The sequence below is a fragment of the Styela clava genome, chromosome 14 (assembly GCF_964204865.1).
Source record: "Styela clava chromosome 14, kaStyClav1.hap1.2, whole genome shotgun sequence".
Lineage (NCBI taxonomy): Eukaryota > Metazoa > Chordata > Ascidiacea > Stolidobranchia > Styelidae > Styela > Styela clava.
In genome coordinates this window covers 6,126,948-6,243,318 of record NC_135263.1, presented here as the reverse complement: position 1 = coordinate 6,243,318, position 116,371 = coordinate 6,126,948, and the positions used below count along the sequence as shown (strand labels likewise).

Below are 116,371 nucleotides of genomic sequence, written 5' to 3'. Positions count from 1 at the left end.
TATGAGGCGGAACTTTCAGTAGTATGCAATCAAATAATCTTATTGTAGAATATAACTTTAAAAACATTTCGTCACGCCAACTGCAGTCCGAAACTTTTTTTCTCAGGCTGAGCGCAGATACCAATTGGCACTTATGTAAACTGGTAAGACTGTAAGAGGCACGCGATGGATCAGATACTAAGAGTATCCATTCCCCAGCTGTCATTTGAGTGGGTACTGCTGTTTTTATTGCAGATGTTACTGATCTTTTTGTATTAAAGATTTACAGGCATCACCGATTTAAGGATGTTGGAAACCAACACGCAATATTACAAAACTTACTTTCAACACGCGGTTTGAATGAATGAAAAAGCTGAAACTAATATTCTTTAGAACAGCATACAAATTCTATGGAATGGAATCATACACAAAAACTCGTCAAAAACCTATAGCTCAATAATCAAGTGGAATTTGATGCATGTGCGCAAAAATGTGCGCGTTACTACGTACAACCGAAGCACGCAGGAAAATGTGTGTGATGTACTAGTATTCAAAACGTTTGACTCAACTATGTTGGCATAACAGGTGCACATCTCGGTTTCGCATACGCATACCTTCTATCTCCACAAAGGGTTCCATTACATTTGAACCCACGTACATTTGAACCCATGGCAATTGCACCTGTATGCTATTGCACCTATGGAATTTTTTTTGTTTTTCGGATAGTTGAACCCACACTAACCCTAACCCATGGGTTTTAGCACCCGCATATAGATTGAACCCGTGGATATACACATGGGTTCAAATGTACGTGGGTTCAAATGTACGGTCACCCTCCACAAGGATATATTAATTTTGCCAAAATCAATGTAGCTCTGAAAGGTTGCGGTTCTCCCAAAAGAAAACACGTTACACATCTTTAGATACCAGTGGATGGTTTTACATGGCCTTGTTCCTTGTTCGGAGTGAAAGACGAGGTCAAATATTCCAATCCAATTCAACTAATAAAATATTTCCCAAGTCCCTAAGCTTAAACTAGGAAAACGAAATGCGCGCGGCAACGCAAATGTAGTTTGAAGAGCGCAATAGAAAGTGGCTAGATACTGTCGATGGATCTTGGCTTGTATTAGCGAAATAAACTACCATTTATTCTACTAAAATTGAATTTCTGACATTGTAAGGAGATTCAATGTTACTATGTATGCAAAACGAAACCATGTAGTTATGAAATAATTGTTTTTAACAAAAGGGCTCTCCTGAAGTATTTGTACCAAGATGGCGCACAACCTGAATATTGTATGCTTACCAGGTGGGGGTTCAGGATGTGCGTCATCTTGGACCGAATACTTTAAATCCACTTAAAAAAAATTGCTCAACATTATATACTCCACACCCACCTGGGTATCATTATATATGTCATATACATTATATCTAAACAATAAAAAAAACTTTATGTCCCAAAACAATGTTAAGGCCCGATTCTGCCGGACTATATAGACAATATGATATAACGAAACTTTTGCTCGATCGCAAGTTGATTGTATAGTTTTTTTCATCTTTAACCTTACCTACTACCGAAAAAATGTTAATCATTACTAAATAAAGCTCAGCAACAATATAAGTAGAAATAAATAACATGCAGGTTGCACTTTGTCCGCGGTTGTTCTTCATTATTGATTCGGTTTAATTAGTATTACTACGTTGTTCATAGCATGCATTTCGTATCAACTAATCAAACCAGTGAGAAGTTTAATTCTTCATATTAAAAGACAGCATTGAATTGAAATAATCAAATCGATAACATTGGATATCTATTGCAATATGTATCATTGTATAATAACGTTACGCTCATAACCGAATTGCGAAAGACACTTTTAACGAATTTTAGTTTTCTCGTTGAAACTCATCAACGTGATGTTGCGCAACATGTTAATCCATATACATTAAATTCAAGAGTAATGCTCAAACATGTAGGCAAGAAAAGTTCCAATGACTAATCGCATTGCCGGTAGCTTATTTATACAACCTTCATGTATTATATTAAAATCTGCAATGAAATTCATTACCTGATCATTTCAAAACTTCAATGTAAATTTGCAAGTAAAGTTTTACTGCTGTCCAATAAATTAGCGCTAAATTTTTAGTCGTTTTATTACAATAAATAACATGCAAGAAAAACATGGTTTACTCATTGATACCTCATGCACGGAGTGCACCTGATGAAGCCCAATTTTTTTGCGGATAGACATGAACAATACAGAAGAAGCTAATTCAATGGTCGATCGCGCTATTGCAATACTTCCGTCGGAAGCGTGAATATTTCTTGATAGGTACGCTCGCAAGAACTTTGATCCCATCACATATTCTATAAATCTTTTTTTTGTGATTTTTAAATAAGAAGCTATATTGCAGAGCGACTTATGTATTTTCAAATCATTTAGCAGTACAAATGCTTACGCCAAATGACTGATTCAGTCACATTTAGACCAGTTCTATCTTAGATAAACTGATTTGAGGGTATAGTAGTTTTTTTCGATCTCGGACAATTAGCGATTAAGGGTAAAAAAAAATTAATGACACAGAATCGCTACGATCGTGTCTTCTCATATAACGGTCAATATTCAAAACGAAGAGTAAATTAACAAGTCGTTTATGAGAGAAAGTAATGTATTTTGAAGCAATGTATTTTCCAGTATTGGTTTTCGCGCCCCATTCCCCCTGTAATATCTTTTTAACGTTTGTTTTTCATTTTATTTGTGCAAAGTGTACTTGCATGATTGTGACAAGATAAAATGCTGATTACTGATTGAAGTCCCATCGTACCCATTAGCTTCACTCTTGTATTATATTATTTATTTATACTTGCTTTAACGTTTTAAAGTTCCAATTACCAAATATGTTTTTGATAGTTTGTCATATATGTGTGAGCCCACACCAGAATAGATATTACATAATTATTCATTAGAAGAATGATGTTCGACGTACATCCAGAACAAGCATACCAGGAAGATAATTCAAGAAATAAAATGTTATCAACAAGATTAAATTCGTTTTTATATCTAGCACTCTTACAGATATGTTCGTGCTTCGCTACGGAAAGTGAGTATATTATACACCAATAGTTTTGTTGTAATTGTATAAAATGATATATATATAAATTTTCTCAATCAATATACATTTGAAAATATTTTAAAGTATCTTTTAATTGCCGACCCGACACAGTTATGTGACATCTGGAGCTAACACCACTGGTGTAGTCTAAGCACACTTTAACATTTTCCGATGTTTCCAATTCATCGTGCTACTCCTTTTCTTTTTTTAGGCCCGATTTGTGGCACACGAACTGGACTTTCTATTAACAGTAGGAGCATTGGCGGATCGTTGGCAAAGATTGGAGAGTTTCCGTGGCAAGTAGGGATTTATTATCAGGGGTATGTATTTTTTGTGCATGTACTTCAAAAACAATCATTCATTTATATTCACAAAAAGGGTTAAAATAGGAAAAGTAATTTAGCCTCAAAAATGTTTTACTGATAATAATTACAATTTTATCACAGGAGACAAATATGCGGTGGAAGTATCATTGATGAAAATTGGGTATTAAGTGCGGCACATTGTTATGACAGAAATAAGTAAGCAAACACGAACCTTTTGTTTACAACAATAACTATTTAAAATCTAGAAAATTCTTCGGACTGGTGAGCATGGTATGCAACGGCAAATACACTATTGTACACAATATAGTAAAATAGGCTGGAATATACTACGTACATAAAACAAAATATCCGATGTTTTCACTTTTCTATCATTTTGACAAAAAACGTCGGAAACGGAAAATGATAAAACCGCTTAAATATACTATTAAATTGAAACACTTTTAGTATGAAAATTGACGGTCTTCACGTGAAAGTTGGTGATTTGGACAAGCTAAAAAACGAGGAAGGAGAAACGATATTTGGAGTGAAACAGCTCCTGTTGCATGAAAAATATGACTCGACAACTTTCAACAATGATATCATGTTGATAGGTAAATGATTCGTGATAAAAGTAAATGGACACGAAATAGACCAATGGATCGTTTTGTCAAAATTGTTGTAGTTAAAATTTAAAAAAATTATCTTTAACTAATGGAACAATTGCTTTGACATTTTCAGTGGGTAAAGACTGTTGTTGTCATTAGTGCTTTCATTTTCTCCTAATTGTTTCCTATGAGATCCGCTATTTCATCCGAAATTTTATTTCATATTTTGGCTGACCTCCGTTTTCATTTTGCGAACTCGGTGATCAGACACAATTTCATATGAGTCGCGTAGACAAGGGGTTCTCAAACTTTTTGTGTTGCGGAGCCCTTGAAAAAGTTGACTATTATTCACGGAGCCCCAAAATAAATGTTAAAATTGTTACTTTCCGAATAATATTCCTGAGTAAGTTAAAAGCACTGTACTTAATGCGAAACCTCTTTTAATAGGGTTAATACAAGTCATAAATTAATCTAAATGTCAAAGATAAATTAAATATACTAAAGCTGTAAATTTGACACGGCGATATTTTGCTCGTGAGTGCGAAAGAACAAAATCAAGCTTGACAAATCCCAAGATCGCAAAAATACGACTGCAATTGATGTATAGTTGGCAGTTTATCGCGTATTTTATGTTATTTCAGAATAGTATTCTTTCATTTTGGTAATCCTAATAATAAAATTAGCCAATTCAGTATTTTAAAAAAGTAATCGAATAGCTCGCGGAGCCCCTGGGTTTCTCTCACGGAGCCCTGGGGCTCCGTACGGAGCACTTTGAAAAGCTATGGCTACCGGCACTGCTGTTAGTCAATGAGCATATGTTAGTCATGGGATCTTTGTGTCCATTTATTTGAGCTTTGCTCTCTTGTTATTTGTACGATCAATTATTCTAAGAACAAAATATATTTGCAACTCAACTGCTCCCAGTCTACCACTCTTTTGCCTGTTAGTTCTCGAGATAATATATTTCCCATTATAACATGTTTCTATTGATTTGTATAATATTCTATGTGCATTTGTAAATGGTTGAGTTTTATTCTCATTCTGCAGAACTCAAAGGATTTGTGACATATTCTAGTGTCGTTCGTCCAATTTGTCTTCCTAGCGAGTCAGATAAAATTGTATCTGGTGAAAGATGTTTTATTTCCGGATGGGGAGAATCTGCAGAAAATACTTATCCGTCAAGGCTACAAAAGGTATTCAATAAAATGAAACTAGATATCAACCCAATGAATTAGAGTATGGTCCAAAAATATGAATAGGCCTACATCGGTAAGTCGTTATTTTAAGAATGACGCCAATAAAGTGAAGTTTTATGCTTTAAATCAAACTATGGAATTTATAGCCTGATATATCTATATATATTGCAATACGCGCCAAACAAGCCTAGTTTTCGTGTGCCATCCAGTGGTGGGATTCAGCCGGTTCGCACCGGTTCTATAGAACCGTCTCACGAAATTTTATGAGATCAGCGAACCGGTTAGCATTACTGGTTACTGTCAATGTTCTGTTTGTAACAGAACAGGCTGAAAAATATGACTTTTGTGAAGGAACCGGCTGACAAAAAATTTGAATCCCACCACTGGTGCCATCTTATATTCAGTACTTAAATCTTGCTACTATATAATCTCGAAAATACTTGTATAGAAGCCATCCCGTAGCACAGTGATTCTTAACCTTTTCGAGCCTGCCGAACCCCTGCGTTATTCGACCGTTCCCGCCGAACCCCATATAATTGAACAATTAAAACAAGTAGCACAATCAAATCTTTATAACAAAAAGACCAATTTTGTTCATGGGTTTGATCCTTGCGACTAAAGTTTCGAAATAGCAATTGTGTGTCACAATAGTGTCTCAGCACCATGTTGAGGTCCTTCTGCACACATAACGATAAGTTTAATAAAAGCTCTGCAGTTGAATATTTTTTGACATAAATTTACCACTTCGTGACATTCAATAACTCCCAAATTCTATATTCATTGATGTGCACCTAGTTCCTATCTTCTACTTGTCGGTAAAACTGACTTAGATTTTATCAGCATAGTATAAATAAGGTGTCGTTCACTCAAATATTCAACTTCAATTGACAACGAATTGACCATAACAACCTAAGATATTTCATGCTCATAAGCAGAAAGCATCTAAAAGCGCTATCATAGATAAGTACACCCAAGCACACAACATCTATACCAATAAGTTTTTCGATGAAGTGTACTATAAATTATCGAAGCATGCAACAGCCATTGGCGGATTCACAAAACCTTACATCTGAGCGAAGCTACAGACAGCTAACCTATTCTATGAGTTGTTTTAACACGTAAGTTAGTACATCTGCGCGATGAACTATAGGTATTTTTGCATAATATCAGACTGGGTAATGAAAAATATTACATGATATGCAACTTTTCCAGAGGATCTTCGTCGAACCCCTGGAACAGCTCCACCAAACCCCAGGGGTTCAATCGAACACAGGTTAAGAAACACTGCCTTAGCACGATCAGTAAACTGGTCCCATTGTAGAGATCAGGGCGAGAAATATCTGTTCATCTGCACTAACGATGGTGTGGGATATCACATCGCAGGAAGAACACGACCTACTGCTATTCACTGCAAATTCGTTTAGACTTTAGGAGGTAGTTGTGATCAGCTGAATTCTTGATATTCGACCTAGTAAACCCAATGTTCATATTTTATTTTTTCAAAGATTTTTAAGTTACGTTAACAGCATTTTCAAACTTTATTTTGTTCATTGATACAGGCCGAAGTCGAACTTTACTCAAATAGTGAATGTAGTTCAATTTATGACGAACTTTTTTCCGAGAATATGATATGTGCTGGCAGAAGATCAGGCATGGTAGACTCGTGTCAGGTTAGAAGTTTACATAGTTTGACCAAAATGCAGACATATTTGCCATTGAATCCTTCTGGTTATTTACGTATGGGCCTACCTGTATTGAAGATCCCGCATATTTAAAAAGGGAAATTGGTCCGTTCTGATGGATATTATATAGCTATATCTGCATAAACTGCACCGGTACACTGTACAAAAAAAATTCAACAACCTCAAAATAAGACTTGTAAATGGTCGTGTCGTCGCTCACTTCTTTATCTCTCGTTACGTGATTTATAAATTTACGGGTGAAGAGGTTTGGCACCCGTAAAGCAGTCAAGTCTATATAATTAAATCAATGATTTGAGACTATCACCCAGGGAGACAGCGGCGGACCTCTAGCATGTAAAATGGATAGCACCGACCAATTCGTATTACGAGGTATTGTTTCATGGGGCAAGGATTGCGCTGACATCAGATATCCTGGAGTTTACACTGATGTTTCTAAATTTACGAACTGGATAAGGAGCAAAATTGATTCTGGAATAAAGGGTGAGTTTAACTTTGGAGGTTAGTCTATCGGCAGCTAGCGACTGAGAAGGCCCGTTGCTATGACGTTGCTACTGGTTACATCGTTGACCAATCAGAAGAGAGTTTATTGTCGTATACGTAAAGATGAGACTCAGTCGGACTCACAGTCTCGCAGAAATCTGGGTTGTTTTTAGCCTGCAAACACGTTTTATATTCACAAATAATATGTCCGTTTCGATTACCCTTCATCTTCCAATCCATCGAGAGAAAATTGCTTTGATCCCACAAAAATAGCATGATGCTTCACCTCAAGCCGTTGCTGCAAATTTGACCATCTGAATTCATATTTGTTCTGTAGCAAACTGTGCTATCTTATTTATTTTTATATTTGACAGAGAGAAGTGCAAATCTTGCATCATTCACAATCTCAGGTGATCCATGCGTCGGAGGGAGCGAAATTATAGGAAGTTATGGAAATTTTTCTAGTCCTGTTGGCGAATACGAAAAATATCCACTAACAGTTGATTGCAAGTGGATTATTAAGGTGATTTGAAATTTGAGAATAAACGTTTTCTTTTTCAGAGACAACTTTACTAATTCATGGCACATAGCCGGGAAAACGTAGCATCCTTGCTATAGCGAAAATATATGTTCAACAATGGATTTGGTTATAGTTTCAAATAAGAATGAATGAAAATACGTGGAAGTAAGACGGAATTATTTTGTGTGATTCGCTCGCGTTTTTTTTACACTTTCCTAATCTAATGTTTTGGTGACCGTACATTTGAACCCATGTACATTTGAACCATGTGTATATCCGCGGGTTCAATCTATATGCGGGTGCTAAAACCCATGGGTTAGGGTTAGTATGGGTTCAAATATCCGTAAAACAAAAAAATTTTCATAGGTGCAATAGTATGCAGGTGCAATTGTCATGGGTTCAAATGTACGTGGGTTCAAATGTAATGGAACCTAATGTTTTTTTGTGGGGAAAATCGACCTTTCTTCTTCTTATGCAGGCTTCTAATAACGAAAACTCAAGAATTAAGCTTAGTTTCACCAAATTTCTGGTGGAAGCACAAAGTCGTTGTCTCTACGATTACGTCGAAATCTACTCTGGTGAAGTTACCAACTTTGTGTCAGCAAATCAAAACGATTTTCTTGGAAAATACTGCGGAAACCATATACCCAATGATATTTTGAGTGAAGGGTCCATAATGACTGTTCATTTTTATTCTGATTATTATCAAGCTGAGCATGGATTCAATGCCATATTCATGGAAGTCAGTGCAAATGATTACAGCCGTAAGTTTAAGTTATGGAATGGATAAAAATGTTAAAATATGGGTGTTGCAATCGGGTTTATGCGATGGTGGGATTCAAAACTATAAAAATAGGTTCTTCTTTAAACAACAGAGCTATTCTCAAATACGCGTAGCATCGCATAATTTTGATGACGTCATAGCAAAAAATAAAATTAATAGTCCTCTAGCAAAAAATATAATCTTTACTCACTGAAAATTTCAAAGCAATTGGTCCAGTATTGATTATGGAACGCCCAAATATAACCGTTGCCAGATCCATGCCATATTATTAACTCCGAGAATGGGAACGGAATCGCACCACTGGGTTTATGTCTTAGATACTCGCTTTCGCGAAATACTAAGTGTACTTTTTATACTTAAATTTATTTCAGAATCCGGTTGCGGAGGAATTAAAGAACTGAATCAGGATGGTGGAAGATTTACATCCATAAATTATCCGAGTTATTACAATTTGAATAGTAAATGTGAATGGGTGATAGTCGCACCACTCGGGAAATTTGTAGTTTTAGAGTTTCTTACATTTGATCTTTATGAATCAGATGCAATCGGCTGCACAGACAAGGTAATGCCAGCAAGTGAACAATTGTATTTCAGAAAATAAATAAATAAATTATCGATCGCTCAAATTCGATTGCGCCTCGAATTACCAGCAAACATTGCCTAAAATACATCACAAAAAATTATCTAAAGGTTACCTACAGTCAAACCAAAAGTACTTTCTCACTTGAGATGGAACGGGTTACCTGAACGATATAATGCATTTTGCCATGAGTCTCACTCATTTCTTATGCTTTCTCTAACAAACGGTTGCCAAGTACTCAGAATGAGCAACCATCAACTGTTATTCATACACATAGTCTTCAAATCAGGTAGGTGGCCACGCGGATACATTTTGCACCAAGGTGAAATTGTTAATTGATAACAATAAAGTATATACTAAAAATATCACCCTCAAGATATTCATAGAATGATTTTACATCAGAATGTAATGTAATACGTAAACTTCTGATTTGCAGGTGTCTATTCACGATGGAAACTCGACTTCTGGAGATATTCTTGATGGATTCTGCTCACAACAAGGTTTCTTTACGTTTACCCATTCAAAAGATAATACTATGACAGTTGTATTTGAGAGTGGTAATAATGGACAATCGGTTGGATTTGATGCATTGTATCAGTTCTATACGAAACAAGAAAGTGTGAGACACGATTAATATATCATTTTATTGTATTTACAAGGCCCGGCGTTGGGCGCATCGTGTTAAGCCTTGCCATCGGATCTCTGATTAATGAGTGATTTTTTTACGGTTATTGTAACCGGGAATTTCATTTTCTACATGATGTTCACTCACGTTTTCTCGCCATCAATGCCTGCACAAGCGTCTATCTACCGACATGTGAGTAAGGAGGTACTGTTTCGGGAAGGACCGAATTTACCCAATTCATTACCCCCGGATAAATGGATTTGAACTCAATATGTGTAACCCGTGTTGTAAATACAGTTGTGTATAACGCTAGCGCTTTCCGCTATTAATAACGTTACATTAGACTGACATATTATATAATATTTTGTAGACTGTTGAAGAAGCAGACTACTCAACAGTGTGCGGTATTACAAGTGTTCCAATCAAAAGTGATGCTCCGCAATCTCGTATATACGGAGGACAAGACGTAACGCCAGGATCATGGCCTTGGCAGGTATGAGTCGATCGTTTCTATACATTCAGTGTTGCGTTTTTACCTTGGCACATCTCTTCAACACAATCATTATTGTTCGTTATATGATGACGCGAAATTGAAGACAATAAAGTTGGATTTGCATTATTCAATGTCAATGTTTTGTTACCTTTTAAAAGTTTCTGTCTGAAAGGAAGTGACGGGAAGTGTATACTGGATCGCAACAGAATATTCCCAAATGCCTCTTAAATTCACAAGCAAATTAAATGAATCTATAGGTGTCTCTTCGAGCATGCAAATCCTGCAGTCATATATGCGGTGGTGCAATCTTAAGCGACATGTGGGCTATAACAGCAACACATTGCCTCTTATCGTAAGTGGATTTCTTTCATTCTAAATAACGACTCTTGTCACACCTAGGAATATTATTTTTGAATTATTTATGTGAGTGCAATATTTGCAATAAAATTCCATATATATTATGCCGTGATTAAATTAGAAGATGGTTCACACGTTTCAGAGCATTCAAGCTTTGTTAAATTACTGTATCCTTGGAAGTATCGTGATCCTTCCGGTTAGGTATACTTTCCATATAAAATGGTCGAAGTAGTATACATTATGTTAAAACACGAGAACCTTAACGTAGCGTAAACAGGATTATTATTGAGACATCAATCGCTAAGCCATAAGATTTTGAATTTTAAACAATTTGTTACGAATTACATTTCTCCGCCTCTCTACAACTATTGGAAATATATTATTTCGTTAATCCAATGTGTAGTTACCGAAAACGTTAGCTCATATGCCCAACACGAGACATTCCGTAGTAGCAGATGACAGCTATTCAGGTTATTGCAAGTTTTGTCATATACCAAGATTTTTGATTTTTTGGACATGTTTTCATTTAGTTCTCCAGCGTATGTTGTTATCGGCGATTTTAGTCACCTTTCAGCGGAATATTGGGAAGCTACTGTCAAGATCGCTGATGGTAAATATGTATATATATATATTCTCTAATTAATAGTTATGATATTTTATTTAATGCTATGAAACCTAGACTTTGAAATTGTATAAAATGTTTTTTGTGAATAAATTTCCTTGTTATCGAAGAGACGATATTTTGGGGGTTTCAAAATTTGAATAGGTGTTGTTTTATTAAATCTGCTAAATGTGATTTTAGAGTCATCTTCTTAGTCAGTTCTATATCAAAATGTGAATTTTCTCTGGGAAACCAACTAGAAATTATTCCCGCTAAAATATTATTTAATTGGGTGCTCCTGAAGTATGCGCACCAAGATGTCGCATAACCTGAACCCTAACCTGGTACACAACCTGAGTTCAGGTTGTGCGCCATCTTGGTGCGCATATTTCAGGAGGTCCTTTAAATGATATTTTGCAACATAGCTTACTAAGGACTTGATATTGCAGTGATGAATAGAAGTTTCTAAACTCGAAGTAGCGAGTCATAGGCCATTTGGGTCTCGAGTCAAAATCACTAAGTTAGGTGATGTCGAGTCCGAGTTATTTCATTTAGATTACTCGAGCCACTTCGAGTCGATGATTCATCTAATTGTATTACTTCATTCAGTTGTTCCCTTCCCTGACTTTGGCAAAGACATCGCACACAACCACGATTTGACGTTGATAAAATTTGAAGAAGCAATAACATTTAATCAATGGGTTCGACCAATCTGCCTTCCTCCGTCAGATCTTTCTTTCTTATCCGAACCAGACAGCGCAGAATGTTATATTACAGGTAGTGTCTTCATTTTTTTTCAAAGATTATGCAAAGTGTTCGAAATATTTAGTGCACGCGATCGGCGGTGGCCTAGCGGTAGAAGCGCTAGAAAAGACCACGTTGGCATTGCAGGCTACGCATCTCCAGTACAAATCCCATGTTATAAAATGATGAAAATTTCACTTATGTGGCAATGATTCGAATGTGCAATGAAAATTTAACTTTTCAACGCGTATGCAAAGCGCTCGGAACCAGAACTTCCAAAATCGCAGTTTTACTATACTCAAACAGGCGTCAAATCTCACAAAAAAAGTCGGATCATCAAAAAAGGATATTCACAAAATTATATCCTTTTCAGGATGGGGAGAGACTGAAAACGAATTATATTCAGATGACTTGAATGAAGCGAAAGTACCGCTGCTTAACGAGAGCATGTGTTATTACTATTACACCACTCATGCAGTAAATGATAACATGTTCTGTGCTGGCGAGGTAAAAGGATATTGTGGTACATTCTTTAAATAAAGATCAGGTTTTCTGCGATCTTTTTTATATTATATAACCGTGCTGGTATCATGTAAGCAAGCTATGGTACAAGCTCGGAAATGTCATCTTCCAAGCAAACGTTTTCAATGATAATGTCATCTAACAAGGAATCATATTCAACCCATTATTAAAGTGTTGCGATATAAGTAGCTGTGTTGTCCAAAATAAGTTTATTACCTCAAAGTAATGACAAAAAGAACGCTTCTAACCATCTAGATCTAGAACTAACTAAAATAAAAGACAAATCTTAACCGATAACATTTCTCAATTCCAGGGAGATTCCGATGCATGTCAAGGTGACTCTGGCGGACCAATGGTATGTCGCACATCTGTTGGGGGAGCATGGGTTTTATATGGAATCATTTCATTTGGATGGGGCTGCGGAAACAGTGAATATCCAGGAGTTTATACCAAGGTACATTAGTAAAATATGGTTAGGTTTAAAAAAAAGGCCTCCGAACGGGCTAGCTTTCGTTAAAACAATATATCATGTAAAGATGTACCATAATAATGGTTACATTATTTTTCACCAATCTTAGGACAAAAAGACTATAAATGTGCTAAATGTACTTACTACTGTTAATATTTAATAATTTACTCATGACATTCTATCTTTATTGTAGGTTTCTAATTACTTGGAATGGATTCTAGAGAATACAAACTTGACCGCAGGACCGAATATAATATGGGAAGAGACTGAAGAAAATGTATCACAACCTAACCAAACGTTTACAGCTACGAGAGAGTAAATACATACTTTGGTATATGAACGCTGCAATGAAGATACTTTCATATTTTTCCATATTGCAATAGGTTTTCATTGGGAGAATCTGGATGCGGTGGATATTCGATTCTAACTGATCAAGAAGGATATTTCAATACAAGTCTCATTTTTGATAAAAACTATATTGGGAAACTAAATTGTCATTGGACAATACAACTCCCTCCAAGTGAAAGTGAAAAAGTGGTGCATTTGGAAATTGAATTTGGGTAAAAATTATTCTATCAATTTATCAATATGCAATTTTCTTTGTTAAACCACAAGGCATATAGTTAGAGGCCGTTTTACAGTATTTTGGGACGCTCCAGAAGTGTGTGTACCAATATAGAGGTAAATAATTTTGTTCGCCTACTTCACATCAATACAGACAGTCCACGAACTCGTAATAGAACTGAAATGAGGATAATCGGAATAAAATTATGGCCTAACCCAGGCCTGCACAACTCAAATTACCACGAGGGCCACAAGCATAAATCTGAAGGCCCGGCGGGCCGCAAACTTTGCCACATACATATTTCACAAGATGAACTACAAATCAAAATAATATTGTAAAACAGTTAAATTTAATGAAACACTTTCATTACTGGGGAGCTTAAAAATATGAAGAATCTCATTTTTTTGAGTAAAAACAAGGTACAGTATTTTTGCATATGAGATGGCAAATATGTATTCAAGTGTTCATCTACCTTGAAAACCCACCCTTCATTTTCAATATTTCTTTTTTATTGGAATTTGGTATTGCGTGTTACAGTATAAACTGACTGCAGGAAAATATTTTAATCGGGTTCAGTTTTGTAAAATCGTCCCAAATATATGTATGACAATTTATTTAGTCATATCTACCATTATTGGATATTTTCATTGTTTGCTAGACAAACAATCCGTTTAGTAGCAATACATCTTCCTCTGTTGTACTTTTTTGACTGTCAAATTACATTTTCCCACAAAATCTGCTCCAATTTGTTTGAAATTTTACAGTAAATAGCAATATCTTTTGTGCGAGAATTTCTTCACCATTCATAAATGAATGAATTGTTTTTTAAGTTCTAAATTTGAATAAAAAAAGAAACTTCAGTTTCATAAACTGATAGTAAAAAATAATGGGGTTATAAATAGAATGCTAATATGTACTAATGGGTGTGAGGGGGCGAGGGTTCAAGCGACGAATTTTAGGGATCGCGAAAGGCACACGAATTTCACACAAAGTTCGATATTTATTGAAACTAGTGCAAAACATAAATCTCACGATTTCGAATATGATCGGAGTAGCGGCGCGCTTGCATAACAATGCCGGCTTTGATTGTTAGACCCGAGAAGTGGCGTGTTTCCAAATCACCCGCGGGCCGCACAGAAGTATCTACCGGGCCGCATGCGGCTCGCGGGCGGTATGTTGTGCAGGCCTGGACTAACCCTAACCTGGTACACGCACTACGGGAGTACCAATTTTTGTGTATGCTTTGTTCTGTTATTCTATTTCAATATACTTTATATATAAGTTTTCTTAAAGCAAGATCCCGAGATTTCAACCAAAAATAGAACGGGTATTAATAAAATAGTAGCCCAGTGATGTGATCTAATAGTGTTGGACAGACTCAAGTTATTTTCGTTAGTCTCGACTCCAGTTGTCCTTCGAGAAAAAACACTAAAAAACTTTATGGATCAATTTTTGAGAATAATTTTTTACTCTGCTTCGATGGAATGAAACTTTGTTCTAAAATCTAAACTATTCTTTCAGGTTGGTTAACAGCGAGTTTGTATCTCCAAATCGTACAAAATGCAGATACGAGAAATTGTTTATACGTTATCTCGGTAAACGTGGTAGATATGGACCTTACTGCAGTTGCCCAGGAACTGGAAATATGACTTTTGTTGCCAAATCCGACATTAAAATTCGTTATAGAGCTAATACAAATCGACCGATTAAAGGTTTGTAGCACTTAATGTCAGTAGTTCATAATATTATCCCAAAAACGGTGCTCCCGAAGTATTCGTACCAAGATGGCGCACAACCTGACCATAGTATGTGTACCAGGTTGGTTTTGTTCAGGTTGTGCGTCATCTTGGTACGAATACTTCCGGAGCGCCCCAAAAACTGCTATAATGGCGGGTTTTATGTCTACTGCGATTTTATATATCACACGTTTTATGCCTTTAAAATACAACTAAGAAGTATATTACGCTTCGAATCAATTATTAATAGGGTTCACGGCAAAATATGTCATAAAGGACGCAGAAGAAAATTCAAGTTGTGCAGGACTCACTTATGTTATGCCTCGTTCAACGATAAAATCACCAGATTACCCTGAAAAATATTCCAACAATATGAATTGCAAATGGCTTGTTCAGTCAACAACATCGAAAAATTTTTTGAAGCTGAAATTCAAGTAAGATACAACGTAATTGTACTTTTCAAAAATTTATTAGTGATCATTAGACATCGCGAGCGTCATAAACGTTTTGAAATAGAACACCTGATCCTGGTCACTAGTCAGACTCATTAGAGGAGTGTGCAACCAACTTCAGACCTCTAGCTGGGCCACATAAAAATGCGGAATGTGTTTATCGCCTAGCGTTACAGTAATAAAGACAGCTGGCAAAATGTCGAAAGATTAAACGCAGCGACAAGAGCAAAACAGAATTATGTATTTATATCCATGTGAGCGTCTTTTTGAACATAAAAATTTTCGGGTTGAGATTTTAAGCTTCGTTATGAAATATGGAGTGTTGACAAGGTTCACACCAAATGGCTTGGCGGTCTGGGTTGTGGCCCGTGGGCTGCCTGCCCCCCTGCATTAGAGTGTTTAAATAAGTTCAAAAGAATTTTTGCATATTTATCCATACAAGAGAGATGCCGATACGATCGGCTATGTCTCAAGCACGGACTTTTGTGCCGTCACCAATTCATGTCTAGTTAGGGAAATCCCTAGGTATAAGATTCAGGTTCTCTTTTGTATGGAACTCACTAACATGAATCTCATACATAACTTTCGAAACACCATAAATAGCGCTGATTGTCGTAACGCATTTGCCACGGCCGAAGCCACGAACGAGTTCACAACATTTCAGGAAGGGTTACGCGAACCATCTGATTCCCACTATTGAAAACCTCACTAATTTAACGATGAGAATGCTTAGGCACAATGGATGATGGTGGAGGACGTGTCTGCGAACAAGCTCTTGATTCTCTTGCTTGCATATATATCTCTCCACGAGATACGATCATGCATGATAACCAGCAGCCCAATTCCAAGCGTGTTCCAAAGGCTTAACACCATGTTATAGTAACGCAACATAATATATATTCCCAATACCATTATACAACTAAAATTCGAAGAAAACTTGTTCATTTTAGCATTGCAACTCAAATACTTCTCTAATACCAAATTACCGAAATAACATCTATGTAATTGTATTTATGTATTCCTGCCCAATTGTAATTTTTTTAAACCTTAACTACAGAAAACTAAAGATTGAAGGGAGCACCGGATGTGCTTTTGATAATCTTAAAATCACTGAACTAGTCAATGGAGAGAATTACACTCATCCACCGATGTGTGGACCCAAGACACCCCAAGCAATTATTGGCTATACAGCGATGCTTATTGAATTTGCATCCGATGACTCAGTAAATGGAAGAGGTATGTTAATGTTACTTGTTGTTTTTATGTGTTATGTTGGAACAGAACGTGAGAACGATGCTGGTATACGATTTAGAGACACCAATAATCCCAAATTCGCATTTTTTCTGTAGCTATGGTAAGAGCTAAGTATACACGATCGTTAATGTACTTGTACGTATTTCCCATAAACATGTGAGGTTCTAGGTTTAAATGATACAATTTATTAGTTATTCATTCATAGTTTATACAATTAAAAAAACGAAATGATTATATTCAAAGTGCAAAGTCCGGTACAAACCAGTGGACGCGATTGTTGGTTGAAACGTTGGACATCGCTTTGTTTCCATGGCGGGTTAAAAAATTTCGGCTTCAAATTTGATGCCCACAACCTTGCCTAGTGTGTAATAAACTAGGTTTTGGCTATGCCAGACCGGAAAGATTTCGGCTCTACCAATGCAAAGTATGGCCTTACATAGGAGTGCCTTACAGAGCCTTGTTCGGATTGTAAGACGTGTAAAAATTGAATTCGAAGTATTTGAATGTGATGAAAATGTATGTATGTAGTACAGAGTGTTCCTTAACAAAGAATATTGAAAATACGCCCTAAAACGTTCATGTGAAGGTGTAATTGTTAATTGATAGCAAAAACAATCTAAGCTAACGAAATTTGGGCGCCCCAGAAGTATTTTTATCAAAATGGAGGTATCTAATTTTGTTCGCCTACCTTACATCAAGTTGTGTACAAGGACTGATTACTATGGGCAGGAGGTATATTCACTTGGCTAACACAGACAGTCCCCGAACTCGTAATAGAACTAAAATAAGGAAAATCGAACTAAAATTATGGCCTAACCCTAACCGGGTATACACATGCTAAAGAATGAAATTGTCGTTCGGCCGTTAATCATTATGAGATTTTTTTGTTGATAATATGATACCGTTCCATTAAAAATATTATATGAATAATTTAAAAGATTGTACATATTTATTAAATCCCAATTTTTTCATATTTTATAGGTTTTGCAATAGATGTATCAGAAGTTCGATCCATGCCTAAGCAACATTCTGGATGTGGTGGGCGCATGTATTTAACAGGAGATCGTGGCAAATTTCAATCAATGAATTATCCAAGGAAGTATAGTAAAAACGCAGACTGTACTTGGGTTATCATCGTGGAAACCGGTTACAGGGTATTTGAAGTTCTGATGTATTAAAAAATAGTTTTATTCCTCTAGGGTTGTTAGCTGGTATTGTTGTGAATTCTATACTATTTGAAGATAGGTTTACACGGAATTATACGGTTCAACTAAAATGGGACGTTTCCTCAAATCAAGCGATATATAACAATTTGAAAATTATATAATATAAAATGTAGGGCAGCAGTTATTCAATGCAGGGGTGTGCAACCTGCGGGCCAAATGCGGCCCACAAGGAATAATTGTGCACCCCGCGGAGAAGGGCCGATTCTGTATCCGGCCCTACGGTATTAAAGGTTGCACACCCTTGATTTAAAGTATTTTGATAGACATGAAGCGTTGGATTTAATTTGTTTTTAAAGGTTTAAAGATTACTTTTTCAATTTTAAGTCTCTTTTGATTATTTGACTTTTTTCATATCCCTGAAGTTTTTTTGGGAGTGACAATTATTTTGTTTCAGAAACTTGCAGTTCATTTATCATTGTCTAGTGCAGTTTTTCCCAACCCGAGTCCACGGTCTCAAATGAGTCCGCAGAGCGTTTAAATGAGTCCGCAACGAGTCAGAAATTCACTGCGGGCCGCAAACGTTTTTGCGAAACTTAATTAACTATCAGCCAAGTTAGGATTTGCGTTAGAATTTACAAAAAAAACATGAAAATTCAGTTTATTCACATGACATTAATCGCGTCAATAATTACTAGTTACGGAGTAGGGCTGGGCATATATTCGAATATTCAACTATTAGAATAGCATATTTACTAATCGAAAATTCGGTAACATGTGACGCGACAGGCCACTTGCGAGTCGCTTAAATCAAACGATTGGATTTCACAACTCACTTGTGGTTTTCCGACGAAAACAAAAGTCTATACACGCTTCGATCGATTCGATAGATAATAGGTGTTTCTCGCGAGTTCGAACAACGAGAAATAAAAAAATTTTCTGGTAGGTGTATAAATGGTGGCAACCCATATTTTCTAAATTGAAAAGCGGTCCGCGACCGATTGAAAACGCTTTTTTAGACATTGCAAATCGCAAAATTTCGGATGCTACCGTAGTATACGTACCAGGGCATTTTTCTTCAGGATTCTCTGCTTTACTGCCTTCAGATTGGTACGCACAGTGGTAATGTCGAATTCACACAGATTTGTCGAATTCACAAAAATACGAATCAAAACAAGATATAATCGGGCACTTTACCACGCATTTTTGTGTCCACGGATTGTCATGATATTTTCTGAGCAGTATTGCTCTTATTTCGTCAACACAACCGCAGATTAAAAGAATCACACATGTGAACGGATTGAATAGTTTATGCAACAGAAAAAATCATTGAAAAGTCGGCTCTTTTAACGAGTGACGTATAGTTGTTCGCGAGTATTTCAAGGCGATGAATATGTATTTTTGATTTACTAATATATATTATATACTTCAAATATATTTTTAATAAAAACTAAATTAAGTTGTACATTCTGGAAATTTATAGCAGATAGTATGATTTTTTCTAACAGCGATAACAAATTCGCAAGATCGCAAAAAATATGTATCAAAGCTGAATATAATCAGGCAATATATTCTCTCATTATTATGTTCGCAGATGGCAGTGGAATTTAAAAAAAAATAATGCTTTCATCTTGTCGTAAGTCGACGCAACCGCGAGTTACCATGATGAACACAATTAAATTAAAATAGAAATACATTTTAAATCATCGTCGTTGTCATGGAATGAATACTGCGCGACCGAAAAATTCATTATACACCAAAAATGTCGGCTCTTTCAACGAACGCGTAATTGCGGCGAATTTTCGATTTTGAAATTCGTTAAATTTCTGTTGTGTTTGGTTTTATTGCTGCTTTACACAGAGTACGGTTGCAATGAATGCACCTCGATTCCGCAAAGATTTTCGTCGATGAGAAAATAGTCCGCGACCAAAAAAGGTTGGGAAACGCTGGTCTAGTGGAAATCACTTGATGAAAGATTAATCAGAATAGCTCAATTAGAATAGCTTGGACCGTTTCTACCAAGAAAATTTTTATTTCTTGAAAACAACGAACCTTAGAAAGCATAAACAAACTCTCGGATATTCATACAGCCTGCCTTTTTTAAAAACCATCGAACTGTGTTTAGTAATGTAATTCTACTTTACTGCAGGTTTCTGTGACGTTTACAAATTTTGATGTGGAATACACACCTTCATGTAAATTTGACTATGTTGCAATTTATAATGATAAACTCCCAGTGGAAGAGCAGTTAGTAACAAAGGTAAAGAAAACATGCATTCGATGATAAACAATGTTTTTTGTGAATACCATTTTCATATTATCAGCTGTGAAAATGCGATTTCTGGTGTTCTGTGAATCTATGCAGTCTTATACATTTACAGTTAGTATGTGATCACATTTGCATGGTAGTATGGTATAGGAATATTACGTAAAATATGCATTACATGTATGCTAGTTCGTATCAAACAAAGTCATTTGAATTAAACAAATAAATGCTTGGACATAAGAATACAACCAAAAACAAGTTTTCCAAGCCAACTCCGTTCCTTATAACATTGATTGAGAAATTGTTCAGAATATGGTAATCATGCATTTATCAAATATTTTGAGATCTGTGGTCATAAAGGAAAGAAGAAAAGAGTGTCGACCGATATCTTTACGTACACTAGTAAGGACAATATCATGACAGTTCAATTCATAAGTGATGTTGGCAAAAACAAAAAAGGATTCACCGCTGAATACTCTACAGCTCTACCAGCAATGTCGAAAAGTTTCAGTAATATTGTTCAAAATAAAAAAATGAAATATTTTGAAAGGTATGATATTTAATAGAACCTTAAATAGTGACAAGATACTGTTAAACGGCAATTTTCAGTTTCCACGTTCCCTCATTTACTAATAATAACCTAAACATATATATTATATATATTTATAGCAAAATCACGACACTGTCACAATTCTTTGATGTAGTGTAACTCAAGGATGCTCTTTTATACCGACACTATTCTTGATTTACGTAACTTTTTTCACACTACAAGCTTTTACACAGCTTATATATAAAGTATTTTGAATATTAGCCGAACACAAGTATTTTAATATATATACCCCTTAATATAGCCTACCCCTTTATTCCAAGCCTAATATTTAAGGTTTTTATTTTATTATAATGTAGAAAAAATCTATCAAGTTTTTTTTTATAGATACCTAATTTTTGTATACTATAGCCAAATCAGAGCAAAACTGCGCCCAGCTCACTCTTCAAATTGAGTATTAGCATTTATTGAAAAGTGAAAGACTTTTCCAGAAAGTAAAATAATTTTTATTTTATAGGGAAAAACCGGGGGTAAAAAGTTGCAGAGATGTAATTTTTACTGAAAATGAAAATGTTATTGTCTACGATGGAACATTAATGAAGAATCGTTTAAATTCAGGTAAACTCATTGTGGTACTTTTTTGCAACATTAATTGGTTTGAGCATATTCTGCTTGAATTTCAGGAATTATTTGCTACTACAGAGTACTTGTTGATAAAGATAGGTTCGTTAAAGTATGGCTCACAGAAAATTCATTTATTAATTTGGATGAGGAGGATTGTCTGTTGATATACGAAGGAATTGACACAGCTGATGCTTTACAAGGTTAAGTATTGGTTTTTAGTTCATCTAGTTCACAATGAATAGATTTTATTTCGATATTGGAATACTAAATTTGGTCTTAATAATTTACTCATTCAGGATGCCTTATTCCATAGCTTTTAAGCGCAATTCAATATTGAGTAATAATCATGCTATAATCCTCAAAATCTTGGCTCAATTCATTTGGTTAAATCTAACTGTAATTAGTCACTCATTTGATGAGGTTCTATAAACTAATATATGATATCAATACCACACCAAATTCACATAATATTCTACATTAAACAAAACTCAACGCTACAGAATGCAAAATAGTTTTGTTGTCTTTGTTAATGTGTTCTCCAAAATCACAGACAAATCGGAACCGTCAGTCACCATTTGTGGAAGCGCCAATCAGACTCAAATTTTCTCCGAGTTTATTGTGTTTAATACAAGTGAAATATCTGTGGTGCTCATCAGTGATGAGAAACGACTATTGTCCACAAGCATATTTAAGCTGTTCTACACTGCAATCCGGGGAAGTAAGTTGGAAAAAGAAGTGAATTAGAAATTAGTTTTCGTATATAGCCTACTAGTCAGTGTTACTAAAAGATTTTGACTTCCTACCGTTACGGGATTCTTCTGATCCATTTTATTGTATCATAAATAGGAACTAAATATCTCAATTTTTATAGTGATATAGAACAAACTGTTGTACACGACAGGGATTTTTATCAACTCTTCTTCATACGAAGTTTCTACATCCCCAAATTTTTACCTACTACGTTATCCACTTACCCAACTTTCTCTAATATCACTTTTTCTTTTATTTGGTATGAAATGAAATATTGATTTAGCGAAGAGAAAGAAATCAATCGTGCCATAACAACATAACTAAAAAGTTAATTTTCCTTCACCTGTATGAGGCACAATTATGTTTCAGAACCATGTGGACTAGAACTATCTTCAAGTTGGCCGTGGATTGTTTCTCTACAAAGCTTGAAAGGATTTCATTTCTGTAGCGGAATACTGATCTCCGATCTATGGATTTTAACAGCAGCGTCGTGTAACTTTCTGTAAGCAATCAAACTTTGTTCATGAGTTTTTATACATCTATGAATATATGTGAAGAGTTACTTTAGCTACTCTAATAATTAGCATCATTCGACATTCGTTATAAACGGTGCAACGATGTATATACCGGTAGGCGGTATATATAACACAAGAGAGTAATGTTCAAATAAACCATTCGTACCTGAGCTTTCAGGCCTTAAAGAACCGGGTTTGCTAAAAATATCTGCGATCAAGCGTGACCGAGGTGTTCAGGCGTGATAAAATGATGTGATCCTCCGTAATTAAATTAATACTGCAGCGGCATTGTCGAAAAAATGGCGATCTGCTATACCGTATGGCGTATACAATGTAGTGTTGCACTATTCGTAAATATAGCAACAACAATCACCCAAACAACAGCAACACTTTAGCGAAACGATGTAGGTAGACTTCATGTCCAATATCTATTTATTTAATAAAAATTGCAATTTGAATATGCAGCGTAGGGAGAGATTACGTTTTGATTTCTGGCGAAACGAGAAGAAATGTTGAAATCGTCATCAAGCATAAAGATTACAATCGTGATTATGGATTTCCGGCCCGTGACATTGCACTGTTGAAGGTATGCATTCCTATTTCATTAATTCATTACAATTGTTATTTCTACTCTTCGTTTATTATCTTCATTTCCACTGCAGTTATCATACTCGACAACAACAGAGCCGTGCTGTTTGCCGGATTTCACTAATACGGGAATAGAAGAAATTCAGAGAGAAAATTGTCTTCTTTTGGGCTGGAATTTCAAAGATATCGTCAGAGGTAAAAAAAAATTCAAAAAACCAAAGAATCTCCAAACTGTATCTGATTCGTTGTACTTTTTTCAGTACGTCCTCTGTAAAATTGATCATGTTTTGACTAGTGGTCTGGCCATAGTAAGCCTTATGTTTGCGTCTTTCTAAAACTTACACAATGTGAATTGTTTAACAAGGCCTACGTCATCTCAAATTCATGGCGTAATGTGATTTACAAAATATTTGATTTCATTTTTTATTATACAATGTTAAAGTCACAATTTATCGAAGACTCAAGTCATCTAAATGAAATGACTCGACTAACAGCTAGTGAGACATAGCCCAATGACTGGCTTAACTCACGACTTCTGCGACCCAACGCCGGTCTTATTACCTAACCCTAAAGGACATCCACGATTATTAATATTATTGTGTTTTGACTTAATAATTTGTATATTGTAGGCAAAGTCAATAGAGAGACAATTCAAAATATAACGGTGGACTTGATTCCACATAAAAAGTGCAAAAAGTCCTGGTACGGAAGAATAATGCCAGACATGGAGTGTGGCGTGATTAGATCACGGAGTAGTTGTCAAGTAATTTTATAATATTTTTATCTATCTATATGTATTGCTGTAAAATTGTATCGACCATGCCGAAAGTGCCGACCATGCCGTCGTTACCGGGTTCTGAAATAGAGAAGATACCTGAAATTCTTATATTTTTACTATGGGTGAGAAAAGACGATGTGAAGGATTAATCAACATGACTAAGCCCTGCCTCTCGTCTTATTACAGGCCAAAGCATAATAGCACCCGAACAAAACGATTGTTGTTGGATGGATGAAATCAGCAATGTCCAGCAAAACAAATATTTTATCTCAACGGAGTTTTTCTCTTTATACGTAGCCTACATAATATGATAATTCTACTCATTTCAGAGTGATGTTGGAGGTCCTCTCATCTGCCAAAGCGAAAGTGCACGGCAGCAATGGAAAATTCTAGGCCTCTCAAGTTGGGGTTCGAGAGTTTGTTTCAAAAAGAACAGACAACAACTGCCCAATGTGTTCACCTGGGTCCCGAAGTCATTGGATTGGATTAAAAATACAGTCGAGATGAAAGAAGTGTGAATTAATAGTTTCACTCAAAGTGCCATTATTTTCTTCGTGTCATTTTGTCCTTCAGCTGCTTTCCACAATAAATGAAGACTGTGGTCTGTAGTTTACATTTCTAATACAATGGGTCATCAAACTAATCCTAAAAAGGCTGCAAGACTTCAAAGCAAGTAGGTTTTCCCATGTTTAAAACCATACAGAGCTGTATAAAGCCATATGACAAAGACATAGGAATAATTTACATCCCTAAATTGGCTTAAATTCTGAAGTTTATGTAATGAGAAATATTCTTAAATAAAGCCCACAACAAACAATTCCCATCCATATTTTATTGGTCACTGTCAATGCAGTATATTTGAAATACAAAATTAGTATAAGTAACAATCAAAATTCAAATCAATCAAAATCGAGAATAATCGACCAACACAAGGCCTGGGATAAAATGTCAAAGTTTTTCAACATGGCAATAATTGGAAACAGTTAGGATAAATAGAGCACAACTAATATTAGCAATAGAAAAATTGTCCTGTTCATCACTGTAAAAACGATGTTGGTTGTCTTTACCATATAAGTATTTTTGTATAGAAATTTTAAAAGCTGGGAAGTTACACCAGTTGTGCTTATATAAACTCAACATGAATAAATCTGGTGTCAATTATGCGCTAATTGGAAACAGTGTTAGCGACAGTATCCAATGGTTCGAAAATGCGCTTTAAAAATATTTTATTAAGAGGATATTAATGCTTACAGAATGAATCAAGAAAAGCAAAACAAAAATCATTGCACTAAAAATTATTCTAGGAACATAAAATACAAACAAACACAATAAGTAGTCAAAGTATAGTTTTTTCATTCCACACAATGCGCTATCAAGAAGATTTAAATTGGTAATAATGAATAGGTCAACATAAAAATTAGCTTTAGTTATTATCAATAGAGTTTCAAATGATAAGAAATAACTCCTGCAATATTTTCAACATATTTCAATTGTAATTTGAATAAAATCTTGCACATAAGCGAAAAGATCTGTTTAGTTTTGATATATAACGTATTAATTTGGTTTTTCTGAATGAATTTGGTGGACAAATCAAAAAACATAGGATCGGCTGCAACATCTCTTGTTCAGAGTTAGGGAAAAGAGATGACGAAACTATCATTTTATAGATAAATGAAACTCCCAAGTTACTTTTGAGTATCCTATGATAAAATCTATACCTTATGAACCTCTCGTACACATGACAAATTACCCATAATTCAAATCGAAACACACAAATTGTCATACAACGTGATCAGAAAAATCTTAAATGGACAATGGAAAGTGTCAATGCGTGATATAGAACGGTCTTTGTTCAGTAAGTAAATGGGCGAACAATTATTGCTTGGGTAAAAGAGTAAGAGGATAATCTGGTAAGAAGTGATGTGTAACAAGTATAAAGTTAGGAACTGGTGACCATAGTAGAAGTTTGTACAAAAATTAAAGTTCAACAATGTTTATTTTAGGTTTTCAAGAACAAACATTAAATTTAAATATTTTGATCAACCCCAAGTATGGAAATAGCCGAATCGATAAACCCAAAATAGGGGTTTGGTTTAGCAGCATTAGGTACTTCTTGTATATAAAAATTATATTTCAAATCACTCATGGTCATGATACATATAACTAATTCATAATATAGTTCTAAGTTTATCGAACGGTTTCTTAGTTAGGAAATGGAGTTATATACTGTATACGGTTCATTTTAAAACTGCAAACCAATTAGAATGTCACCATTATCACTCCCTAATTGAAGATAATCAATACAACATTCTGTGCAAGTAAATCACATACTATCGTATCGACACTAAGTACGTTGAAAAAGCGCGATTCAGTTAGGAACTGGTTAAAATACATATATATACATGTTCAAAAATGAAATATAAAATTCCAACCTAATAAGAATCTGCAGACAATTATCACAAAACGTAATTGAGGTACATAAAATGCAGATACAAAATTAGTCACATTATAGATTTAAATCCACTACTTGCTAATACAATAAAAAAGGCTCAGTGTTTTCAATTAGAACTATGAAGCTGCTTAAGTTCAATTATCATCCTTATTTCTATATATGACCAATGAGATAAAATGTTTTAATACGAGAATGAAGTATACAACACCCAAATTATACTGTTTTGCATTCAACATCATTTTAAAATAACACGAAATTGAGGTAATTTTACCAATATCATGCAACATTTTGAGTTGGGATATGATGCAGAGAATTCCACCACGAGATCAAAAGTCTTTATCTGAAATTTTTGGAAAATACTTCAGGGCTAATATAGCCCAAGGGTTACCGCTATATTAAACCTAAATGCAGCGGTAGATCTTACGATAAGAATATAAAGAGAACTAACTTTGTGGTGCATAGCCAGTCCAATCTCAAACATCATTTTTGCGACCATTTTGTGTTCACCGTCTCGTTTCAACAATTAATAAATCATCCCAGAAAAACAAGCAACACCACTGCATTAAGGTATCATATACCGATAAACCTCATGCTGTAGTAACATCATATTTTCTATATTCAAATGTTACCAATACTTTGAAAAAAACACAGTGAATATAAATAAAATTAACCCTCCTTCACCATTTCCCAACTGTCACTTGTTTTGACTCCATTTTTACTTTTAACAGTTTCATTTGGTTCTAAACCATAACCGTCATCATCTTGGTCAATTAGGTTTTTAGCTGAAAACGACACTGTAAGTCCACCACTGATTCGATTTTTCTCAATTCCAACCTTTACAGTGTCTGTGTTCGTATTGGAATTGTCATCCATGTCATCAGAAAGAATAATTTGTCTTGAAACAGGGGGAGGTGGGGCGGGTCTTTGGGGTTTGAGACGTGCGCTGGCGGGTATTAACACAGGTGATGGTGAGGAGGGAGTGTCAGGTGTTGAATCATTTCTAAATGTGTTGATTTCTTCTTCTTGATTTGCATCTGAAGTTACAGGTAGGTTACAGTTACAAATAAAAAATAACAACTTTCGATTAACGAGGTAAGTACTTTCATTTCGTTGCAAGATGTATGGGACACTGCGCTAGCCCAGTTGTTGGAGCATTTGACATAACCTTGATGATATTGTAGATTAAAGCCCACCACCTTACCCAGGGTATAATAGGTTGAGTAAGTAAGGCCATAAGTAAATATCCTATATAAATCGCTGGCAAGCATTAATCTCGAATAAACAGAATTCCAACCCCAGCTAGGAATATGATTTCAGATTCTGGGCATCCCAAACCAATGATTTCGATTCCAGAAAAAAATAGGTTTATCTCTACGTCAATATTTGTTCTCTTTACCACATTCAGCAATTAAAAACATCGCACCATCATCATAACTATTGGAGAGTTTCACAAATTTCCAGAAGACAAGTGAACAAGCGTAACACCACAGGAGAAAATTATAAAAAATATACTCATTTTAACCACTTATGATTTGCAAAAAAAAAACGATAAATTATCACTAAAATAATACAGAGTTAGATGTCTCTGTATTCAGCCATAACAATCAGTAAAAAGAAGATTTCACGCAAGAAGCTGTAAACCGAATTACCGTTTAAAGAGTTCATACCTATGATAATAATGAATTGCTATTATACCGAAAGAACCCATTGCATCAATAGATTTTCATTATAGAATCTTTCAACCTTCATTTTCTTTTATGAAGATTTTTTCATGCAGAAGGGTTGTGTTAGATAAATGAATCAGAATCAACATTTAAGAAATGTGTTATGGATGTTTTAGAAAAACAGCCGAAATCATGCAAAATATTGGGATCTTTTCATATTGCTTGTAATTTACTTGTTTACCTAATATATTACTAAGTACCTGTAGAAGATACCCATACTCATTTATGGTCCTTCAATTAATGAAATATTTGAATCAAAATTTATTGTATTTGAAATATCAAAATTCTTGGTTTTAGAAATAATTCAGATTAATCTTGTTTGGAAAAGAATAATTTTGATGCCTTCGAAAAGGGCTCTTGTTTATTTTTTGAAACTGTAAAATGATAGACGACCTATCATTTTCTATAATAGGTTTTCCTCATTTCAAAATCATTAAATAAACATTGAGGTCTATTAATTCTTTGTTGAATATTTATTGTGTTATTCGAACTTTGCCATCCTTACCCAGTCTTATTGTCAATTTATATACAAACAAGAAATAACTGAAAAAATAATTGGTTTCATTCTTTAATTTGTCATTGAAGAGGATTATTCCAAAATTTTGATTTGATTTGATTGATTATTGGAATTTATTGATCACAAAATATATTGGTTTCATAATTTTGTATTATTGTAAGAAATTGGTTCATGCTGAATATTAAAACTTACAAAAAGTTCCATCTGATGCTTTTACTCTGTCATTGTTCCAAAATTTATTGTTAATTGTTGGCACAAACTTTCATACATATTTCGTGGAAGGAAAAAGTCAAGATGCCTCAAACATACGGCATATGAAGACCTTTATCCACGTAGCAGTCAATTCGAGTATGGTTACAGCTAACAAGATATTCTGTTCATTTACAGGGGACTCACAGTAGAGTGCTGTTTAAATTTGGCTAACTTTATGTCATAAAATTAATTGCTACATTAGGGGTGTTATGGTTAGAGCTTAGGAAATACATGGGCTTCGCAGGATACAGATTTTGTGGTTAACGCCCCATGTTGTTGCCAGCGACATCAAGACCTTGGGTGTAAGCAATGTTAAAGGGTAGCAAATGCAGAACAGGAAAAATTATGGTCCAAAACCTACATCACAGCGTCTCCTAACCCAAAAAATAGAGAATCTACATCACAGTGTCTCTGTTTTTAGGTCTGAATTAGAAAATTTAATTCCAATATAATCGGGTTTAATTTCACAAAAATGATTTTCTAGAATTCAACAATTTAGAATATGACAACAATTTTTTTTTTATCCCGAATATCAATGTTACTAAAACCAAATAAAGCTATAAGCTATCTAGTTATAGTATTACCATTCTGTTTACATTCTTCTATTATTTTGTCTGCGTCCAATCCAAGCTCTTCAAGTCTTTTATGAAGTAGTTTGACAGTATCTTGTAATAATGTATTTTCATTCGTAATGGCAGAAAGCGCTTCATTAATACTTTCACGAGGATGAAGACCAGCATCGTACCTAAATTTGATAAGTCGATATTATGGAGTGGGTACAGTACGATGGCCTGGTGCCCAAAGTATTCACCCATGCCCATCACCTAACTCACCCAGGGGGGAATAAATTGGGTAGGCAAGGCCTATCTGAGAAAATTATGGCCCATTCAAAAATAGTGACTCCAAACATGAAAGTGTCTGGTAGTACAGGGCCATCCTCTGAGCAAAAGTCGTCGCAGCTACATAGCTGATTAAACAATATTAAAAACAGCATTAGAAAAAGCATAACTTGTATGAGCCAGATCGTTCAAATGAAGTGATAAGTAACTACCTAATGATGAAACATTATTGCAATTTTGAATAAAATTTTCATAAATGTAAAATATACTTATCAAATAAATGACTAGTTCAAGTATTACAAAGTATATTAGTCATTTATAATTATAGAATAAAGATAAAAAAACCAAGTACGCATTCTGAAATATTGAATCACAGGTCTAAATTTATTCAGCAGGTAGCTATGATATTGGCTATCCCAAATTTGACAATTATTAAATCAGTTTTAGTTCTGTTTGAATAAAAATCAATTTATAAACTAATTCAATGAAAAAGCCAAAAAGGGCAGAAATAAGGGCATGGGCATTGATAGCAATAATATATCAGAAATAGTTAGTTTCACAAAACCCTTCACACTTCACAGTGCTCTTTTACACAATTATGCCAAAAAAAGTGTAATTCAGCATCTATCAGTTCCATTTGTTGTCTTGCACTTATATTTTGATTCTCCAGGATTCGTATTGGATGCATTGACTATGGTTGTGTACCTGAGTGAAAATCCACAAACGACTCTCAAATACAGATTGTAAAGAATCAGATTACAATCAACTGTCAGATGACACCCAACCAGCAAGTCCAGGAGTCTCATTTCACTGAGATTCAAAGTTACAATACCTGTTGTACATTCCTCTCCAAAACCTGATGGCATGAGGACAAGTAGATGGCAGCAATAATTGTTGGTTTTGTTTCTGATGTCGTTCCGCAGCACTGTATAATGGATTTCCATACAAATTCAGTCTTTTCCACATCCAGCCCCATAATGAATGGGTTTTGTTAGCTAAACTGTTAATGAGATAAGAAGTAATAAGAGAGGCGATTAGTAATAAAATAAAAAAATGATTTCAATATATCTAGGCACACAGTATTATTGATTGGGTTTTTATTCAAACACACATTAGGTGCATTGGGTCTTAGCGGGCAAAATCGAGAACAATAAAAAAAAACAGGTTTGAACTGTTGAAAAAATACTGATGAATTTTGACTTAAAGTTAATATAGAAAAATGGCTTTCATAGAACAATGACTTGACTAGGAATTGCCCACAACCATAAAAAGATAATAATGTATATTTGTATGAAACTGATGTCATACAGCAACAATGATGGTTTCCAACTAATATGTTACTTATATAAGTATAAAAAAATGAGTCATATAAGGAACTTGAGAAACATGTTGCTGACAATACATTGACTAAAGTAAGAAGCCAGTTATAATATTTAATAATAAAATATAAAATATAATTTTTCGAATCCTAAGTTTTTTGAACATGTCATGAATCATGATGGACAAATGGTTGTGATGAATGTTGAAACATATTAGCCTTGGCATCAATAGATTTCAGTTCAGGGGTTCTCTAACTTTTAGTGTTATGGAGCCCGCTAAGAGGTTGACTATTATTTACAGAGCCCCAAAATAAATTCATAAAAATAAAATAAACCACATGAAAATGACAAAATGGTCTCACTCATATTGTAGTCTTTCTCGTTCACAATTGCCAATGAAAGTTCCGAACTGGCAAGACATGGCATGATCGTGAAGGTCCAGCAACAAGGTTTCATTAAACTGGAACGCGGCCGGTCTGTATCTCATTAATTGCCATACAGCATCAATGAACTGAGTGAATACTGGTGAAGTCTCTTTAGGATCGCCTTCAAGGTGGCCAAGCCTTTATATTGAAAATAGAGGCATAATAGGTAAAATTCAGTGATACTCCAAATTTTACAAAAACAAATATCTCAAATATAGAAATATATTGTATCGTTTCTGATAATGAATTTCTACACGGAAATATTCTTTGCCACAGGAAAATGTTATGATACTACCTATGCAAAGACAGATTAATATTCCCCATGGTTTAGTGATAAAAAACCAATCATCATAAAATACAGGGTTTATAAACTTGTAGAAGAATATATAAACACATATTCATTCATTATTAGCAACATGTAGGCTAAAAGTACCAGAGTTAGCATGCACAAATGTCAAAACAATTTTAAAATAATGCCATTTTAAACCACAAATAGGCAGATTTGGAATTTAGAGTTATCTATATTAGTTCTTCAGATTAAAAAGATAAAATATTACCTGTGAGTAAATTTATGTCCAAAAGACAGCCATTCTTTTTGTATCAAAGCTAAGAATCCTTCAATAGTTCTGTAATGAGGATTGAGCATAATAGCAGCCAATGAACATGTTTGAGCAGTTCGATCCCATCCGTCACTACAATGCACAAGAACGCTTCGACCTTCATTTCCAATAGCCTGAATTAAAAAAAGAAAAAGGGTGTGAACTGTGAACAAATAAAAAAGTCTATACACAGAGACAAAAATAAAGAACACAGGCCATTTAGAACAGTGTTTTCCAACCTATAGGTTGCTACCCAAAACTGGGTCGCCTGAAAATCTTACGGGGTCACCTTTTTTTATAACAAAAACCTAAAAGTTATTGGTTTTATTTTACAGTACATTTTTTTGTTTAGTTCATATTTGGAATCGGGGTGTTGCTCAATAATAGTTGTATAAGTGGGAAGCATTACAGCGTTAAAACTTGACAGCATCTATTTTGCTCAAGTAAAGCCAAGTTGTGATTTCAAAAAATTGCAGATGAAAACGAGCGCAGCTTTCTCACTTTGAGGTAATTTCTGAGACAATAAATCTGATGTAAAAATGATTGTTTTATATTAGTCATTCAATTTTGGACTTAAAAGCAATACATGCTGTTTAGTATTTGAGTATATCCTTTGACCGTGATTTTTTCAAGAATTTGGGATTGGGAACCACTGATTAAAACGTATTCTAGAAAAAACTCTTATTCAAAGCGACCTCGAATACTTAAATTCTTTGGTGCAATCACACACAAAAAAAAAGTTTCTTCCATTTTTTGTTGAAACAATTAAAAAATTTATGGACCGTTTTTTCGTGTCAGCTGTATTAGCTAAGAACGATAGATATTGATTGCTCTTTGGTTCTCAGAAACGGCATGATAGACAAATAAATTATCGCATGCTTGAGGACACAAACAAAAACACCCAATAAAGCTTGGATATAACTTGATAAATATACTTTTCAGCACTTAAAATCATAAACTAAAATGAAAAAACATAGAAAATGTGTAATTTGAGTCATACTTAACAAGAGATGTTATAAAGTAGCAAAAGAGGAAAATTTCTATCGCCACTCTTAATTAACATTTCAGCACAATATAAACATTACTAATACAATTGTTATTATTGATGGCGGAATCAAAACAACCCATAAACACATACAAAATTTCATGTTTATTATTATACATTGAGTCAATGAAGCAACCCCACTTCACAAGAGATTAAACAAAGGGCTATTAACTAATGACGCAATAACACGACTGTACTTCAGAATACCAAAATAGCCTGCAGCACTTCACCATATGGAATAACAACATTACTATATTATACAAAAGGAGAATTGATATTGCGTAGTAAAAATCCAACAAGAAAATTGAGTTAGATATTCTGTATACACAGTGGATCGCGTTACAATTTCCCGATTGTAAATTTTTCACATCGCCAAATAACTCACATTAGCAATAAATCTTGATACTTGTAAAACATTGTGAACATGTTTCAACCATCCACTGCTGTTAACTCCTTCTAAGAATGAACTCATGGATAGCCTTGTATCTGAACAAACTGTAAAAAAGTTCAATGTAGCAAGAAAAATTATATTCAATACGAGTATGCTCAAAAAGAGTCTGACCATATTGTCCTCAACTGAAAGTGCAAATAGGAGTTTCAAAAACTGGGTCCCTGGCCTACCTAGGGGGCCACGAGCAATGGCCCTGACTTGGTGCCATTGGAAATGACTACATTCGTTTTAAAAAAATTGACTTTGATTTGCTTATTTTTTTGACTGTGATGCATTTATTTTTATTTCTATTTGTCATCTTTGATTTTTAAACATGGCACATAAAATAACTGATGTAAATATGTTGGAGCAAAACTAGGTATTTGTATAGAATAGCAGGAGGACGTCTTTGAACGAAGGGCCCTGGATCATGTAAGGCCCTCATGAAAGGCCCTGGGGATCATGAAAGTTTGAAAACTGCTAGACGCTGGTGCAAATAGTACCGTTGAAAAAATTTAAAAATGTTGTACTGTGAGTTGATTGATTTAAATCACCGGTTTTATACAACTAATATAATTGGCCAAAGAGTAGAAAATTCTAAAACAAGATAAAACAGGAAAGTAAACTTAATAAAATTTAAAACACTGATAGCACTCAGAGATGAGTAATACCAGCACAAAGATATCCTGTTATATTATATCTTACAGTGTTATAAGAAAACGAAAGATAGAGAAAGTATTATCAGCCTAAATTTGTATATTTATTAGTATACTATGTTAGAATATATACCTTCAAGTAGTTTTGAAAGGCTTCCTCTCATCACATGAATATTGTCGATCCCGAGAAAATGATATTTAATATTATCATAAAAATCCATATTTTCATAACCTTTTCCTTGTGCTCGATTTGCAACAGCATTGATCTGAAGTAATTGATCACAATAATAGACAATATAAATAGTAAGTTCGGTTCAGAAGTTTCAGAATTTCGAACCAAAACAATTCGAATCAATGCCTATTTTATTTAATTTTTGAAAATACTTCGGATAATCGGAACATCCCGATTTGAAATTAGTTTCGAAAATAATATATCAGAAACTGGAAAAATTAGCCCGTCAACCATTTTTGGAATGGTACACTGCCCTTACTCAAAGTCTGGTACACCCCACCCATTTCACATCAGACAAGAACGAAAATTATGTGGGAGAGGACAGTTAGACTCCTCGGTGTCTGGGATGGTTCATGTAACGGCTGGTCGAAGTGAATAATCGGTTGGGTATTTTCATACCAGAAATTGATTGATAAATGGGCGAGAGGCCGTCAATTTAGTTGTCTTTCCCAATCCCTGAAATGAAAACCCTAACCTTAAAATCCTTATCAATGGAGTGTACAAAACGCTCGGTTCAGAAGCACAGGCCTAAACAGAATTTACAAATGCTTCAAAAGAGTTCAACTTACTCTTGGCCTTGTATCCACAATATACATGAAATCATCTTTATTTGGTTTTGAAATTCGAATTAAATTAACATATCCCTCATCATCCTGAGATCTTGAATTCAAACCTGATAATGGTTGACTACACCTGTGTACAAAAGTAGGAAAATAATATTATCTTTTGCTGGTGAAATGAAGGCTGTTATAAATAACCAAGGGGGCTTGTTTTGGGGTAGGAAATATTACTTTGTGTATTTTGTGTAGTTTTTTTACTCTAATTTTTTAGTTATTTATTATTCTAGTATGTATATATAAGAGAACTCATTATACATTATTCAAACTATTCAAAAGTCTAAGTGCATGTTGTGCTTAAAGCTAGTTGAAGATGGAACAAATAAAGTAGAGTTTTTATGCATAGTGACTGAGGAATAACAAGATTAAAATAATGCAAAGGGAAAAATGCATCGAAATAGTTAGGAACCAATGATGTATAGAATTGAATGAGATATATCAAAATTTATTCCCGATACGACGAAAAAAATATAGGTGGTTCGGCTGCATTGTGTCATTTTTATTTCAGAAAGTCAATAAATCAATTCAGCACTAGCCTATAAAATGCACTCATCATCGAATTGGGTCTCACAATCAATAGAGGATTATGGGAGTCCGGGCACAACCATTCAGTTTCTTTTCAAATTTATAATTTTCTCATACTTCATACAAATAATAAAATCTATTCTTCACAGCTTATATTTTTTTATATTCAATTCATCATATTATTCATTTAAAAGTTCCAAGTTAAATTTGTATAGGCCTAATGTTTTATTTTAAAATTTGAAACACTTATATCATGGTTCCGAACCCCACTGCCATGTAACTGCATTTGGACTAGAGTTTCATGGTACCGGTAGTGGATAGTGGTCATATCAAAAACTTAATGCCTAGGGCATCCTGGGCTAAAATGCGAAGCGATTTTAAATCAGTTTCCTAGCGCTGGTTAAAATTACCAGATTGAAAAGTACAATTACCTCGAAATTGCAGCCCCGTTTTCATGTAAATATGAAAGTACTGGAAGTCTTCCTTTACTTCGGAATGCAGCACTGCCATGTAAGAGTGAATCAGTGGCAGCAGTTGGCACACATAATAATTGTGGATAAGTATAGCAGAGCTCTGAACAGAATATACAGTCCAGTCGAGCAGAAGGTAAACTTTACATAAATTTTTGATTCAAATTTCTGACATAAAACGGTTTTTGAGAGTATTTTGAGAGTTACGTTTTTAGTTCTTTTGCAATTTCAGAAAGTCAAGGATGCCTTGATAATGGAGTTCAAGAAAAACTGAAATTAGTTCCATATAAACATTCAAAATTAATATATATACTGTAAAGTGTGGCCAACAAATAAACAATCTTTAAACTAAAACAAAACAAGCAAAATGCATACTATTCCTCAGCTAACTAAATTAATTTATGAAATAAAATGAAAAATATAATTCAGTTAGTTTTCTAAAAAACAAGAATCTTACTGAAATCTTTATTAATATCAGTAGTTTTCCAATATTTTGTAGGTAATCCCATTCTCATGAATTCAACATCAAGTTTAAACATATCCCATCCTTCATTCTGTTTTTCATTGCCACGAGGGTTGTATGAGAATGCGTAGAGATCTTTGATTTGCACTACAGATTATAAAGTAGGAAAATTGTACGTTAGATGAAAGAATTGTTATTAAAGTCTGATATCAGCTTTCAAATGCAAAAGAAGCCTATAAACAAATTTGAAATTTCGTATTTACACCTTCGTAAGTCTCCTTATCATTATTTATGTAAATTCCAAACACCCAACACAATTGTCTGTCACTTTAATAATTGCTAGGCCTTTAGGCCCAATTTATTAATCATTAGAAAGGATGTTTATTTGTGTGTTTGTTGACATAATGATTAATCTATTTTAAGTATACATTAGACAAAATTTTGGTATGCAATTTTGATACTTTCAAATTAAAAATAAAACTAAAAATAGGTTTAGAAAGTTGACTTTATGAAATGTTCTCAGATATAATAGAATACATATGAATTACATGAATTAATACTTATCTGATGTTATCAATTATATATATGAAAACTACAACAATCATAAACAATATATTACTAACAGTTCTTATATGATCATACTCACTTGGTTTAGAAAGTTTCAACAAAGAATTATATAAGTCATGGCAATCTCTTTCTTCAGCTACCATAAAAGTGAAAACTTGAAAAGTCTTGCACCTGAAATTTTTACATGTCATTAATATAATTATCCTCAAGTCTATTTATAAGCTTGCATAATAGAGTATTGTATAAAACTGTCTATGGCTCTTGTCCTTAAATCTGTCATTTTATCACAGAGACATTTGCACCGAATACAGATAGGAGTTATTATTATAAAGACACTGTTATATACACTTTTCCAATTTCACTAAATCTTTTGATTTAATCCCATTACGGACATACTCTAGTTTTATTATCTATATAGGATACACATGGATTGAATGCTCGAATGAATCTTTATACTGCTGGTATGCGCATCATATTATTAAGCCATATTATCAGCTTTTCGCCTCCCTGAGACAAATTTGACATTTGAAGAGTTGATATTTAAAAAAATCAACCTTATAACAAGGGGAGATCCTGCAGTAGAAAGGCTGAGCTTCTCAACTGAATTGATATGAGTGTGTACAATCCATGTTTCTCTGGTTCTTTCAGAGTTTACGAATATCAAATGTGTTGCTGTCAAAAACAATGTTCCATCAGTTCCGCGTCTGACACTGGAACCTGCTTGATTATCAATCAGTTTGACCCTTTCAACCTGTAAGAGTTAGAGATACTTATCTTGAGGGTTGAAAAGTATATTTTATAGCTTAGCCTTAATGCTGTAATGATATTTGTGAAATATTAAATATCTCATTCGCTCACCACAGTACCAAAGTTCAGAAGTTTGTGAAAGCAATATACCAATATACATGTTTACTAATAGTGAAATGATTAAGAATACAAAGGTGGTATTATGATCAATATACAAAAAATAAAGTTCCAAAATAGTCCATCCTTTTACATTATATAATTTTGAGAATTCAACATTCTTGACATAATGAACACTGAAACAATCCGCACAATTGAAGACAATGGTCACTCACCTTGGGTATCCTTATAAACTCCATCGTTAGAAGATTCTGAGATTGGATACTAGTAATTCTGTTATTACAGTATTATTAAATACGAACGGTAGCCTACCACACTGAACAGCAGAAACAAAACAAAAACGGCGACACAGATAGAAAACAGAGACCACGCTCCTGAAGTTGACAATACGCCGGTCAGCTGATCGATTGTGGTGATTGTGATTTTCAACGATTTTTTTTGGTTAACAATGTTTTTTTTTATTTGATTCAGTTTCAAATACTGTATTATTAAAGAAAAACATATTCCAACATTATTTACAACACATGCCAATGAAATTTACACTTTTTGAAGAAAATCACAAACTGTCTGTCGAATAAACTTTTTCCCTTGTTTATGTGCCCGTAAGGTGACATGAAAGAGCTTTTTATTTTACTGGTTTTTTGTCAGTTTACGTTCATTGGCGTCTAGCTCGTCCTCGCAGACTTTAACCCTTGATTTCACAAACGATTGAGTTCACGATTGCTGAGAATGTGCAGATATAGGAAACTGTTGCTGTGTTTTATGGTGTTGTTCTATTTTCTAGGATTCGACTGTATAGGTATTCATGATTATAATGGCAAATGTTATGCTAGCGACAAATTCTTGGACATTATGCAAAAAGCTTTGCCTACTCTTTGGGCGTCTTCAGATCTTGCATTCTTGGTTATGCCTGTACAGCTGTATGCAGTGAATTCATTCTGTTACTTTATCCTAAAACTTACTTCCTAATTTCTTACGGGCTTGGTGCAGACTTTAAGTAACTGAATTAACCAATATTGTTACAATAGGTCAGTAGGTAGTTTTGCAAATTTTCTTTATAATCAAGAATGCACTCAGTTCATATTTCTGTATTAATACCGTAACTTATGCATCACATTTTTGTTTTTAAATATCACCCTAAGATTTAGATCTACATTATGCAGTTATAAGTAAACTGGTTTCAAACTATTAGCCTATATTCATGATAATTTTTTTTTATTCACCAAGGTTTTGGCGTATTTTATCAATCTCTGAATCTGTCAATGTCATGAATAATTGAGACTAATCCAATATTTTTTATAGGGACATATATTGAGATAGGCTTATAGATAGACTACTGACATCTGATGATTGAAACAAACAATTGACTGACATTGCATTTGGTTTATATAATGTCTTGTAATAGAAAGGAAGAGCTATTCGGTGTTCTACAAAGTCCTTGACTATATTTCTGTCAAAGGAAGTTAATTTTTGATGATCAATTATATTGGAAATATACTTGAGAAGAGTTGAAAAACAAACTCTCAAGATGAGTGGAGGTGGTGTAATGCTTAGTGGTTGGTTGAGAAAATCTCCGCCTGAGAATAAACTCAATTCAAGACATTATGTGAGTAATATAGTAATTATTTTTCTATTTTGTATAATTTATAACTTCAGTAGAATCATTTAGGTCTAGTGTTATACCTGTATACACTAGTTCCTGAAAAAGTTGACCAAAGCATGGCATTTCTGCCAGTTTCATTGTACCGTATCGCTTTATTGAGGTGAAGTGATCTCCCGCAATAAATAAGAGACCATGCAGAGATTATTAAAATGACACTGAAATGTGATTGTCAAAGATTCAGTGATTGAAATTTCACTATATTGAGGAATGGATTTAATTAGTGCTCTACAACAAAAATGTGAATTGCACAATGTTCCTGCTTATTTACCTCGATTCTGATCAAATGATTGTTTTCCCATAATGATGTTTGTCAGTTATTTTGTTCATTTCTGATCATATATTTGAATCAGACATTGTAGCTAAGTAATTCTGTGCTTATGCTGTTACACATTTTGTGGGATTCACAGTATATCTATCTACCAGTTCTCTGTCATTACCAAAATACTTCTTGTATATTCGAGATGCATATTTGCAAGTCAACTTCAATTATATATCTGGTAATCATCTATATATAGACCAACACTTGTTTCAGTTTCAAGGATGCTATGAGTCACCAGCTCAGATTTTGTCAGCCCTTGTTCTCTGCAAGGGGCAAAGACCTTAACTAGTTTATTTTCACGAAGACTACCGGTACATCAATTTAAAATAAATTGACTGTGATTTGTATAATTGTTTGACTGTTATGCATTTGTTATTTTGCCTCCGCAGATATGGTGCATAAAATAATTGATAGAAATATGATACAGACAAAACTAGATTTTCTTATTAAACTGCAAACCTCTTTGGAAGGGGACCGACTTTCAACAGCATAAATAAAAATAAATCCATCTTAAAATTCGTTTATTCAGTTGCTTGGCTATAAGCAGGGTTGCCATCTACCCAGAGCCAAAAATAAGCACAGGCGTAAAGAAGGATATCATACATGAGTCTTCCAATTTTGATCATTAGAAGTCGCTTCGAACACGCTTGTATGCAGCTCCGAAATTGCAAAAAGCTATGGAGTTACTGCCACACGCAATCTCTAAAGCAGAGGGAACTTTTTGTTGCTCGCGGGCCAAAATCAAGTGTTACGAATCTTGGCGGGCCGCACATATTTTTTCAAGAAAGTTAAAAACTGAACAGGTGGCTGATGAACCACATTATTTACACAGATTAGAAATTGAAGTTCTAGACTTTAGTTAGCGAGCGAACACTGCGACAACACGTGGACTCAAGTCGTGCAAAATATTTACAAATACCATTTAATGTAACACTAACACTATTTGTTGCATTACGTTTGATACCTTTTCAAAATCAGGTGACACACTGGATAAAACCAAAATCAGAACATTTTCTAGCCTATCACCCAATCCTAGTTCTCCGAACGGAAAATTTTATATTGGTTCAATAATTTAAAACAAAAGCGATTTTTTTATAACGATAGGAAAAAGAATTAACAATGGAGAGAGCAACATAATAACGATCTGTAGGTTCAGTGAAGCATTGCGGGCCGGATTATTTTTGTTCGCGGGTCGGATATGGCCCGTAGGTGGCCGACCCCTGAAATAATACTTTGGTTTCCCGCAATGCTTATTATGTGTTGTGGTAGTATTGGGGACACTGATTGCTGATTTCCTCCCCCTTTCTCAATGTCGCAATAGTAGTAGTTATTAGCAAATTCCTTTTCATATTCGAAACAGAACTCATGGTTACGCTTACTAGTTGTCTACTAGTCATCCACATTTCTAAGACAAAATAAGCACGCAACTCAAAAATAAGCACTTTTCTTAGAAATAAGCACAATATGGCAACCCTGGCTATAAGTCACAAAAAAACAAAAATGTATATTGTATATTCGTATATTATAGATGAGAAAGCAAGTCTCAATAAAAATGAATAATATATACGTATGTATTGTGGGGTTTGAATAGCTGGAACCCTATTTTTTATTTTTTTCAAAGGGCTACTACACATGATGATCATACCATTTAAAGTATGCTTTTTTATTACACTTCCTATGGGAATTTTTCGTATTCGAATTCATACATCGATATAATAACAGTTGTGCCAACTTGTACGCATATATTGCATTTACTGATCATTGCTTTTGATCCATTGTTCTTGGCATATGCAAGTCATAAGATAATAAACATTAGTCATTATTTTCAAAACAATAGCGTTTCTGGGAAACATGTTGCAGGATTTGTGGAAACTAGTTTCGTCTCTGCATTGTTTGCTGTTTATATTCTAAGCATACTGGACTGTAAATTTTCAGATTTTTGTAAATTTTTGAGATTTTTGACAGTATGGTGTTCCAACTGCCAGCATGTCTACAATATATTGAGAAAATGTAGAGAGATGAATTTTTCACTTTAGCTTCCACCACACGTTAAATAATTTTTAGTTACAAACCAAAAAGTGGTTCTAAAAGTGCCACTTAGTTAGCACTTGCAGACAATTTCAAAGGTTGCCAGGATCCAGTTGATTTCCTCTTTTTTTGAATTTGTGTTTATGCAATATCAAATGAAAATATGTGTAATAAGGCACAGCAAAGAATTGCTCATGTGTGGCTCATGCTAGACAGACATCAAAATATTATGTGGTCTGTTATTGTTATTTTGCTTCATAATAATCATTTATAAAATCTATTTGATGTCTAAATTGCCAAGATATTCTGATCGTTATCTTATCTGTAGATAGGGCATAGATAATATGAAAGGTATTTCAATAGATATTATAATAAAAAAGGCTTGTCTGTTAGAAGATATGTGTTTTTATTATAAGATAACTATACTGGCAATAAATGAATTATAATAAAAATTATTTGTGGGTTATCATTTTACTGAATTTTTGATTTATTACTGGTACATAAAACAGTAGCTGTTAGATTGTTGTTAAAATAAAGAAATTATCAACAATGCTAGACTTAAGCCCAAAGAATTTTATTTAGTAGCACTTCAGGGCATTTTCCGCTAATTATATAATGACAACAGTTTGTTTAGCCTATCATGCACACCCAAGCAAAATGCTCTTACACTATAATTTTATGTTTATAATAGGTTAGACACTTCGCTTTTAAAATTTTTCCATACTTATAAAAATGCTATATTATGAAAAAATATTGAAATCTTGTCTCAGAAATACTGGAGCATTTTTTTTCTTGAAGTGTACCCTGTTTCATAAGAGAGTGAAAAAAACAGATTTTTATCAAAATTAAAATCCAACATTTTCAATAGAATAGCAGATTTAAAGATACTGAAGTTAGTATATAATATAATTATATAAGAAGAACTAATATATAATAAATAAGAAAAATCAACAAAACAGAGCAATGCAAATCTTCATAATTTTGAATGACAAACCGGTACTTCAGATAAAAAATTGGTTTGACATTTTGTGTGAAAGAGTATTTGCAAATTAGAATATAATTCAGATTTCACTCAAATGATCACATTTATTTTGTATAGAAAAATTTGGACAAAAATCCCCATTTTTACATTTTTAATCTCAGTATATTTGTGTTTTGTAATGACGTAATAAACATGTAAATACGTGAGACATTGACGTGATTCCCAGTTGTTCTAACATGAATTACCTTCAGACCTCGTTCATTATAATGTAATTAATATTGTCTCAAAACAATGGCTTATTCGTATTAGGAATAATACGAAAAGTTTAATAAATGGAGAAAAACATTTTTAAATATTATAGTAAGTAAAGAATTAATTAAATCATTTCATATCATCACTGACAATTGTGCGGTGGAAGCATGATCAAAGTATCTAAGCAGAACACAAGCAAGCATTTCTCTAATTACTCTGAAATAACAGTCTTTACTTTATTTTTCATTGTGTGAGTTTGTGTTTTCATATAAACCATCAAGATACCAAGAGACAACCTGCCTTCAAACTAATTTCAAGGTCTATTTGCTTTCCAAAAGGGATTATTTTACATTGAGTCAAGACAGGATAGGAGGCACTCCTGCATTGAAACCCACTGAGGCATTAGAAAATATAATAATACCATTTGAGACTTTTCATGATATTTTCTAAAATTTATATAGTAGGTGAAACTGAATTGTTGAATGTAAAAAATATTAAAAGGATGAAACATTTTTATACAATATTACGAGTAAATAAATTTATTTTTCTCCAAATGCAATTGCAAATTAAATTTATGGTCATTTTTTTATATGATGTCCAAAATTATTGAATTTAACGATGCAAAAAATTTAATTTTTTTTTTTACAAATTTGAACATAATATATTTAGTTTGGTTGCATATTGAAACAATTCATGATAAAATTCTTTAAAATCCGTTCATAAATATGGTAAATTATTAAATTATTCAGATATCGCTATATCAAATATTGATTACCGGTATATAAATGCAATCCAAAGACATCCTATTCTTAAATCGCTGTTTTAGTGATCACTGCTGCGACTTGCTCAACATCCTTAGCTTAGAATCTGGTACAATTTTGGCATATCGAAACAGCTAGTAACATTTGTCCCAATTGACTGCCAAATCTGTTTCAACAATTTCCAATTAGTTTCCTTCTTGAAATATTTTTGGGATCAAAAACATTTAAAGCAGGATTTGTTGTCAGGTTAAGTAATTTATTGAAGAATAGAATGTAATTGCATTTTAAATCTTTTTCTTTCACCAGTAAATGAGGTCAAATGGTGGAATTAATGATAGTTCATACTTGTGTGCTGTAACTGTAAAAGGCAATGCAGCTATTTCAAGCTATGTTTTCTGGCGCTACTATAGCATGAGGTTTACGTCCATATGGCTGTCGACTACCCTGGTGTAGACTGAGGTCATGCCCCCTGGGACTTGCTCTAAACAGAGTTAAAACCCTTCAACTATATGAGGTAATTTTCGCACTGTAGTGTGGCAGATTAATAAACGCTATAGTGTTTTTTGTAAGACGAAGAATATTTCTCTTTTGGCATATCGCATGTTATGATGCTTTTGCGAATTTGCTTCAAGCAAGGCACTACAATAGCCACTGATGTGCAGGAACTACAGCTCCCATGTTACTAGAATCATTGAAATATTTGTGTTTTGAAATGTAGCCCACCATTTTGCTACACCTTTTGTGAGGTGGTGGGTGTGGAGCTTGAATTTCAGATCTTGAAGTCACTGAAGAAGTTCGTCTCAATGCCCTACCACCAGGCATCGCTCATTGATTTTTCCCGATGCATCATTTTATTTTTTCCACTTCTGTAGTCTTGCAGTTCGTTCAGAATAATTAATGAACTTGGTTTCTAAGTGGCAAGGAAAGCGCTCTGTTCAAATCGGATTAGGAATGACGTCATTCCGTCGTGCGCTGCCCCGAGTAACAATCAATCTCAATTGAATTCATGAGCCTCAAACACGTTTACGAGATAATATTTGCGCCAATGAATTTATTTTATGCATCAATAATGCAATGCCTATGTGCTCTTTGAGAGTCTTTGTTACGATTTTACCCCGTCTTGCTTGTACGGGATCCAACATACACACTAGTAGTCGGGTCTTATTTGATTTGGTTTACCACTATTACGTCAGTCCAGCGTGCGTAACGATCGAAAAAATGTTCTTGATAAGCTGCAACAATGTATTCATTAATAAGGAATTTCATACTACATTTCGCTTCAGATTATATAACATGTATTGTAAAGTTGCCACTATAAAACATAGTGAATTAGGTGCCGTATATATTTTATACACGCGTTGAACAAGGCGCTACATAGGCAGATGCCGATATGTAGGGGGCTATTATATTTTAGATCCACTGGAAGCGTTTTTGTGACCAAAATACCCTGAAGCTTGTGTCATACAACTGCGGATATATTCAGTTGCCACAAGCATCACCTTATGATGAATGCATTACAAAAAAAAATATTGCAACCAACTACGGTAGTTTCCATTACGTGGGCATAGGGAAATATAACTCCATTCTTTTGTATAAATATAGTTCCTAATCGGTAATTATTTCTTATAAATGGATCCCGAGTCACCGTTATTTAATAAGGCTAGTAGCGTTGACTTATACAAGCAAATTTTAGGGGGAAATATTCTTAACCAATCATCGAACCATCTAGCATACGGCGCTGTTTGGAACTTTCATATTATTATCAACTATTCATTACAATTGATATAATGCTTCGTTAAATGAATTCTCAGGCCTTCACCATGAATTGTCAAGTGTTACATGTAGTACTAAATAGCTATGGCATGATAGTCTTGTTCGTGAGCTGAGAAGCTACTGTAGCGGCCATTTTCAATGAGCACTCCAGACGGATAACCCTGTTACTTTAATATTTTCTTATTCATGGTTATATTTTATTTTCGTGTGGCGTATGGAGGCATACTAAATTGTTGCATTTGGATATTTCTGCCATCAGACAAGTTTTTATTTCCACAATTTACCTTCCCATAGTGGATAAAACTAATAACTTTCCATTTCAAATTCATATATGACGGTTATTAAACGTGTATTTACTCTTTATATATTGGCAAAGCCATGATCGCGACAAAGATATTTTTGATATGGATCTTGCGCCGATGGAAGCTAAATTTTTGACCTGTCGTGTTTAATCATAACGTATTTTGACAGTTATCTTATAAACGTGCTTTATTTTATTCGCCTAGTTTGAACTCAAAAGCATTCCACAACCATCCTTTTAGAAGCAAAATTCTTACATCTGAAACCAAAGTAAAAATATTATTTCAAAACTTCCATAACATCGCATGTTCTGATAAAAACTAAAAAATGGAATTTATTTTTTGGATTCGTAAATTTAATTTTTTAATAACTTCAGTCGGATATTATCGGACGTGATTTATAGATGGCATACTGGCGGTTTATTAAAATATTCAATAAATTATTGAAATATCGGAAGTGGTTTTTACTCGCACAATTCCGCTTTGTATCGAAATACATTGAAAGATAGATAATTTTTGCGAATTTTTGATAACTCACCGTATTTGGATGTCCGCGTGAACTGATAAAAGCCAAGTCATAACTTCTTATTGTGGAATTATATTAATTATCAGTTCACAGAACAGCAGATTGACAATAACAGTAACGCAATAGCTGTCTCGTCTATTTTCAGTGTGTGAGTCGAAGGTTCTTTCCCGCCTTTTTTGATCTGGTAGTCGTTTACCTTTGACTGCGAATTAACCTGTCTAATTGAGATTAATAGCTTCTTGAAACGTTACCTTTAACAGTGTATAGTGTGTTGAGATATTATGTAGAAGATCGCCGTGTTAGCTATTTTAATGTCAACTAACTTGTACAATAATCCGTTTTTCATAATCATTAATATAATCATTAATGTAATTATTTGTTTGTGTCATCTTTTTTTGTTACATGAGTTGACCATGAAATTCATTTTGAGGGGTCGCGCTTTGATGGGGGTATTGGTGCCATGACCTCAAAAAAGTTACAATTAGATGAGCACTGAATTTCTAAATTTAATTTTTGCCTGCAATGCAATGAATGCTACCACACTATATTGCGCATCTTAAATGTTTCCCACTGCAAGATTGCAATTTGAATAATTGTACGTACTTATGAATATAGCAACGATTATGTCTGTAGTCGGCATTTATCGTTTCCGCTCTATGCAATGATCCAATACATTCCCACGATACGAATGACAGGACGGAAAATCACGTGTCCTCGCTTGTGCCGTTTTGCAAACTCGTTCATGTTTTTGTAATTGAAATATTCTGCTTGTTATTTCGTTGATCTTTCTGAGTGAATCTATTTCAAGCACATGCCATTTTTAACCAAATTTACCAAGGTATGGCAATATGTCATTCCTAGGGTCGGAGTCAAAACTTTAAACTTCCGGGAGTCCGGAATCGGATTTGGAATGAAATTTCAGAATTATTTTCCGATGTGCTTGGAGTCGAAATTTTGATGAAATTTAAAAGAATTATTAACGAATGTCAGTTTTCACATTTAAACTTTTGTAACTCAAGAGATTTCTTTCATTCTTCTCTGTAGTCGGAGTCGAAAATATCTGTATCTGGAGTTTCGATGGGCTTGGAATTGAATAGAACTTTTCCCGGACTCCCTAATCATGCTCCAATCACAGGTAGAATAGGGATGGATTTAGGGCCTTCAATCACCCTACGAATTTTACATTTAAACAAAAGATTATTCTTTTTCTCACAAGCGGAAAATTATTTTTAAATTTAAGTTCCCATTAAACTGACTTTACATACATACATCCGACATTATCTAGTCCAAATGTCATTCCATGGACTCTCTTTTCCCTTTTGCTTCTAGCAAATAAACAGCGTGACTGGCATTATTATAAGATGACCTTATGGTCACACCTTTCCAACTGTCACACCCAGCTACGGACGAAATATGCTCTTTATATCATTTTTCATTGCTAAATTACGTCGTTATTAGTCGATCTGGTGGCATCGGCTATTGGAAGACGGAAGACACCCATCAGTCATTTTCCGTGAGCCGATACTTGTTGGACTAGCTGTAAAATGCCACTGAATTGTACAAATTATTACTACGGGTGCATCATTTGGAGAAAGGCAAAAGTGCTTATTATTGTTTAATTTAAAAAGCCTATCTCGCGTATGGGTCTGTCGTAACCGATCATACTAACGTCATAATTATGTCAACAGTTCAAATATTGATATCATTATGGTTAAATAATGGCGCGATAATTTTCAAAACTGCCTATTTGAAAGTGCCACATGAATTCAGCTTCAGCAACGGGCACTTATTTTGGTAGTGATTTTGTAAGATGCAAATATACAATTTTAGATTCTGTGCAAGTACTACCGGTTATTATAATGGCGGAATGCCATGACTTTTTGTAGTAAATCGTACTTTAGGCTTGAGAAATATGAGATTTTTATGTGTATATAACATTTTTTCCGCTATGTAATCTGTATAGTTTGTGTAGCTGCTGGCGCTTCAATTACTCATAAATTTAGTATAATTTATCGTTTTTTTTTAAATTGGAATTTGCCCTATTGGTATAAACGTGTCTCGTTTGATTAGTAGCAACTTAAATTATTTTACGTAACTTACGGACTTCATCGATGAAAACAACTATTGCATGGACATCCCCGGTAGTGGATGTATATTCTCATATAAATGTTACGCCGGAGGGACCAAATTGACTTCAAAATTTACGATTAAAATATCCTGTAGTTTTCGGCGGGTTTTACAGCAGTGACTACTGGAACGGTATCCCAGTCAGATGGTGGAAATTAATTTCTTCTGTCGAGTTGGTTATTAATAGATTGTTTATGTGTCGTAACCTTACGTTCGTTTATTGTTGACGCTTTCTCCTTATGACGTTGCTTCATAGTAAGCTCGTCGTTGTATGCCTCATTTATTACCAAGGACAAAAATGAATTCTTCAAGATTTCGATTCCTCGTTTTTTGATTAATCGTGTGCTACGTTGGTAGACATGGCTGTGTCTGGGGCTCTGACAGGTTAACGCAGCTTTGCATTGAACATTGGCGAAAATTAACATATTGACTTTTGGGCGCTCCAGAAATGTATGTATCAATATGGAGGTAACTAATTTTGTTCGCCTACTTTACATCAAGTTGTGTAAAGGGACTGAAACCTATGGGGGTACATTCACTTGGCTAACACAGGCAGTCCCCGAACTCGTAATAGAACTAAAATAAATCGGAATAAAATTATGGCATGACCCTAACCTGGTACATACACTACCGATTTTTGTGTGAAACCGGCCTTGAAAATAGTTTACACTAAAACTCAACGATTTTCCTTTGGCAAATCAAGTTTAGTTGGTCGTCCTGAAATTTTTGCAGATTCACAATTCTGAGAAGTGAACTTCGCGTCAATTTTAGTATCTTCTGTTTCATTGTTGAACGGCGTGTGTTTACGAGTTATACTCCAGGACGGAATTAGCATTTTAGCGACCGAAAAAAGTACCCTTCGAATTATTTTATATTTCATTTATTCTATTATATTATATATTTATTTATTTTTATGTTTAGACCTTATCAGTCTGGTGGCATTTGTATCTTATGCGCTTCCGCTCTTGACAGTATCATCATTTTTTGATCTATTTTTTGTTTCTCAAATAGGCCCAAAACCGGAAAACCTCGCAATCAATTATTTATTGCCTTAGTATAAGTGATCTTCATTACATACTTATGACTTGGAATTAGGATTTAAACAATAATTTCGATGGCTAATTTCAAAGTCAAGTACGAATTCACCCGAATCCGAAATAGACTACCAGTACCTGGGCCTACTTATTTAATGGATTTCTGTAAAATTTAATCGATTTATTGTATTCTTGTGCGTTTACTGGAAGTACCCGATTATTTTGTATTGTAATCTTTAATTATTTAACTATTTCCCAGGAATAAATCTGAATTTTACTGATTCGAATTCGAACTCTTGATGACTTTTTCAACTTATTCTCGCGGAACGTTTGGCAAAATATTCTAAACGATCGAGTTCTATATTGATTGGGCATTACCATACTCGTTGAGAACTCTTTGGAAAGTTAATGTTGCGTTTTATTTGAATTGTTCAATTGTCCGTGTCTCGCTACTATTTCGTAGACATAACGATGTTATCATGCGTATTCGTATCACTTTTCCAACGAAGTGTGAGATTACAGCACTAAGTATTTCAAAAATCCGCTGGTCGCGTGTTTTCCCCCGATTTTTTAAATATGAACCAATCATAACACGCGGTACATCATGCTTAACATCCGTGGCCCATTATTGATAAAATATTACGCAGTACTGTTTTCTCATACTCGGCCTGGAATTCAAGGCATCCGCTTTCATATATGCTTAAATGTTGACCCTGTTTATGAAAAAATGCTTCATCGGTAGCGTTTTGAGTATAGATAGCAAAGGGTGGGCGCGTCATCTGCTAACAAGGGGTACTGTTTGCTGAAAACCCAATGTTCGACTGCTTGATCGTAAATACCACGTGGTGCAGAATATTCTTTGTTTACCAATGGTCGCGCCAAATTTTATCCAAATAACGCCAGAGAATGAATAGATTGTATAATGTGTTTTTGAATCGTGTATTGTACATGTACGGCTTTCAGCGCTAGGCCACAACCACGGGAAAGGTATGTTACACTATTTCGAATTTGCTCGATCCAAGGAATCTTAATTGGTGATCAGTCAAAGGCGAGATACCAGTCTGTCAGTCAGCAGTTTGGGTGATCTTATATCGAAAGAGCTGTTGGAAATACATTTGTGCTATGCCAAATTAAATGAGGTTATGCACCGTGCAGACGCAGCGACTAGACTAAGTGTCATTCCCATGAACAATAGAGTGTGGCCTGTATGAGTAAGAATTAGTAAGATATGACATCGCAAATCTTTGTATATGTATTGTTAAGATGAATTGCTCATTGTGGTTGTAATGTCCAGTCGCGTGATTTCTGTATACAAAGTCAGGTCATAAGGAAATTATATTGATGCCATTCCGCGTTATACTAAGGATAAGGGTGTTGCTTTGTAGGATTGCTATTGCTTATTACGTTTTTATTGTTTCAGTATTACTTGTGCAGGGACATGTGGAATTAGAATGCGTCGTCAACGCACAGTCGTTTAAAGAGTTAACAAAATCGGTTGCATATTGTAATACTTTTTTCAAATGGTTTAAACTTAATTTCTACCAATGTTAAATGCTTAGATTGTAAAGGACAGCCTTGGACAGGGTTTAGATGATTTAAGATTGGCTGGTGCCGCTGTATCACATAACAGCTGTTATTTGTGAATAAATGTGAACCGCGTTCAAATTTTGCTAAAATAATTTAGCGCAGAGTTTGCACTAAAAGATTACGATTTGTACTTTTATTTCCTTTCTTTCGGTGTATGTAAAATGATTTTTATATTAATATTTCGTGGTAATATTAATCGTTGATTTGTGTTCTTCTGTGAAGTCCCTTGCTGTATTAAGTTACTTTTGTTCAGCAGAGCTAGCTTTATTGGAAGACGACGACATTTTACGGTTTAGTTTGCTTGCGTCGTAGTCATGGTGAACTTTCACGTTTTGTCGTTTTACGTTTATTGAAGAGAGCGTGCGTATCTGAAGTCACAGAACGGAATGTTGACCTTTGCTCGACGTAAAAGAAAGCACGCGCAATGCCTCACCAGATATTCTTAACTCTAAGAGCTGTACACTTGGGACATAGCCATGTCGGTCTGTTTCCAACAAGCCTGGGGGAGTATTGAAACGGGCGTCGCATGAAAAATTGATGTTAGTTTGTAACCATGGTTGGCGTTGTGACACGAAGTCTCATGAAGCTCAAGCTTCGAAATTACCTGACGGTCACGTGTTCCGAGTTGAGTTCGAGTTGCCAGAAATAGAATAACCTCTCATAAAACACTATTTTTGCATCGGAATGATGCACGGCTTCGTGTCAGCCTGTTGTGATTGACAAGACTGTTTCCCATACACGGACGCGTGTTGCTATTTTTAGTATGCCTTCATGGACTTTGTTATGTTTCCAGCATTTGAGTAGTGAAACCTACTTACAGCTAAGATATTTCAGTTTCATATTCATAATGGTATTATTAATATTGGATTAGAAACCAAATGTAATAGAAAAACATTGTGAAAGTCATTTATCCATAATTTTAAAAATACTGACATTTTCGGTTTTTGAAAAAATTATGAAAACACTAACAGCAATATTTTTAAATTGAATGTGTTAGTGATTGTGTTTTTTTTTTTTTTTTTTCAATTCCCAATTCACGGGATTGTTTATAATATTATTCTTACATGATGAACCAAATATAACATATTAACAACTTTAAGTTGAATCTTGTGTCAGTAAGTATTTACTAATGCTCAATTCTATGCTTTAATTCTTTACAGTATCAGACTTTGTAGTTCATGGCTGTTCGGTGGTTGTCCATGACATCTCTCAAAAATCAATCCCTTATTTTTGAGTGCAAATTTTCTTAAAAAAGTGACATCAATCATTTCACTTATTTTGAGCAAAACTTCCATATTGTGCAAAATACTCATGTTTTGTGTATGACTGCTAATTTTGGTTCAAATTGATATTTTTAGTCAAAACTCCAGAATTTATGAGTAACACAGATTTACAAGTTTTAAATTATACTAGGTGTGAATAACAATCACAACTCATTTTTTAAGGATTAATCACTATGCTTTCTAAGCTTGTCCAAATTGGGTATTAGAACATTTTCGCAGAAACTACCAAAAAAATTAACCATAATACTTCTGAAATGTGGTAATATAAGAAAATTTGATTGTCAAGGATCATATTAAATCAAGCCTTTTTTTTTTTAATTCAAATACTAAAAACATTACAACACGTACATTTCAAAACACTGTTCCTACAAGTTACATCATTATTATGATGATGTCATTTGTTGTACCGCTGTTATAACCAGTTTGACTAACTGTTTACATAATCCACCCACATATTACAACACCCACTAACAACTTAACCTAAAAAACTTAATGTTAATCAGTTGTAAAAATAAAAATACAATCACTCTTAATGTTTTCAATTGTGATGTTATGATGATTGATATTATTGTCCTATGGTGATGTCATAATGATGGATTATTAAAATTTGTCATCATCTTGGTATTCTTGATACATGATTTAATTTGTAATTACCAGTTGGATTGATTTCTAATAATATCATGTAACAATGCAACAATTATATCATCAGATTTTAATTTTTTATTGCTATTTTTGGTCATGATCATGTTTTGATGATGAATACAATATTCTCTCATTTTTTTTTGCGAAAAAAAATTCTAATTTTGCTAATGTGGAGTATGTGGTTTCCCTTTTTTATAGAAATTGTTATGTGTTTAATATAAATTAGCTTTGGGCACCTCAATTCAGAGTTTCAGAGATATCTGAGTGCCCACGAAATTTATTTAAATCCAAACATTTAAAAAAAAGATTAATAACAAAATTGCTGTTCATAAATAAAATTATTTTTCAAACATAAGGTCAAATTTAGTTTGTCATCAACTAATACAACTTCCATGGGAAAAAAATTAGATAATATTTTCGTAATTCCTTATCACAAGCTAAATGTCATGCCCAGCACCTCACACAAGATGTGATTGATTGGGTAAGCAATGCCGGAATGAGAAGTAGCAGCTCTTTTAATGTTGTTAGATACCACTGCATGCTTGTACGGGCCTTGTTCAGAGCAAACATTGTAAACAAGCGTCTTATAAACAAGGCAAACCATTCAACATCACAATTTAACATAAATAATAAACCTATTGCAGGAATGGCAAAATATCATCAATAATAAAAAATTCATTTAATTTATCACATTTTCCAAATACCTAATTTTAAATTTAATTAAAACTTCAATCATCAGGCAATCCCTGAGCAGGTATGATACTAGTATATGGTTGTGTGACTGTTAGTTTCTATATGTAATGAATCTATAACTGTCATGCTATCAAATGTTAACATCATTTATCAAAAACGTATCTCATGTTGGATATAAATTCAGATAGGTCACTGTCATGAGTTTGACTATGTGGGCTCTTGATCTTCTTCTATTTTATGATATGTACACACCATGTGATTCATAGTGTTTACATTTACATAAAACCAAATGACGTCAGTTGAAAACATTATTTCAAATTAACCAACACAATCACAATATTTATTCAATCTTTATTATCTTGAGCTGGATTCTGCCTTCATTTGACCCTTTCATTTGAAATCCATGTTTTGTTGTTGTCACAATGCATGTATGCACTGTAACCCATTAAGCGATATTTATAGCGTTGTAATTTATTAGTTTCACATCGTCTGTTTACAAAAATTTTTTCATTATGGAATTTTACGTTATGTAACGAACAATTTGAAAATAAGGACTGATGTCACAATAGCCCAAGCTTTTGCAAAAGCTTGGGCTATTGTGACATCAATCCTCAATGAAATGATCTATTCTTGCCCGTACTTTAATATACTTTGCTAAATATAATTACTATGCCTGTTTTAGATCCAAACCAAGGTATTCTTCTAAAAATATTCACATTTTGCTCATTGGCGTCATAAAATGGATTGTATATAATGGATTTTATGCCGTCATAATTATTTTGTTTACCCCTTCAATGATTTCTAGTTTCGCTGTTGTTTCCTTATTAATGGCTTTGTAAAAGAATATTATATATGTGAGCAATATTATTTTCGGCTTGACTGATTCGTTTCGGTTTTCACATGATATATAAAGGATGCATGATCATTGCTTTAAACCAATTGCTCTCTGTAGGCCGTTAGAGTTGAGAGGTCGAAATATGGAATTGTATATATGATTCATGCTAATGCAAAGGGTTGTATTAAGATTTTGGTTAGCGTGGCAATAGGACTGGTATATTGAAAACTTGCTAGTTTCTTATTATGCATATAGGAATGTAAAATTTTATTAGGTTTGTACTGTAATATTATACTCAATCTGCATATTTGCATAAAATACAGAGGGAATTGCCAAAAACAGAACCCTAAATTTCTTAATTAGTTCTAGAAAATTTATTCACAAACTGAACTTGTATTTGTATGTGATTCAAATTACCTGAGTTCTCTTTTTTGGGGTCACCCGATAGTATACTCTGTTATAGACTTAATTTGAAGATGTCGAAGGCACATATTTCGATTTAGTGAATGTTGAGAGTAGAGGCCCAATGCACATAGATTTGAAATAAAATATCAGCGACTGCCAGTCTGCCACCAAACTTGGTTATATACTTTATCAGCCGGAAATACGACCACAATGAGCAATGCTAATAGAAATACATTTGTGTTAGTGTGCAGCACGATTATTGAATTGCATAGTATGGTCATGTTTATTCCTGCTGCGGCATCCTTGCATTATATGCATATGGGATCCACTAGCACAAGGAATTGAGGAGGGATTGCTAGTTTGTCTCGCCTAACCTCTACTGATAGCTACAATAAGAGTTTTAGTTGCTGGATAAGATTATGTACTTTGTTATTATACAAAAGTGAAGTTGTGTCTGAATTTTATTTAGTACGTTATTATTTTTTAAAAAAGCTTTTATTTATTTGACTATTTTTTATTGTAACATCAAGCTAAATGTCTATATTTTTGTTTTTACAGTCATGGAAAAAACGATGGTTTGTGTTAAAATCAGGGAGATTATCAGGGGATCCTAATGTATTGGAATATTCCAAGTATCAGACTTCAAAAAAACCAATAAAGAGCATAAATTTGAATGATTGCAAGCAAGTAAGTAGCTAATTATCATAAGTAATTTATTCAATAAACCTGATTTACCTTTGCTTGGATTGAAAATTAGATTTGAATTTCAAAAATTTCAAATTGAATTTATTACCCATTGCATAGCACAACATTTTTGTTTGGAAGTTTTATGACAGATCATATTTTGGGTATTTTCCTGATGAATTATTTAAATTCCTTCTACAGCTTACTCTTAAGTTTTTTTCTAAACTCCCTTCGGATGATATTATATACACCATTATATTTACTCTATGTTTCGTCTAAACCAGGGTTTTTCAAACTAGACTCTCGGCTCTCCTAGTTTGCTTTAGAGTGATTCTTTGGGACCACAAGCGAAAGCCTCCATTAAATACCATCAGCCATACCTACGTTAATTTTAAAGTGAATTGATTGCGATTCGTTCAATTCATTCACTGTAATGCATTCATTTTTTACTTCTTTTTGTTGAATTTTTCATTATGAAACATGACACACAAATAACTATTTGAAATATAAAGTATTTTTATAGAAGAGTAGGGGAATACATGTATTGAGTTCTTTTAAACGGTGTCACGCACCATGGAAATTTCAGAATTGCTGGGAAAGATATTCTTTTCAAATAAAAATCTAGATTACCCCGATTTTGACTCAATCCATTATATTCCCTTTTTCCACAGATTGATATTAATGTGACGATACCTGTTCGACACGATAAGAAGGATACAACAGAACATTTCGTATTTGCAATTGTAACGAACCTTCGAACGTTTTATTTGGTTGCTGACAGCCTCAGAGAAATGTCATCGTGGGTGCATTGTCTCTGTGATCTGTGCGGATTTAGTCATGGTAGGTCATGAAAACACATATTTACGGAGGTGGTATAATGACATTGTATCAACATTACCTTTTAATGAGATTAGGTTATGGTATGTAGTCATTCTGTTATGATGTTTTGTTTGGTGTTTTTTTATAGGATATTTTACACATCTTTCACAAATTTTCCGATCGTTACGGTAAATTTTTTATTGAACTTCGAAGAGATACTTATGATTTTTTTGAATTACTATTTACTGTATTATAATTTTATGTCAGATTCTAATGACAAATCAGACTTGGGTCGGCAGAAGCAAACATTCAAAGCTGGAGAACCAAACATAAATGTGAATGGAAATTCTCCTGCAGCTTCTCTCTTGTAAGTTCATCAGTTATGCTGCAGGCTGACACAAATGTATTTCTGTATCGTTTCGTCTGACTGAGATCAGAATTTTTCAGACAAACATATTTCCACTATTGGAATATATACCATAATATGTGAATATATACCTCGGTGAGACAATATATTAAAAAAATGCATTTGTGTTAGTGTGCAGCAAATAGTACTTTTTAAGGAAGCTTACTCAAAGCAATTCAACATGCACTCGGAATAAAGGATCTTCGAGTGAATTTATGATTGGCCACTGAAGTACCAAGAGCTACTGAGAGTCTGAGACTATTAAAAATATAGCATAGAATTGCATCTTATAAAATACCAATTGTGTGCTTTTTGAATCAGTGTTCTTGTGAAAAAGCGTCATGAAATATTTTTGGGCTTGTAACGATATTTAAGAGTAAGCGTGTGAGAGCTCACAGCAAACTGAGTGTGGTGGTTGAAAACCTATATGGAAGGAATAAGTTTCGAGAGTTCAGAAGAACACAGTCCTTTATAATATCTGTAAAATAAGTACACCGAAACAACATTACCCCAATGCACTGCAGATACTGATCTTATCTTACATGGCTGCTATTTTATTTTTTCACATACAGGCCAACTACATCTGACGTTCCACCTGCAGTGTTGCCCAGACCTGAGAATACCATTACTGCCTTGTCAAAGCCAATCGAGCCAAATCATCCTTCACCAGTCATGCAAAATGGAACTGTGAATACATCATTTCTTACTACATCTGAAAATGGTTATGATTTTTCTGTGCAAGATGCTTCATTTGATAATGGCGTTGGTTTTGGGCCACATATAATGAGTGAGTCTATTATTCTGGTTCCTGTTCGTTCAAAATTTATAGCTCTCAAATTTTGCTTGTATTGACTCTTGTTTGGAGTGAACAGCAAGGAAAATGTATAAATAATTTAATCACAGTGCAGTCGTAGAAGCTTGGTCATCTTTAACAACATTTTTTAAAATATATACAGCAGTAATACTTTTATCTTAATTAAATCTTGCCAGCAAACCTCTTGTCAGAAGTTTTTTTTTTTTAATGGGTTGGGCCCTCTCCCTTTTTGGGGGCCACAAGCAAAGGCCTTAGTTACCATTTGCAACAACCACATTATTAATGTTAAGTAAAGTAAATTAACCGCAATTTGGTAACAATTTTTGACCATGGGCGCATTTTCATTAAGTGTTGCGAATAAAGTAACTAATGCAAACCTGTTAAAAACAATACTATTTTTTTTACATTGAAGAGCAAGGGTGTCACACAGTGTTGAGAATATTTAGATCATAGATGAGGCCACAGATCGTGAAAGTTGGAGAACTACTGGTTAAAACTAACAAATTTTCTAACAGAAGCTAATTTCCTCTCTTATCACAGGCAATCATAGTGAAATGTCGATGGATATACCAATGTTCGCTCCACCTGAAGATGATGATTCTGACAGATATTTTCATCTGGCTGACTGTGAGACTCTAGATAAAAACGAACAAAATCCATCATTATTGATGACTGAAAAGGTATGAGGTAGTGTCTGTTTTAAGAAGATTTGTGGATGCATATCATGTATTTTGGGATGAATTTAGGATTAATAGTGAAAAATCAAAATGAAAATTTTTACTGCGGACTTATAAAGCATAAGTCAACTTAGCACTCACAACAGGCAATTAAAGAAGATTTTCATATACCAAAGTTGTTATCAAAATGTTATGTATGATACAAAAAAATACTTTTTTTACATTTCAAAAGTCGGGAGGGGGGTTTCGAATCGCTGTCGAAAATCTGATTTATCCGAGTCTGAGTCTGAATTTCAGATTTCGATGGTGATGAAATAAGTCGGTATATTTTAAAAACTCAAAAAGCAATAAGTTGACGAAGCGCTCTTAATTAACAGGCTGTTTAGGAAAGCTTACTCACTATCATTATTAAATTTTCTTCAAATTTGGGCTAAATTTGCAGACAAAATTTATTCGGGATTCAAAATTATTCCTGACCCCGAGTCAAAACCACAATTTTTTTCAACCCAGAGTTGATGTTAAATTTTCCCCTACTCCACAACCATGGGATGAAGTACTGATAATTTGTTATGATTTACTGGAATCAACCTCTTATGACATTTTATTCACAGAATGATGAACGTAGATGTTCAACTGACAGCGTATTTGCTCATGACGATGGATCTGATGAATCGAAAGAGGACAGTCCAACACTACCTATGGAAGCAATTCCACAGACGTCAAGATTCTTACAAGCTAATAAAGCAAGGTTGAGCAGTATGCCTGATTGCCCGCCACCACCTCCTCCAATAAATGGTAAGTGTGTTACACAAAAATTTTATTTATATTTTTGTTTTATTGCTTTACGAATTTTGTGCCTTTCAAAAACAAGTTGCAGTTCATTAGTTGTTTTCACACTTTTCGTGCTTTTTTATTCATTTAGTCAAGTTTCCAGACTTTAATCTCATGACTTACATAACTTTATGTAATGTGAGTCATGGAAAAAAACTTTATTAGCATCAATTTTCAACATGGAAAGGTTCTATAATATATGTAAATTTAATCATTTCTTTGGGATTTCATTTTTTGCACATGCATGATTATAACATTACTGAATGTTTGATATAACCACAAGTGCTTTTTCATCAACATTAGCTTCGACAGTTATTTTTCAATACAACGCTTATTATTTCTATTTGCTCCGAGAAGCACTGATATTCAACGAGATGTGATAAGCCATTTTTTTTCGGAAGGATTGAAATAGGGCTGGGCATTTCAAATCGAATAGTAAATTATATGAATCATTTCAAATGAAAATTTCAAATCACCGCCATCTTGTTTTTATTTTCCTTTGCCCAAGATCAAGGTGAATCTGTTGTTTGAAGCCGTATTTTTGAAATGCAAACGGGCATGTAGCCTAACTTTTTTCTTCTGAGTGATTTATTGATGAAACATGTTCCCCATTGATTGTGAACACTCAGCGAACTGTCTGTTGGACTCCTTACAATCAAAAAAATACTGTATATACAATCACCAATCTCCCAAGATTCGATCTGAACAAAAATATTCAATTCGATTCTGAAATCACCAGATTTTCAAAAATACTCTAGACTGCCCTAGATTGAAATCAATTCAGTCTGTATACAATCTAATAACTACACATTGCGCAATGTTTTATTTCATTTTGTCTCTAAGCATATTTGTTTCATTTTCGAATTGCGAATAAAGATCCAATTACAGAGAAGCGCATGTAATTAGAGTACTTGACATGAAATATTGTTGTGAGAGTAAATACCAAAACGAAACATGTTTGTACGTTTAATAACTTGTTTTATGTTTTATAACTTGCTGATATTGAAATTGGTGCTATATATAACTTACCTATATCGATGCAAACATAGAACATAGCTAATCAATGGGGTAAATCTTTTTTGAAATACTACCATACAGCACAGAAGTATGTTATGAAGCATAATCTATTAGTATTTGTTATCTTTTCTAATTTCAAATTTCAGTATGCAAAATTGCATCATTTTAAATTTCAAAGATTTAACCATAAATCTATTGTCGTTACAATACTGTTGAAGCTCCTGTACAGTGTAGTTACTCAATCCTCAAATCCCATTATCAAACATGAACCATATCATAATAAGTCACTTTATCATATTCCCATACTTGGCTGCCTCTAAACAAACGATATCTGCTTAGATGTGTTTTTATAATTTAGTGTTGCCTACTCATTGTGTCTGTAATAGCATTTTGCATGGTCTAATGGTTTTATAACCATCTTTTAATACAGCAGCCTGATTTTGACAGCTGGAATTCTGTAATATATAGCTTTTGTCTACATGGCTGCATTATACTCAGCTGTTAATACATACCTGCAATACATACTGTGCAATTTGAATGATGGCTCCTATAGATATTGCATATGCTTTTATGATGAATTAAATGTGCAGTATCACTGAATATACGATATTAATATCATTTTAAATACACTTTTATTTTTTTTTTCAATGATAATTTTTACAAATTTTTTTTTATTAGTAATAATCTCTCTAGATAGTTGCATTTTTATGGATTTAAAATTGTATCTTGGTAATGTCTCACAACTAATTTTTTGATCTGTTTAAATCTTTTCCTCTTAGGTTAATTTGTTTTAGGATAAGGTTTATGTTTTTGCCCCACCCATCTCTGTAAAGGTGGGGCAAGCATCTAACCTATGATGGTTATGGGGTGAGATAACAGGATAATACCAAAATTACCATAAGAATTCTATTAACAGCTGCATTAGCAATAATTTAGCCATCATCGGGGGTTAGAATACTTGAGAATACTTGAAGACAATATTTAAATTTAATCTTCTAGCAGGGGTTTAGCCAAGAATTTTCAAACATTTTAAATGCCAAGTTAGACTGTAACAGCTAGCAGTCAATGCTTTCTTTTTTTAACCTTTTTAAGAGGGGTTCTGACTCCCCCTCCCCCTTGCTATGCCTCTGCTAATTAGCATGATAACCTTATACCATACTTAACTACACCATGTTAGTGTAAATTGGATAAACTGACCCGGTTTGGCTCAATTGAATTTGTAAAATCCACTCATAATTGCTTTTTTTACCTCAGTGCTTCCTCACTCACAATATGCAGATGACGACGAGGATGATGTTGTTGACGCTGTACGTCGACCCTCCAGAGTAAGATTTGCTTGCTTTATAAATTATAGGCCAGTAAGAGACACGAGGGATGTTGTTTCGTTAGCCAAAAATAGGCAACTTACGCAATATTATTCGGTATAGACTGGTGGGTGCAATAGAACCAGAAGGTCTTTTAAAGTCAACTCCCCCCTTCGAGTGGGTTCAAAACTTTTTTCAAAAATTTCCATTTCCTAAATGTACCAAAAAAAATGAAAAAGATTACAATGTAATAAACCAAGCATGTTGACTCGGAGTTATTTATGTTTATGTAAAAAAATATAAAGTGAATTGAAACAGAACTCTGGGTAATGATAGTTATTGGCATCAGACTTGCAATCTTTGCAGCCCTACAAATGCGAGCATAGTTTGTTCAAAGAATGAAAGTACGTTAAAAACTATCAAGCTAAGGGCGTTTACCAGATTTAGGAAACCCATGACAATCTTGAATGACAACACTATCACTTGTAAATACAAGAAACTTAACTTTGAGATTCTTCATTTAAATTAGTTTTTAATCATGTTCAATCAGTATAACAACTTATTTTTATAAGCATTGACCTTTGCTTGTCTTACAGAATATCAAGAGTAGACTTCCTCCTATTGATGACACCGGTTTATACAATGTTCCACCTGGGCTACAGAGAGAACAAAGGGGCGCAGATGGGTCATTACGTTGGCAAGGTAAAAATTTCAAATTGATTGAGATGTTTAGCAATGTTCCTAATGTATTATTCCTGGGCCCAAGATCTCTAACTATTGGCGCCATTATGCTCAAGATATCTTACATAGTGATTAAACGTGGTCATATACGGTAGTTTTGTTTCAATGGTTCAACTAGTGAAAGTAAAAAAAATAAATGCATTACATTCAAAAAGTTACATTCAAAGAATAAATCACAGCCAAATATGATACTCCTGAGATGCTTTTGCTCTTTCATTTTTTAAATTTTTTTCGTGAAGTCTGTGACACAATTTTTACCCAAATTTAGCTTTTTAAATGATAAAGATTGAGTATATTTTACAAAATCTTCCTATGTTTCTACAAATGTACAAGAAATCTCATCTGCAATGTCTATTGAAAAAAAGAAATATTCAATTTTTACTGTAAAATTTCCTTTTTTTTAGTTATAATGCTGTGTAAAATTTGGCATGTATCGTTGTTTTGTTTTTTATTTGCAAAATAAGGTTGACTAGTCTACCAAATTATTTGGATATAGACGCTTGTTAAGGAAACTTGTATAACACAATAGTCACAAGTGAAGTCTTGCAACCTTATGTCAATTATATCCCAAGGTTGTTACTCTGCAGTGAAAAAGTATTCTAAATCTTTGTTTTCATTATTATAGGGAGTAACAGCAGCTCTTCATATGGATCAGCTTATGGAGGAGATGGCAGATACAGTGGAAACAAATTACTGAGTCCCCCAGAATATATTAATACACAGGATCCAAAAAGTTCAGGTAAAAGTGAATTGATCCCAACAGCTTCAATACAACCAAATAACTTTAATACAACCAAACATCTCGTAACCTTAATACAACCAAATACCTCCTAACCTTAATACAACCAAACACCCCCTAACCTTAATACAACCAAATACTCCTATCACATTAATGTAACCAAACAACCTGGCCCTGATTTGAAATTCGGCAAAGTTAAAGTTTTATACTTTCAATAATAATAATTGGAGTCCAAATTTGTAACAGGAACTTAGAACAGCAAATAAATACACATACATTTAAATTTCCGGGAATCGAAGCCCTTACAATTTTGTCCCCACATTTCACAGTCCTGTGTAAAATAGTAATTGCAAAGAGTTAAAACAAATGTTTCATATTTTGCAGGCTCTTTTTCTCCTGGCATTCATTTATCTGGTTCTGCTTCGTCATCTTATTCAAGTCCCGGTCCACTGTCCACCAGTCCACATCTTAGAAACCAATTATACGACGTACCAAGTCCTCTGTCACCTGTCTTTCCACTTGGTCAAAACGCCAACGCCAGATCGAACTACCAGTCCCCGAAATCGTTAGATAGAACACCAGTGGGGTTGACACCGGCATCCTCAGTACAGGACTCTGATGTTTTGGCTTTACAAAAACAATTAAAAGATTTTAAAATGTTGGATGTCGGTGGTGTATCACCGACGCAACAAGAGTCCACTTATGCCACACCGAAGGATTTGGGTTTGTCTTCGAAAACAGATCAAGTGGATACAAATTTGAATACTGAAAGCACATATGCTGTGCCACCCAGGCCACCAAAACCTACTGCTACGAGTAATATGCCGTCACCGGCACAAAGGCAAAAAATTCCAACTGAATTGTTACTGGGACATAAATCTTCTGAGGGACTTTATGAGAGTCCAAGAAGTCACAGTGCGAGTAGTGCAGGCAGTGCGGACCATGCAACATATGACACTGTAAAGCAGCTGACGCCTGTATCGCCACCCCATGCCACTGGTATTCGCACAGTGCCTCCAAACTCATTGCCGCCGTTTACGAGAAATTCAGTTTCAGCTACTAATTCTCCGTTAACGACACCTAATATGACAAGACGAGCTGAAATAACGTGAGTTATTTGTATTGTTATATGAGAACCACTCATGAATTACCAGCAATATATAAATTTACTGAAATTAGGATAAGATTTTGACAATTATAACGATGCATAGAAAATTTGATGCATTAGTCTAGGTCAGGGGTCGGCAAATTACGGCCCCGTGGAGCAATAAAATCCAGCCCGCGACGCTTGACTGAATTATATTAACAAAACAGCTGTATTGACGATTATATTGTTTACGTGACAGAATTTGTTTTGAGACAAGTATATAATTCACAATCACTCGTTTAATGGGTCTATAATTGATTATAATTAGACAAATGGCAACAGAACGTGAAAAAGTTGATGCTGAGTGCAAATGGTTTAATGACGCAGAAAATATTCTGATGATCAGTCTTCGCGCACTGCTTGAAATTTCACTGAAATCTATGTGAAAAATATGTGCGGCCCTCCAATGACTTGCAACCTTTGTTTTGGCCCACGAATGACAAAAGTTTGCCGACCCCTGGTCTAGGTGTTCTCAATTTTCATTCTATCTCATTTTCCCCTTTGAAAATTTTTAAAAATAAAATTGACCCCTTTAGCTGTGCATGTAAATTGTCTTTTTGAGTATGTCGTAAGTGAAATGGAGATGGGGCATAAAAAACATTTATTGTTCAACAAAAAAGATCTCAATCCCAAGACTGTTACAGTCTGTTATGTGGTCCCTTATGTACTTTCTTGCTTATTATTTTCCCCGACTACAGGCCAAATTTACTTTTGGTTGAGAACCCTTTAATAATCATGTGGCACACCACTGAATGTCATCCAGTTACTAGTCCTAGTTGGATATATGAATAGCTAATCTATAATTTCAGATACACAAATTTGGGATTTAGCCAATCTTATTGCAATTTTTCACAAATTTTAATTGTTTTAAGATGATTGTATGTTTTATACCACATTGTGAACGATTTGAGTTTATTAAACATTTCGAATAAAAATACCTAATATATCAAATTATGTTTTGATATCATAATTCCATCTCATTTTTTTTTTTTCCCGCAGGAAAATGCCGTCATTCAGTAATAAGTTATCTCCGCTTATTCAACAAAGTAAAGTATCTGGTTCAGCCCCTTCCTTATATGATGTCCCTCAACCTTTGATTAAATCACCGGGCCATGGACAATCTGTAGATCCAAGAATGTCACAGAGTAGCAATACATCAGGAGAAAGCAGTGGGATGACTGGATCATCAAAAAGAAGTTCAGGTATGATGTAACAATGGATGATTGTGATTATTTTGTTATGTAATAATAGTCATTTATTAATTTATTATATGGGGTCATTAGAACGTAACTTAATCATACAGAAGATAAACTTGCACTGAATAGAAGTTTGCTTGTGACCAATGGCCATATTGGTTCGGACTCAATTGTAGTTGTACAAAATTTTGACTCCGAATCCAACTGCGATGAAATGAAATTTTGATTATAAAATTTTTTCATATGCAAGCATTTTTAAATAGACTGAGTAAACCTAATAGTTTTTAAATCTTTTTGAAAAATTCTGACTTTGTCACATCATCGAAAGTCTGAAATCTCAACGCCGGGGAATTCAGAATTTGGACTCTGACTTTGGGGTGTTTGAAATTATAACTTCGGTTTCGACTCCAGTGAACGAAAACATGCCAAACAACAACTCCAAAGCCTTGTAACGATAAACAAAGACATTTCAGGGTTCAGACTAGACGGAAAATCTCGGAACAGAATCCCACTATAAAATTGTACAATGAGGCTTCACAAACCTCAGATATTTTCTACAACTGGGCTTATTACAAATAAAATCAGATCAGTAAATGTTTCAAAGGAAATTCCATATTTGAACAGTTTTTTGTTTTTGCTGAAATTTTAAACATATTTTATTCTTTATTCAGCTGCCGATACCAGTATTTATGACATGCCACGTAAACTGAGTGACACGCCTGTGAGGCCACCGTTACAGCATCAAGATGCCTTCCATAAAGTTGATGACGAGGGACATCCTAGCTATGAAAAAATGTCATCACAGTCAATAGAATTCAACGAAGAAGATCAAGACCCGTATACTATTATGACGTCTGCGCCAACGTTAGCAATGTTTTCATCACATGTTCCACCGGCCCATGTTCGGTTAGCAGATAGTTTTGACGTTCCTCCACCTGTACATAGAGACTTAAAACCTGGAAGAAAAAGCCTTGGTTCGGACGGTGGATCTTCTCAAAGTGGTCTCGACACTCGTAAAAAGAACAATTCGAGAGATAGTTATGAGAGTGATGAAGCTGTATCACCGCCTCATACTTCGGTCGTTCATACCATGCCTATCGTTAACGAACCTAAATCATTGCAATACGGGGGAGGTTTCAGCCCAATTGGGTCAAGAAGTAGTAGTATAACGTCACCGCAACACGCCAAGTTGAATGATTTTAATTCCCGTTTGAGTGTGAGCCCCACCCCACCTCAGAGGCCGCCTAAACATAGTTTTTCAAGCTTGTCACCCAGGTCCCCTCCGATGGCAACACAGATTTCTCAACTACCGGGGCGGCCCTATACACCCAGCCATGAGTCCCATAGGAATAATAGTCAATTAGGTTACGATCCTTCTGCTGTTCCTGAGAGACCACCGAAACCAGCTAACATGAGAATGAATACTGTAGCACCAATGGGCTGGGACGAATCGAAAATGCTGCCAAAGCGACCTCCGAAATCAAGTGAAGATCACAGCTTCGTACCTTCAAGGCCACCGAAACCAAGCATGGTAAGTTTATTTTATTCTTAATTTTTCGGGTTTCCTGTCAAAGTAACGACGCTTCTTCGATACAAAGAGAAAACTTTCCCAAGCATGGGCTGTTGAACACTTGTTTTCCAAATTTATTTAGATTTGATATTACTGGTTTTCATCAGTTATTTTATGCACTACGCTTAATAATAAAAAAGCCAGCAAATGGAAGCAAAAGAATAAATGCATTACAGTCGGAGGAATTGGTGAAGGAGTAAGCATGTGTGGCGCTGCTTTGAGCAAAAAAATATTACAGTATTATTTGGACAACATCCTATCTTATTCAGATGTGATGTTACTGCTGTGGCTCTAATCAAGAGATATATACATTTATTTTTAGACGCCATCCACTGGAGATTCTTTATTCAGCGGAAGTAGTTTGCATTCTGGTTCATTCTTTCCACTTGGCCCGTCAGCATATGGACCTTCAACTGTTGTTCCACCTCCTCCCGATGCTGATAAAGAAATCAAATATATTGAAATTAACGCTCAAGTTCAACCACCCGCAGATGATCGGTAAGTTGGTTCTTCTTCTTTTGAATTTGTGAATAATTTTGGGTACTCCCGAAGTATGTGAATCAAAGTGGCGGCCACTGGAACGAAGTATGTGTACCAGGTAGTATGTTCTATTACGAGTTTGAAGACTAGCCAAGTGACTCCCATAGTATTTGTACCTGAAATTATGGCCTGACCCTAACCTGGTACACATACTATGTTCTGGTGTCTGCCATCTTGGTTCACATACTTCCAGAGTACCTAATTTTGTTGTTGTGTATTCCAATAAATACATTTTTTGCTCGGTGGAGATTCAATTTTCCTAATTTTCTGATGCGAATATAAGAACATGATTTATTGTGGGGTGATTGTTGTAGTCAAGGCGTGAAGTCAGAGTCGAGATTTTGAATTTTCTGGAGTCCGAGTTTTATAATTGTTATACTGTGTGTCAAAATTTTTGTACAAGAACACAAACAACATCAAGTTTCTAAGCTCTCTTTACAGTCTGTTATAGTAGGCTTGCGTACGCCAAAGTTTCTATTATTAAAATTTGATTTTCTTAGTCCAATTTTCTCCGCCACCAAGTACATGAATTTTGAATGAATAACTTGTTGACTAATTTCAGTACTCGCCATGGACTGGCGGTTGGACAAGAGGCAGTGGTCCACCATATGATTTGGTTGTTTTTTCACTCCCCAGTGATAAACATAGAAATCCTATCCCTGAAATTCAAAATCGCTCTTTTGGTTTATCATGGTTCGCTCCTTTGGCTTTGAATCCATTTTTTTGTTAATTATTTTTTATTCTTTTCACTTGATTATTTAGGAATGTACCAAGTGAACCATCTGTGGAATATTTCCAACTTGACGTCGGCAAAACCAGAGCTCTCGAACTGTCAAAGAAAGAACGACAGAAAATGCAACAACGAGCACACTCTGAAGCGCATTCGTTAGGAAGAGGAAAGGATTGAATAATTGAAATAACTCTCCACTGTCCGCAATTAAATTAACTTCGATTGATCAGAGTGCTGTACAATTTCAAAGTCAGATATAAGCAATTTTACAACTTTTTTTTTTTTTTGAAGACTTGTTGTTAATGGGACTAAGGGCGCTAATTAATTGAGTGAATTTTCTTATTTCATCATTATATTTGAGTCATTTAAGTATTTACGAATTTAATATTGATAATTCTGATATAAATCAGATAGTCAAAAATAATATTTTTATAAATGGTAAGGTTTCGCCAGCAATTGTGTGTTACTGTGGTAGGAATTTTATTGCTTTTCCGAGTTTATGTTATCTTGCAAAAAGTGGGTTTGGGACTTTGAAATTCATTTTTATGTTCAACTTGTTAAATTATATTGCTCGAAAGTAATCAAAAATAATAGTATATTTAAAAAGTCAGCATGTCAATATGTGTGATATGTACAGCAGGTTACAGATAGTATTTGGGATTACCTGACTGGACTGTTTTTTTTAATGTGGTGTTGACTGCGTGCCAGTAACTGTAATTTACTATAAGTCACTGCCCATAAAGTTGAACTATGATTCTTATTCTATTCTCACCAGAACGCTCATCATATAGTATCATACTTTCTAGTTAGTCTGTTCTGTCTTGTTTTCATTGAAGTCGAAAGTCATTTGTACTCTGCAAAAGGGATTTGACCATTCAGTAATATTGGCAAATTTTCAAAATTATTTGGCGATATTTGATAATAAAAATTAGTTGATATAATTCGCAATGAAGAAATTCTATTTTATCTCAATTCGTTGCACCGAATAAGGTTAAATTAACCAAATTGATTTTGAAGTTATCAATAATGTTTGCACTAAGTGGACTTACTTGGTGTGTGCCAAAGTTGAAATATTTGCAGGAGGCAATGACATCATGTTGTTTATTACCCTGACACTATCGTTTTATTGTTATCTGTTTTGTTAAACATTTTAATCAAAATTCATATTTTTATTAGCATTATTTTATGCTAGCTTCCATCATGTTTTAAATTCTTAGATAAAAACAAAAATTGTTACCAAGTTTCTTTATGTGCAATGTACTACTTTCGTTTAATTTTTTTTTCTCTATTCGGTTGTTTTTTCTTTTTTGACACTAATTTTTTGCGTAGTAATTTTCTTATTATTATATTTTATCAACAATTCATTTAAATAAATCTAAATCACAGTATGTTACAGTGCTATTCATTAATTTTCTATTTTTTATTCATCTCTGAAATGCATGATACCTTAATCTGACGGACATGTTTAATTTTGCTAAAGAATGCCTTTTCAAACGTGTTAAAACAATGTATGTTGTTGGATTATCATTAGTTTTGTCGATTCTGTCAAATGGAATTTCCCCTTCATTTTCCATCAGTTTTGCGATAAGCAGTACATCAGAAAATTGATTTATTTCAGGTAACTCAGTACTGTTTTGATTGAAACTTCAAATATAACTTAAACAAGCATCAGTGTTGGGAAGGGCTCAGCCATTGAATTCACTCGAGTTAGACAAACCATTTATCAATAACTCGAAGTGATTCGAGTCAACTAAATGTCAATGAACTTAACTCAGTGATTGGTTCGACTTCATACTTGACTCGAATGATTCGTCCCTCGTCTCGACTTGGTACTCATATTTGATACCAGCAAGCCGCAGACCCAAGTGATTAAATAAACTTGCCTAATCAATGCAAATATTTTAGTGAGTGTAGGTTATGAGTTTGAGTGTGATATGAAGGAGTGCTGCCTAAGTAAAACCAAGAATCTATATTAGTCTTGTTTACTGAACGAAAAGTTTGTCATTGCAAGAACATGATTTCCAAGCTGCTTTTGACTGTTTGAAATAGCCTACTAAAAATCGGTATTTGAATATTTTGATTCAATCCATCCCAGTCTCAAGTGTCATTACTTTGTTGAAATATTGTTCACTGGTTGTCCAACCAGTAAAAATAGTATTCGAGTGAAAATTCGCAATTTTGAACTTGAATAAGGTTTATACTCATTACAATTCACTCATACTCATCAAACGTTACTGACGCAGCACATCTATTGATAACCATATTCTGATTGAGTAAAATTATTCTGTACTATTCTGTTAACCTTCTTATATGTTTATTTGAATTATGATTTCTCTCTATATTTACGTTTTATTTTTTTTTATTGAAATAAAGTACCATAGCAGTGAAATTGTTTTTGATGACTTCGTTAGGGTGGACCAGATGCAATAGTGTATATTAGTCGCGCCCAGGCGATGAGCCTTCGAAGATTTACAAATATAAAGTATAAAAACTCCGGTAAAAATCACTTCTCTTCGTCCCGTTTTTGGTACAGGTTTTGTGTAGTAATACGACTTCTTGTCCGCTCACCAGTCCATGTCGTGTATGCAATAATTAATATAGGATAGGATTTACATATTTATCTAGAGGGAAAGGAAAGTAGATAAGACCGGTTAATCATAGGTCGAACCACGGCCTCTCGTCCGTTTACCAGTACATGTCGGGTATGGGATGAGTTAGCAAGTTATTTTGTTTTCAGATGGTGGAGGAAGCCGTAACTGACCAGAAGTTACATGAACCATCATACAGCGGCGAGGAGTCCAACAATCCTCTCGCACATAATTATCGCCAACGGGATTGGAATCTGCGAACCCACCAGGGTAATTAGAGGTGCTGCGACAACGTATTCCGAACGCTTATAGGGATGCACAACACCGCCGAGCCAATGTTTTTTCTTTCGGATTGAAGAGGACGCAGCCGTCCAGTGGGTGAGTGAACACAACACGTTACTGCGACCAGAAGACAGGCCGTGGGATTCGAACCAGCCCAGGGTGATCCCAGGTGCCGCTTATCACGAGCTAATCGCCGAGATCCATTATTCATCTTATCTGTTCCAGTATTAGTTTTGTTGTTAAAGAGAAACTGATTATTTCTCATCTTTTATGACATCACAACCGATTGCAAAACTTTTCAATTTAATACTTTTCAACAAATTTAATTGCTATAGTTCGTTTACTTTATAGTATAGTAAAGTAATTCGCAATAAACAGCTACAAAATGAGTATGAATATGTCGCTAAGATACGAGGTGCCCAACCCTCGCGGGCATTCAGTTTCAAAGCAAAAGATTGAGAAAGACCGGATTATGAAAGATGAATTGATGGCGGAAAGAATTAAAGTGGTTCAAACTGAACTTGACGTGGGCCTGAAGGCTGCTTGGGCCGAAGGACTCGAGGAAGCGAGTACGATAAAAAGGTACAACCTCTTACTAATGTCTAGTTTTCCTAATTTCACCTGTCAGTCTCGGTCTTTAAAATGTAAAAAAATGATATTCGTCTAATATTTAGAATTAATCCCGTCGCAGCACATATCATAAATCAGTGATGTATATGTTATTGGCAGGACCGGATCATCCTTCAAGAGCCCCTAAGCACTAAGATTTTGGTGCTTTACATGTATGAAAAATTAAAAACAATTTTTGGAAACAGTTCTTCTACTTACAAGCATTGATAGAAAAGTTAATCACTATACTAGAGAACTTTTTTTTCGACCAATATTGAGGTCTGTATCTTATGACTCGAATTGTTTCATTAAACACTGAGTCATCATTTAAAAATTGTCTAAGGAAATTTCCGTGGTGCCCAATGTAGTTTGGTGCATATATTTATACACAACTGCTGAGATTGCATACCAATGCAGCATTACCTGGAACATACGTAAAAGCATAACCCAAAAACTGAACCAGATCCATGGTTTTTTATTTATCTTCCACCTGCAAAACCTTCCTAAGCTTTTTGTTCGCCGGATAGAACGCACTTTCTGCTGCACTATTCATTTCCGTGCATAATCCGTTTATCGATCCATTGGTGGATTGAGAATTACGTTTGAAAAGATAGCTGGACTCTTCGAAGTCAAAGTCTAGGACGATGTACTAGTTAGCTGTTCCCATATTCGGGCTGATAAAATGACCAAATATCATGGTCCGCCCCATGATTAAATCTCTACACGATTTCTCTCGCGAGGATATGACCGTATTCTCTTCAAATATTATACTCTGAGAGTCTCGTCAAACAGCATCATACGGAATGACAACAATGCACCTGTGGGTGAAAAAGAATGCCGCCCGTCACTGTAAAACAAATATTTAAATAATAGCTATAAATATTTTACAGGTACGACATGAACAAAGAAGAAAATGCGAGTCAGCTATACAAAACGAAAAGAGCTCTTGTATCCGTTCGGAGAGCCGCCTTGAAAAAATTACTGGAGACGGAATACGAACAGCATGAGCGGGAAATTCATAAACAAGGAATGGCATTTTATAAAAAACGGACATGATTTTATGTGTGTTTTATTTTATTCGGGTAGGGTAGGAGAAACAAACACATTAGAACACAACTGTGAGTCTTCCGCAGGGTTGTGGTGTCGGAATCTTACATTTTCGCTTAGGTTTAAAGTTTACGAAGACGATAGATCGCCAAAAATTGTAACTTATCGCAAGTTCACATCCTTCAAAATTAGGAGTCAAGAGTTTTCACGTAACCGCTGGTCGGTTACGACTTCCTCCATCATCAAGACCGTGCTTCCGAAACAAATAATTGGCTAACTAATCCCATACCCTACCTGGACTGGTTACCGGACGAAAGGCTGTGGTTCGTCATATGATTAAGCTGTCTTTCCTCTCCCCCGGGATAAATATGTAAATCTCATCCTATCAACACATAGGAATATTGAGAGGCATATAACATTAAAGCCAAACTTTTCAAACAAACTAAAAAGACAATAAATTCGCCAAGTTTTCGTTATCAATTTGATTATTTCGTAGTTAGAAGGGCCAGAAAATTTCATTTAATCAAACCAGCAATCGAAGTCAAACTTTTCCAACCCGAAGTTGTTGTTTTTTTCGACGATTTGGTACTCTGATGGAACTCTCGATTCCACAATCGAGAAGTACGGTAATGAATTACCAAAACGTATGGCGGCAATATTAGTTTATTAATGTACGGTACCGCCTTGACGTCACGGCTGATGGGTACGCACTTCGCGGAAGCTAATTATAAAAATACGTGCTTTATGAATTGGAAGTGCCTCTCGCTTTAGTGATAGCAAAATATTCTGACCAATCTCTATCGGTATATGTATACGAAAATTTTTAGGCTCATAGAATTTTCTTAATATGGATATAAATGCATAACACTGCCAAGACTTGTAAAAACATATTTGTGTAACTGAATAAAAAGCACAAACAGGTAGAAGTTACATGCATGTGCTCAACAAATTTACATCTATGAGCATTTGTCATCTGAGTTTATTTATAAGCTATAAAGGTAAACCACAGATGTGGAATAAGAAATACCTATAACTTAAGATCATCAGATAAAATGGGACAAATCTAGCCTTGCTCAGTTAAAATTTGGGTAAGGTACCCTTATGTCCACAAACCAGTCGTGCATTTCAGCATTTCATACTCGTTTACTTGGTCAAGCACTGTAGCCAATGCCAACAGTAAAAACTCGATAACTTCCTAGGTATAATACCATACAGCATGCTTTTCCTAGTCATAAATATGAGGGGTAAAGCAGGGGCAGACTTTTATATACATCCAATAAGCACAACTGTGCAAAATTGTATTGAACAAAAATTGGCTCTATTCATTCAAACTTGATAACTAGTGCCTTCTCACAAGCACGCTTTACTTTCAACTTTGTATGCATTCTCATGAATTGAACATGAGCAATTTCACTTCATTCAGTTTTTCAGACAATCTCTCTAGATTGTCTGTATAGAGAGGGTCCTCTTCCCTAGCAAATTGATTCCATCTCCAAAGGTGGCCCAATATCTCCCACAATACAGTTAACAGGTTTTTCATTGTTGAATTCTCTTTTCAACAATTCCTTTACTTGTTTGAATTTCAATCAAATGTAGGAGCTCCAGATGTAGCATATAGTATGTGTACCAGGATAGGATTCAGGCAGTACCCCATCTTGGTGCACATACTTCGGGAGCGCCCAAATATATAGTGCATTATGTTTTCTCATCCTCTTTTTGTTGTCTTTTCTGTTCTTGCATTTTCCGCATTCTTTCGAGAACCTGTGATTCAAAGTCATCATCTTCTTGACTAGATGGTTCTTCTGAATATTTGGACTTAGGTGCAACATCACCGTTTTTATGATGTCGATTCACGTCCTTATTCAGACCTAACTTTTGAGTGAAGTGTTGAGCATATGCAGTCAGATCAGCAGGCTTTCCTGATAACCACATAATACTGAGAGGATTTTCTGGGAATCCTATTTCTGAATCATGTGCCAACTGTGCTTCTTTAGCACTTGTGAACTCTATGACTGCGCTACCTTTTTTCTTTTTCATTGATACAATTAACGCAACAATGTTACCATACTTCATAAAAATTTTCATCAGAGTATCTCGTGAATATAAGTTTTCCTCGCCATCTTTTATATTCCACTTTATTTTTAATCTCGCTGGTTCTGCCATAAGATTATTTTTTCTTTCTTCTGCTTCCTCTTTGAGTAATTTCTTCATTGCGATCTGTTCCTCTTGTAGGATTCTCGATCCTTCTTCTCGTAGTCTTTCAATTTCTTGTTTCAAAGTTCTAGAAGCAGTTTTCATAGAATCCCTTTCTTGCATTTCAGCAGCTTTTTCACGAGCTTCCAAATCTAATTTGACTTTTTTACGTTTATCATCCAGTTTTTCTGTTCTTTCAGCCGCGGCCTTTCTTGCGTTTCGAACATGGTCATACGCTGCCCTCGCACCTAAATCTGTAAGAATTTTCAAGGCTTCGGAAAGCTCGTGAAACATTGCCGCTGCTTTTGGGTCATCGGGATTTTTATCAGGGTGAAGTTTCAGTGCTTTCTTTCTATACGCTTTCTTGATCTCTTTCACAGTGGCATTCTGTTTTATCTCAAAAAGCTGATACAAATCCTTGTTTTTTAAATCTTTTAATTCCGTCATTATCTTAACTTTTTTTTCTAAAATTTTCTGGAAAGAAACAACACTTTATTTAACAATAATAAAGTCTTACTTCCTAAGCATATATGTGCACATTAGTGATAAAAAAAATTACCAAGAGCAAAAGGATAAATATTATAACATTTCAAATATCCATGCAAAAAATTCATTAGAATTCACACACACAAAGTATCTTAATAAGAGTATAAGACATATAAATGGTGACAAAAATACACAATGAACTCGCTTCAAGTATAAACAGAAACAACAAATTCACACATATTGGCATTGAAACAGTCAAAAACATACATTAATAATCAAAGTAATATATTTATATATATAATTGTGCTAAAAATTCAAATGGACAATCGAAACATATTGAACAAAAGATAATTAGTGTATTCTAGGTTACTATGATGGCATCGCAGGCAATAATATATAGTTCAAACTGAAAGACGACGGTCCTTTATTTAAAACTGTAGCTCTTCAGCACCCAGCAGAGGCGGCTAATACAGATCATTTTTCACATATATACCAAATATATCATAAAAGAAAACTGCTCCAGCCTTTTAGTAATGCAATGATTGTCAATGATTAAGTTTGCCGAAGAAAAGTTTTGTTTGCTGTTCGAAAAGTTCAGAAGTCCCACAATATTGGAGAGGTGATTATGGGTACAGATCCTGTCACCACTACATAAGAAAGAGATCACTTGCTTAAGTAAAAACATATTTGGGCTTTGGCTAATAGAAATACAGTTTGAAAATTACCACCAACAAACTCCAAATTTACCAATTATTTCTAATATCTAATTTAAACGCAGATATCAAATTCACATATGAAGTTTGAATACTTCAAATTGTTCAAATATGCAGCAAAAGCAACACTTTTGTACAAACTTAATTTTGCAATTTTCTGCACTAACAAACCCATTACTCCAATTCTTAAACACAGTAATGATTTCACTGAAATTTTGAAATCATATTTTACAATATCATATATTTCTAGAATTAGTTATAACTGACATCTAGAATTTAAAGAAATTGAAAAAGCAAAAATTAATTTTGAAAACTAGGCAACATGAAATGAACAAGAACAGTATTATCAGTGCCAGTGAAAAGCTCCTAAACTTGAATTGATTATGATTTGTCACTTTTTACACAGCAGACTTGTGTTTTTACATACTTACACTGCAATATCACTTTATAATGTGATTATTTATTCAAGTTTATACACTTAAAGTAAGAAAGTGGACTATGAGAAAGTGGATTGTTAAAAGGATATTAGTTTGGACATCAAAAATGTACAAATATAGTTAGGTAGCATATTAGCTATCTTAGAGGCCTGCTATTTTAACATTAGTGAAGTTGAACGAAATTGTAAATAATACCAATCTTAATGATACAGCCTGGACATATATTACAATAAATATACGACAAAAAAGAAATCTAAAACTTCCGAGGTTTGAGGCACTAATGGATTCAATGAACTGGAAAATGTTTTGATAAATTAGCAAGGAAAAAGAAACATGTATGGAAATATTCAACCGAAGCCAAAGCTGACCAGGCAAGTACAAGAAGCAATTGTACATTGGATGAAATTTAAAATCCTAGCAGAAACACAACTCAAAAAATTTTCAACAGAGTAATCATCTCATTTTCCACATTATAGTTAGAAGTATTTAATAGGTTTTTATTTTTGTTCCAAATATTATAAGGTGTGAGGATGCCTATGTCAGCGAAATTGGTATCCTAAATTTCCATCTTCAATTTGAAGTATTTTGATTGTTTTAAAACAAATTAATAGGGAGCCCATATCCCAAACGCTCAAGTGAGGTACTATTATGGTGAAAACTAGGATTTTATGAAGAAACATTAAAAAATGAAAAAGGGTTAAAAATATTTATATCCAACTTCACTGATAAATCATAACAATTGGCACTGTAGAATTATTAGTCTGAGTTTGGCATGCTTTTATTGATACTAGTGCCGAGGCCATAATTTCAAATCCCCTGCAATCTCTAATTCTACAGAATCAAAAATTCAGACTTTCAGCGGTGATAATCGAAGTCAGTATTTAAAAAAAAAACTCAAAATATATTTATTAAGAGTTCTCAATGGACATTTGAAGGGCTACATGAAAAAAGCGTTAATTGTCAAAGTTTAGTTTGGAGTTAGAAGTTTGATTAGGAATACATTTCTTCAACCTGGTGTCAGAATCTAGTTTTTACCAACCTAAGTCGGAGGGAGTCGTTTTTAAAAAGGCTTGAAGTTTCGAGTTGATTAAAGAGGATCAATATATTAATCCATCCAGAAATATTGTCTACTTCATATATCAGGGTGTTCCTACATGCTGCTTCATAATACCACTCGATCATGCAACATCCATATATAGTAATAATTTATGTTGACTTTAAGTTTAAAATGACGATATGTAATTAATTACTCAAATTCCAGATTAATGTAGATTATTAACATTTTCTATATCAAACTATTCAATACCTGATAACGACACACAGAATTATTTAGTTTACCTTAAATTGTGAAATTGTTTCACAAAAACAGCAAAATCAAATTAGTATAATATAATTATTATTAAAAAGGAATGGTGAAAAAAATCAAATAGTTAGCATAAGAGAATGGGCACCATGGAGGATATAACAACGGTTATATTGTTCTAGTGATTGATTATATTTCTTTACTTAGTTTGATTGCATACTCCAAGTCCTTTTGCTCCTGTATTCTCATTTTTTCTCGCCTCTCTTCCTCTTTCTTACTTTGTTCGGCAGCCCATGACATTTGTGCTTTCTCTGACATTCCAGTTATATTTTTCGACGAGTTATTTGTATTCTTTTCAGGGACGAAACTACTTCCAAAAGCGTCAAAAGACGCGCTTGGATTTGGTACAAAAGAGTCTTTACCGAAAGGGTCGGCGCCGTTTGATGTATTATCCCCGACAGAAGGGCCACCAAAAGCGGCCCATGGGTCATCTGAAGAAACTTTTGAGGCATTGGATATGGCGTTTTCAGAATCATTAAACAGGCTAACTGATGGATTTGGATCAGAAAAATCGACTGAAAACATGTCTTTCTGTTTCGCAGGCGTATTTTCAGATTTTTTCGGACTACTTGCTGAGGTGGAGGAGGAAAATGGATCAGATCCGCCAAACGGATCATTATCGAAGGACGGTGTTTGAAAAGCATTAGATGAAGATGCAAACGGATCATCTTTAGAAGAAAACGGATCATTGGTATCGGGTTTTCCTGCTGAACTTCCGAAAGGATCATTTTGATCAACAGTGGAAGTAGAGCCAAATGCATCAGATATATTACTGGGTGTATTACCTGATTGAGTTACAACCGTGCTAAAAGCTGAAGTATCCGCAAATGGGTCACTTTTAAAAGTGTTATCCGATCCTCCGAAAGCATCTGATGATTTGAAAGGATCATCTTTGTTATCGAAGAAACTTTGCGAGTTATCGAAATCTGAGCCAAGTCCGTTTGTAGTTTCTGTCTCGCTTTTTAATGCAGATACAGCTTTATCATATTGCTCTATATTCGATGAAACAGTTTTCTGCTGTTCTGTGAGAGAAGTGATTTGTTCTTTGACTTTAACAATTTCATTTTCGGCATCACCGACTTGCTTCGTGATATTATGAAGCTGTTGTTGACCTATTTGCAAAGTTTGTTGAAGCTGAGTTTCTTCTGTTTTTAAACTATCTAGTTGACTTTTTATTTTATTATATTCTTCTTCTTGTTGAGCGTTCGCTAATTCTTGAGCTTTAATTTGACTTTGAAGACTAGAAATCGTTCTCGTTTCTTCCTGAACTTTTGCCCGTACATCGGCCAACATCCCATCAAGCTTGAGCTGCTGTTGATCCAATTCATCTATCCGAGTATGAGCTTCCGCTTTATCAGACTCAAGTTGAGATAAAGATGTACTCGCTCTGTCGAGAGTATTTTGAAGATCTTGGACTTCATTGCTTCGTTGTCGCACCACGAGTTCTTTTTCTCGGATCTCCCCAGTTAAAGTCTCCTTTTCACGTCTCAATTCTTCAATTTCACGATTTAGCGTGTCCAATTCTCTCAATGCGGAAAAATCACCAACTCCACTACTACCATCAGATAGACTCCCAGAGTCACCAAATCCAGAATCTCTCGTCTTTGACGCATAAACTTCTGGAGGTAGCTGTGTGGGCACCTCTATTCCTTTTACTTTTTGACTTATAAAATGCATCGCCAGAATAAACTGATCCTGCGTTAATTTACCAAGCTGCTGCTGATCGCATAAGTTCCAAACTTGAGCGAGTACTTGATGAGGGAGACCACTTTGTACAAAAATGTCCCTCGCTTCGGATCCAGCAATATAAGAATCAGCTCCTGCTTTTTGAGAAAATATTCCAAAAAATCTTGTGTATTCAATATCTGGAACAACACCTTTAATATACAAATTGGATTGTGGCGTTGAAACTGGAGTGCTAACACCCACTGGATTCAGGATAGAATTTGTAGATGTGACAGCGGGTTGTAGCAATCCTATGTTCGTACTAGGTAATTCAGTTTTAGCATTTGCTGAAGATATTAATGGTGGCAAGACAGCTACTGCCCCTACCAATACCGGCTTTCTTTTGGATGGTGGTACAATTTCTTGTGGTAAAATGGAAGGTACTGGTTCATGTTCTAGTGCTTTGTACACTAAATGCATAGCAACACAAAATTCATCTCTGTCCAAACACCCATCTTTATCGATATCTGAAAGTTCCCATACTTGTCCTAAAATGTCATTTGGGAGTTTGGAATTTACTAGAACAGGTTTTACTTTATCACCACCGAGTTTTCCACCGACAGGTCCAAGACTGTCAAATATGCTTTCAAACTTTTTTTTTTCTTCCCCTTGGATTTTCCATGCAACTCCCGCCATGACATAAGTTTGGAATAAGATTTATTGAAGAAAGTAAACTGAAAGATAAGATAAGTTTATTTCCACTCCATAATCAGCAAAAAGACGATAAAATGGTTGATAAAAACAAATTAATAAAAATTTATTATGAAATCAGGAGAGTAAACAAAACCTTGGACAAGGTTTAAAACGAACAGAATATAAGAAGGAAGGTATTGCCAAAAAGAAGTGGTATGTGTTCACTCACCTAGAACTATTGAATCAAATCATTCACACTCGCAAAAAACACACACACACAACCATAGGGCATTGATAAAACTAGAAAAAAGAGAGAAGCTTTAGATAAATTATATGGTAACCAAAAAATAAACACGTAAAAAAGAAATTAGAATAAAAGATGAAATGTAAAAAATAATAAGAATTGTTTACCACACCATTTTAATAATTTTATAAAAACTCCCAAACAAGAGTGAACTGTATTTAATAAAAGGACAAAAAAAATGATTTCGCCAAGCTGATTATAATTCAAATGTCAAATGCCAAATAGCCCAACCAAAGTTGTTAAAGTAGCCAAAGTTGAGTGCATGAAGAGGTGAGATAAACCTTTTCATTCACCAAAGACATGCCAAAATATTGCCAAATTGTAGTCCAGTTTACACCAATTATTAAATACTACTGGTAACAGTTTAAGTAAAATATAATTAGATTAGGGCAGTGGTTCCCAAACTTTTTAGAGTCGGGACCCACTATTCATTACCACAGCTAATGGCAACCCACTTAACTTTAATTTATTTATTTTTTTTTATGACATAACACAGCAGTGGCTAATCATCGCAAAACTACCGTGTTTCTTCGAAAATAAGACCTGGCCTGAAAATAAGATAATAATTTGATAATAATAATAATAATTTTCAAAATGATTTTATAATTAAACCCTACCCTTAAAATAAATTTTAAAATGTGTGGGAGAGGAAAGGTTCATTGGCTAGAGGTAAGGTGAGGATCACACCACAATTCAAGATTGTGTGCTATCACAATCATGATATTTGTCACTTGATTTTTTGTATAGGAAATACAAATAAAAACAATGGATGTTGGTTTTTATATAATGTTTAGTAAAAATCTTGTGATTTTCTACAATGTAATTTTATTTTTGATAAATGAACGCAGAAGACCTCATCAAAAAAAAACCATAGCGTTATTCTTCAAAAGAAAATAAATCTAAATTCTGTCAAAATTTCGGGGAAACACGGTAAGAAGTGCTGTACAGTGTACAAAACTGCTATGCGTAAAAAAAGCCACATGGTCATTCTTTAAGTAGCAAAGTTTTGTTCCTTTAAGGAGATTGTAAAAAAGGAAACCTTCACAGATTAGAATTTAAATTCAATGTAATTTTTTTGTTTTTTTGAAGATTTACGTATTCGAGTCGCCCCCGATCCAAATTACCAGTATAACTAACCAAAGCTTTCTACATCTTCTCACGACCCACTAAGATTCCTTTTGCGACCCACCAGTGGGTCGCGACCCATAGTTTGGAAACCGCTGGATTAGGGGATTGATACTGAACTACTGACAGACTGAAGTAGGTATTGAGATAAGTAAGAACACAAATAGACTATCAGAAGAAGCTATATATTGATATATGAAATCAATAAAAAATTCACATTTTCCAGTTTTGTAACTACGGTATGCCAAAGTAAACGTCGAAGAATGTGATGTGAAAATTTAGTCCAAATTTTATTTATTTTTAAACAATGACCGTCTCGCGGAACTGTGGAGCGACATACAGACATAGCCTACGAGTAGGTACCCATTTTGGTATGATACCGGTACATACCTACTTAGTTGGAAATTGATAAAGTTAAAGTACCACCTACCATACGCTAAGCTAACCCTGAAGAGATTTCCCCCTCTGACAGTTTGAGCTTGCCTGTGCCGTAACCTATGATAGCGATGGTACACCCTGAGTGAAACCCCTTTCACGAAAATCGTTGCCGCCCTCCAACGTCCATTCATTATTCGATTCGCAGATGCTTCTTGTGATGGGTTGTCTCAGTTTAGAATGGACCTTTCCCCGACCTTTGACCCCCGAAAAATCCTTCCTATGCTTTACCATTGCAAAATTTTCGGGGCTATTTTAAGAGTGCTTTTGCGAGTTGGCGCCTGTAAATGGGATATGTGTTTCAAACCATCATTATGATTCATCGCATACAACAATCTGATTTTTAAAAGTACCGGTAAAGAATTTTAGCCTAGTCTATCATAGCTATCTCTACACTAATTTTTCACTACTGCAATTGAGTTAAAACTCCTAGGAAGACAGAGTGATCATTGAATTATCTGATTTATACTCAAGTTTCCGAAACACAACAGAAAACTAACGAATAGAGTTCAAAAACGCAAAAACGAGGTAATGTTTACGACCACGCTTGAAAATCTGTCTGAGTGAGAAAAGTGTCTGAGCGGATGCGAAAAGGGAGCATTGTTACGTCACTTTTTGAATCTTGCTGATTGGCAAATGCTTTAATGGCGCAGAAAATGATCAGTTTCTGGTTGATACCGATGCATCAAACTGAGTTGTTGCGATGCTGTTGCAATATGTGGTCATTATAAATATTAGGCCCAGGGCTTAGTAAACCACACTTTTTACGAATGCCGTTGCCAGACGGGAACTGAACAATCCCTTACTCAAAACGTGCATTACCAGCACTTCGCTGTTTAACATCATTCAACCAAATTCCGTTGCCTTTCGTCTCCAGCACAGAACTAATATCAACTTACATCGGAGTGCGCAGGCAAGAACTTATCGATACAGAACCACGTAATTAACCCCGTGCATTTTGTTACCTAACGTTATCAAATCAATTTTTGCTTTGTTTCCAGGTCAGCTTTTTTGGCCATGTAATTACGATGGAAATCTGACCGTGCGCGAGCTATGTGCCTGATGACGTCGGCGGTCGACGTAAGTGGTCTGACCAAGCGTGCAGTTGGCCATGTACTAGAACTAGATGTCTGCCGCCGGTGCAATCTTGCCTGTGACCGTTTTTTTACCCTTGTTGTGAAATTTTTGCAAACCCCATTTTGGCGCCCGGGGGCATATGTACCCCATTGCCCCCCCGCCCCCTAAGCTACGCCTCTGCGGTTGGCAACCCTACTCCCAGCTATATACCGAAAGCACTTTTTTTATCTATAAACGTCTGTATATTTCGATACATGAGGTCTGACTCGACGGCTTTCGACAAATGTCTATCATTCTGTGGCGATGCGAGCGATTTTTTTTTGTTAATTTCAAATATACGTCTTCGTCTATATTGTTGAGGTCCTGTTTGCCAGTCTGTAGAAAATTCAGCCGGATTTCGGTGTTTTAAGTCCAGAATCCTGTCAGTGCTCAACACTATGATCCATGGCAAAAATGATGTTGACACACACCGTTTGCTAGATCTACGGGTTTGAAAACATCCGCTCATCGTAATTCATATGGAGCTATAAAAAGTATAATAGGACTTCGGGTTTTAAATTGCGCCATTTCCCCATTACATTATTTTTTGTGATTCTGTACATCCCCGGCCCGAATGCAAACCGTTCACTTGGATGCGTTGCTTAAATTGACTGTGCTTATTCCTGCAATAGATCATTGGGCGAATAAAGCGATATGCCCTTTTTAATTTTTCATTTTAGTTTAGTATTCACGATGTTTTGTTCAACATATATGATCATATTGTAAAAATACATGACTTTAATATGACTTACCATCATAGATTCGGCATTTTTATTGCCTAACTCAAACAATGCTGCAGGGCCCCCTCATTTTATAAAACTACGCCGAACTAACAGATCTATAATAATAATAACAATACAAAAATGTAACATAAGATTACATGGTATCATGGCCATTATATAACGACTAAGATGGCATGAACGACTTAAACATCTTTGAAATATAATGGTAACGTAGAGCAAGAATGTTTCATCGTGAATATGTACATACATTTGTGAAGTCATCGATACAGCGACCAAAAACGAAAGATACCTACGGTATTCATAAATAAACCACGCACGTGTTACAAAGTTTTTATTTATGTCTGGCAGTCTGCTGCGCGCTGTTTTCATTCAGCGATTTGGCTCGCAAAGTCAAAGCAATGGTTGCGTCGCTTCATTCCTGTGGATCAATAAATATGGATACATGGTGGATTCTCATTTGCGTGTTTTGTGGACTAATATGGAATGGGAATGCAGGTGAGGGGCTCAATGTAGTGATTTTAGAAATTATCCATGCACTTTTACAGTTTTAACTATTTCTAAAATAACTAAACTCTCGGCATTACCGTACATCATTATACAATTGCAAAATATGCTTCCAAGTATAATGCATAAGTATAGTGTATTTTCAAATGATGGACAAGCGGAACAATTTTCATTGTTCATTATTGTTATCATTTTTCAACAACCAGGCATTATTTTATAAAAAATGTTCGAAATATTGCCAGCAAAACACATCAGCCTCTGCTTTAGTTTCTTTTTCTATACGCACAAAAAAAATCTAAATTATTATTTTTTATGATTATCACAATGCCATTTTTGTTGTTTAACGGTATAGCAAGACTGAAATCTGACCAACATGTGTTAAATGTTTGTATGGATGGTAAACATCATTTGCACGAACCAACTTCAGAGAAATTATATGGATTGGTATGTTATAAGCTAATATTGCGGTATCTAGTTCCTACTTTTGTTGTGTAGTTCTATAATTTAATTTTGGTAGGGATCTCGGCAGTGGATACGATAACCGAGTGGTTAACAATTTAAATATGAGGGGTTTGGCATGGTTTCATTGATATTGAAGTTACGGCCAGGGTTCTAATTTCGGGTTTTGTGTAGTTTCGTACCTCAAGTACTTCTAGTGGGCGTTGCATATCAGTTTTTGCACATGTCAATTTCAACCCGCACCTGACTACGCCATCCAAAAATTACGCCACTATGGCGTCATAATCATGTCATTAGAGCTTGTCAAAGTAGACATACGATCGGTCAAAATGGCATCTGCGCTGATGATAAAGAACTTCAGTACGACACACTATACAGATCGGGTGACATTGTCCCGTTTCAGAGAAACCCATTTTACAGATGATCAGACACCTCTCCTTTTGGGAGACGTCTGGACACTGTTGTCCCTCAATATCGGTAATAATACAGTATAATGGAGTTGCGCAAAATACTACAGAAAAGCGCAATCTAATAACGTCATCATTGAATTCCTTGGAAAAAAATAATCCGATTTACGGAAGTGAAAATTTTTTTACCATGGCATTCGAGAGTTCTTAGCAAAAAACGGCAATTTTGGTCTCGTGACAGCCGCGATTAATTTAGATTATTATTGAGACAAGCATCGCGCGATATGAAGCATCTGACGTGGTCCCAGACGCCCCTCATTTGTGAGACACATAGAGTGTTTGTTTTATTGAGCCAAATGGAGGGAAATTCTTGGAATTTGGATAGTGTGCTGTACTGGACTTACTAACGGCAGCGATCTCTCTCATATCGGGATCGTTGCAACAAAAAAGTGAGAGAAATAGCTTGCTCGATTTCGGGTGATCGTCTACACGTCTTGGATGACAGTTCATATAATTCGAAGGGCCTTATTTTGTCACTGTGACGTTGTAGGGACATAGTTTTTGGATGACGCAGTCTAGTGAGGGTTAGGATTGACATTCGCAAAAATTGTTATGTTGCGCCCACTAGAAGTACTTGGGGTACGAAGCTACACTAGACCGCTAATTTCCAAACTCTCTGGGGAAGTCGGGAACTGGTGAAGTATTTTGAATTCTTCGGAATCTAGAGTCAGAGTTGTTTTTTTGAACAGTTTAAAAAATCTGAATCTGGATAACTTTTATTCTATACTCTTTATTAACCAGGCATAATAGAAATATAAGTTTTTCTCAATTTGTATATTCATATTTTTTCTTGCAGTGTCAACCTTGGGAAGCAAATGCATGTTGTTCAAATGAGACTGCATATCATTCTCAAAAAATGTTTTCATTTCTTTATAACTTGAATCTGAGTCACTGTGGAGAAATGTCACAAAAGTGCCTTCGGAGATTTTATATCAGCCATTGTTTTTATGAATGTACGCCGAATGTTGGCCCTTGGATTAAATCGGTAAAATTTATTATTGTACGTTGCCACATCCTAACAGTGTTAGTCTATGTACTTGTGATTGCTAATTGTAACTGTGATGGTTCCGCTTTTGCGTTAGTCGTGAAGATTGCCGTATTCTTGTTGAATGGTCAAGAGGCAGCGGAGATGCCTGGTTCGGATGACGTTATCTCACTCGGAGGTGTGCTCTGGTATTTGGGCACTGAATTTCCCTTCGAGTACTGCAGAATTTATGACTAGAATATCTTGGTCGACTACCAAATCGTTGGAGTATCAAGTCGTTTGACTGTATTTATCTTGACACTTATGTTTAGGTGAGATCTTCAATTCGTAATGAAAGATTTTTCCATGTTCCTTTATGTAAAAGTGATTGTGATGCTTGGTGGGATGATTGTAAAGATGACTTGACATGCGTCGACAGCTTTGCAACTGGTTTTGTTTGGCATAATAATAGTAAGTTTATGTTACCTATCAGAATTATATTTATTTTATCAGGAAAGGAAAATCTATAATTCAATTTTATCTATAATATAAATTTTCTATATACATATATAGATAGTAACATCCATATATGACATGCCCACCCCAGGATGTAGTAAATTAGGCAGGCAATGGCGAATTGGAAAGTTCACTGTCCTTCGAAATGAAGTGGCTTCGTAGTAATGGTTTCTACTTTAGAGCCTTGTTCATAGTGAAGGCCATTTAGGAGCCATTGTTAAAAATAATGTCATTTTTGATTCATCGTGATAAATGTAAAAGGCCAAACGTACTTGAAACCGATATCACTAAAATTAAGTGCCAATCCAATTGAGTGAGAAAGTTTAAAGTAGCAACCTTTCAGTTAACGGAAAGTTATTTTCAATGCTCGAGAAATGCTTTTTTTGTTAGAGATATTGTATAATTCATGTGAACGTTATTTTTTTTAGCCAATCATTGTCCTGTAAATAACACATGTCAGAGTTTCAAGAAATGGTTTCATAATTCAACAAATTTCTGTCAGACTATTTATCCTGATGATTTCATTGTTATTCAAAACAGCACTGTGCCGTGCATGAAACTTGAATTTAACAGAACAAGCAATCCTAATGCCAAGGTATTTATTTGGATTTGTGAATATGTGAAATTTATATGGTTGATGAAAGAAAAATGAAATTTGCTTTGTCACTGGAATAAATATTAGTCGCCCTCCAAAAACTTTTTTTTTTAAATTTTCTCAATCAAGTTTAGTGTCAAATTGGGCATGTTTTGTGTTAATCATTTGCATATGTTTAGATATCAATGGCCTTATAATTCGGAACGAATAGGCATCAAATAAAAATGCTCCAAAAACACAATTTTATAAACTTAGGCCTAGGGATGGGCAATGTAGAATAATTTACTATTCTAGAATATTCTAGAATAGTTAAATCGAATCCAGAATACCGAATCCTATTCTATTTTCATACCTATTCAAATAGTGAGAATTTTCCTGATTGCTGGATTTAGATGTCAAAAAATTATAAATGTATTTCTATAAATGTATTATTTATTTGGAAATGTCCTTAATTAACATTGGATTTGATACTAAACAGGCATCTCCCAGGACAATAACATCTAAGAATATTACAATATTTTTGCTTTCAATTGTTCCAAATGTATGTAATATCTAAATACTGATATGCTAAATCAAGTCACACTTCAAACACTTTAATGGTAAGAGGTTAAATACAAAAATGGATATGAAACGGCATTAAATCATTAATAATGTTAGTGTCAAGTGTACTAGAACACACCCGCTGAGAATTAATTAGATGCAGGACCAGCGTGTGGCCACTGCAACCTATGCGACCGCTGTAAAATATTAAATTTAACCGCTATTAATTAAAATCAACTTTTTATTCTGTGCGATCAAGACGTGCAAAAAACAAGGTTCCTGTAAACGCAATTTCGTAGTTAGTTATTAGTTAATATCATCTAAAGAAGAATTCATTTTCTATTTATATCGTTACGTATTATTATCTACCCAGACTTGGCCCTACTCAAACTCAATACGTAACTATTTTCGCCAGATGTGGCATCTTTTTTTAAATTTATCGGCGAATAAAATTACTACAGACACTCGATCAAACGTGTGTCTATCTTGAACGATAGAAACGGACCGTAGGATATGTAATCTTTTGAGAGTGAAATTTGGATGCGACGGATCGTCGTGTTTTGCGATATAACTTTGTATTTCGGAAACTGGTGTAATAAAATTATTCCTAAATAATATTTGATTTAAATTAATCGCGAGTAATGTCATAACATTTCACGCCTGGCTTTTGGTTTACATGCATCATTTTCTGGGGAAAACTCGCCGGTCGCGGATAATCATTTACAGTAATGTAAGATGAAGCTTAATTGAAGATTGTTGCAATCAGATTACCGGAATATCGCCAGTAAGTCGGCACAAATGATTATTATTATTAAACCCTAGCTAGATAGCAAAGCAGGAAAACGCAAAAAATGGTGCAATACAGAGTCTTGGTCGTAAGGTGTACTTCACAACTTCTTGTCCAGAATACGTCGATTGAGATTACAGTGTCTGATGTTTACTGATTTTACGGGTTCTTTGCGATTAGGCAAGTTTAATTAAACGAGAGAAATTTCCACGCGAGAAAGAACGCTCGTCTTTAATTGATGAATTGAAACCCGAAATACAAAATTGACGCACGGCGAAACGAGTCTTCGCCATGAGATGTACTTCGCCGACTTCCTGTCCAGAATACGCCGATTGAGATTACAGTGTTTGAAGTTTACCGATTTTACGGTTCTTTCTGAGCAGACGCAAGTCTATTTAAACGAGAGATTTCCACGCGAGAAAAACGCTCGTCTTCAATTGATATTTGAAAACCGAAATGCAAAAATCGACGCATGGCGCCGGAGAGGCGGAAACCGAATCCTGTTATCGGATCCTGTTGGATTCGAATACTTTGGGATTCGAATCCTCCGGATTCGGTATTCTATATTGCCCATCCCTACTTAGGCCATAAATTCCGTTATCAGAAATCGGAAATCATATACATAATAAATTTGAATGTTTTCAAATACTACTTACATTATAATTCATCAAAATTAATAATGCAATTGGTTTCTTTATGTTATTTACTTTGTTGAAACTCAATCTATCCAATGCCCTAGCAATTAATTAATCAAACCGTGTTTCAAACATATGGTATGCATTGCAGTTTCTTGGAATTCATGTAACGTAAATTACAAATTCTGGGAAGGATATAAATATAGAAAGCCGCTTAACGTGAAATTTCTATGATTAGGTTATACTCTATGATGTATTTATAGATGTGTTGATATTTCTCGAAGATGGTGTGTTTAATGTTGTTCCGATGCTGTGTAGTATTTTGTGTGCTGCTCATTGTGATCTATGAAGATTTATATCTAGTCTAGCTTGTGATCAACAACCAAAATATTATCATAAATGTACAATTACAGGAGTGAAATAAACATTTGGGGAGTAATAAAACCAACCAGAAGACAAGTAATAAAAAGATAAAATACCAAATCTTGCCTTCTATTAATTCAGTGATGATTATTAAGGTTTATATTATCACTTGATGTGTTTACCATAAACATTGCCATCATTCCTCTATTTATAATGTGGATTAATTCCGTAATGCATGATTCATTGCAAAATATTAAATAAGATACTGTTTGCTGGAATATGTTTTTTTTTCTGATTTTTAATTTTCCTTTTCAGGTGGCAAAGAAATATGCGGAAATGAAGAATTTGTATCTTGGCATCAAAAAATCAAGTCAATCGCCTGCGACCACAACTACACAAAGTATGTTAAAACTGGTTTTTGAGGTTTAACTTTTAGTTTAAAAATTCTTCATAGCAATGTCCTAAGGACATATTAAATATATTGTTTATTCTAGCGTTTGAATATTCCCATCAATTTTAGGTGATAAACTCATATATGCCTAATTTAGTTTCATTTTTGACAATTTGACAACATTTTTATTTGAGCTTGTTCATGTCATTCTCTCCGAGCAAGTATCCACTGAAATTCAACATATTTCCCACACATAACTCTTCACTCGTTTAGTTGAATATTAAATTTAAATGTGTTTTATAGGCCAGAAAGAAACGGTACAACCATATGTTCCACCAACTAAAACACCGGTCCTTCAACAAACTGGAACAATCATTTCCATTGTTCTCATCAGTCTTTTAATAGTTGGAATTTTTATAGGTAAATAATTTTGTAGCAATTTACCTCACACTATGGAACCTAAACTTGTACTTCTGTGGATATATACATAATTTATATTGCCTGAAAGATAATTTGTCTTGTGTACTTGCTGAGAATCCCATCAGCCGAAGTCCCTCACCGAGACATGACAATTGGGCATTTTTGACATTTTTAAAAATTACCGTACTTCTTAATGTTTATTTATGATCTCTTGATTCATTTTATACATTTTTCAACAACACATATTCACCTTTTGCTTTTCTGAGAAACCCCCATACAAGCAGCCACAATATGTATAAGGTTACCTACTTTTATTTCAAATGACTGTCTTTCGACATAGATAAATCAATTTATTACACCCTGGGTGAGATGGGGGCATGGGATTTGAACCTGACTCGTGTAATCTGCGAGGCCAGCCAGAAAAATCAATCATTTTAATCTTATTTATTGTTTTCTAGGTGTTTTAATATACAAATGTAAAGATGCGATACTGACTAGAAAACGCGCCGGTGAAGGTTATTTGCCATCTTTCACATGGTTCAAACAAGCGACAAACAGACAAACAACGAATCGCTCTGACACCGTGGACAACCGACCTTTTCTACAAGCTGGAGAGGAAGATGATGATTGTGATATCAATCCTCACGGAACACTAGAAATTGATTTGTAACTTTTATTCTGAAACTGCTGGTTTGAAATAGCAAAATCCCAAGCAGTTCAGCTCCGACTCCAGAACTTCATTTTTTTCTTCTGGGCGTAGCTTTAAAGTTTTTTGGTATGACCGCTACTGTGAAACACCAGCCCAAATGCAGCTTCAGCTGCGAGACACAAATTATGATAAAAGGTTTTGACACTAATTTTAGATTAATATCAGAAATTAAATTTAAAACAAATATAATGTGAATAAGGTATATTTCATTATTTGTATGAATTAGAAAATCATATTTGTGAACAAATAATTAGAGTTGGGGCACTATAATTCCTGGTAGGTCTATCTCCGTCTTGTATAGTAAGTTTGGCTCTAGCTACACAAAACATTACGACTCCTCGGCCCTGCTTACAATATTAACCAAAATGTGTCTTTCGACTGGTTTTAAATTGGTTTTCATTTACGCTATTCACAGAATAACCAACTACACAGCTACGGTAGTTTCTGCTTTGTTAATTCGATACCTTGAAATCTATGCCTAGAAAGAAAAAAATAGAGGAATATATGCATTAATATAACAACCGATAATGGGTTTGATATCCTTGCTATCGATTCCATGGAAAGTTCCTCATAAACTCTTCCGATCTATTCATACTAACACAAATAAGCAATATAAATACTTTATCTCTGGAGCAAATTTTATTCAATCATGCATGACACCAAACTTACCTCAACTATTCTGCAATAAACAGTCATCCAAATACCAAATTGTTGTTTTCAGACAGTGATGCTGAAATTAACATAATAATCATAAGAGTTTCATATAGATCAAAACTTGTTAAACATTTCGAAATATATTTATCTAATGATTGCATTATCTTCTTAGTGCCATTATCATTGTGCCATGACCCTTCATGAAGCTACTTTTCAGAATGCCGATATAGTTATAGACAGCAAGTATATACCGGGGATCGCGGCCAGACTATTGCATCACTGAGTGAAGTGGCACTCACTGTTCCATGACTTCTAACTCTATGTTAACTGTTACATGAACTAGTCACATTAGACCAATTTTCTTCTCAACTAATAATGAATGTTTTCCAGATTCTTTATCTCCATAAAAAATCATTACCTTCATATACTCGGACATTGTAAAAATTTTCAATGCTTTTTTTGAGAATGTTTTAGTGAATTGACATGTGCAAACGGTTTGCATTTTCAAACTGACAATTTGGATTGAGACAAAATAAAAACACTGAAAAACGAAACGTTTTTGAGAGACTTCTTTAATTTCAATTGTGACATAACTATTGACTTCTTGCCGACAGGCACTGTAGCGTTTTTAAATAAAGAAGTGGATGCTCGGGAATCATCCATAACACAATGTTTTCAACAGTGTGGATTTTCGGGGGTTTTATTATTATTTTGTCTTTGTTTAAACTCCCAACAGTGTGAGTTTTCAGAGTTTTTTAAAATTTTGTCTCCTTCCATGTTTCTAGGATTTCATTATGCTAATTGTTGCATTGCAATTTGCCAATCTTTTTCCACCATAGTTAAATGTTTGTTCCAATTTAATTGTGTTCCCATTCAAATTACTAATAACTTGATGAATTAATTTTTGTTCCATTTTGTACAGTTTCTTATAAATATCCTATAAAAATACTGATAGTCTTCTATAAATATACTGAAATATTAGGATTGCTTAAACGGAATAATATTTCACATTTGGAAAATGTATTCCATAAAATAGAAAATTTAAAAAGTTAAATATGCTCATTTTTTTGAAAAAGAAAAAATTCTGATTGTAGCTCTAAATTAAATAGAAAAAGTTTTGTATATTCCTGTTTATTCTATATATTGAAACATTTTTTGAGGTTTGGCTTTGAATATCTATATCACTCCATAACACAAAACTGTTTACCTATTTGTTATAATAGTAGGTCTACCTACCTAGGATGGATACACAAAATTTCACACTTGATGTTTCAATGTTTTTTTTTGCCATTGCTTTTTTTCGCTAACCTAATTCTTGTTCGAAGTCTCCTGTATATACAGACGTACAACTCTTCACTATAATGAGCCTTTATTCCGCTTAGAGATGATCTCCTTTTATTTTAGAGCGCAAGGCCTTGTTATGAGCAAATTTCCTTATGAAAAATAAGATTTGTATCAGAGACACATATCAATAGCTTTCTATTTGAGAATATTGATCTGCAGTTAAATGCATTTTGATTTGAAATCTGTCTGTTGCGCAGCAACATTACTATAATTACCTAACAAAAATTTGTCGAGTTAAAACATTGTTTTTTTCATAATTTAGTCACAAATTTAGATTGAAATCCGAAATTTTTAAATTTTTAACCCATTGTGAAATGAATAAAAGATTGACGCTCAATCATTCCTGTACATAATGAGTTAAAAAATCGATTCCAATATGGGAACTTTTCATTCCACATGTTACTGTGGTAGTTAGTTGAACTTGTTACAGATAAAATTCCCCTAATTTAAATAGTATCCTCCAAGTATTTTTTTCCATATACCCAATCAAGTTTTACATCAAATTTTTGCCAAACTAGGGAAAACGTACCCTATTCTTGATTTGCTTGAAATTTAATAATTTTTCAACAATTTGACTAATCATCCTCCTAAAAATTCAAAATATTTATAGTTCGAAATTTTTTGTGCTATTGATTCAACCTTTTGTGTGATTTTTTGCCAAAAGAACTAATGTTCTTTTTTAATGTCTATTACTTTTTTGTTACATTACATTCTTCAAAGCCATAATATAATTTGATAATGCGACTAGGGCTAACACAGATACAGCCAGAGCAACCATTGCCAGTTCATGAATATACGTAGATCAACTAATTTTACCCGAATCCCACTCTTTGGTGGTATATTAAAATGGCGTAGCATATTTAAATCATTCTTATTAATAGATACCGTAATTGCTTTTCTTTATAATTAATTGACTAATTTTCAGTAAATAACGACCAATTTGTTTTGGGATAGCTAAAACTGGGGCCTATCCTGTTGTCTTTATCTTCTGGTTTAGATAGTACTCATATGATGATTATGGCAACTGTATTTTGCACTTATGCATATTCACATTGCACATGTAAATGTAACAGTTTCGTACTGCTTAATCTCAAGTTATTTAAATTCAATTTTGGTAGTTCCATGACTACAAAACTTGCAATGTAGAAAAATCTTTGACTGGAAAATAGTTTTAGTAAAATTTTTGTTTTCATGAAGCCTTTATTCTGAATTTTTCCCCAAATGAGGCTCTGAAAAAGCCATCTTGTCATTCTTATTTGAAAAAGAAAGTTTTCTTTGCATCAGCATATCTGCACAGTTTAGTGTGCTCTCTTTTTTAGTCATTTAGTCTAAGCAAAATAAGTTATTACTTATTACAGCATATTTTATTCAGAAGGAGATCCTAATAATGCAACGTTATAGTATACGGCACGCTCATCATGGATTAAAGACACGTCTTATTGTGATCAGTGATCACCTCGTTTTTTGAATAAATGAACTTTTTTCTGCGGAATTTGTAAAAAATAGATAACTATTCTAATTATAACATCATTATTATTTTCCAAATTAGAATCTTCTGATATACGGTAAATTATTCGTTATTTGTTTATGAAGTTCTTAACATCCTTTTTTGACATAGTTCAGCCAATTTCTAACCACCATGATTTAGCTTTTTTTTCACCAAGTTCTAACACAATTAGATTATAATAGTTCAGTTCCCTATTTTTGCAAACCTAAGTGGTACATATATTAAATAATATGTAATAATGCCATATTCATATAATTGTTTTATTCGCATACTCGCTAATGCACAAATTCACTGGGTTTGAAATTTTTTATCAGAATTGTGCGGATGTTTACAATGATGTTTCATGTTTTTGTGTCTTTCTCCGTTTTTATTAATTTTGCTTTATTATTTTTGCATTGTGTGATAAATGCTAATTGGGTATGATCCGATGTTTAAATATATCCAAAGAATACAATTTTGATAAATTGAATCCAATTAAATTCCGATTTTCCAAAAATTGTCTTTATCAAGGCAGTACTACTGGTACCTTTGTGACTGTTTGTACATTGCTCTAATTCAACTTACATCTATTAACTATGCTTTGTCTTTATTTAATTTGAGTGCCTTAGCAAGCCATGCTTTCTTGTTTTCAGATTTTACATTAATTGTAATAAAATTAATTAAAAGAAACAAAATGAGTGATTCGAGTGATGAGAGTGGGGAGGAAGAGGAGGAAGAAGTAATTCCATCGCGTCCTAAATGGGTTCGAGGACTAACAGATTTTACTGATTTTGCTTTCCATCCAACTACATGTAATATTACTACAGCTGATATGGATGGATACCTTGGAATGTAAGGATTTTAGTGTTTTTATTCAAGTTCAAGTGGTTAAAGTGTTCGACCTGACTAGGATGGTATTGCAGTTTATATCTTGGGTTCAAAACCCACTACCTTTCCCGGCCCCGGGGTGTAATAACGCCGAGACGTAAAGATTTTGGTTCTTCCAAATTACCGTAACTCTTCATCTATTGTGTAGAGTCTTGTTAATAAGTGAAAAGGCATATAAATATATCATATGAAAAAGAACTCAAGGTAAAAAGACTCCTGATACAAGAGTTGAAAGGTCGACTAATATGCTAAATTCTATTTATAAGTTATCCATGTAGTGTGGCTGACTCGACCTTGTTATCATCAAGATGTAAGACCACAATGCAAAACCGAATGCAGTTTCGCAGAAGCGAGATTTGATACTGTGATATAAGTGTGTCAAATTTTAAAATTAAATTTGGAATGAAATAGGAAACTGGAGAGGATCGATTTTTATAATTTGTATAAAAGTAGAAAATTAATTAGAGGGTTAGGAGCTGGAGCCACTAGAATTGCCAAACAAAAATTTCTAAGGCATGTATAATGATTTATAGCCTATGATTCAGGCTGGTGTTGCCAAAATCCGTCGGTAACCTGTTACAATTGATTATATGACATTTCTGATACTTTTCATAGTAATAGACAATATATTTTCTATAAGTTCTATTCAATGATATTTAGGATATATTCAACAAATACTTTTACTTTATTCGACTTCATTTTAATCAGGATATTTGGAATCCAAATTATGTCACACGCTCATTTCATATGTGCGATATTTTAAGACAACATTTTACAGCTGGATGCATAATTCTCAATAAAACTTGAAAACCCAATTAAACAGTGCCTTAAAGTCTTTGTGTATGATTTAACATCATGTTAAATCAATCTAATCACCATTTTTGATTCCAAATTCAATTTGAACAATTTATATTTCACTTTGATTTAAAATATTTTCTGTCTTTTACAGATACAAATATGAACCTGGTAAGGACTGTGAAAATCTTCTCAGGAAAAGATTGAGCAAGAAACCATTGAGATCTCTAACTTATTCAAAAGATGCTTCCGGTATGATCAATTCTATATCGCAACAAATTTGTTTTTGTACGGAATTTTTTTAGGATGTGGTCAATATTCTTTTGCCCTATTTGAGATATGATAGGGCGCTATAATATGGCTAACCACAGCCCATTCCTCGCTTGGTTACCAGTCCTGGTAATGTATGAGAATAGTTAACTAGGTAAATGCTTCTTATACTTGTGCCTAATGGTGGAGGATGCCATAACCTAACCCTGCAACTGTGAAGAGTCCAGCAATCTTCCCGAACATGATTAACCCTCACAGGATTCGATCCCACTAAGGCTAATTATAGGTTAGATGCGAACATTTTTTTAATGCTTAGCAGAATAAAAGCTATAGGATAATCTAGTATTATGAGCAAAAACGTTTTTGTTTGATGCAATGTCTATTATACTAAGTTTTTTGTTCGCGTAATATTTTGCAGTTTCGATCAGATATATTCGATAAACCTATTTTGTAACTGATAAGATTGACTTAGGATTTAGCTATTGCACAGAACATTGATATATAGTAATATAACATGCTTGTTTTTTCTTTAGGAATATTTGTATCAAGTAAAGCTGGTAGTTTGAGGTTGTTCGATATTGAAGTTGAAAAATGTTCACAAGTTCTTATGAAAGAGGAAAGGTCAGTTTGTATTAAATCACTGAAGTTATGTTGTTTGCTAGATTCCTTTACCAGTGATTCTCAAACTTTTATGATCTTTGCCGCACTTACAAAAACCATCAACACTTAATGGCCCCCTGCTATTCAGTATCCAATATTGCTATTCATGTCTACTCTAATACTATCTCATTCAAGTATACTTGCAGAAATGTCCACATAGGAATCTGAAGTAGAAAGCAGACAAGGAGAAAGGGCCTTCAGTTTAATATACAATATTGTAGTGCCCTCTGTATTCAAAACTATTCAACTGTTATATCTAGAAATCTTTTTGTTTTTAGTCCTTCGTATTGCATCTCAGTCATCAATCATAATTTAGTTGCCAGTGGCGATGATGACGGCACACTCAAGGTATGCTTGTGTGTTTATCGGTTTTGAAAATCTATCAGATTAACAGAAAACATTATAACAGATATTCACTTCTCTCTTTGAATATATTTTTATCATCCATACATTTAGATTTAAGTTTCTGTAGCAGCGTTTCTCAAATTTGGCTCTTATTCTGTGACTAACCGTCTTCAAATATCTCTAGGTCTGGGACATAAGAAAAGGTAGCGATCCTATCATTGAAGAAGACAGATGCCACGATTTTATAAGTTGCATTGCTGTCGATAAACATGGAAAATTTCTGTTTGCAACCAGCGGTGATGGTACCATGTCAACATTCAATATTAAAAGAAGAAAATTTATTGTGCAATCGGAAAATACAGAATACGATATGTCTTGTGTTGGAGTTATTAAAGTAAGTGTTAATGGGTTCTCAAATGACTTTCTTAAATGACTTTTTTATGTATTTCATTTGGAAAGCCGGGAATATTCCGGTTTTTGTGTTGTCTACCCAATTTACTTCGTCTGTTGTGGGCTTTGAACCTGATATTTAATAACAAGCGATCACAGCACAGTCACAGTTCAACTCTCTACTTGCTGGCAACCACTAAATAATATTTTAATAATTATTATCTTTCCCCATTTTCAACTGAACTGAAACTAATAATTAGTTGTCTATTCTTAATTCTGACGTGGACTGGTAATTCGACAAAAGCCATCCTTTCCCCGGCATGAAAAGTGTATGAGTGAGTGTATAATAGAGTATAAACATGTTCGTCAAGGATATATCCTATATCTAATGAATGATATATTTTAACGTTATATTCTTGTCATGTTACTTTCACAGGATAACAAGAAAGTAATCGTAGGAACAAGTGAGGGACTTCTGTTGTTTTTCAACTGGAATGAATTTGCTGCTCCATCAGATAGATTTCCTGGTCACCCCACTGCTGTTGAATGTCTTACAACTATCGACGAAAATGTCATCTGCACCGGCTCTATGGATGGAATGATACGGTAGATTTTGTCATAGTCTTTCCTTTTTGTTTTTAAATACTATTATGTGTCTTAAAAAGTATTTCATCAACAAAAAGTAGAGTAAAGGTTTTCGGGTACGAAATATGTTCGTGTGTTCATTTGTCTCGTTAACGCATATATAAACAATAAAGATAGCAAATTTGAAAACAAGATGCATGTACATGTCGACCTGAATCACATGTGTGTAGATGGTTGCATTTTTGCATTAGAAATTTTTTTGTGAGTGAGTCAGGGCAGAGAGTAGTTTACCCAAATTATAAAGTGACTTGTAAGTTGTAACTTTTCTTCAAACAAGGCCCTGACCAATCAGCCGTTAAGACACAAAGATACTTCAAGAATGACTGGTTTTACTTTTTCTGCATAGTTCATCCAGTTGCTGTTTTTACAAATGTGCTGTATTTTTTTTAGAGCTGTTCACCTGTTACCAAATAGATTTCTTGGAGTTGTCGGGGAACATCATGATATGCCGGTCAATAAGATAACAGTTTCTTACGACAAGAAATTTATAGCAAGTTCTGCAAATGATTCCACAATCAAGTAAGTTACGGTCTCTATGCTGGGAATTGAGTATTCATCGATCGATTACAGTATAATTTGATCAAAGTGGTTTGTTTGTCTTATTATAATAAAGAAGTGATTTTTATAAGTCTCTAAGCTCCACGCATATTAATAACCCAACAGCTTATATTTTGTACAGGCTGTTACCAAAGCAGTAAACAGGATGCGTGACTTTTATCCTTTTTTTTTCAGATTTTGGACAGTCGACCACTTGCAGAACACATCAGTAGACGGAACAGCGAAACCCCAGAAAAGCCTGAAATCAAAAAAACTTGTGAAATCAGGTGTCAGTGGTGATAAATTTTCTTTTATGTCGGATCTTGACAAGGACATGACTGTTCCAACTGTTGAGTCATCAGAATCTGAAGATGAATCTGATTCCGAAGTCGATACTGAAGATGATACGTGACCTTCGACCTTCTCACAAATGTAAATTGGTTTTAATAGGAATTCACTCGATCAAGCATGGACCAAAAAGGAATTAGTGCATGGTATGGTTCTGGATAAGTCAAGGAAGAAGATCGCGACGAAATATGCCAGTGTACAGAAGTGAAGACAATTTTAAAACTTCTGGTGTTCTAAGTGACCCTAGCAATGACATGTGGGTATAGGGGTACTCCCGTAGTATGTGTACCAGGTTAGGCAATAATTTTATTCCGATTTTCATTATTTTAGTTCTATTACGAGTTCGGGGATTGTCTGTCTGTGTTAGCTAAGTGAATGTACCCCCTGCCCATAGGTTTCAGTCTCTTTACACAACTTGATGTAAAATAGGCGAACAAAATTAGTCACCTCCATATTTGTACTTCTGGAGCGCCAATACTGTAACTGTATTTGTCATCGATTGTTTGGAGTTCATGAAAAAATTGTGTGTATGCCCATAAAATTTATCTTGTACAATGAATGTTAAATTATCTATGTCACTCACTTTGCACATTAAGTTTTTGGAATATGACAACAAGACTATTTATAGGTTAATATTCGGAGACTTATTCTTATTTTAATAATATGTCTCAAATATTTCTCCTATTGCAACATTTTGTAAAATGTGGTAAATGCGAGACCATTATCAGTGTAACAAACATATCGTGAGATTGTAGGTGTCATTGAAAGTAGGGATGGGCAATATAGAATACCGAATCCGGAGGATTCGAATCCCAAAGTATTCGAATCCAACGGGATTCGATAACAGGATTCGGTTTCCGCCTCTCCGGCGCCATGCGTCAATTTTTGTATTTCGGGTTTCTAATTTATCAATTATAGACGAGCGTTTTATTCGCGTGGAAATCTCTCTCGTTTAATTAAACTTGTGTCTGCTCGCAAAGAACCCGTAAATCGGTAAACATCAGACACTGTAATTTCAATCGGCATATTCAGGACAAGATGTCGGCAATATAACCTCACGGCGAAGACTCGTTATTGCACCATTTTTGCGTTTTCCCGCTTCGCTATCTAGCTAGCGTATAATAATAATAATTATTTGTGCCGACTTACTGGTGATATTCCGATAATCTGAATGCAACAATCTTTAATTGTTTACAGACGTGCCTTACTTCATTTTAAATTGATTTTTCGCGACCTACGAGTTTTCCCAAAAAATGATGCACGTAAACCAAAAGCCAGGCATTAAATGTTATAACATTACTTGCGATTGATTTAGATCAAATATCAGTTACGAATAATTTTATCATACCATTTTCCGAAATACAAAGTTATATCGCAAAACGCGAACATCTGTCACATTTAAATTTCACTCTCAAAAGATTACATATTTCCCAGTCCGTTTCTGTCGTTCAAGATAGACGCACGTTTGATCGAGTGTCTGTAGTATTTTAGTCGCTGATAAACTTTAAAAAAAGTTGCCGCGTCTGGCGAAGATAGTGACATATTGAATTTGAGTAGGACTAAGCCTGTGTAGATAATGATATGATAACGTTTTTATCGTTCAAGATAGACGCACGCTTGATCGAGTGTCTGTAATATTTCTGTCGCCGATAAATTAAAAAAAAAAGTTGCCGCATCTGGCGAAGCTAGTGACGTATTGAATTTGAGTAGGGCCAAGTCTGGGTAGATAATGATACGTAACGATAATCATAGAAAATGGATTAGTCTTTAGATGTTATTACCTAATAACTAAGTACGAAATCGCGTTTACGGGAACTTGGTTTTACGTGTCTTGCTCGCACAGAATAAAAGTTGATTTTAATTGATAGTGGTTAAATTTAATATTTTACAACGGCGCATAGGTTGCAGTGGCCACACGCTGGTACTGCATCTAATTAATTCTCAGCGGGTGTGTTTCAGTACACTCGGCAGACTTACATTAACACTGATTTAACGCCGTTTCATGTCTATTTTCGTATTTAACCGCTTACTATTAAAGTGTGTAAAGCGTGTCTTAATTTAGGATATCAGTATTTATTAGTATTTAGGGATTACATACATTTGGAACAATTGGAGGCAAAAAAGATTGTAATATTCCCCAATTTTATTGTCCTGGGAAATGCCTGTTTAGTATCAAATGAAATCCAATGTTCAGGACATTTCCAAATAAATAATACATTCATAGTAAGTAATACATTTGCAATTTTACAACATCTAAATCCAGCAATGTGGAAATTCCCACTATTTGAATAAGTATGAAAATAGAATAGGATTCGGTATTCTGGATTCGATTTAACTATTCTAGAATATTCTAGAATAGTAAATTATTCTACATTGCCCATCCCTAATTGAAAGGATAACAACTAAGATTTGCTACCGTTTGTATTTCTTTATTTGTATTTATCTCTTAAATGTTGAATCTTCTTCAGATATTGTAAAACTGCCGGTTGGGTGTATAAAGCATAAAAGGCGGACAAAAGTTATTTCACAAGTCTATGTTTACCAGATTTTTATTTCCTGTTCGTGAGTGTGGCTTAGCGCATCGTGTCGAGCGTTACTCTGATTATCCTACACAGGTTCTCGAGTTCAGAACCTGCGTGGGATAATTATTTGGGATAGGATTGTTGGGTTCTTGTTGTTGTAGGGTAGTTCACCGTCAAATAACTTGCTAAATCCTCCCATACCCAACATAACCAGACCTGAGAGAGGTCATGGTTTGCTATGTAGGCAAGCCGGCTAATCCCCTTTTCTCTCTCCCGGGGTGAATAGGAAAATCCTATCACATCCATGTTCTGATGACATCTATATTATCTAGACTGATGATGAAAATGAGAAATCCATGAGACATTGTGATAAAATTGAATTTGTGTGTCCAATTTTTATACAAATTGGTTATCTATTTTTGGGGAATAATCTTCACATTATGCGATTTATTTTTTTGAATATTTTGTACAAATAACAGTTCTAGATGTTCATTATTTCACCTCAAAATTGAACCAATATTTCTTTCATTTTCAGTTTTTAAAATTATGACTAAAAATATCACAGCGCATGAAGATACTCTGTATTTGGATGGAGAATATACAGAACATGGACAATGTTTCAAGGCAGAAACACAATCCATTCTTTTATTATCCTCATATTGTTCTAAAATTCAACTAAGTCTTGTTTTGGTGACGAAAGTGTGCTTGAATAAAGGACAATTAAAGAACGGAATTCAAGTGCCTGATGATTGTTTTTCTTCCATTGAAAATAAACTTGATCACGAGATTCCAAGCTGCATTAGAGATTGTAGGCTACCTGCAGTATGCTCTTCTGATCAAGTAGGTTTTTTATGTTTTTTTAGGAATGATTTTGTCTATGCGATGTTTATTCGCATTGCTCTGTGTAAGCATCTACTCGTATCTAACTATATGTAAGGAGCTTCTAGTAATTGCACGAAACAACATATTTCCGTTTTGACATTGCCAACCAAATGTATTACACCCTGGGTGGGGTGGGGGCATGGGGATATATCCAAGATGTATATCCTGCAATGTCAACATATTTAACGTTCCTTTTTTGGAAGAATTTCCCATATATTGCTTTTATGCATATGTAGTCCAATAACATATATCTGTAATCTTTGGAATACTTTAGACCAGTGGTTCCCAAACTTTTTAGAGTTGGGACCCACTATTTATTACTACAGCTTATGGCGACCCATCTCATGATTTTCTACAATTTAATTTTATTTTTGATAAATGAACACAACAGACCTCTTCTAAAACAAAAACATAGTGTTCTTCTTCAAAAGAAATAAATCGAAATCCTGTCTAAATTTCGGGGAAACACGGTAAGAAGTGCTTACAGAGTACAAAACTGCTATGCGTAAAAAAGCCACATGGTCATTCTTTGTTCCTTTGAGAAGATCGTAAAAAGGAAGCTTTCACAGATTAGAATTTAAATTCAATTTATTTCTTTTGCTTTTTTGAAGATTTACGTATTCGAGTCGATACCGATTCTAATAACAAGTATAATTAATCAAAGCTTTTTACATCTTTTCACGACCCACTAAGATTCCTTTTGCGACCCAACAGTGGGTCGCGACCCATAGTTTGGGAACCGCTGCTTTAGACCAGTGGTCTGCAAACCATGGCCTGCGATTCAAACGTGGCCTGCAAACAGATTAATGCATAAAAACAAAAATTGCTCTTGATTTATTATTATCTGATCTTATATTTGTGTCGTAACAATGGCTGTTGTGTCATAATTTGAAATTGAATGTGACGATTGTTTAAGGGTGAAAATTAATATGGCCTAGACGCCACCGGAAATGTGTATATTTGACCCAGTAGTACATAAAGTTATTTGCTTTAAGCGAACTTGCACATAAATATATACTCATGTATTTTTAGACAAATATATATTCTGGCCTCTGCACAGTTTTGAGATTTGTGTTGAAAAGAGCGGCTAATATGTCAGCAGATGTGGGAAACAAATCCAAACTGCTATCGCTACTTGGTCATCGACTGTATTGCCTCAAAGCATGTTCAGAAGTTAGTCCAAGAACAAAAATGTGTGAAATTCACATGCCTTTGATTGTTAATAATGCTCTGTCGGACACAAAAAGAAACAATGAAATTGATATCCCAGAAGGCATTGTTTTATTCGAAAATTTAATGAAGCAGCCTGTGGTTATTCATAATATGGACAAAAGACAACGAGTTCTGCTTCAAAAACTGGATAAGAGTATTGGTAACGAGCCAATCAAAGATAGTTTAATTTCCAAGAAAGAAAAACAAGTGGTTTGGACAAAAGACTTGCCACAATTGGAACATGTTTTTGCTGAAGGAGTCGATTTCTCAATATCAGACATTTGCATTTTTCCATGCGTTCATTACTTCTTAAAAACCACAAATATTTCTTTGATAAAAGATAAAATTCCGGGAATATTAAAATGGTACAAGAGAATGAAAGTACTACCAAGGTTAAAAACTGCTCTGTTCAAATGTGGTGAGAGTTTTCTGCATTTTGAGAATGATGGCGGTGAAAAACTCGACTCCCATCCAGAGTCAAATGGAACTGAAGTGATAGAACTTGCAACTGGTGAAAATTCAGAGGATAAAAAAGATGGGTGAGTTAACATATTTTAGTAGTTCTTATTTCTCCATCAAACTCATAAATTTTATCCAAATGAGAATTTTTTCACCTTTTCACTTGATATACCTTCTCCTAGATAGCGTTGTCGCATAAATACTGAAATATTTCTTGAAGGTTAAACTGAGGAATTTAGTGCTTTTAGGCAATTTTGATTAAAGTAAGATTGCACTCAAGAACAGCATTGATAGAAAGGTTGAAAGCGATCATTGAACAATGAAATATTACCCCCAAACTGCAGCACCACTGATAATATATGTATCTAGAGATTTATTATATAGACATCGACTCTTTCATTGGTATTTCCAACACTAATTGGGCTGTATTGGCATATAAATATAAAATGCAATATGTTGGATGAAATAGATCTCGGCACAGCAATTTTTGATTGCAGAGTGTCAGTATCTGAATAAAACAAGTGGGCATAAATACTGAATCAATCTAAAGTTTAGACTACTTTAACCACCTCATTTCAATTTAATAAAAACAGGGTGTAATTCTGGAACTTTCTATTTTTAATGTTGGTAGTCGAAGCCAAGATTCCTGATGGAAGCTAAATAACATCAATTCGACTAAACATTCTCAACAGACGTTTGAATAGGGGCTCGCGTAAGCGAAATTTCCTTCATGAGTCAAAATTTTTTTTCAATGATGAGTGGGTTGTTTTTAAATGGCCTATAAATAGACCTTCAAATTAAACATGACCTAATTTTCAAAATATGCCCTCAAATCCCACAAAAAGTATCAACCCTACAGCTTAATATGATATTCTATTTTAATTAAGAATAACACTTGTTTTATTTTCTACTTTATTTCAGAAAGAAAAGAATTGAAATGACAATTCGTCGTGATCTACCAGCGTTGCTACAAAAATTCAATTTATATAATATAGCAGTTGAGTTTTCTAAATTTAATGAAGATGAGATATTATTGGAATGGAAATCTTTTCCCAAAGAATTACATCCAATTGAGGTGCGAATGTATAACATGTTGAATAAGAGCTGGTAATATTGAAGACACACTTTTACATTATTATAAAAGATACTACTGTGTTTTTCCGAAAATAAGACGGTCTCCGTTTCAATAACCTAAATATTGGCATTACCAGGGTGAACTATCATCGTTAAGAGCTATGAGAAAATGTCATCAGATTGAAAACTTGGCTCATGTTGTTAAAAATATTGCCAAAGAAGGAGATCGGATTGTGGATTTCTGTAGTGGCGGTGTAAGTCTTACTTTTGTTGTTATTTCTAATCAAATTCTGAAAATATTGAGTGCAATTCATTTGCCTCAATTCGTATATCAATGTCCAATAATACCTCATCGTTACAATATTTTTCATACTTATTTTGAAGAGGTTTTTGAGTTCTTGTAATGTATATAATAATCTATTTTCTCGAATTAAAAGCGTTCTTGTTACGATTTTTCCATCTCATCACTGACCTGTGGCAATTCATAATCAAAATATCCCTCAAGTTGTATTTGAGAATCAAACACTTATTGAGATTGCCTTTATTTCTTGATTTTCCATACAGAATATGAATATAGTGGAATATGAAATGCTAAGCCATCACAAAAATAAAATATCACGGCTCTTGTATGCTATCTGATTTATGCACACTCTTTTTCAGGGACATGTTGGAATAGTATTGGCTCATTTGCTTCCAAACTGCAAAATAATTTTGGTTGAAAATAAAGAAGAATCTTTGGACAGAGCCAGAGCTAGAATATCCGCTTTAAAACTAAATAATATTACAATTTATCAGTGCAATCTTGAATATTTCAGGTAAGGTAATATTTGACTATTAATTGCGATGGTCTGGTACAGGTAGTTATCATGCCTGGACCCAACTAGGATTTATTTTTTATCGTATGATGACGTAATATGATGCTTACTCGTGCATTTTGCTCCGGACAAGACTAGATGAAGGCAGCCACTGATATCTAACATTAACAATATCTTAAAAAGCAAAATAGTGTTGAAAAAGATGGTAAGATTTTATATCTCACTAAATGCTTCAAAATTGCATTTGAAAAAATGTTTAAAATTTTGGGAGGGGGGGGGGGGGCGCATGACCTCTCAAGCCCTTCTTCTGCACCATCACCTTACACATGATTAGGACCAGGACTGTGGAGTCAAAGGAAGTTCACAACCGTTAAAAAAATTTGACTTCAATTCGTTACCAGACTTTGGTAAACTTTTTTCCCATTTGATGCTTTTTTCATTTCTAAAACCAAATTTTTTTATCATCATTGAATGTATGAAAATTAGGGAAGGACCAGAAATATTGCAATCCTCCCAGGAGCTGATATAGCAGAGGAACTTCATTTAGACTTGAAAATTGCTATTTATAAGACTTGATTTGGTGGTTAATGAATTTATTCTCTGTAACCTAATGACAGTTTGAGGGCTACACTACTATGAGATTGCCACCTCGCCTAGGGTGCAATAATGGAGGTAGGCAACTGAACTGTTGCTTTCAAACTATAGTAGCTTTATAGTCAGTAGTGGCCGCTTGTGCAGAGCCTTTTTCATAGCAATGTGTCTGAATACGTTCGTTGCATTAATTGCTTTTCAGGGGTTCTTTTGAAATTGGAGTCGCTCTTCATGCATGTGGTGTTGCAAGTGATATGGTTGTACAAACATGCATATCAAGAAAAGCATCTTTTGTAATTAGTCCATGCTGTTACGGAAAAGTCAGAAATTGTCACTGGATAAATTATCCACAAAGGTAGGTTTTTAAAAAACTAGTTAAAATTTTTGCCATATGAGTATGATATCCTAGCGTAAAGCAGACAGGATGCTTCTACCCATTGAATATTTTGATCTGTGTAGGCCAGCGTTTCCCAAAATTTTTCGGCTACGGAACACTTACACTTTTTATCTCGCCTCGCGGAACATCAAAAAATAAAAAGGTAAAATTGATAAAGAAAAACGGTGTAATGTAGCGGATTCCAATGGGTTCGTCGTGGCGAGTTGCCAAATGCGCCGCGAAAACTAACAGAATTGTGTTAAACATACCTAAAATATGATTGAATATTTAGCATATATCATTTATTATAAATGTTTTATTGTTTTTTAATTTGAATGCTGTGTATATGAATCAGCAAATTCATTTTACCTTTCTATGTCGTTTACTTTCCATTACGTAGTGTTTGCCTCTAATGTTACGTCCAAGGGAGATAGAAGTACTTGTTGCAACTTCTCGAGCTGCAGTTTAGTGAACATCAGTAATTTTTTCAGCATTTCAAAGTAAAACCAGACAGAGATGGCGGAAGAAGAGTTGACCATTTGCCTTTATTCTTTAGACCTACTTGTCTGCCCATAGCAAAACCAAAAGGATTGCTGGAAACTTAACGAACTCCCTAGATTGCCATGGCGACCCATTTTGATTTGTTTTCCACGGAAGACGTGGAACACAGTTTGGGAAACACTGGCGTAGGCCATAAGATGGTGCACAGCATATTTAGGGGATTTTAAGATCGTCATTACACTTTATTCCATCTAATTTTGTATGTTATTCTATCCGTCATGTGTATGATTAATTACTGGCACCTATAGAGCAAGGGGTATCTGTTGATCTTGACAAGACAAAGTACCACAATAACTTTTCTGGTTGCATACTCACACCTTCGAATAGAATCCTGTGGACTAAAGCAGGTGTTGCTGACCCAATGATTATTCTGGTCTTGTATTAATATGTGTTATTTCTTAATACAGTAAATTATTCCGAAGAATTCCAGTTTTGTTTGAGGAAAGTTTATTGCTTGGACATGCTGCAGACAAAACATCCTGGAATTTTGAAAATAAACATGCCGTTGAAGGTACAACCCACCCTTATTATGTTCCTACTTACTTTCTAACTGACAGCACATTTATATTAATGATGGGTTGACTTTGGTTAATATTCATAATACTCCAAGCGACTGAAGTCATGCAAATGAAATAACTCTTGACTCAACAGGTCCAGGATTTTTACCTGATATTAATAATATAAAAGGATGAATGAATCTAACCATAAAACTTATTTTAGTGGTTAGATTCAGTCGCTATCGCCCTGACAAAATTTAAAACTTCTTTTGAACTGAATTATTTCTCCTGCTTCAAGAGTGTGACAAACAAATTTGCATGCTAAAAAAGCATGAAGTTGCAAAGTAACTCTACCAAAGCGTGTTTCCAGCTATTAATCCTGTTTCTTCAAATAATGCATCTGTTGATAAACCTATTTTTTTTCCATGTGCTTGAACGATTAAATGTGAATTTGCTTATGAAGGCCAATTCTTCGATGTTAACTCAGCGAATCTGTGTGTGAAAATTGTCCCTTGTGCTGGGCTGTAGTGTCCATGCATCTGAACCTTACTTATTCCCAAGAGTAGGTCGTGATCCCCCTGGGTCATCCCATCTATTCAATTTATATTTGCAGGCAAGCTCTGTATGGGACTAGTTGATGTCGATAGAATGAATGCAGCGAAAGAACATGGCTATAACACGGAGCTATATACTATGCAACCCCACACCTGCTCCCCAAAAAATAATATGTTGGTCGGAATAGCACCAGCATTATAATGATGTGTATTGTTTTTATTAGTGTGCAGCGAATTTGCAAACAAATTTAATACAATTGTTTTTATTAACTTGCAGCGAATTTGTGCAAAGGATTTTTAGTTGAACTTATTGTGTGTATTATTAACGTTGGTTTATTTAATTGCACTGTTTGCCATAGTTGGTGCTGTACAGATGCCCTTTCCAGGAACTGTGAAAGGAATTCCTTTGTAGCAGGCTACTCTATTTGCGTCAGTTTTGAGATCTGGTTGGACTTGATCCCATACTTTTTTCTTTGGATTTAGTTGAGCGTCTGGTTCACCTGGAATGTTCAATATTAGGTTAGAAGAATGTTGATTAGCACTATGCCATACATTTTTGGTCCTTGGCTGGAGAACATAAGTTTTCTCTGCATGATGACCTTGCTCAGAGCAGATGGTATTTTTGTACTCTTCGGTCTGGCAATGTATCTAGGTTAAAATCATGTTTTATAGTGCCGAGGCTGGAAAGCCCATGATTTTAGTGACCTTAAACTTGAAGTTAGCAGTTGGTACAAAGCCTGAGCATAAATCCACGGGGGCTCCCGAAGTATGCGAACCAAGATGGCAGACATCAGAATGTAATATGTGTACTAGGTTAGGGTAAGCCGTAATTTTAGGTATAAATACTACGGGAGGCTCTTGGCTAGTCTTCGAACTAATAATAGGACTAAAATAAGGAAAATTGGAAAAAAATTATCGCCTAACCCTAACCTGTTACGTTCCGATGTCCGCCATCTTGGTTCGCATACTTCGGGAGCACCCACACGGCCTATTCTGGGTTACAATCACAGTCTTAGGAGCCCTTAGATGTATATCAGTATATTTACCCGAGTGGCCTTCAAACGTGACACGATCCCCAGGAACACACCCAGGCGGAGGAACCAGAATTTCAATCTTGTCTGGAGAACTCGCACACATCACCATAGCTTGAGACAAGATTCCTCGCATCTTCACTGGTTTAAGATTCATCATCAGTATCACCATCCTGTTTTGCATCTATTATTCAACAGAATGAAATGAAAAACAATATCCCTCAACTTGTACAGTTGCTTCATACCATGTCTCCAGTTAAGATGTTGAGCTTTTATGTAAGATACATGATTACGAAATATTCGATATTTATATTCAGAAATATCTCTTTCAGCCATCCCTGAGCAAAAGATTCTTGTAACAAAACAAAAATTGAACTAAATGTATTTATGCATTTTCAGTTTGCTTAAAATTCTTTATGCAATAGCTTGCATAATAATCCCACCTAGTCATATTACCACAGTCAGAGATCACCATGGTAACATACTGCATTATAATTTCCAAAATGGAATAAAAAGAATAATGTAATTTGTCGTATTATATTTACCTCTTCAATAGGAATGAATTTGACCAGGCCGCTGATTACAGTTCTATTTTTTTCTTCCCCGGTTTCAACATCTTCTATATAAAGGCTGTCGGCATCAGGATGTTTTTCTGCCTTTACTATTCTTCCAATTCTAAAATCCAGTCGCGACACATCAACAGGACCTTCTTCCCCCTTTGGCTTTTGCGCCGCGGCCTTCTTTTTCGATGGTTCTAAGCAATAATATAAGATTAAAAAATCACTTATATAACCAGTTTAAGCGCCTTTTCTCTGATCAGCCATTGCTAGACACACAATAGTTTGGAAGGAATTGGTAATTGCCTACCTAATTTATAACACTATGGATAAGGTAGTGGGTATGAGGATTTTAATCTGTGATATCATCATAGTTAACGTCCAATGACTCCATTAACCTGATTCAGACGCCCAATCGAGCCCAATTTTGAATACATTTTTATTAATGTCATACGACCCCCAAAATTTACCCAATATACAATAATTATATACCATTGGAAAGGTATTTTAGAGTACTATACGCTAGATGTCACTGGAGGACCGTAAACTAAAACACCTCTTTCAAGAGGTCTCTCGTAACGTCAAAAAATAACAAAAATATTTACACTCTCTCATTCTAACAGCTGTTGGACGTCTACAGCTATTGTAAAGCTGAAATGTAACTATACAGTTGACTGCACATTGGTTTTCTCTTTCATATGGTACTAAACGCTTTTCCATAGCGCGCTTTGTTCAAGCGTTTTGGAAATTTTCCGTTTGAGAAGTCACCACATCGAATCAGGCCAGGCTAAGCTTGATAGATCGATCGGTTGTTTGTTTGTGCTTTATCGCGTTGAAAGCTTTTGTGAGTCATAATAAAACATTTATTATGAATCATAAAAGCTTATAATCGTCAGACAAGGAGAATTTGCGAGATAAAACGCCTAACTTTTTTTCGGTGAGGCAGCTGCGATCAAACGACTCGATATTTTTATAACTTCCTGACGTTGTGAGATGTCCACTCTCCTATGTTATGTAGCATATAAAATGACCTTCAAAATAAGACCTTATCATACTAGCTTTTGTTATTGGTTAGCGCTTAACGCCAAGGTTTATGGAATCATTTTCTTGTTGTGCGACGTTTTTATATCGCAGCGGGAAGTACACGCGTGATATGTAAGCGAAATTTTATCACTTCTAAATGTCATATAAGGTTCATTCTCATATCGTTGTGTGGGGAATAAGATTTCCTTTCAAGCAAGACCATAACAAACATTCCAGACCTCATGGTATACACACAGCATTGCAAAACGTCTGAAACGTCGCGCATGCGTCAAACCGGGAGGATTAGGTTAAGGGTGTAAAAATTGGGGTGGGCAATGCTGAACCAGAAAGATTCCTGTTGTCCAAAAATAGTAGGTATTTACATATCAACATATAAATAATATTTTGAGTTTGCACTGCAGCCCTTTTTGGTAAATATCAAACCTGATTTCAAAAAGAAGCATTGAAATCTGAGATCAAAGACCCAGTTCATTCGCAATGAATGATAATATAGGGTACAGTACGCACACAAAAGTCGATGTTTATATCATAAACAAAAAGCATTTAATTTACTTTCTGATTTTTGTTTCTTTGCATCTGGATCAACATTGCTCTTGGCCTGGGCTGGTTTAGATGAGTCAGAAGGAGGAACATTCTTTTTTGAGCCTGTAGATTTCCTGGAAGGCAGTTGAACCTTAAAAATATAACTAGTTAGTTATACAGTATAGGCAAAAAGTAGAAAAATTGTAAATTTTTCAGAATTTCTATGGAAGTAGGTAGATCGCATTTAACTTGACTATAGCTTTCAGTACAAGTTCAAAATTTGTATATAAATTGGTTCAATCATTTTCGACCATTTGAAATCAGGAAGCATTGAGGCATGGTGGCCAGAATAAATTGATCATAATGTTGAGTGGAAAAAAGTACAAATTTGTAAACGTTTGATTTGGTATGTCTAATTTCTCCATAGCAGTCACCTGCATCTTTCCATTTTTTATTTCAGCTATTATTAGTCTTGTTTTTAGGTTTTCCACATCCTCTTTAAGTCTCTCATTCTCATGTTTCAATCTTTGCTCTTCTTTTTCGATGGCCACAGCAACTGCAAATCAGTCAGTTTTATATTACAAGTTACCAGACCAAAATTGTGTTTTTTTGCTATAAACTCTCGAATGCAGAGATAAAATTTTCTTTCTTCAGTAAATCGGATTGTTTTTTGACGAATCCAATGGTTACGTTTTTTTAAGTCTTTTGTACAGTGCCTGATTGCCCATTTGGGTCGAAATGGAGGGGTTTGCACTTAATGTGGAGGCTATTCTTGGAATCGGAGAACTGTGCCATACTGCACTGCCTAATAGTAATACTGTGATACAGCAGCAGTGAAAAAAGCACTGAAGCAGGCAATCTGATTTTGTTCAAACAATGGTTACCGGGTTCTGGGGATAGGATTGTCAGACTGGGCAGAGACTACCTCTCTCATCGATGGGTCTAATATAAAGATATTATAGACCAGAGCTACTCAACTGGTGGACTGTGGTCCGAATCCGGACCTTCCGAGTACTTGATTTGGACCGCACCTGATTCTTTATTTTTGATCATCAGCCCCAATTTTAAAATTTTCTTTTATAAAATAACTTTTATAGTTTTGAATATATATGAAAAGAACTACAACACCATGATAAACAATCCACTAGCCGACCCAGGAAGTGCGCGACTAAGGATGCCGAAATATAATTTCTGGAAAGAGCGGGCCCAAATAATTTAAAGTTTTGTATGCGAATCTTTAGTAAAAGCAGTTGATTAGCCCTGTTAAAGACTTCATATGACAATATGAAACTAGGCCTACGCCATGACAACATACTCGCTTTTTGCTTCAGCTTTTCGACTTGTTGAGTAAGAATCTTTATTTTTTCATCAGTCAGTTTCGCTCGTTTAACAAACAAATTCTCGGCCATGGCTGCAGTACAGAGTTTCTTAGTAATTCAAAATAACATCAATTTCTCACCATTCGAATTATTTGACAAAATATAACGACAATAACATGCAAACGCAACTTGCCACGAAAAGGAGCTTGGGTCACGTGACAATATGAAACGCGCATCTCACACCCACGCAGTTGTGACCACATGTTTTGTTTGGGGCCTTGTTGTTGTTGTTATAAAAAAAAACCTTTCTTCAAAATTAATGGGCCAATCGATTTTAAATTATTAACACTTGAAGAACTAGTCGCAAGAAGGCTATCGCTTTTATTTTATTTTTCAAATTTTCTATGAGTCCTGTGGAGCTCGAATTATTACCCAAAATTTTGCTATTTCGTGAATATCGCGCTGTCACGCCAGACCATCTTTTCAAAAAAAAAAACAGTACTAAGTAAGGCCTCGCCGATTGCTTTCACGGTTGGTATGATTTGCGATTTTTATTTAATCGGGCACTCGAAAGATCACGGTAACGGATTCCGAGGTACAGGCACTGCGATTCGTTTTTGGGCTTTCGTGTTCATATATTTGAGTATTGTTCACTTGTTGATACTTTATCTATCGTGTTTCCCCAAAAATTAGACCTACTCTGAAAATATGACCAAGCCTGAATTTAAAAATGATTTTAATATAAGCTCTCCTCTTAAAATAAGACCTAGTCAATACCGCGAATTTTTTTTTGACCTGGTCGATAGCAAAAAATCTTTCCTACACGTTCTAAATGATCGATAATCTATGTTTTGCAGTTATTTTGACTAAAAACGTGTTATTTATAAGTAAATGGATATTGGTTTTCATAGTTTGTTCATTTGAAAATCTCGTAATTCTGTACTTTGTAATTTTGTTTTTGTTAAATGAAAATATAAGACATCCCCGAAAATAAGCCCCAGTGTTATTTTTCGACAGAAACTTGAAATAAGGCCCAGACTTATTTTCGTAGCCGTAGCAGATGTGCTGACAACCCAATATATATATTTCACCATTGCAATATTTTGGCGACCACCCTACGGCGACGAGGAGTCCAGCAATTCTCTCGCACATAACCATCCCTGCATGGGATTCGAACCTGCGAACCCACGCAGAGTAATCAGAGGTGCGGTGGCGAGCGTATTCCTAACGACCGCCGCGCCTAACAGCATAATTATATGGCCTAATTACGGTAATTACGAATAGGTCATATGGAGTAACAGAAACTCCCTAACAGCATTGTTACAGGCAATTTATTATTTGTTGTTTAATTAAGGTACTTTGAAACTCGCTGGTCCTATCTCAATAGTTACGAATATTACTCTAATCTAATATATATATATAATATATATTCTAATTATACAGTGGATGATGTGGAGCCAATCGGCTAAAAGATGCTGGACAACCAGATGTGCTGGAGACAGTATTAGGTACCCGCTAGCAGTGAATTTTTGGAATAAAAACACTTATATTCTGGAATGAATATGTTTCATGGATAGATCGCGGCAACTACAAGCTTCATTGGAAAACCAATAGGGAATTATACACCACGATCTCATATTGTTGAGGTAGAAGGCGACGCGGAATTTAAAACCTCATTGAACACACTGAATCTAGCTACAAATCAGAGACTTTTGCAATTGGTGCTACATTAACGGACTTTTCGAAATCAAAAAACGATTATGGATTCTGACATTCAAGCCCGGTTCGGATTTGCAATTTTCAAGTTGCATTCCTATCGTCTACTGAAGGAGATATCGAGCAAAAGATTGAAACAACGAACAACAATATATACTATAATAGTTACTCGGCACCCCCATCTATAGCAACAAACAAACTCTTGGCTTGGTTTGAAAATAACGAATAAAATAAAATAACAGTTACAATCAAAAATTACAAGAAATACTTCAGCAGAATACAATATAAACAGGAAGAAACCCAGTTCCTGGGAATAGTCCAGTACTAGAAGATAATTCTAAGCGGATACGAGCTAGTACAATAACGATCGTGAAATATAGAAAATGCCGTCTCAAA

General features: G+C 34.6%; 9 protein-coding genes across 10 annotated transcripts; 6 read left to right on the top strand and 3 right to left on the bottom strand.

Moving 5' to 3' along the window:
• The first annotated feature begins 2,889 nt into the window (after positions 1 to 2,889).
• LOC120340511 (ovochymase-like) lies at positions 2,890 to 24,925 on the top strand. The gene is made up of 33 exons (XM_078120013.1): positions 2,890 to 3,078; positions 3,302 to 3,410; positions 3,537 to 3,611; positions 3,861 to 4,006; positions 5,048 to 5,193; positions 6,756 to 6,866; positions 7,208 to 7,379; positions 7,754 to 7,902; positions 8,378 to 8,663; positions 9,055 to 9,245; positions 9,700 to 9,882; positions 10,259 to 10,381; positions 10,639 to 10,733; positions 11,269 to 11,348; positions 11,949 to 12,116; positions 12,457 to 12,590; positions 12,919 to 13,059; positions 13,268 to 13,389; positions 13,458 to 13,634; positions 15,161 to 15,351; positions 15,626 to 15,809; positions 16,885 to 17,063; positions 18,063 to 18,235; positions 20,394 to 20,504; positions 20,855 to 21,060; positions 21,575 to 21,675; positions 21,741 to 21,881; positions 22,232 to 22,399; positions 22,801 to 22,933; positions 23,412 to 23,532; positions 23,609 to 23,729; positions 24,164 to 24,297; positions 24,642 to 24,925. Exons 1-33 carry the CDS (start codon positions 2,949 to 2,951, stop codon positions 24,828 to 24,830), a joined length of 4,890 nt encoding a protein of 1,629 aa, XP_077976139.1. The 5' UTR covers positions 2,890 to 2,948; the 3' UTR covers positions 24,831 to 24,925.
• Positions 24,926 to 25,129: 204 nt separating this feature from the next.
• LOC120340521 (phosphatidylinositol-3,5-bisphosphate 3-phosphatase MTMR8-like) lies at positions 25,130 to 38,766 on the bottom strand. 2 transcript variants are annotated; one of them, XM_078119712.1, is made up of 14 exons: positions 38,524 to 38,766; positions 37,999 to 38,195; positions 37,524 to 37,615; positions 36,872 to 37,024; positions 36,376 to 36,517; positions 35,372 to 35,495; positions 34,704 to 34,836; positions 33,870 to 33,979; positions 32,398 to 32,573; positions 31,778 to 31,978; positions 30,929 to 31,096; positions 29,842 to 30,002; positions 29,198 to 29,223; positions 27,669 to 27,798 (listed from the first exon to the last, which is right to left on the bottom strand). In XM_078119712.1, exons 1-13 carry the CDS (start codon positions 38,545 to 38,547, stop codon positions 29,219 to 29,221), a joined length of 1,686 nt encoding a protein of 561 aa, XP_077975838.1. In that variant the 5' UTR covers positions 38,548 to 38,766; the 3' UTR covers positions 27,669 to 27,798; positions 29,198 to 29,218. The 2 variants fall into 2 exon arrangements, with proteins under 2 accessions (XP_039264729.2, XP_077975838.1); XM_039408795.2 differs by lacking the exon at positions 29,198 to 29,223 and having other exon boundaries at positions 25,130 to 27,798; positions 38,524 to 38,765.
• An 835-nt stretch (positions 38,767 to 39,601) lies between these two features.
• On the top strand, positions 39,602 to 70,120 carry LOC120340515 (uncharacterized). The gene is made up of 15 exons (XM_039408790.2): positions 39,602 to 39,914; positions 56,076 to 56,204; positions 56,873 to 57,041; positions 57,288 to 57,387; positions 57,999 to 58,213; positions 58,781 to 58,920; positions 59,529 to 59,712; positions 62,020 to 62,090; positions 62,666 to 62,771; positions 63,436 to 63,549; positions 63,934 to 64,657; positions 65,696 to 65,898; positions 66,564 to 67,423; positions 67,785 to 67,960; positions 68,765 to 70,120. The coding sequence occupies exons 1-15, from the start codon at positions 39,837 to 39,839 to the stop codon at positions 68,907 to 68,909; spliced, it is 3,414 nt and encodes a 1,137-aa protein (XP_039264724.2). The 5' UTR covers positions 39,602 to 39,836; the 3' UTR covers positions 68,910 to 70,120.
• Positions 70,121 to 71,908: 1,788 nt separating this feature from the next.
• Positions 71,909 to 73,651, top strand: LOC120340564 (uncharacterized). Its single transcript, XM_039408852.2, has 2 exons — positions 71,909 to 72,184; positions 73,102 to 73,651. Exons 1-2 carry the CDS (start codon positions 71,988 to 71,990, stop codon positions 73,265 to 73,267), a joined length of 363 nt encoding a protein of 120 aa, XP_039264786.2. The 5' UTR covers positions 71,909 to 71,987; the 3' UTR covers positions 73,268 to 73,651.
• Positions 73,652 to 74,078: 427 nt separating this feature from the next.
• On the bottom strand, positions 74,079 to 80,849 carry LOC120340549 (uncharacterized). The gene is made up of 2 exons (XM_039408833.2): positions 78,581 to 80,849; positions 74,079 to 75,941 (listed from the first exon to the last, which is right to left on the bottom strand). Exons 1-2 carry the CDS (start codon positions 80,809 to 80,811, stop codon positions 74,954 to 74,956), a joined length of 3,219 nt encoding a protein of 1,072 aa, XP_039264767.2. The 5' UTR covers positions 80,812 to 80,849; the 3' UTR covers positions 74,079 to 74,953.
• Positions 80,850 to 84,660: 3,811 nt separating this feature from the next.
• Positions 84,661 to 96,019, top strand: LOC120340543 (folate receptor gamma-like). The gene is made up of 8 exons (XM_039408827.2): positions 84,661 to 85,026; positions 85,388 to 85,479; positions 86,758 to 86,946; positions 87,258 to 87,396; positions 87,870 to 88,036; positions 90,677 to 90,761; positions 91,056 to 91,172; positions 91,631 to 96,019. The coding sequence occupies exons 1-8, from the start codon at positions 84,930 to 84,932 to the stop codon at positions 91,840 to 91,842; spliced, it is 1,098 nt and encodes a 365-aa protein (XP_039264761.2). The 5' UTR covers positions 84,661 to 84,929; the 3' UTR covers positions 91,843 to 96,019.
• A 40-nt stretch (positions 96,020 to 96,059) lies between these two features.
• On the top strand, positions 96,060 to 100,928 carry LOC120340542 (WD repeat-containing protein 55-like). Its single transcript, XM_039408826.2, has 8 exons — positions 96,060 to 96,217; positions 97,203 to 97,300; positions 97,852 to 97,939; positions 98,257 to 98,326; positions 98,508 to 98,717; positions 99,150 to 99,319; positions 99,749 to 99,877; positions 100,091 to 100,928. The coding sequence occupies exons 1-8, from the start codon at positions 96,060 to 96,062 to the stop codon at positions 100,305 to 100,307; spliced, it is 1,140 nt and encodes a 379-aa protein (XP_039264760.1). The 3' UTR covers positions 100,308 to 100,928.
• Positions 100,929 to 103,184: 2,256 nt separating this feature from the next.
• LOC120340524 (glutathione S-transferase C-terminal domain-containing protein-like) lies at positions 103,185 to 110,056 on the top strand. Its single transcript, XM_039408799.2, has 8 exons — positions 103,185 to 103,605; positions 104,680 to 105,398; positions 106,240 to 106,393; positions 106,530 to 106,646; positions 107,053 to 107,207; positions 108,001 to 108,153; positions 109,143 to 109,246; positions 109,846 to 110,056. Exons 1-8 carry the CDS (start codon positions 103,312 to 103,314, stop codon positions 109,986 to 109,988), a joined length of 1,839 nt encoding a protein of 612 aa, XP_039264733.2. The 5' UTR covers positions 103,185 to 103,311; the 3' UTR covers positions 109,989 to 110,056.
• Positions 109,991 to 114,503, bottom strand: LOC120340544 (aminoacyl tRNA synthase complex-interacting multifunctional protein 1-like). Its single transcript, XM_039408828.2, has 6 exons — positions 114,256 to 114,503; positions 113,375 to 113,496; positions 112,971 to 113,091; positions 111,363 to 111,571; positions 110,833 to 111,001; positions 109,991 to 110,286 (listed from the first exon to the last, which is right to left on the bottom strand). Exons 1-6 carry the CDS (start codon positions 114,347 to 114,349, stop codon positions 110,120 to 110,122), a joined length of 882 nt encoding a protein of 293 aa, XP_039264762.2. The 5' UTR covers positions 114,350 to 114,503; the 3' UTR covers positions 109,991 to 110,119.
• Positions 114,504 to 116,371: the final 1,868 nt, after the last annotated feature.

Excerpts from the sequence above, each read along its gene's own strand:
- LOC120340511 (XM_078120013.1), top strand. The coding sequence starts at position 2,949 with ATGATGTTCGACGTACATCCAGAACAAGCATACCAGGAAGATAATTCA. Across the intron at positions 9,246-9,699 it reads CAATCGGCTGCACAGACAAG|GTGTCTATTCACGATGGAAA; the intron begins GTAATGCCAGCA and ends TCTGATTTGCAG. Across the intron at positions 17,064-18,062 it reads TGACTCAGTAAATGGAAGAG|GTTTTGCAATAGATGTATCA; the intron begins GTATGTTAATGT and ends CATATTTTATAG.
- LOC120340521 (XM_039408795.2), bottom strand. The coding sequence starts at position 38,547 with ATGGAGTTTATAAGGATACCCAAG. Across the intron at positions 38,196-38,523 it reads AGTTTATAAGGATACCCAAG|GTTGAAAGGGTCAAACTGAT; the intron begins GTGAGTGACCAT and ends TAACTCTTACAG. Across the intron at positions 37,616-37,998 it reads GGATCTCCCCTTGTTATAAG|GTGCAAGACTTTTCAAGTTT; the intron begins GTTGATTTTTTT and ends TAAAAATTTCAG.
- LOC120340515 (XM_039408790.2), top strand. The coding sequence starts at position 39,837 with ATGAGTGGAGGTGGTGTAATGCTTAGTGGTTGGTTGAGAAAATCTCCG. Across the intron at positions 67,424-67,784 it reads GGCCACCGAAACCAAGCATG|ACGCCATCCACTGGAGATTC; the intron begins GTAAGTTTATTT and ends ATTTATTTTTAG. Across the intron at positions 67,961-68,764 it reads CAACCACCCGCAGATGATCG|GAATGTACCAAGTGAACCAT; the intron begins GTAAGTTGGTTC and ends TTGATTATTTAG.
- LOC120340564 (XM_039408852.2), top strand. The coding sequence starts at position 71,988 with ATGAGTATGAATATGTCGCTAAGATACGAGGTGCCCAACCCTCGCGGG. Across the intron at positions 72,185-73,101 it reads GAAGCGAGTACGATAAAAAG|GTACGACATGAACAAAGAAG; the intron begins GTACAACCTCTT and ends AATATTTTACAG.
- LOC120340549 (XM_039408833.2), bottom strand. The coding sequence starts at position 80,811 with ATGGCGGGAGTTGCATGGAAAATCCAAGGGGAAGAAAAAAAAAAGTTT. Across the intron at positions 75,942-78,580 it reads AAACTAAGTAAAGAAATATA|TGTTGTTTCTTTCCAGAAAA; the intron begins ATCAATCACTAG and ends TGTTAAATAAAG.
- LOC120340543 (XM_039408827.2), top strand. The coding sequence starts at position 84,930 with ATGGTTGCGTCGCTTCATTCCTGTGGATCAATAAATATGGATACATGG. Across the intron at positions 87,397-87,869 it reads TTTTGTTTGGCATAATAATA|CCAATCATTGTCCTGTAAAT; the intron begins GTAAGTTTATGT and ends TATTTTTTTTAG. Across the intron at positions 91,173-91,630 it reads AATAGTTGGAATTTTTATAG|GTGTTTTAATATACAAATGT; the intron begins GTAAATAATTTT and ends ATTGTTTTCTAG.
- LOC120340542 (XM_039408826.2), top strand. The coding sequence starts at position 96,060 with ATGAGTGATTCGAGTGATGAGAGTGGGGAGGAAGAGGAGGAAGAAGTA. Across the intron at positions 98,718-99,149 it reads CTTGTGTTGGAGTTATTAAA|GATAACAAGAAAGTAATCGT; the intron begins GTAAGTGTTAAT and ends TTACTTTCACAG. Across the intron at positions 99,320-99,748 it reads TCTATGGATGGAATGATACG|AGCTGTTCACCTGTTACCAA; the intron begins GTAGATTTTGTC and ends TATTTTTTTTAG.
- LOC120340524 (XM_039408799.2), top strand. The coding sequence starts at position 103,312 with ATGACTAAAAATATCACAGCGCATGAAGATACTCTGTATTTGGATGGA. Across the intron at positions 107,208-108,000 it reads TGCAATCTTGAATATTTCAG|GGGTTCTTTTGAAATTGGAG; the intron begins GTAAGGTAATAT and ends ATTGCTTTTCAG. Across the intron at positions 109,247-109,845 it reads AAATAAACATGCCGTTGAAG|GCAAGCTCTGTATGGGACTA; the intron begins GTACAACCCACC and ends TTATATTTGCAG.
- LOC120340544 (XM_039408828.2), bottom strand. The coding sequence starts at position 114,349 with ATGGCCGAGAATTTGTTTGTTAAACGAGCGAAACTGACTGATGAAAAA. Across the intron at positions 113,497-114,255 it reads AAAGCTGAAGCAAAAAGCGA|TTGCTGTGGCCATCGAAAAA; the intron begins GTATGTTGTCAT and ends ACTGATTTGCAG. Across the intron at positions 111,572-112,970 it reads AAAGAAACAAAAATCAGAAA|AACCATCGAAAAAGAAGGCC; the intron begins GTAAATTAAATG and ends ATTATTGCTTAG.